The sequence below is a fragment of the Borostomias antarcticus genome, assembly GCF_949987555.1.
Source record: "Borostomias antarcticus genome assembly, chromosome: 10".
Taxonomy (NCBI): Eukaryota; Metazoa; Chordata; class Actinopteri; order Stomiiformes; family Stomiidae; genus Borostomias; species Borostomias antarcticus.
The window spans coordinates 15,558,670-15,702,848 of record NC_140243.1 but is presented as its reverse complement, the minus strand read 5'-3'; the positions used below and the strand labels follow the sequence as shown (position 1 = coordinate 15,702,848).

The window sequence follows — 144,179 nt, the reverse complement described above, 5'->3', positions numbered from 1 at the left end:
AGTCAGTGTCCTATGAGGAGTAATTACTGCCAGATTTGGGTATGGTTTAGGTGTGACAACAGCGAGAAATGACTTTTCGTTAGGGTTATGGTTATGCTGATTGGTTGAAGTTAGAGCAAGATAGACAGTGATAGACAGATGCATCCAATCACCTGCCAAGTAACTTTGAAAGTGCCTGCCCTTTTCCAAACAATTTCCAATGATGCCTTCCCAGATGGTTCTGTGTAACAAACCATCTGGTGTCAGGTTATAATTCTCATAGAGAGGCATTGAAATGCAAAGAGGGTGGAAGCTAGTATCACTCGGAAGAGTAACAGAGAAGAAGATACCCAAAGTCTGGTGATTCTAATGGGTCACAGACTAACTACAAACTGAATATGACTACTTTATTGAATATAATGTTATGTTTGGCACCCTTAAATAGGGGGAGCCATGCATAAAAAATTATGTTGTTTTTTAAACATCCGATTTAATATTTCAAATCCAAAGTAGTAAAGTACAGAAACAAAACAATGGAAATGCTTCACTGTCCAAGGACATTGTATATTCACCACCCAGGCCTCTTTCAGCCTAAATATGAGACTGCCAAGATTCCCAATCAAAAGAAAAGGGTATAGATATAAGATTGTCCTTGGACGCAAAACATTTAACTGTAAGTGCATATTGATTGCAGGCTTGATTGAATTGCATTTGAATGAGGCTGGCTGGCTGGGTATTCTAAATTTGTTTAAAACATTTGGGTTCCAGAACTTTTCTTCAACTGTGGATAATCACCAAATTTAAGCGATCAATAGCTGATTTGTATGCTCCCTCTGTGATCACCCTTTAAAGACCAATTACAGCGTCTCCTTTTGATGAATGAATATCTCAGCCATGTCAATGTCTTATTTGTTGTGGTTGTTTATCGTTTGACCCTGTGAAGGATTCAGGAGTGGAGACGTCCTCTATCTATTGGAGAGAATCGAAAGGTAAGGGGAAAAGTTCCTTATTTACTATGTCAAAGAGACTTCTAGAAGTCTGAGAAAAACAGAGCTAGAATAGTCAAGCTTTTCCTCCTCTCTCCCTTGAACTTTTCAAAGAGTCATCTTACACTGCTGGCGGTGGGGGCGGGGGGGGGGGGGGGCAGACACCTCCCACATAAGATGGGAGTCTCTCTTTCTCTTTCTAGTTTCTTTCTCCTCCTCTCCGGTCTCCTCCCCTCCCCTGTCCATGCCTCTCTCCTCTCCTCCCTCCTCTCCTGTCTCCTCCCCTCCCTTCTCCACGCCTTTGTATGCTCCCTCTGTGATCACCCTTTAAAGACCAAGGACAGCGTCTCCTTTTGATGAATGAATATCTCAGCCATGTCAATGTCTTGTCTCCTCCCCTCTCCACACCTCTCCTCTCCTGTCTCCTCCTACCTCCCTTCCTCCCCCTGCCCTCCCCTCTCTTCTAATAGAATGTTCATCTCCCTCTGGGCAAATGAAAAGTCACGAACGCTATTTAATCACCATACTTTCTATTATTCCATTAGTATCAACTAAGTAATAACCATTGTAGCTAAATTAGCACTGCTTTGCACAGATGTATGTGATGAAAGGGGATACCGACAAATATAGCTCCAAGCAGCAATTAAAGTGGTCCAAGCCATTATAGCAGACAACAACATTACGCAATGTTCAGGCATATCATGTATCAGGATTGTGTCATGTGTTCAGAGGAAGATAAGTGTAATGCTGTGTAATTTAAATCAGGTCAGTATCTCAAACCATATTGCTGCTGTGTGCAACCACCGGGTTCTGTACTACTCTATGTGCTCTTAGGTGGGTTACCGGTTATAATTAGCTTAGTTTATAGATTCGATTATTTTAGCATCTACAGCACATGTATTGTATGTGTACTAAATGTCTTATTATGGTTCTGGTCATTTCGAGCATGTGTACCAAGTTTAATTTTGACAATCAATTATAATGATTTATAACAATATAAAAGTGATATATATAAGTGAATTGGTTAACAGCAGCTATGGTGTTTCAGATATCATAATGTATGTCCATAACAAAGAACTCACTTTGACATTAGATGCTGTGTACCATGTTTGGAACAGTTTGGTGAGGTACATCAGGAGGAAGATTTTTCCAAAAGAATATTCAAGTTGTGGCTTAACAGGGTGATACCAATTAGGTGGTTAGTCCTCCTCCTAGAATTCTCAATTTCATTTGTCAGATAGGATCACTTTTCTATGAGTTAATTGGTGTCCAAAGATTATTGGTGGTACTGTATCAATGCATACTTTACTATGACATAATAATATAGTTTTCTAAGGCAGGGATATGAATAAATGTTTTTAGCTTTAATGTTGAGGTTTGTAATATGTCTGTCCACCTGTCTCGCTGCTTGCCCCCCACCCCCCCACACACACACACACCTGTCTGTCTGTCTGTCTGACTACCATCCTGCCTCTCTCCCTGTGTCAGTCCCTGACCTCTCTCCCTACCTACCTGCCTCTCTGCTTCCCTCATTACCTGTCTGTCTCCCTTCATTCCTCAATGTCTTCCTGCTTTCCTGCTAGCCTGTGAACCTGTCTGTCTGCCTGCTCTCACTTTGATCTCAGTGGCTAGTGGGCTGTCTCAGATGGTCTTCAGGCTGCTGCCCAGAGCGGTTGAAATTCAGCTCAGAGCTTCAGGAGCTCCACAGACGAGTCCACACATGCTGCAGTTTTTTCAATTAGGATGTTTGTAAAAAGAGAAACGTGTGGCTCTTTTAACTCTGTCTTCTTTCTACATGCAGAGGCCGAATTTATCATTGTTGTTCTCAAGCGTTGGTAATGATTAAATGCACGGATTCCTGCCACATCACTATATTGAAAAGCACAATTGCCACGTCTTTTATTTACAAATGTGACCAGTTAGACTATTGGAGTTCCCTATAATGACACATTCAAGGTATTATCACTGCTGAAATGTTATCCGTTCTGCTGTTTTCTAAACAATGAGACATGAATTCTCTCAACCTGAGCTCCCCATGTAAGACGAGTAGTTCCACTGTAGACAGTATCTGAGAAAATAACTCCTCCACAGATAGCTCTGTGACTTGATGAAGGACTGTGCACAGATGCCTGCTTGGGTAAAACAACAGAACCTCAAACTGGCTCGTTAGTGCTAAGCACTAGTGCTGAGCAGCCTGGGCTGGAAGTGGGATATCAGCAGATGTCAGTGCTTTAGAGCATAGTGATAGAATAGATAAACAATCAGTCCGTTCCAGTCCCAATCAACAATTTAGTTATCTTCATCTTAAAGGAGATATTTTCATGGCCTTGATGTCCCACTCAGGTTGCAGAATCAAAATGTAAATACTGCAGCATAACTAGGACCGAACCAACAGAGAATTTGCCAGTAGAACACATTCAAAATATTCCATTCAAAATGCATCGACAGGCTGTCATTTAAAAAAAAGTTAAAGTTGCTATGCGTGCTCCAAAGTATTCATTCTTCCCGTGAAAAATAAGAAACAAACTCCCACAATGTCAATTATCATGGACAAGCGCGTGGAAACATGGTAGCCTACTGTATGGCTCTTTCAACCATTGAATGACCAACCAGCTGAGGAGAACACAAACTGAAGGCCATCCACAGATTACTTTCTTTAGGCTCCATGATTCCCAACTCTGCACAGGGGTGTTGAGTTTAAGTGGGTTGGCCTAATGAGTGTGTAGGTGAGAACCTATATAGCCATAATGAGTCATCCTGGTGAGTGGTTGCTGGTTCAGGTTCTGGGATGAGAAGTTAATTTATTCAGGTGGGTGGAAATGTTCTCTGTGGTGTTAATTTGATATCAAGATCTTTTTCCATCAAAGATATTTAGATGGTAACTATGGTATTTTACTGTATTATTTTGTACAATTTGATAGTTACAAAGAACCACTCACTGATTTTGTCATTATAATTGAAACATTTAATTACATTGTTACATACCTAGTAAATACACATTGTACTGTAAATTATGTGCAATCAAATGCACACACCAAGTGCAGTGAACAGTATCAGTGCCCACTGGATTGTAATGCTCCATACCAGGGCTATATAACATTGGTATGCTGAGAGCAGGGCCGCACTGTGTTAACCTGAACATATTGTATTTGACTCATGCTTGCCATCAGGTGTGACAGCGGGCTCCATCATTTTCTGAGGGGCCATCAGCTTCCATCATGAAGCTGTCAGTAGTTCAAGCCTTGCTGTCTCTGTACGATGATGAGGATGCCCTAATCACCAGCCTGACCTCCATGATCCTGACACTCAGCTAGGGATAGAAGATGTATTGACCTTCCTTAACAAATGACATGATTTGCATGATTGAGCAGTCCTCCAGACACACACTCATATTCTCATATAATTTCATCTTTGAAGATAATGTTAAAGTTGGGTGGTGAAGGCTGGACCCAAAATGCAGATGGCAGACAGTTCTGGTTCAAAAGGGGGGTTTATTCTAAAAAAAGGCAAAAGTATACACAGGAACTATGGGGAGCCACACATTAACAAAGACAATGAACCGACAGAGAACAAAGGAAAAAGGAGGGCATATATACTTTGGGATAACAATCAAGGAACAACGTACAGGTGTGCAACAAGACATAACGAGACAGGTGCAGAGAATCACCCAGACAAGGACATGGAGGGATTCCAACAATACACCAACACAAGGACAGAGGAACTAGGACACAAGGGAAGGGAACAGGGAACGAGGCGGGGACTGGAAATGGGACTGGGCAGAAAACTAGGGGAAACTACAGTAGAGGGGGGAGCTAGAGGGCCGGGAGTGGAGAGGGACTGGAGTGATGCGGTACTAGTGAGGGGACAGGTGTCTAGAGCTGGGGCTGGGAGGACACAAACCAACATAGAAGACAAGACAACGAACACAAGACCAAACACACAAGGAGGCAAAACAAAACCTAGTGACCATGTGATCAATGTGTACGAAAGTCTCTGGGGGGTAGTTCAGGGGCAGTCTCTGGGGGTAGTGGGCACAGGAGCTCAGGGTTAGGAATCCAGGCCGGGAACAGGGGGTGAGCAGGGCGAACCAGGGGTCTGGGGCAGGGCCAAGGGTCTGGACCAGGAGCGGGGGGGTGAGCAGAACGAACCAGGGATCTGGGGCAGGGGCGAGGGTCTGGACCAGGAGCAAGGAGCGAGCAGAGTGAACCAGGGGTCCGGGCAGGGGCAAGGGTCCAGACTGGGAGCAGGGGGCGAGCCGGGCCGGACACAGCCCGAACCATAACAAATGTATTGGGATTGGCATAAGACAAATCTTAGTGTCTTATGACTTTTACATCAAAAGAGAGTTAAATGCATAGCACTACATAGATGACGGTATGTACTTGCAAGTGATGTATACTGTATCATTCACCCAAGATATTAGGATGTTCGGTACAGCTGTTAATGATTAAGCTCTCCTCAAAAAATCCAAACGCACATACAGTATATGGTTATTAATTTATAGGCCTCAGTTGTTTTGACCAAAAAATGTAGTGACCTATTTTTGGGGCTACAAAGAGCATAATAACCACTGCTGCTCCTGGGCAAAACTCAATGTCTGCAGTTGTGTAGACCTACAATCCCACACATCTACACATCCATCCCCCTCTAACATTCACTAGCTAAGTTTTCTGTGGCACCAAAAAGACAACAGGCTAAGTGACATGTTAACATGAGCCCCACTACTGCAGATGACAGGCTTAAATGGGATATGCAAATGTAATCGGTGGTTGCTAGCTGGCGTTGTGTGATATCTTTGGAGATAATCGCAAGGCAAGATAAGTATATTAGTATAGCACATTTCTGCAACAAGGCTCTTCAAAGTGCTTTACATGAGAAAAAGTGCAAGAAGCACATTATGAAAGGTCATATAAAACAAAATGTAGGAAATTTAAAATACAAGAATAAAAGTTACAGTGCAGTATGAATGAATAATTTTTAGACTTTTTTTTAAAGCAGCGGCAAAAATAAGTCTTCAGTCTTAAAAGAACTGAGCGTTGCAGCAGATATGTGGAGCATAAAAACTGAACCCTGCTTCTCTATGTTTTGTTTTAACTCTGGGGACAGAAAGCAGACCTGTGCCAGTTGACCTGAGAGGTCTGGATGGTTCATAACGTACAGTAGCAGCAGATCAGAAATATATTTTGGCCCTAAACCATTCAATGCTTTATGAACCAACAGCAGCATTTTAAAGTCAATTATTTGACATCCAGCCAAGACCTCAGAACTGGAGTGATGTGATCCACTTTCTTAGTCTTAGTGAGGACTTGAGCAGCAGCATTCTGAATCAGCTGCAGCTGTCTGATCGATTTTTTAGAGAGACTTGTAACACACAGTAGTCGAGTCTACTGAGGATAAATGCATGGACAAGTTTTCCAGTGTGAATGAAATTCAAGTCTCACCACTGTGTTTTGTTTTCCTACTTGACTGTCGTTTTAACTTTTTAGTTCGTTCCTCTAGAATCAGTCTGTTAAAACTACAAATTCTTCCTGTGTGACATCACTTCCCTGTCCTCTTCATCCTGAAACTATGTCACTTCCTTTTTCACGTTATAAAAGCTGAATCCCAAATCGCGCACTTAGGCGAAAGTGCAGAGCACTCGCGGCCTTGTGGCCTTACATGCGCGTTCCCGCTAAGTCCACAAGGGCTCAGGGTAGTCCCAAAACGGAATCGCTAGGTCCACAAGTGCGCCACGCCGCCATTTTGCGCACTGTAACCGCACTTACCGAAAGTCCGCAATTTCCAAGCCCCCAGGAATCGAAATCTAAAGTGAAGGCCTATTGAACCGCGCCATCTTGGCTAGATTTGTAGTCACTTGGCTATTTCCGGTTACTTTTGACTTGCGCAGTTGAGCTTCTCTGGCCGACGCGCGTCCACGAAAAAGTTCACATTTCTCTGAAATGTAGACGCGCGTTCCCGGCTCTCCCCGCTTTGATTTAGCAATGAAAACCGGCTTGCATATTAACCTGTTTTTGTCAAATATATCAATTGGAGAAATTATTTTTTGATCCTGGCATCTTAGTTTTAACAAGTTAAATATAATTGAACATGTTTTGTTTGCTAGTAGATGGTATTCATTCCGTTCGCGATAACGTTATTGCAGCCAGGCTAAATTCCTCCAGGGAGCCAGTGACAGGCGAGTTGAAGAGCTTCACTCCCCGCCAGCAGGAGCTCTGGCCGCGGCTACCGCATCTCGGAAAACCCGCTGAGTTCGTGGCTGCTATTTCACACTCGCCCTTGATCAATCCCAATACCGATCCATGGTAATAATGAATCAATCGTTCAGATCAGATCGGCAGTGCTGCATGCATGTTACAACATCATTGTTAGCTTTATTAACATAACCATAGCCTACATTTATCTCTCTAACGTTAGGCTATCCATCTTACACCAGTCGGCCATTCGATAGCTGGAAGCGGTCAACGCCAACGTTGACTGAAAACACCCAAACTCAGTGTATCGTTTCATCTTCATGCTACACATCAACTCCTTTACATTGTATGTGAATAAATTCCTGTTATTCTAAAAATATCCCATTTCTGTCCATTCCTGGAAAAGGCTAATAATTGCTGTCAAATGATCACTCCAGTTTATCACCGTATCCCACTACCATTTCAACTATGCACAGGAGGTTGTCTTGTGGTCATTTTCATTAAAAAAATGTGAACTTTTTCGTGGACGCGCGTCGGCCAGAGAAGCTCAACTGCGCAAGTCAAAAGTAACCGGAAGGCCAGAAAAGCACAACTGCGCAAGTCAAAAGTAACCGGAAATAGTCAAATGACTACAAATTTTGCCAAGATGGCGCGGTTCAATAGGGCTTCATTGTTGATAGCGGCCAGTGAATGGAGTGGCTGTATCCAGTTTATATAATACATCCATGGCAATTTCACGGACTTAGGAGCAGAAAATACCCACAGTCCACCGCGTCTCATGTGACACAGTGCTTGAGTGCATCCGCGTCATGATCCGAGTGCATCACACATAAATGATGACATTTGCAGATAACACAACATTTATCTTGAAATCCACATGCTGCAAACATATCCCACCCAACCTTATTTTTTAATTATTATTAAATTAAAACAGACGTCAATCGGTCAATTTGCAGAGCTGAAGGGAGCGTCAGAGCAGCCTCTGCGTCGGAGGAACGCGGCAGCCAATGAAAACGAAGTGGGAGGGGCATTGAGCGAAACTGGAAGTGCTGTCCCATTTAATTCACGGCCCTGCACCCTCTGGCCCTTCCAGCTGACGTCAATTAAGTGCTCAGGCCTCAGGCCACAAGTGCGAGGGGGCGCAAGTGCGGTGTGCGCACTCAGATTGGGATTCAGCTAAACTATCGATCTCGTTCCCGTGACTCACTCGTGCCCGGATTCACTTCCTGTGCTCGAGTCCGAATTTGCAAATCGAAACATAGAATAAACTATTGTCTTTGTTTGAAATCAGCTTGACCGACCACTCAGTGTGTTCTTTGAAATCTAAACTAAACCAAGTAAGATTTTTCATTTACAGCGACGTAAATGTTTTTGGGGCAACTGCTCGGTTTTCGGCATGTTTGGGGCCGATCCCTTTATTTGCTCAGTTGTGATAACTTACACAATAGGGTTCCCGGGTACCCCGGCTAGGCTACTGTTCTTGATCTGCTCTAACTAGCTATCCTCTATGCTAGCTTTTTGTTCTGCTCCAAGCTAGCTATCTTCTCTGTTAGCTATGTTTTTCGTTGTTCTATTGTTTCAATGCTAGCTTCCACGTGCTAGCTAGTTCATCCACATGTTGGCTATTCCATGTGTTTGTACTTTCTTCTAACTTTGTGCACGTGGTTTTGCTGCTTGTGTGAAAAAAAAAAAGTGAGAGAATTCCTGTTTTCCCTCGTGGTCCACCATTTTGAGGGTCCACCATTTTGGCTCCTGAGTCTGCCATTTTGTTGAACAAGGGAAGAAAAAATAATAATAACAGGAAAAAAAAAGAAAAAAGAATCTCTCAGCACAGCAGTGATTGGTTGAGTGAACGTGTTTAGTCTTTTTTTTCTGTACTTTTGACAAATTGTATTTGTTCTCATATTTTCTTTTAAAATGGGAGCTACTTCTAGTACACCAAAGCATGAACCGTTTCTTGGCGCTGCCAAGGTAGTTGCATTAAAGTGTGGTCCTACTGTATGTGAGCAAATTGCATTATGGGCTAAATACAGTGATTTTCCCCCTGTGTCAGGTACATTATCTGTTATGTTGCTAGGAGAAGTGAAGGGACAGCTTGAGGAGTTTGAGTTAACTAAATTGGGGAAAAAAACGCAGAACGCCATTAACTGGTCTAATTTTTCTGCCTGGGAGACGACTGCAAATAACTCTGTTGATAGATCTGAATCTGCCTGCAATAAAAAGGCGGCTATGAAAACCTCTGCCCGTGCTGAAGCTATTGATGTGGAGACATTAATTCCTCCATCAGATAATGATGATCTGCTAAGCACATGTAGGCTGTTTCCTGATCCACACGTGGCAGGTCCCCAGGCTCAACCAGCCCCCGCTCCAGGCCCTATGCAAGTGTCGGCCCCTCTAGGTTATTACTCTTCTGACACCCCATCCTCCGGGCCCTCTTCCATTGACCGTATATTATGGTTGCTTTCCCTGTGTCATACCCTCCTGCTGTGTCTCGCCCTCCATTTGGTGTCTCTGTGACCCCTGATCACACCTTTGCCACTGCCACACCGGATCGGCCCCATCCCTTTGTTCCTGCTTCTGACTCACAAGATGACCGTTATTATCTTAGATCTGCTGGTTCTGTTGAACATCTGGTTACTGAGTTTGGTAAAATGTTCTTGCCAATAATCCGTCTGCTCAATGAACAACGTGAAGCTGAGATAAAAAGGGACTCTGCAAGACTGCAGGCAGCGCAGTTTAGGTACTTCAACAACAACGCTCGCACTGGGCAACAACAGACGGGTGGACAGCAACAACAATCAGGGGGGTACAGAGATAACCAGGGATATTCACAACAAAACAGGAAGTTTGACCGATCTAATAGCCGTTGTTATTTCTGCAACCGCAAAGAAAATTTACAGAGGACATGTAGACTATACGCTAGAATACAGAAGTCTTCTGTTAGTACTCCACAGGGTGGTGGATTCTGACTAGATGGGACAGATAGATATTTCAGTAGGGAAAGTCTAGGTAGAGTGAGGGTATACGTGACAGGGGGGAAAGAGAAAAAAAAAAAAAACCTATTTGCCAATATCTTAGTCTGATACATATTGTCTAACAACCCAATTTTTGAAAAAAAAAAAATTTGTTGTGTTTAAGATCTCATGTTTATAACTGATTTCAGATACACATTCATTGGTTCTGGACTAGTTTTACAGACAACTGTCGTTCCTGGACTGCCGGATAAATGCCACACCGGTTGAAATCGCAAGTACTTGAATAATTTGAGATGACTGCCAATTAAAGTTGTGTTAGATGATGCTAACCTCACACACTCAATTCACATCACTGGGGGAACAATCAACTAGGGAGCGTGACAGAGCATGACAATTTTATTTACATAGATTTTGTGTAGGCTTATTATAAAACTACACAGTACATTTGACACTGTTGAACACAAATGTGCTTGGTTAGCCGCTGAAGTGGGGGGTTAAGGACAAGTCTGATGTCACTGAGTCACCGTGATCAAAGAGAGAGCCTGTGGATTCGGAAAACGGGAGCGCTGGCCACTCATACCCAGTCCGCTCATTCCAGCCCAAAAGCTCTTATCATTTTACAGGGACTTCTCCTCCCAGCTCTCAAGGGACCCGGCTGATCCTGCCAAAGAGTGGTGGTGGGGTGGTGCCAGGTTAACGCTGGTCAGCTCTCTTCTGGATTCTCCATTTTTCAAGAGAAATAATTATTGATTTGAGGAAGAGTTAAGTAATTAATGATGCTGCTGCTGAGAAGGAACTAAAGCCCCCCGCAAGCCGCAGTCGAAACGACTGTACAAGACCCATATGATGTGACACACCACACACTCTAGTGCACATTTAGCCCCGATGTGACCCCAGAGATACTCCTCTAATCTGGGGTCACGTATATAAGGATATAGAAAAGGGTGACCGGACTATTCCTGGCGGCAAATTTCAAATCTGACCACCAATCTCACCATGCATTCCTGTAGATGTCTTTTGTTATGTCGGGGCCTTGTCGGGTCGTTTATAGGTGAAATAACCACTGTTATAGTCTATTTTTCACTTGTTTAGGGGTTTTCTGCTTCTTCTTCTTCTTCTTCTTCTACGCTCTACCGGAAATAGCGCCCGCTTTGTGCGATACGTCACAGTGCTGCCACCAATCGGTGAATGCTGCAGCAGCGTCAAACTATAAAAGGTTATTTTCTTTCCCTTGGGGACAGTAGCATGTTTGAATAGGCCTAAACACTGCAAACAAATAAAACCCATTTCTGCAGGTGAAAATGTAGGATATAATATTTTACTAGTCCTTGGACTAGTAATAATGGTCAGGGATCTCCGGTTGTACCCATGTTTTGATTTAACAAACGGGGTCTCACAATTAACACAGCAGGAATCAGCTGAACATGTTTTGTGACAAGGACATGACAAGAAAACACGTCATCAATGCAGAATAGTTTTTCTCCTTTTTGCCTTATCCTGCGCTCTTTTTCAAGTCGCAAATGAATCAATGGAAACAATTGGAATAGTCCTACTATGTTCATTAGTTCTTCAAACATCTTCAGTTGCTTTAGTGCACACCTTTTTTCAATCTGCTCGAAGTCAAACCTACTGATTATTGATTTGTTTACATGGAACAGCTGTGCAACACGCACGCAGGCAGGAGTGAGTGAGTTACTATGGTTACTACGAACACAAGTGGTCAGCTGGACACATTTGGAGATGCATGATAGACACAAGTGTAAACGATGATGTGTCTCGCTGTCCACTTTACTGATTGTGCAAAATACATTCGGGGTCACAGAGACTTCTGACAGGGAACGAGTCTCAAAAAAGAAGTATTCACCATGTTCAATTACTGTACATTTGACTTTGTGTGTGTGTGTATGTGTGTAGTTTATTTAGTTTATTAGGATCATCATTAGCTGTTACAAATGGTAACAGCTGCTCTTCCTGGAGAGCACAAAAAAACGAATACAAACAAACACAGACAGACAGAGAGAGAGAGAGAGAGAGAGAGAGAAAGAAAGAGAGCAGCTTTCTCCATAGTGGAGTGACATGGTTATGTTTTGGTCATGGGGGCAGAGGAGACTCCTGTGATTCTCCAGGGCTCTGCCCATGTACAGTAGGCTACCAGAGAGACAACTGCAGCTCTCTGTGGTCTATCTCTATGCCAGGTACACTCACTCTCCTGTTGCAAGCTGATCTCATCTCAGCATTTATGCAACACAGACTTACCCTGGATAAACAACCTTGTGGCCAATAACGTAATTGCTAATAATCTAATACCTCCAATAATCCTACAAAATTATCATATAGCTGAATCACCACCTATCATAGACTGTTTCAACATAAAGTGAACATTGAAACAATCATGAAGAGAGATTTATTACAGGACTGTTGTATTAGACTGCATTCGTTTTGCTACAGAAGATGTACCTAATGAAGTGGCCGGGGAGTGTATAACATCACATTACTAATCATTTTTACACTTAATCTGTCCAAATTCCAATATTGTCTTTTACTAAAACAGGGTCTCATTGTATGAATGTCCAAAAACATGACTAAACCATGTGAGATGAGATACAGTACAGCATACTGTATCTATTCAGACAGTCTGCTCCAGCTATGAGCTGATCTTTCCCCTACTGTCCTCCATGTCTTAGCTGGTGGAGATGGCGACAGCCATGGGCAAAGTAAGTGCCTTCAGGTCAGCCTCACTCCTCGTTCAATTCTGCCGCAACAGCCATGTGATTGGTCAAGGTATCCTAGTTGGTATTGCCACAATCCTAGTAGCTTTCGGTAGGCTGCAAGGGGGGGTGGGGGGGGTGGTCTGAGACTTGTAGTTGCCTACTTATCAAGTAGAACAGTGGATAGAAACTTCTACTTTTCAAGTGTGCATTGACAAGTCATTTCCAAAACCTGTGACAACACACAGAAATCATTGTACCTAGAACACTTGTTGCTATACAGCACTGTGTGGCACTGGTCTATTGACTCCAGAGACAACCAAGTCATTAAAATGTGTTGTGCATCTGCAAATCTCATTGCTAGAGTATCATTCATCACTGGCCGCCCGCGTTTTACTGCTGATATTATGCAAGAGGTGTACAGATCAAATTCTCTCAGGGAGGGAGAAAACATCAAAGGGATGGAGGAGAAATAGAAAGTTCAGCGGTCCTCCTCAACTGTGCCCGTCGCCCCGAGTGCACCACGAGGTGGGGGACGGGTGAGGCTAATGCGATGGGATGTGCTAAATTCAAGCTAAAGCGTTCGCAGGACGCAGAGCAGTAGACCCAGGGGGAGTGGCAGCCCAAACACAGTGCACTCTAATACAGACTGGCGATGCGATGTGTGAACTAACTAAAGCAGATACATCAATATGGAGACCGTAGTTTCTCTTTAAGATATGATTCCAACTCTGGGCCACCCTCCCTCTCCGTCTCACTTTTTAAATTCAAGATGGTGGAGGTGGTACAGTAGCACAATAGGTGGCAGAGCTTTTGTGCGGTCGGCCCCTATTCAGCCGAGGCTAACCAGACGAGCAGGAACACCCAAGGACCAAACCTGCTCACACACAATCTGCAGTGGCACAATCCCATTAGTCTGCCTGTTATTGGCTCCTTTCACACAGTGGGCTCAGCCAACCACAACCAGCCCAGATTCTCATGGGAATGGACTGGCTTTGATTTTCTAACCCCCCCCCCCCCCCCCCCCCCCCACCACCACCTCTCTCCCTCTACCTCTCTCTTTCTACTGTACCTCTATCTCTCTCTCTCTCTCTCTTTCTCTCTCTTTCTCTCTCTCTCTCTCTCTCTCTCTCTCACACACACACACACAGACACACACAAACACATTCACATGACACATGCACACGCGCACGCAAACAACTCACCTGCGCACACGCATGCACATGCACTCACACACACACACACACACACACACACACACATACACACTGTCTCTCTCTCACCTGCTCTCTGCCATGCTCAAAGTGTCTTTTCTATGGACAGAAAAGCAGAGGAACAGATAACCTTATTTAGCAGTCAGCACACCACCGCTACGGCAAAGCTGTCAATTCATCTGCTCCGACGTCCATCCTTGATCCACAAAAGCCAGCAATTACCCACTCCCTGGATAATTAAGTGCAGCTGCACGTAGCCCTTCTGATTGACGGTCTGAATCAAACTGCTTTTGAAAAGCAATATTGTACATGGTTACAATACTGACAAGCATTCTCTTCTAGCCCTCTAGGCTATTGAAATAGTTACCTGACAGAGGCTATTCAGTTACTCTTACAATCCAACCCAGTGAAACCATTGGGAGTTTGAGACTAGTCAAATCAAACAGCTCCACATGACAAGGCTGGTATTAGCTGTACTTATTAGTTATTAGTACCTGAAGAGTTTGTCTACTTTCAGACACTGTTTGAAGGGATGCTTTAAAAAAACGTGTCATTCCGTTCATGTCAAAAACAGCAAATGAGCAGCCATTGTGTGTATAGAATAATATACTGTATCTGAGGACTGAACGACATTTACAGTGCCTTGACTTATACTTTCTCATTTCAGGTCATAAAAGTTGGTTCTAAAGCACATCGTCAATCATGTGTGTCATTCTAGACACTGTGAGCTACATTAGGGTATACAGACTAGTACAGTGATCATAGAATGATACTGGGAGTGGAATGTAGTACATTCATTTCGAAAGAGCAGAATCTATTGGGGTTCAGGTTGAATCTGACAGGAAGTTTATCTACTGTAAGCATTAAAACAGCTTTTATGAATGTTAGTGTGTGCATGTGTGTGTGTTGTGCTTGGGCGTGTGCTTGAACATGTCTTGCATCTCAGACGTATTCCTGTCTTTAAAGTCCAGGTTAACCCAGTTCAAATTTTTGTTATGAGCTTCACACACCACAGGAAAACATGTCATTAACCACCCAGCCAAATCTGAGTGATTAAAAATGTCGCTAAGTATATAAAATAAGGCTTCAAAATCGGTTAAAAATCAGCAGCATTCTCTGGTCTGAGACTGTGGGGGCGTGTCTGCTGAAGGCACCGAAGCCACACCCAATTGCGTGGGGAGGGGGTGTGGAGGGAAGAACCTGTCAAATAGTACCGTTCTCTGGTCTGCGTACACTGGCACGCCGTCTCTTTTGTGGTAGGAAGGCACAGCTTTGTGAAAACAGAGAGGAGTTGAAATTACACTTGTCTAATGAGTCAAACGCACAGATGCTTCCTCCTAACCTACCTCCTGACAAACAACACAGGTAAAACTGTAGCTACTCTATACCAACGCGCCAGTGTTACTGCCCTTAGATGCAAAATACAAAAACAGGCAACGAGGAATGTATGAGTCGGTCCCTATTTTCTCCCTGCCACCTCCGGACCCATTCCTATCCCTCCCAGGCGATCCTGTCGTCCCTTGGGATCAATGGAAAAAGTTGTTTAAAATGTACCTTTTAGTCACTGGCTTGAACAGCGCTGATAGCGCGAAGAAGCGTACACTACCGGAGTTGATAATCGGGACAGACTCATCCACTCTCGTTGGCAATGTTATGTGTGAGAATAACGAGCACTCGGCTTCAACTTTCCCTCTCATATCCAACAGAACTGGGATGTTCAGCCAGTAGCCGCCGAGCACCGCTTCACTGGGAGAGGGTGCGTCTTTCTCCAGCTGCAGCTGGTCTACCTAACCATCCCCCTCGCTCCCGTCTCCCGGTCTCCCGCTGGAGAAATATATTGTTACCATTACCGGTGAACCCATACGCATATCAGGTGCCACAAATATGGCAGGCAGTTTCTGTATAGTTAACGCTTATAGTCATAATATATCATCCGTAACGTTATTTGGTGGGTGGTCGCCTGGTCGGTGCTGCTAGCTATGTTAGCTAGACTAAGGTTATATACACACTCCCATTTGCAACAAGCTACATAGATAATGTTAGCTATAATTCCTCCTAAGATTACATATAATTAATCATAGCTGACATTACCACATAAATGTCAAGACACATTTTGTAGATTAACGTAGCAGTGTATTTTCCTATTGCTTACGTTACCTAGCTAACGTTATAACGTTAATTAGCTACAGTATAAGCACACAAGGCAGCGGTGTCGGCACCAAAGGTTGATGCGACAAGAGGAGAATGGAGGCCGGGGAGGGAGATGGTTGGCTCCGCCGAATTCACCAGGACCAGTCGTGAGTCCGTGAAACCCAAAAGCCTCATATTATAATTGCAGAAGCTTTCGGGAGTGAAATGTTTGCTGCAGAGGCGGGCGCTAGCGGTGACAGACTCTGTAACACCATGGCTCTTCAAAAATGCTAACCATTTGCTTCTCATTTCAGCTTTACTCGGGAGTGAAAGAAGGAGACCTTATCATCCCATTCCTGCTGGCATCCAGGAAGGATGCATTTTCGTTTAGTTTTATGCATAGGCATTGCTAACTAAGTAAAACTAGCTAATTCTAGACTGTTGGTTAAAACTAGCTAATTCTAGACTCAAGATTGAGCAGAACCGAAGATTCAAATCCGTTCTAGCTTTATATAGTGTTAGGGCGGGGATATGCTAAGAACACCGCTCTACGTCATCCGGTACCGTTTTTAAGCCCGCCCAGAAAATCCAGAAATCAAAACTGGTCAAAAACACAAAACTGGTCTAACTTCACAATTCAGTACTACACATGGTTCATCCCATTTTTACATGTTATCAGCAATGCATCACTAACACATAGAATGTGTTTTCAAGCAAATCTCTGATTTTGGTTAACTGGGACTTTAAACATCTGCTATGGAGCTGTTCTGACCTTCAGAAGACTCCCTGGGAAGCTGTGTAAACAGCTTTGGGCTGGATCCATTAAAATGCACACAAATTAGTGCCACTAAGAGACCAGCCGTCTAGAGACATGAGTTAGAGAACTGGCTAATGGACAAGATATTCATCCCACAAAACTGATGTAATAAAGTTCAGAAATTGCAAGGCTTTGTTGGTGAAATCAATAATTAATGCAGCTTGTCTGAAATAAAAAATGAAGCAATTCTGCGTTCAATATTCCAAAGGAAGAAACAGTATCATTGTCAGAACAAGGAGCCAATTATCTCTGTGAAACCTCCAGCTCCAGCATTAGCAGAGGCAGTACAGTAGGTTAACACTACAGGTTAAATGTCAGTTCCAGTAGCTTCAGAGAGTCAGACAGGTCGAGAAGAAAAACAATGACCTGAAGAAGAGTTGAGTCACCAAGAGAGAGAGAGGGGGGGGGGGAATTATGAGGAGAGACTGAGACAGACAGAATGAGAGAGACACTGAGGTGTGAAGCTGTAAATGAGGTAGACCTCAGGTCCAGGGTGGAGCAGTGAGGAGAGACACCTCCCCCAGGGATTATTAACGTTCATCTTATCTTCTCTCTTTCTCTCTCTCTCTCTCCCTCCACTACCACACCTGGGCACTAGAACCAGGCCTTTGGTCTGTTGGTCTGGGGAGCTCAACTTACTGTACAGTAGTTGTGGAGACAGTCTTACAGATGTGTCGATTGCCCATTAGAGCTATAGGGTCAGTTGCCATGGTAACCGCCAGCTTGGCCCTGAAGTCTTTACCATGCTCTGTCCACCCGCACAAGCGCACGCACACACACGCACACACACGCACACACACACACACATACACACACACACACACAGCCCAGGCTATGGAGACAGCTGTTGGACCTGTCTCTTCGCAGATATATACTGTAGTATATACAGCAACACGTTTAGGAGCTGGGGGTGAAGCTATCCTCCATAAGTTGCTGAATACATTTCTCCATCCGCTGTGCTCCTTCATACCCTGGCCGGACTGCGAGGAGCATGAGCACAAACAAAATACTCCCTTTCCCAAGTCAAACCCACTGAGCTTTGATCGCAGTTTGCTATCAAGGTTGTCTACAGTATAATAGAAAGCACAAAGCTTGTGATTAGTTAGCTTTGAGCCAATAGGGTTCACAACTTCAGATTCGTCTTCATTTGCAAGACGTGGATTCTCTTCGAAGAAGGGATGTTCCCTGAAGTATGCCCCCTTCAGCATAGTCCCTTAAATAATCAGTATCTCTTTCCATAGCCGTTGGCCTGAATTTCATCAGTTATGTCCTCAAGGGAACAGTAGTTCCCTAACACCTCAGTGATAGGCACATAAGAAAAGTACCAATTGTGTGCTCACTTTCTGATCTTAAAATGTGGTTAACAGCTTCAACCAAACCGAGTTCTTTTTACATATATGGAGTCCTAACTGCGTCAGACACTTTTTCAAAAAAGTCAGTGGATTGTATTACTTCACTCACTTCAGGGCATTTAACAATCAAATCCATTCTGATTAAGATGGTAAGTTATGAAGGTATTGTAATTTCCTTTGAAGTAAACATAGAAAATGTCATTTAGAATGTCTTGCTGCACACTGAGGAATGTTATTCTTTTCTCAACGTTTACTGTAATAATAAAGCTACTGAGATTTTCTTGTAAACTCATCAGTGGTGAAAAAGGTGCCAATGATTCGAATTCCCTAGCATGCCCTCCCATGGAAGATTTTTTGTAAAATATCAGCTTTAAAATGTGGATTTACAGTGGATTTTAGCATGCAGATATAGGGATTTGTCACAGTCAGTGAGAAGCACAGACATGTTTATTTTCTTCCTGCATCTTTTCAGGTGCTGGTGTCTCTTTTGCTCCTGCCGTTGGTCTCATTTACTAAAATCTGTAGCACTCTAATGGCTAGACTCACAATTCAGTCAGACTGAATTGGTTTAGTTTTAGTCTAGTTTTAGTGACTAAATATCATTAAGATTTTAATGGACTAAATCTAAAGTCTAACAGGTTTAGTTAAAGTTTAATGCATCATTTAAGTGTTTCTCTAGAATTTCCTAACTCATACACCTGGGAAAGCATGCTGCGCTTTCCCATCGCAGATCTGTTATTAGATTCACATGGAGGATGGAGGCACTCAATGCTATGAAACTGTACGAACGTGCAGGAGTTCGAGCGAGCAGTTGTGCAGGACTTTGAGCAAGTAGTTGTGCACTTTGTGAGAGACATCCTTAGCCTGGGTCCAGACATACTGTACTGAAGCAGCCTTTAATTCACGATTTTAACTTTTTTTCTATCCGTTTGGTACAATCCAGCACTACTGCTCTAAGTACAAAAATTAATACAAATAATAGGCCCACCCAAAAAGTGTGTACGGCCCCAGAAAAAAAGTGCTGTCAACTTCCTTCATGTCTCACTCCAAGCTTTTCTGAAAAGTTGGCAGCTCTGATAATGTTAGGGAATAATTAATTAAATAATTTAAATTAAATTAAATGTTATGTTAATTTACTTTAACAAATGTATTTTCACCCGAAAGATTTTGTGCACCTGCACTAAGTGCGCAAAAGTAGCTTACTACTAGACAATGGCTAGCTAGCTAGTGGCTATTACTGTATTAGCTAGCTTCCACACACAAATGAACACAAGAATCCACTCACATAATTTCGTTCACTTTCAGGGAAAAGTATAGATAAAACATACAACAAATAACCGTTATTTTTCAAGGGATGTGAACACCATTTTGAAATATCTGACTTCACAGCCAACTTTGATGTTAGTGTTAACCTTAGAATGTCATCAAGGTACACAAACACAAAACGGTTGAGCATATATCGGAGGACATCATTCCCCAGGGCTTGGAACACAGCGGGGGCGTTCGTGAGGCCAAACAACATAACCCGATACTCAAAAATAACCCAGAAGAGTGTTAAACACAGTTTTCCATTCGTCTCCATCACGTATGCGTTGCGCAAATCTAGTTTGGAAAAAATGGTGGCCCCATGGAGGGTGACGAAAGCTGAGCTGAGGAGAAGCAAGGGGTACTGATTCTTGTCGGTAATCTCATTCAACCCTCGGTAATCTACAAGGGCGTAGGCCTCCATCTTTTTTCCTCACGAAAAAGAACCCAGCACCCACCGGAGAGGAGGGTTTGATGCGTCCAGCCTCCAGGGACCCCCGGATGTATCACTCCACGACTACAGGGGAGAGGAGCACCAGGTAAGAGTTCAATAGCACAATCATAAGGTCTATGCGGTGGCAGGGTAAGGGCTAGGTGCTTACTGAACACAGGGGAAAGGTTGTGGTACTCCGTGGGCACATTGGAGAGATCAGGGGGCTCTGGAACTGTGTGCTCATTCTCAGAGGCTGGAGAGGGGGCAGACAACAGGCAGTTAGAATGACAAAACAAACTCCAGGAGTTAATGGTTCTTGATGTCCAACTATGTGAGGATTATGTTTCTGTAGCCATGAAATGCCTAATACAACACAGGGATCTTTACTGGGTAGAACGAAAAAATGCAGTGACTCACTATGGTTACCAGACAGAAGCACAGTAACAGGAGCTGTGACCCTCTCGACTTGGGCAAGAAGCTGCCCGCCAAATCGTCTGAGAACGAGGCGCCTCATGGTGTGGTCTCCAGCTCTGAGTGACTAACTGCTGGTCGATGAAGCTTTCACCCGGTTATTTTCGGGTCTCTGATGTACTCTCCGATAGGCCTATATGGCTTCAGTTGGGGCGCTGCACTCTCTCTTTCTCATCCTCACCATCTGTGCCATCTGTTTGACCGTCTATCTGGAAAGAAGATGAGGTAGCCGGCAGTAGATGAGGTGACATAGGCCTACTACAAATGAAATGATTACCTGTGTTTGATAGAGACCTGTGTATTTCAAAAATCATCGTTATAGTGGAAAACCATGGAGATGGCGGCATTCCAAACTTCAAAAAGAAGAGAGTATGGAGGGTGGGTGGCGTCACCACATCCCACTGTATTTCTGTTTTAGCCGTGAAGTTACCCTTTTAAGATCTGCAGCTTTAGCTATTGTTTCAGGGAGGGAAGGGTTAAAACCTAAAGATTAGCTGCACATCTATGCAGCAGTCTGGATTTGAGATCCCCAAAGCGTTGAGCTGGTCCTCTGTTAAAGGCTGGTAGATCTGCAGTTAGCTGCTAGTTCTGGACTCCCCATGGGCTAGTCAGCTATGGGGTCTAGGTATAATTTCTTAACAAGATGAAATGGATGATTGTTTCATAGGTTTAATCTGTAATCTGCAATGTTTATTTATTGACGTCTTAACCTATTCTTCTCCTGTAGCTAAATGTCATATACTGTAGAATGACCTTTTTTGGGGAAAATATTTAGGGGGGTGTTCATAGGCTATAAATATGGTAGCTTTGATGTGGACCAGCTTTCCCCTTTCCCCCTTCTCATGTCTAATCGCTCTGATCAAATATTCATATAACAAATGCTAATATTGGATCAAAAGCCTTAACATGTCCTTTCCTAGTCATATATCAAAGGTATAAATCTCTCTCCCAGTAATTGGAACATGACTCAATAACATTCTTTTTCTTTACTATTTAAATGGACTACAGATATTAATATGGAGGGTCGTGTGTTGTGTGGGCCATCTGAAGAACTCACCTGCGTTTATTACCTCTATCACTCATTAATTAGGGCTACTGCCAAAGCTGCTTTGCTACCGTAGATTCAACATGTAGAGGACAATTTCCACCGTGTAATCACTTCCATGCTTCCTTCCGCTGATACTGATCACTGCTGTATGAATTAACCTCAGACCACACAATACACAGCTTCATTTCAGTTGTCAAGTATCCACATTTACGGCAGTTTGCCTCAATGAGTACAAAAAACCTCAATGATAAATAATGAGAATGAAAAAATCTAGATCTTGCACTGTCAAAAATACATTCCTCACTCACGCTTGAAAAGCACATCCATAAATAACAGACACAAAGGCTGAACTGATAGCTGCCTCAAACAAATACTTAGGCCTTAATCTGCAGGCCATGTGGGACTGTGACAGCTGCCTGTAGGACAATGATAGTGGGCTTATCTCCTCCCAACGTCATTCATTTGACGAATTAAATTTTGCTTTCGCTTGATATTCACAGCTGCCTTGCCATTGCAAATAATTTTGGAGAGAGTTATGCTCAGAGCAATGAGATTAGAGCAGTGCTACTATCGTTTTATTGAGGTGTCATTATTTTTCTTCCTTTTGGATTCTGTTGGAATCTGAAAATTAGGCAGATCATGTCCTATTCAGTTCCTAATAGTCTATATTGCATGTGCCTTGCTATCAGAAGCAACAGTCTTAATCCTCCAAGTTTTAATTCCCTTTGGCATATTTCAAGTTTATCGCTGCATCTCAAATGCCTCATTTCAGTAAGGTACTTGTATCAGCATATAATGCCCTTGAGTAAGTTCATTCATTTGTACATCTAACAGGTTTTCTGAAGCAGAAAATTGGTTCACCCTGTGTTGCTCTTAAGGTTTCTAGTTTGGAAACATTCCCATAGAGTAAACTTCTTCTCACAAAGGAAACATCCAACAACAATAACACAGACATTTCTGGAATATGTTTCACACAGATGCAACTACTCCATGAACCCTTGCCAGCCTTGTGCAGGTACAGTATATCTTCTTAATTCGGTCTGAGCTGACTCATCCCTGTGTCAGGCTTGATCTCTCTCCTCTGTGACCCACAGCTAGCTGGCTTCAGGCATCATACTTGTTGGCTGCATTGGTAAATGATACATGGTAAATAAACTGCACTTATATAACACTTCTATCCATAGCGCTTTACAATGCCCTGTCATTCACCCATTCACACATACAGTACATTTACACACCATGCAAGGTCTGCTCATTGGGACCAATTTGTGGCTCAGTGTCTTGCCCAGGGACATTTCGACTTGTGGACAGAAGTCAGCCAGGAATCAAATCCCTGACCCTTCCATCACTGGATGACCCACTGTATGCATGTATAATAGCAACGTAGTGGGCAAAACTGTAATCGTGTAAATGATTTACACTTACACATTTAGGGATGAATTCCTGGTGCATGTTTGTTGTGATACTCTGGGCCGTAATTGCCTAAACTCTGCACTTTATAATGGCTTTGTCTCTAACCAAGGCTATATTATGCTAACTCCAGAGGCTATCTGACACAAGTAGTTCCCTAGGTGGGTATGTATCAGGTACTGAAGTAGGCCACCATGGGAAACTGACATAATGAACTTACTGCACCAAGGCAGGGACAAGGAACACTTGATGTGCATTTGTCAAAGTCAACCAAAGACACTGTGGGGGGAAAACACAAATCTGAGCTGTTATTGATGTTACTGCATGTCTGACTGTAAAGTAAGTGTCATGTTTTGAAAGAGTTTAATTAGTTTGTGTACAGTATATATGGATGATTCCGAGTTGAATAGATACCTTAGATAATTAAAGGTTCTTCCAGAGCCAGGGGCCAGTGTAAAGTGTTGATGTTAACTGATATCCATGTCCTTACATTTCCCTGAATCCATGATACATTATTAAGGCCACTCTGATTGCTATTGAACAAATAAACTTCTACTCTTGAAGAACAAGAGGCTTTGACCAAGAGTTGCAAAGACTAATTTGTTTCATATACAGTAGTTTTCTATAAGCATCTGTAGTGGAAATGTCTTCTTTGTCTCCCAAAACATTAATATTCAACAAACACTTTGGTTATCCATGCAAATATTGATGTACCTGTATGACCCACAATGGTGCAATATAGGACCATTCCACCAATTATACTGTATTAGCATAAATGGGCTGCAGTGTGCAAATATGATCAGCCCATCATGATGAGGGAAGCTCTGAAAAGGCATCTGACAGGGAATACTTTCTCTTTAAATAATACCAAAGGGAAAATGAAGGACTCCAATATCTAAAATGAAACATTCAGTCCATTAGTGATAAGGAAATCTCACGCTGATAGGATAGCTTCAAATGTTTAGTCACCAGCACGCCAGAGAGATCTGACTACAAATTCCACACTTTGAGAATCCTTCTGAAAAATGCATTTATTTTCAAAACTCCTCTTAGGAGGATCAAATGAGACATGATAAGCCCTTGGCCTTACTTTTTGTTTATCTCCCCCATGCATGTCACAGAATGGCACTGCCAAAGAAATAGCTGGTTCCTCAGTTCTGAAGTCCTTCAGTGTAATTAACTATCCAATTAAGTCTCCCCCCAGCGGCCACGGTCGCGGTGTGTGAATAGAGATTTGCTTGGTCTGATGTAGAGATGTGTTGGCGTCCAGTGGCAGGGGCCACGGGAAGGTAGTGGTGGGTCTGCGGGTAGCCTGACCCCGTTTGCAGACTGCAGCCTTGAGTTGCCTGCAGCCAACTGCAGCATCAGTAATCACCAGCCACCTGGCTGTAGAAGAATATGTTAGGGCCCATGCAGCAATTCATTCAGCCTGCCTAGCAACTGTGGAGCAAAGGAAATAACTGTTTCAGATCACTATCAGTCAGGTTCACAGTATGGATTTTCACCTGCACCTCTGCCATCAAGATTCGTTCTGCACCACACACACACACACACACATACACACAAAAGATTGATCCGAGTTGTTTGTTTCAAGGTGGGATCTTGTTGACTGCTGGTGACTAAATTGAATACCTTGATGGTGGCGATGGTTTGTGAAAGTGCACCGTGATCAACCTCTCATAGCCCTGGGAGATAGGGGTGCTGCAGCATACCTTGGTACTTGAAATACAAAGCTTTAGAAGTGATGTTAAAGCTCAATGAGATAACTTTTTATAGTTCAATATTCACCTTTACTTGCTATTAGTTTATGAATTGGCCTTAGCAAGACCCCAAAAATCATGACATGAAACTGCATGAGACCCTGTGAATTTATTATTTTAGAATTTCGGTGTACAGGCTACACTGGTGGGAAATCTTGTAGCGGAAGCGGAAGTAACATGTTTTGCATGTCACAACATCAATTTATCTACATGCACATAAAAGAAAGAAGAACTGTATTTACCTGCATTGAAGCCATCCTTACAGAAAGTCAATTGAGGTAGCTACAATCTTCCAATCCAGTCTGCTCCACGCGTGTTTGTTATCATATTTTTTTCCCATCAATACAGCGAGTGAGTGGGGAATTGTGGGAAGTGTGGTTCTTAAAATGCAGTGCTGATTTTATCACGACCAGAGGAGCCGCCAAAGTGCCGAGATATCTCATGTAGCTTTAAGACTTTGCAGCCTAATGTTAGACTATTTTGCTTTCTAATTTTGGTGATTTGGGGCCAACACATTTAATTGTCTCAGACAGTATCTACAGAACCCAGAAAACTGTCAATCTTGAGTGTGTCTACTCTCCTTTAATTATTTGGCAAACCATCATTAAATAACTCTGCCCTCTATTATTATTCTCCACAGATTTTGAATTATAGAGTGAATGACAGTGTTGTAAAATAGAAGGCAGGATTGTCCTCCGCTCTACACCACCAATAAACTCCATCCAACTATAATTCAAAATGTCTCTCTGCTCTGACAGTTGATTGACCCTGTAACCTATGTACTATGCCAAGAAAGTGTGTGGGGGAAGGCAGCTTAGCGAAATTGCAGATTGCAAACAAGAATCCAAATGCGCTAGTAATATCAAACCCTCAGGACAATTTTATATAAAATTGTTCAATTATCTGGGGAAGTCAAGTTAAGTCAAGTTTATTTGATATACTGTAGCACCTTTCATATGACAGGCATAGACTCAAGAACAGGCAAAGATCATACATGACAAAAAATAACACATAAGATGAGAATGATTACATATAAAAGCATAATATAAAATAAGATGACCAATAAGATAAGGAATGACGATAAAAAGAGAATATGATTAGTATTCTAAGTATTATTAATATAAGTATTTTTATGATTAATTAGGGGCCAGGCAGCGTAGCTGCCGGAACCCTATTGTATTTGCCTATATTATTATTATTATTATTATTATTATAATTATTATTATTCTCCATCTTCCACTGAAGTCTAACTTCCCATGGACAAAAAATCACCAAAATGTGCACATAGCTCCAGTACTATATCCAAAGTCCTCAACCTGCATTGTAGGTCAATAAACCTGAAGGTGGCGCTACAGCAACAGTCTAAAGTTTAAAACTTAAAAAAATCATAACAAATCAGCCATAGGTGCTATCACTGTAAAACCACCACGTGAATGTAGTCCCAAGTGAGACAAAACCTTCATACACTTTGACCTTGCAGGAATTTTGAAGTCCATCACTCTGATTTCTTCATAAACTGTAAAACCTATCAAACATATCTCCTCCCACATTTTTTGTTCAATTGACACCAAAATGAATATACTGTATCTACAGACTGTCCTTACCAAAGGATCCTCACAGATTTTTGAAATATAAAAAATTGAGCCCACAGCACATCAAAGAGTTTCACTGTTAACAGTTTTGTATACAGTTCCTATTAATTCTCGCCAAATCAATGTCTGATCATCCTCATAAAAAGTGACAACATTGGCCACATATCCAAGATGTAGTATGATTTTTTTCAGAATTTTATCTCAAAAATTGAATTTTTTAAAATATGTTTAATTCTGTCCTCTGAAACCAACACTTCATACAGAGAAAACTACGTTACCCACAATCCAACGCAAGCTCCACGAATCGGAGACATCGCTGTTGGCAACCCTACCCAACCCCCGCCGAGGATTACAATGACTAAATCGATTGATTGGCAACTGACTGAGTACACAGCTGCTGAAGTTAATGTTCAATTATGAAAAAAAAGCTAACAAAACCTGTAACCCACATTTTTCAATCAATTAACACTAAAGTTGCTACACCGGATCTTCAAACTGTCATTCACAAACTCATTGACCAGATTATTGAATTATCAAAATTGAGCTTACAATGCATCAAAATGTTTTACTTATTATTATTATTCTCCATCTTCCACTGAAGTCTAACTTCCTGTGGACAAAAAATCACAAAAATGTGCACATAGCTCCAGTACTAAACCCAAAGTCCTCAACCTGCATTGTAGGTCAATAAAGCTGAAGGTGGCGCTACAGCAAAAGTCTAAAGTTTAAAACTTTAAAAAATCATAACAAATCAGCCATAGGTGCCATCACAGTAAAACCACCACGTGAATGTAGGCCCAAGTGAGACAAAACTTTCATACACTCTGACCTTGCAGGAATCTTGATTATTATTATTATTCTCCATCTTCCACTGAAGTCTAACTTCCCGTGGACAAAAAATCACCAAGATTTGCACATAGCTCCTCCAGTAGTATACCCAAAGTCCTCAACCTGCATTGTAGGTCAATAAACCTGAAGGTGGCGCTACAGCAACAGTCTAAAGTTTAAAACTTAAAAAAATCATAACAAATCAGCCATAGGTGCTATCACTGTAAAACCACCACGTGAATGTAGGCCCAAGTGAGACAAAACTTTCATACGCTTTGACCTTGCAGGAATTTTGAAGTCCATCACTCTGATTTCTTCATAAACTGTAAAACCTATCAAACCTATCTCCTCCCACATTTTTAGTTCAATTGACACCAAAATTGATCTACTGTATCTTCAGACTGTCCTCACCAAACGATCCTCACAGATTTTTGAAATATGAAAAATTGAGCCCACAGCACATCAAAAAGTTTTACTGTTAACAGTTCTGTATATAGTTCCTATTAATTCTCGCCAAATCAATGGCTGATCATCCTCATAAAAAGTGACAACATTAGCCACATATCCAAGATGTAGTATGATTTTTTTTGAGAATTTTATCTCAAAAATTGATTTGTTTTAAAATATGTTTAATTCTGTCCTCTGAAACCAACACTTCATACAGAGAAAACTACGTTACCCATAATCCAACACAAGCTCCACGAATCGGAGACATCGCTGTTGGCAACCCTACCCAACCCCCGCCGAGGATTACAATGACTAAATCGATTGATTGGCAACTGACTGAGTACACAGCTGCTGAAGTTAATGTTCAATTATGAAGAAAAGCAAACAAAACCTGTAAAAATTAATAAACATATCTCATCCAACATTTTTCAATCAATTAACACCAAACTTGCTACACTGGATCTTCAGACTGTAATTCACAAACTCATTGACCATTGTTGAATTATCAAAATCGAGCTTACAACGCATCAAAATGTTTTACAAATGTTTTACGATACGAATGTACAAAATGAACATTGGAATGTCAACTTTCTTGTTGTCCTATTCTCTCGCTTATTGCTCCTAAACTTGTCGGAAATTGCCTGGCCCCGCCTCATCGCTGCGAAGCAGCTTTAATATTTTTTTATTCTTTCTGAAACAGCATACAAAATAAAACATCAAAGTATACATATACATTTTGAATACATTTGATACATTACATTTTGGCTGAATTGAATTTGGATCCCTAAAATCTCACATAGACTATCATATATCCTAGTCCAAAATTATTGTACTTTATCACAGGACCACAATACATGAATTAGATGACCATCCTCAGACTTACAACACCAACAGTCCAGCGTGTCTTTCAACCCAATTCTAAATAATCTGGCAGGAGTCCAATAAAAACTTTGCATAATTTTAAATTGAATAAGGCGTACCCTAGCATCCCTTGACATTTTTTAAATATTCATATAAATCCTCCCCCGTTCCCCATCTTCTAATGTCAGACTCAGGTCCCTTTCTCATGTCTTTTTGAGAGCTGACATTGCCCTGCTACCCGGGTCCTGCATCGGCATGGAATGGTACACAGACGACTCATGTCCTTTCCCATAGCTCATTAAAATTTGTATATGGGTTTTAGGTGGGAGCTGAATGGCCCTTAGGTGAGGTCCAACTGGGCGATTTATATGAGACCCATGTAGGCCACACCTGTGGTCACCCACATGGGCTTGAAGAGGGGTCTGACTGGGCCTTAAGTGGGGCGCAACTGGATGATCGATATGAGACGCATGTAGGCCACACCTGGGTTCGGTTGAAGTGGGTTTGTCCACGGTTTCCACAGTGGCCACACCTCGGTTCACCCACATGGGCTTAACGTGGGATCTGACTGGGCCTTAGGTGTGGCCGAACTGGTCAATTTATATGAGACCCATGTAGGTCCCACTTCTAGTAGCCTAAGTGGGTAACATCTGGGCCTATTATTAGTACAGAGTAGGCTACTAATAATACTGTACTTAGTACAGAAATGTTTGCCTTCATTTCACCCACTGTTTGACTCACAGTTTCACATGACAGCATCTTGTAAATGTCTGAGGTGCTGGAAGAAGTGATCATGAGATTGAATAAATAGCATATCCATATGTGCAGAACAATTTTAAAACAGTTTTTTCATCCAATCAGTAGAATCCTGATATTTCTGTGTCGGAAAAAAGGAAAGGAAAAACAATATGAATAAGAAAAAAAAACCTTTTAAGTGTACAGTTAGTCCAAAATGCATCAGGTTGTTAACTCATAAGAAAGACAGAACACCTCCCCGAGCCAAATTTCTTCTTGCCCACAAGAAACCCATATGGAGCCCATGTACAGTAGTCAGCTCATATGAGTTTGCTTTGTGGGACTATGTCACTGAACCCATGTGGGTCCCACATAGGATTCCAAGGTCCAGCCCATACCCGCTTAGCCCGCACATATCCCGTACTGAGCCCATATAGTGAGCCCATGTTTCTAAATCCATATGGGACCCACAAAGCGTTAGACTTGGAATATCCTCGCAATAAAATGCCAACCTCACTTTCTCCCCGAGAGTTCACCTCGGTTATAATCACAGCCGTTTATATACCACCACAAGCAGATACATCATCTACCCTCTCAGTGCTCCACGAAGCACTGTGCACAAACGTGTCGGGTTATGTGAGACTGCTATTCATTGACTACAGTTCAGCTTTTAACACTATAACTCCATCCAGGCTCGACACCAAGCTTAGGGTCCTAGGGCTAAGCAGCACCCTCTGTAAATGGATCCTGGACTTCCTGTCGGATAGACCCCAAATGGGGAGCACTTTCCGCCACAGGCTCATCCCACCCAGGTCCAATACGGAGCAGTTCAGGTGTCCCTTTGTGCCAGCAGCCATCAGACTATAGAACAGTGTCTGAGCGTTCCGTGTGTCATAGAGGTGTGCACTTATGTATGCATACATGTGTATTACTAGAGATATCTAGACAGCCAGAATGTATGTATGTATGTGTATACTGTATACTCCTTGATATATCTGCCTGTATAGTAATATGTATACTGACTGAATGTATGTAGGTACATATATATTTTATCATATTGTATAGTTATATTTATACTGACTCAATGTATGTAGGTAGGCTACATATGTACCCTAACGTATTATATTATATACTGCACAGTTACTGTACATATGGATGTACTGTATATAGTCCCCGATATCCCTCTTTTTATACTGCTACACCCCCCCCTCCCCTTATTAAGTGTATTTTTGTTATTCTGTATCTAGTGTTTCTTTTCTTTCCAACCTTCCTGTAATTTCAACTGCTGAAACAACAAAGTTCCCCCTGGAGGGATCAATAAAGTATATATCTATAGGCAACCAAATATCATCATCCCTCACCCTCAACATGGTAGCCCTCCAGGCTGTGTTCTGTCCCCACTTCTGTACTCCCTGTAAACGCACGACTGTACAGCCACCTTTGACTCCAATTCCATTGTTACGTTTGCGGACGACAGCAGTGATAGGCCTGAACTCCAATAATGATGAGAAGGCCTACTGTACCTGGAGGAGGCAAGGATCCTGACCCAATGGTGTCAGTATAACAGCCTCCATCTGAATGCAAGACAAGAGAAAGGAGATGTTGGTGGACTTTGGGAGGAAGCAGGAAAGGAACTACTCCCCCTTAATAATTAACAGGACCCCTGTAGAGAGAGTGGACAGCTTCAAATACCTTGGTGTCCAGATCACCAAGGACCTGTCATGGTCAACACACATAGACACTGTGGTGAGGAAAACGCGTTAGAGACTGCACCACCTCAGGAAATTCAGAGTGTCGCACCAGATTCGATGGAGCTTCTACTCATGTATGATTGAGAGCATCCTGACTGGGAATATCACCACCTGGTACGGGAACAGCAGCACACAGGATCACAAGGCCCTATAGAGTGGAACAGTCAGCTGAAAGTACCTCAGGGAGGGCCACTCCCCCACACTGAGGACATGTACACCAGAAGATGCACAATGCCACATGATCCTAAAGGATGGTACCGCACACACGGCGAAAACAGAGAGACTCAGGAAGAGCTTGTTCCCCCAAGCCATCTGGCACCTGAATGACTAACTAATGTATACAGCTCCCCTATATCTAGTGGGTCAGAATATCTAGTGTATATAACATCACCATACATGTAAATGCAGATGACAATATACGTATCTTACCACTGGGATTATTTACAGTAGTTATAGCATGTACATAACCCCCCGGCTTATTTGTATCTATCTCTCTCCCTCTCTCTGTAGATACTACATATATATATATATATATATCTCAGAGCCAGCAGTATCAGTTCACTGTGACAGTACACTGTACAGTACATTACATGTGACGAATAAAATTAATCTTCAAGAAGACATTTGAATCTGAATCTGGTGCCTCAAAGCCTTGGGACCTACTAAACAAAATTCTGTGTTGTTCTCATTTAGCTAAAAAACATTTTTGGCCATCCAATATTTGATATTAGCAATGCACTGGATGAGGTCATTCACTGGGCTAAGCTTGTTGGCAGAAACAGATAGTGTGCATCAGCGTAGGACTGATATCTGACTGATATATTGCCTCTAAGGCCTAAACAGTGTTCCAGGAGCTGAAGAAGAATTATGGTCAACTGTATTAAAGGCTGCACCAAGGTCAAGAAGTACAATAATTGAAACTTTATGGTTGTCTGAGCTAATTTTAAGATCATTAACAACTCTGACCAGGGCCGTTTCTGTACTGTGAGTAACTCTATACCCAGACTGGTATACATCAAACAGATTGTTGTGTGACAGATATTTCTGTAGTTATTGGTAAGCAACCTTTTCAAGAATTGTTCCTAGGAATGGGACATTTGAAATTGGTCAGTAGTTCTCAGGAGCAAATGGATTAAGATTACTCTTTGTCAACAGTGGTAAGAGCTGCACCCCTTGTTATAGTTCTCATTGACTACAGGCCACTGACGTCACATGTCATGACTCTCTTCGAGAGATTGGTTCTGAAGCGACTTAGGCCCATAGTTATTGACTCACTGGACCCTCTGTAAGTCACCTACCAGGCCTGAATTACCATGGATGATCCCATCATCTATCTGCTCCACAGAGCTTACTCCCGCCCGGAGAAGCCGGGAAGCACAGTGAGTAATTAAAAAAAAAAAAAACTTTTCCATTGCATTCAACACCATCCTGTCCCTCCAGCTTACAGAGAAGCTCCCAGCCATACAGGTAGACAACGAAATGGTGGCGTGGATCACAGACTACCTCACCAGTCCTTATAGGCCATTGTGTATGTACAGACTTTGTTGTCTTGTCATGACTGTCATGTACTATGTAACTGTCTTGTTGGGTCTATCCATATACTGTAATGTCCCTGTGATGTTGTGATGTTCTGTCAATAGTGTGTACTGTTTTATGTGGTGTAATGTCATGCTGTGTATAAGTGTACTATGTGTTGTAATGTAATTGTATGTGATTGTATGCAATGTCATGTATGTTATATGTTATGTCTACATGTGTAAGTATTGTATGTATGTGTGTATGTATGTTATTTTATTTAAATTTTTGTGGACCCCAGGAAGATTAGTGGTTGTCCTGCAACCACTAATGGGGATCCTAATAAAACTAAACCAGTCCTTATCAGTTTCCCAACATTCCAGTGAGTGAGATGTGTCTCACAATATGGTCAGCAAACTGTCGTGTCCTACTCGACTACACCTGGAAGACATCAAAACAATTATTTAGTGCCAGGATGTTGTTCAGCTGTTGAAAAATTGCTTTTTCAATGATTTAACTTAAAAACAGGAGGTTTGATATGGGAATATAATTGTTCATTTGTGAGGTGTATAGATTTGTTTTCTGCTCTGTATACGTTCTTAGCCAAAGACAAACATTTTCCGGGAGCTTGCTCGATCGTCTCGTTGAAAGAGGTCAGGGAAGAATTTTTACAGCTCACTTTTCTGTCCCACGAGTGAAACTGTTTTTTTTGCTTCCCTCTGGAATATGTAGGGATGGGACCTATGCCCACCCTACCATTTCTCTCTGTAAAGCACATTGTGTTGCTTCTATGAAATGCGCTATACAAATAGCCTAAAGTTTGATTTGATTATTATTTTTCAAGAGTGTCTTGACGACTGCAGTTTTCAGGGTTTGTGGGAACACACCTGAAAGAAGATATGTGTTTACAATTTGTAGTAAATCAGAGGCCATGCAGTTAGATACATTTTTGAAAAAGCCTGTAGGCAGAATATCAAGGCAACAGGAGGAGGATTTCAGATATTGTATGATGTCCTCCAGGGTTTTATGGTTGATTGGATATAATTGTGTCATGGTATTGATTTTAAGTGGACACTGGGACAACACCTATCCTGTACCTGATATGGAGGCATTGACTGCTTGTCTAATTTTCTGAATTTTGTCAGTGAAAAATGAGGCAAATTCATTGCAGGCCCTGTCAGAAAAGAAGGACTGCCGTGCATTTCTCAGCTCCAAATTATAAATGCGAAGTCTCTCTTTATAGATGTCATAATGAACATGGATATGTTTTTTCGCCACCTGCGTTCAGCTTTTCGACACTCTCTTTTATATATATAGTCATGCTATTATATATTTATATATAAATCTGTATGGTATCATATATATATATATATATATATATATATATATTTATATATATATACACACAGACTATATTGCCAAAAGTATTCGCTTATCTGCCTTTACACACATATGAACTTAAGTGACATCTCATTCTTAATCCATAGGGTTTAATATGACGTCGGCCCACCCTTTGCAGCTATAACAGCTTCAACTGCTTTAGGAAGGCTTTCCACAAGTGTGTTTATGGGAATTTTTGACCATTCTTCCAGAAGCGCATTTGTCAGACACTGATGTTGGACGAGAAGCCCTGGCCTCCGCTCTAATTCATCCCAAAGGTGTTCTATCGGGCTGAGGTCAGGACTCTGTGCAGGCCAGTCAAGTTCTTCCACACCAAAGTTGCTCATCCATCTTGCTTTGTGCACTGGTGCGCAGTCATGTTGGAACAGGAAGGGGCCATCCCCAAACTGTTCCCACAAAGTTGGGAGCATGGAATTGTCCAGAATCACTTGGTATGCTGAAGCATTCATAGTTCCTTTCACTGGAACTATGGGGCCAAGTCCAACTCCTGAAAAACAACCCCACACCATAATCCCCCCTCCACCAAACTTCACACTTGGCACAATGCAGTCAGACAAGTACCATTCTCCTGGCAACCGCCAAAACCAGACTCATCCATCAGATTGCCAAATGGAGAAGCCTGATTTGTCACTCCAGAGAACACGTCTCCACTGCTCTAGAGTCCAGTGGCGGCGTGCTTAACACCACTGCATCCGACGCTTTGCATTGCACTTGGTGATGTATGGCTTGGATGCAGCTGCTCGGCCATTCTATGAAGCTCTCTACGCACTGTTCTTGAGCAAATCTGAAGGCCATATGAAGTTTGGAGGTCTGTAGCAATTGACTCAGCATCCACTGACCCTGCTCTGTCATCTATTGAATGGGTGAGTGAATACTTTTGGCAATATAGTATATATATATATATATATATATATATATATATATATATATATATATATATATATGCCCTGTCACTCTCGAGGCCCCTGTGGTTGATCGACACAGTCACGGCTCTTTTCTGTCCTGTCCCCACAGTGGTGGAATGAACTGCCAGTGCCCATTGATGTCAGGACAGCAGAGTCGCTGCCCATCTTTCACCGCAGGCTCAAAACTCTCTTCTTCAAGAAGTTCCAGGATCCTCCCTCTAAAGCGCTTATTATACTTTTCTTTTGCTACTCTTGCACTTGGCTGTAGCACTAGATTATGCTCTTAGTCACTTGTCATTTCTGGCGAGTAGTAGTACACTGACTTCCTACGTTAAATGCAATTATTGTAAGACGCTTTGGATGAAAGTGTCTGCTAGTGACTGTAATGTATATTATTTACTCTGATCTATTTTCGCTGCTGTAATGTCCAAATTTCCCCCCAAAGGGATTATTAAAATGCATTTTATCTTAGTTCACTACATAGAATAGGAGTAAAGTTGGACAGAGTGGTGCAATGCACTGAGTTAGTAGACTGTGGAAGAAGAGATGTCACACCCACCAGCAGAGGAGGCCACAGTATTATTCCTAATATTGGATGTTTTTTATTTAAAGTATGATGCAAATTCATTACATTTCTCTGAGAAGTGTAGCTCAACAGGTATGGGTCTAGGAGGAGAAGGACCCCTTAAAGGAACCCTAGATCTCCCACCAAATTTAGCCTTAGTCATCAACCCCAATTCACAATTTCATCCTGCAGCTATGCCTCAGAAACTCACTTCCTTGTCCTTGAAGGCTTTGGCCCAATCCCAATGTCTACCCTTACGGACTCACAGATTTGAGGCGCATTCCCGCTAAGTGCATGAGGGCTCTCTGGCAGATATTTTGAGCCCTTTATGTCCCCTTACCGTAAGTCTACACTTCTGGGCTATGGTTATAAATTACATTGATTTCTGTTGCCCTAAATCATATGATTCCCCAGTTAAAAGCAGCATGACAGAGTTCTTTGAATTGAAATTTCCAACATCACAAACAAGAATCAAAGGCAATAATGTAGTTAGCTTATAACCACAAAATGAAATGATTTCAACAAGTTGAACAGAAATGTTTTGAGGGTAACACGGGTTGTGATAATGTAAAAAGGATTTGACTCAGCCCAAAATTAATTTACATGTGGGCCTAAGAACAACAGCACGTAAAATTAAAAAGTAAAGTAAAAAGTCCCACACCCACAATAGTAAGAAATATGTTTTGGCGTCAACGTAACGTGATGAAGCAAGTGCTGTCCCATTCCTTTTTATACCATTTCGAGCCCTTGCAGCCTCTTGCACCCAACCACTTTACCAGGTGACGTCAATAAGTCTGTGAGGGCTCAGGGCTTGATGGTTTAGGGTGGACACTGGGACTGGGCCTTTCTGTACTTTTTATCTGGGAAAAATGTTCTACGTTTCACCATGTTACTGTCAAGGCTGACTTGACCTGTCAACTAAGATGTCAGTAGAGGTTTGTCAATGTGAACAGCTTTACAAAGAATGACTTTGTCAAGTTCAAAAACTTGTTAAGACCAAATTCAGTGCAAGCCCTAAGGCAGCCTGTCTGAAGACTTGGCTGTCTTATGTATACGATTATCTTATATAGGCTTTAGCTAAGTGAATCTGTAAATAAAACTGGGTTCAATTTCGTTCAGTCATCATGTATTGGAGCCCATTTTCAGGCCAACGCAAGATATTTTCTGTTTGAACACATCAGCAATGACAAATCAGCTCTAGACAGCAGAACCAATCTTGGCCAAATTGGTCAAAGGATTCAGATTTATTCTCGTTGAATATATGGATTTGGAGTTGCCGGGCCAGCTCAAATACAGTGAGATAACCCAACAAGATGCACTCACACATGCCTTGCTTTTAGAGGTCCAGAAGTGAAGGACATGTGGGAAATGACCAATTTCAGCTCTGAAAATTGTGTGAGAATTTATTTCTGTGAACCTGAGGTAAGCCATGTGGAAAATGCTGACACTTTGGTAAAATTTACAACTCCCTGGCCTTGAACTGAGGTTTGTCTGGCTGGTTCTGGAGTGGGAGACGGTTTTCTCTAAATCTCTTACCTGCAGGCCATCCTACTCCAACAAAAGCCTGTTAGGTCCGCTCTCTAAAGCCTTCTTTCTATCTCACCTTACAATAACAGGTGGATAATTGGCTGAGAGTTGCAAGGGCATCCACCCTAACCCAGTATGGCCTCTTAAAGTAGGTTGAAATGCCATCCTTGATGAAGATTCTGATTGTGTTGTAGGTGGTCTGGATGTTGTTGCCAGATTGAATTAGGTGTGGGTATACAGGATTCCTGCTGCTGATTTATACCTGGCGCCTGCAGTGTGATATAGGTCACTCGAGCAGCCAGTATATCATGGTGGCAAAATAATGCAATTGGCTGTCAGTGGTGAATCCCTGGTAAACAGAAATGAATGGGTGTAGAGATACACGCAGAGGACATGGGTTCAACTGTGGATGAAAAGACCTCTCCTATGTAGCTTAAAGACATGAAAGTACAACCCCAAAGAAAACTCATCAATTTATATTGATGCTCTTTCACTGAAAACAATGAAAAACAACCCAATATCCTCCACAGACCACATTATTCCTCATTATGTGTGCAGCACACTGTACATCATGCCAAACACTGAGCAGCTTTCATGGGGCCCATGATTCCATCAGTGAAGTACTAGGCAATATGAGAGATAAAGAGGGTATACACTACAACTCCAGAGACCCCAGAAAGCCCCTGCCACGTGACATTACAGCACCATGCTTGGGTACAGAGCCACAGGAAAGGCTACCTCCGGGGGATGACAGCATATTGGAGTGCCTGTGGGACGAGTGACTACAGGGGGACCTAGCATTGTAAGTTAGTCAGGTACACTGATACACAAAGAAAGCACCTCCCTGCCCTGTAGAGTATCCAAGTGATCTCAACTTCTAAAACTCGTTAATTTGATCTCATTCTTTAAATTCTATAGCCTGTCCTTGGATATTCCCAGGCCTGACTGTAGACTTTTGGAAGCCCTAGGCAAAATTTTCTGTGGAGTTGTCATCTCAAGAGCCTAAGTTGCTCCAGTGGCCTTGACATACAGTAACTAAAGCCATTGCATTGAGGCTCCTGTTGCCATGGTAATATGGGGGGGGGGGGGGGGGGGGTGATATACCCCCACTCTTGATACTCTAGCATGTATGTGAAGAGTAGCTGGGGTATCAAGACTTGACAGGGAGTTAACTCGTTCCATTTTATTCAGCCAGCAGATTATCTATCACCCTGGCCTGATCTTAGAATGAGCGAAAGAGCTTGTTTGTGTTGTGATATGATTAATCACCACAGGTCACAGTGCCGCCGGCTTCAACCCTGCCTGATTAGATGACACCAAACTTCTGTCCTCCTGTCTTGAGCTCTCCACCCACTGCCTCTGAGGGAGTATGACGAATCCCTTATCCTAATGAAATGCCGTCCCCCTGCTGTAGGGTAAAAAGTGCCTAGTGTTTACACCATCACATCCTCACTGCTCTCAAGGCTTGGGCTGAAACACTAATCTCCTCTGTGCTGAGGGAATAGTCATCAGTTGTGTGATAAAAGATAATTGGGGAACAATGAAAGTACTTTCAGGGGAAGGTTAAAAGTTTAATGCTGAGAATTTATTTATATGTACATTGTGTTTTTGCATTCATATGGTGTGGTTGGTAGTCGCTCCCTCACTTTGTGATGCACAGCCATCTCATGGTCCAGTGGACAGGGAGAGGAGACGATCAACAACACATCTGCTACTGTGATTGTGTTTGTTTGGCTCAGTCTCACCAGATCAACACTTACGGTAGCTGTGTTCAATGTGTATTCAGTACGCGACATCTGTGTAAATACAGTTCAGACTAGTCCTTCCTAACTGCTGAGCATGCTACGGTTGTGGGTTCGATTCCCTCCTGGAGTAGCCTACCTACAGTGTGTCTCTACATTAACGTAAAGAGAGAAGGCTACTGTGAGGCTACTGCAGATAAAAAAAAACTAGCATCTGCTAAACGGTACTGTATGTTTATGAAAGCTCAAACTATGAGAGCCCAATCTCTCTAATACGAAATACAAATCATCATAATGCCTTTTAGAATGGGCCTGGGTTTGGTTCCCAACACCCATGCCTCCACACCAGACCACTTTAATAAACCCAGTCTGTGTGCACACTTTAAACAGGTCATTCTGAGCATCATAGCTTGATGATACGAGCCCTTGGAGATGCTTTACTCCAGATTGATTCTAGTCTAAACCCATTTACTTCTCACAGTTTGCATACTACTCACTGCCTGAATATACAAACTTGATTTAGCTAGCATTAGTCATCAGTTCAACATTATGAAATGTAGTTAAAATTAGAGAAAAGTTGTTCGGTGCTGTGTGTCAATTGAATCTTCCATGATACATTAGAATTTGAAATGAGGTGTTATCAGTAGCTCAACATCTACAGTAATTAAAGGATCAAGCAAAAAGTGGATTAGATAAAGACCACGTACTGGTGTTGATTCAAAATTGCCATTAATTAACACTTTGGTAAAAACTCTGAACATGTATCTTTCCATAATACGTTATTATAAAACAATCAATGTAATACTTAGTCATAGCAATATGATGTGCATGTCAAGAACAAAACAGCTATACATTGGAAAAACATGATTACATCCTAAATGGGAGCTTGCCAGGTGGCCTGTCAAGGTAAAACTTTTTTTATTTGCCCGAGTGCCTCTATTTCCAATGAAGTTAGATCATGGGTTGAAAAGTAATTAATCACCGGGTGCCAGTGACGCCGTCTGCGGTCCGTTATACTCAGAACCATCGTCGTACATCTCACCCACTTTGTTTAGCAACACGCACAGGAAATATTATGAAAGGGTGCATTGCAGATAGAAGCAATTATTTCTTGATCAAATATGTGCTGACAGCTTCATTAAAAAGGAGAAAATAGGGATATCACTCAAGATTTTAGAATAGTTTTAGAATGATTAAACAAATCAAGTCCACAGTGTCAGGTTATTTCCTTTGCGCTCTAAGGCATCAGGATTTGATGTATGGACTACCCCATCCCACCCCTTCTCCAAATCTAATTTGGAAAAAAGAAATGCAGACATATTGGAGATGCAATTTTTTAATTTTTATTTGAATTACATATTATTCAAATTATTCTGACCTGATCTTTCAGGGGGGGGCGGGGTAGGGCAAAGGTTTCAGATAATTTGAATAATAGCTTTACAAAATAGATTGGTCATATGTATGCTTGTTTGTAACATCTAGCACAGCAATCCTCCAGTCATGAAATTGAGGTTTGTGTGGGCAGGTGGGGGAGCATCTCTGCATCTCTCTCCTTTAACTGTTGTGGCCTTGAAGAGCTTCAGCCATGAAGAGCTTTCCGAGGTTCTGAGAGGTGAATTCCTTCACGTTTTGGCAGTAATTGTTAATTTGCCCTGTTGGAGGTACAAAAGCCCACGTGCACACACACACACACACACACACACACACACACACACACGCGCGCAAACACACACACACACAAACAGACACACACACACACACACAGAGAACACAGAAAATATATTAGGAGTGCAGTAAATGATTGGGATGTTTTCAGAAAGGAGAACAGCAGGGGTTGAGTTCCAGGCTCAATCAACTTAAAATTATTGTAATTTAAACATAAAAGTGAAATAATTATTGAACAGAGGCTTGGTCCCAGTAAGCTAGCAAAAAGATAGGGAAAGAGAGAAGTGTGTGTGTGTGTACCTGCGATGAGGAGGGTGTCCATACGGGGAGGGGGTTGAGGAGGTTTGAACATCTTGGTGATGTCTTCCTCAGGCAGGGGGGGCTCCCCTCTGCTCTGCCTCTGAGCGTTCTCCTGCTGGCGTCTCTGCACATACTGGAAGAGGAGGGAAGGAGGGAGAGATGGAGAGAGGGAAAAGAGGGAGGGATACAGGGAAAGAGAGAGAGAGAGGCAAGGAGAGAAGGAGTGAGACGACAGGAAGATGACATAGACAGGGGTTATAGTGTGACAAGGATAGAGTGATTTGTGTGGGGATGACAACCACTAAATCAACGATGTCTTCCATCCCTGGAAATCCTAAAAGCCTTGTTAATTTGTGAAGATGGAGGACAGAGAACGGAGTGGGGGAGAGGACATGGGTGGAGGGGATCCTGTAGAGCAGAGAGGACAGGGTGGAGGGGATCCTGTAGAGCAGAGAGGACAGGGTGGAGGGGATCCTGTAGAGCAGAGAGGACAGGGTGGAGGGGATCCTGTAGAGCAGAGAGGACAGGGTGGAGGGGATCCTGTAGAGCAGAGAGGACAGGGTGGAGGGGATCCTGTAGAGCAGAGAGGACAGGGTGGAGGGGATCCTGTAGTGGAGAGGATGCTCCGAAGCTTAAAGCCTAATTGCTGCTTGAAAAGTGTCGCTCGTCAAATGTCACTGGACAGGAAAAAAAAAAGTGCCGCTCGACATGTAGCATTTCTGCTTCGGGCGACACTTCGCGTCGTCTCTATGGTGTGTTGCCATTCTGAGAGAAGCGGCTTTCTGAGGGAAAGAGTTTAATCTGAGGTAAAGAGGTTATTCAGAGAGCGGTTTTCTTTTTTTTTTTTATTCTGATCGGGAAAGATGGCTGTATCGGTGTACCGGAATTCCTCCCATGAATTCCGCAGTACTTGGGCATCTCTGTGAAGGGGCAGGGATGAATTGTATAGATGGGGATATCTCCTCACAAGCTCGGAGAGACGTTCCTCTACTCCTTCCATGACAGCCAAATGTCAAATGACAGCCAAAACTAAAACAAGGCTGCGGAACAAGCATATCAATGGCAACGCACAAGCCTTTTATCTAGCTATCCAATCACACTTGAGCGACAATATGTGACGGAGTCAGCGACATTAGAAAAATATGTTGGTGCGCGACAGCCCTCGGCGGTACTTTTTTCACAAAAAAGTGTCACCCATGACATCAAGTGTCGAGCAACGAAGCATAAATTGGGCTTAAGTGTTTGCAACGAAGGTCCCCAGATACACCCATGTGATAGCAGCTGCCAGAAAGTACAATAAAAACAACAGAATGGGATTTTTCATAACTGCATTATGCCAGAACTGTGCATGATCCGAATGCAAATACAAACTGGATGGAAACCTAAAATGTTTCAGGCCAGGTGTCAAGTGGGACAAGAAGAGTGTTCTAAAAGCTCAGCTATGACTGACAAGGTTCTATTTGGCCAGGTAGGTCAACAGGCAGGATCAGTTAGAGCTGGAGTGACTCTACACTACATCTCTGGGCTCTGTCATTCGCTCACATGGCTTCTCCCATCACTGCTATGATGATGACACCGAACTGGTCCTGTCATTTCCCCCTTCTGATACACAAGTGGAGACAAGCATAGCTGGGTGCTTGGTTGACATCTTGGAGTGGATGCGACACCTGGACAAGACTGAGCTGCTGTTCCTCCCGGGGAAGGGCTGTCCGCACCGGGACCTGGCCATCACCATTGATGACACAGTGGTGACACCAACTCGGACTGCAAGAAATCTTGGTGTGACCCTGGACGACTAACTGTCGTTCTCTGCGCATATCACATCCGTTACACGCTCTTGCAGATTCCTGCTCTACAGCATCAGGAGGATTCACCCTTTCCTCACTCACGAAACGGTGCAGGTGCTTATCCAGGCCCTTATAATCTCCAGGCCTGGACTACTCCAACTCCCACCTTGCTGGGGCCCCAGCGTCAGCCATTAAACCTCTGGACCTTGTCCAAAAAGCTGCTGCTCGTCTGATGTTCAACCACCCCAAGTTCTCCCACAAAACATCTCTTCTCCGTTCTCTATGCTGGCTCCCTGTAGCAGCTCACATCCAGTTTAAAACTCTAGTACTAGCCTACAGGGAAATGAAAGGAACGGCCATGGTCAAGCCCTACACCCTCCCCCGACCGCTACGCTCTGCTACCTCGTCACTCCCGAGGCCCCTGCAGTCGATCGACGTGGTCATGGCTCTTTTGTCCCGGCCCCGCAGTGGTGGAAAGAACTGTCGACTGAGTTCAGGACAGCCAAGTCGCTGCCCATCTTTCGCCACAGGCTCAAAACGCACCGCTCTTAAGCACCTATTGTATTTTAACGGGGCGGCTGTAGCACAGTTGGTAGAGTGGGTCGTTCAATGATCGAAGGGCCAGTGGTTCGAATCCCAGCTCCGACTGTCCACATGTCGAAGTGTCCTTGAGCAAGACACCTAACACCAAATTGCTCCCAATGAGCAGGTTAGTACCTTGCATGGCAGCTAATGTTCAGCTAAGCTGAATGTGTGTGTGAATGGGTGAATGAGAGGCCATTGTAAAGCGTTTTGAGTGCCGCTAAGGTGGAAAAGCGCTATATAAGTGCAGTTTATTTACCCTTTACCATTTTAAGTTTGCTACTCTTACGTTTTGCCTTCAGCACTAGATTACTGTATGCTCTCGTTTTAGAAAGGAGACTTTGGAGTTCTGGCACATAGTAGTACACTGACTTTTTCTACGTTAAATGCAATTATTGTAAATTGCTTTGGATTAAGGATAGGGAGAGAAAGAGAGGAAGGAAGAGAGAGGGGGACAAGGAGAGGGAGAGAGAGAGGAAGGGAGGGGGGGTGAGAGGGACAGGGAGAAAGAGAGAGAGATGAGGAGAGAGATGAGAGAGGAGATAAGATGGAGATGGGCTAGGGGACCATGATGGATCATGGAGGTAAATGGAGATGATGTCTATGAGGTGGTGTTAACAGCACTGCAGGGACATTGAGCTGGGGTAGAGAAGAGGAGGGAGGGGGGTGGATGGGGGCTGGAGGAGAAAGGAGGAGGGAGGAGAGGGGGGTGGACGGAGGCTGGGTGTGTATATGCACAGTTGTCACTTTATTAGGTATACCTGCTCATTGACACAAAAGTCTGCTCCTCCAAACAGCGTGTGGCCATCACTCAATAAACCATGTCACAGAGACATGCTGAAGAGGTTTAGTTGTTATTTGATCAGAGCAGTTAGCCTGCTCACTGGGACCAATTTGGGGTTCAGGGTCTTGCCCAAGGACATTGACATGTGGTCAGGAGGAGCCGGGAATCAAAGCACCGACCCTACGATCATTGGATGACACGCTCTACCTCCTGGGCCACAGCCGCCCCTAAGCCCCTTTGAACATTATCATTATCTGTACACGTACAATAGCAAAGTAGTGTGCAAAACTATTCATGTAAATAATATAATTTGCATAGTTTTCATTTATGGATGAATTCCTGGTGCATTTGCTGTGATACTACTAACCCCAGGAGCTGGAATCAAACTGGGAACCTTCCTCCAAATCTGTGTGATCTCAGCAACTTTGTCGAATGATTGTTGGTGCCAGATCTAGCATCTCTGAAACCCTTCTGGCATTTCCATGTACTATAGTCTCTAGAGTAGAGAACGGTGCGATAAACACAAAACATCAAGTAAGCTGCAGTTATGTAGGCAAAAACATCTTGTGTACTAGAGAGGATCTTGTTGAATCCACGCCATAAAGAATTCAGGCTGTTCTGGAGGAAAAAGCTGGTCTTACCCAGTACTAGATAGGTGTACCTAATAAAGTGGCCACTTTGTGTGTGTGTGTGTGTTACCTGGTGTTTCTGCTGCTGCTGTTTGCTGAGGTTGCGGCTGTAGGTGTTGTACTTGACGATGTCTTGGCTCATGTCGTCCACTCGGTCCATCAACAGCTGCAGGCTCTTCTCCAGGTGGTTACTGCAAGGAAACACACATCAAGCAACGTAACCTTCCACCTGAAGTGCTTATTTTTATACTACACACACACACACACACACACACACACACACACACACACACACACACACACACACACACACACACACACACACACACACACACACACACACACACACACACACACACACACACACACACACACACACACACACACACACACACACACACACACGAGGCAGGGGTTTGGTGTAGCAGTGCTATCAACGTCTCTGTCACACAACAGACATAGGAAATAGCTCTCATATACGCAGTACTCATCAGCAGCAGCACTCATAACACACAAGCAGTCCTAAGCAAAGTTCACACTAAGGAGTTGGAGGAAATACGCACATCCACCACCAGACTGGGCTGGGCTTCAATTTCACTAGTTTATTGCACCAAAAAAATCATACCAAGCCATGCCTTCCCCCTGCATCTCACATTCATTAGCTACATAGACACACACTGAGAGAGCAACAGGTCTGCGTCGTACCACTACCACTAACTCGCATGGAAAAAAAGGCTTTCTGGCCGTAGCAAAAGGTTAAATAAGTACACGGTGAATAAAAGATCTGGAGTGCAGTGCAGACTGTACCACAAAGGGTTAAAAAGCGAAAAAGGGCAGAGAGAAATCCAGATTAATTCTAATCTGCTGGAAAATCGAATGATCCCTCACATCATGGATTCTCTTTAAATGGGATTGCTCTGTAGGCGTTGACACCTTTGACTCCACCTTTTATTCACGTGGGACAGTGCTGGATTTACTGCTCATCACTCTATTGGCTCGTTAACCTGTATCCTGTCAGTCTCACAATCACTGCTGACAAATTAACCGTGGTTTGAGCTACGATGGGCTATTTCTGTTGCCAATAGAAGACACTTCTTCACACAGCTGCTGATGGACCGATGCCTTGAATTTCTCCAGTTACAAAAAAGCAGATTACTTTCAAATCTGCAGAGAAAAGAGAATAACCTACCATCCCTATCCAACCCGCATTTTTGAAGAACTCTACTGTATGGAAAATCTTTCCTCTCCTGCAACATCTGCACCACGTTTCCTAGTATGCACCTATCATGAACTCAATGAGTTACGAAAGACACCTCCTTTGAATGCCTGTGGAGTTATAAGAACCTTTCTACGTCAAAAGAGTCCTGCTGAAAGTAATTCTCAGAATTTCTGATTTGAGCTCCTACTTTTGCGAGGCACTGAGCTCTCAAAGCAGCTGACGGGTACAGAGCCCAGTGGGGGGGAGCAGCTTCCTGCGTCCACCTCTCCAGAGTGAGCCCCGCCGGGAGAACACAGGAACTGTGAACAATGGGAACCTCTCAGTACATACGTGTTCCCACCACTGCGGCCACATTGCCTTCTGTCCGTCAGAGAGCTCTTTGTCGAGGCTCTATTTGTCGGCCTCCGTCCCTCTCTCTGCCCCTGCCCCCGGGCCCTTTGTTCGGTGCCGCCCGCAGGGAGGGCGGGTCCCTACAGTCTGCCGCGTCCAGGGGCGGACTGGCCATCGGGAGCACCAGGAGTTTTCTCGGTGGTCTGGCGCGCTAACTGGCCTGGCCCCGAAATTGTTCCATCTCACCGCGTCGGCTCGTGGCCTGACTGGGGTTACATTTCCCGGCCTGAATTATTTCCCCAGTCCGCCCCTGGCCGCATCTCCATACAAGGTGGAACGATGTGGGGCGCCAGAGGACCTCTCCAAACCTGACTAAGCTTCTCAGGGTTATAGGAGCTCTGAAGAGGATATCACGATGACAAATGTGGCAGATTGGAGAATGCGACAGAGAAAAACATTAAACAAAAAGCCATTATGTTTGGTTGGGGGGGGGGGGGGGGTTGTGCTGTCCACTCTAGGATAAAAGCATGTGGCAATCTGACAATTTCAGGAATTTCATTGTGCCAGACATCACATCCTCCAGTATGGAGTAAAACCTATAGGGAGGGCAATCATTCTCTCAGTCTCACAGCCCTCCCTGGAGAGGTGGCTCCAGCATGAGACCAGGAGACTCTCTGAGCTCATCTTTAGGGTTCACGACAAGTCGGCCAGCATAGTCCAGAAGCCCAGGGCAGTCGGACCCAGTCACTGGACTGCTGGTCAAGCTGACGAGCTCCTGCCTAGATCTGTGCTTGACAAAAGCCATGTCACTGCTAGAGATCTACCGCTCTAGGCGGAAGCCCTGGCTTTAGCTCTGGGAGCCAGCGTAGTACTGTTGACTGACCTGCTGGAGAGGTTGAGCAGCTCGTGTTTGTCGGCCACCGTGGACTTCTCCTCCAGCTCCCACATGAGCACGTTGATGAGGTGGGAGTTCTTGATCACGATGGGCACCTCCTCAAACATGTGCTCAAACCCGATGTTGGCCTTCTTCAGCCTGGTGGGGTGGGGGAGGGACTGGGATCACTTAGTGCTTCAAACATTCGTCTCTTACAATAATCTGATAGACAATTAAAAGATTGGGAAATATCAAAGCTGGACTTTGGCTTCATCATTATCATGGTTCACATAAGAGGAAATACAAAAAAACATAATCAGGACTCAAAACGGTTATTAAAATGTGTCAATGCACCTTTACAGAGGTGAAAAACAGGTTTCTGATGTGATGCACCTGTTGAACTGGAAGATATTGACCTACAGTCTGCCGGTACAGTAGCAGGATGGAAATTCACAGGCAACAGAGGTATAATTCAATACCACCTCTCTACCTTTCACAGCCCTCTGCCACATGCATGATGCATAGCTTATGTAACCCACATATCAAAGAGAGAAACCTTCCAACGTAATATACATTTACAATAGTCGAGTCTGGAAAATGCAAATGCATGTATTAAAAATAAGATATTGATATTCAGATTTCTTAAAAATAATGGTTGGTGGAAGTGAAGCTTCCCTGTGTGAAGGGATATGGCCCTGGCTCCTCAATCATCTGATTAATGGAGCAGCCGTGGGCCGCATAAATCACACGCTCTAATAAAGGTTCAACAATTAGTTGAGGGGAGTTTCAGGCTGCACTGGGTCAATAAAGGAATGAATGACCTGAGAGAGAGAGAGAGAGAGAGTCAATGAGACAGAGAAGGAAACAACGTGAGAGCGAGGGGAAGGCAGGTAAGGGAGGAGCAGGGACAAAGGACAAATGCATTCGGCACAAAAAATAAGTCCATTCCCTCCTAAGTGCACTTAAGAGTCCTCTAATGGCTGTTCTGTATGGTTCATTGATACCACAGGGATTCCAACAGAATCATGCCCCGTTTGGGGTTGCTCACAGATCTTCAGAAGTCGTCGGTGAGGAGCTGTTTGGAAATGGCTGTCTCATTACGCTTACTTTCAGGCGCAATTTAAAAGCAATTACGAACAGCCTTTAGGGCCAGGAAACGTATAAACATCGCGCACTTGTTTACTTGACAGGGACAGCCGGCAGATAAATCATCATCGGGAACAGCGAGCGTCTCTAAAGCGCCACTGATGGTATCCCTTGTGGACAAACTAGCCAGCATCACCATCCACTGAATGATACTCTTTTACAGGACTTAAAAGCGCGAGTCTAAATGTGTGGTACAACAGGTACAACAAAACATCTATCACACCCTTTTTTAACTATCAGATTGGGGTGTCGCAAAAATGTCTCCAAATGCGCCTCCTGAATTTTGTGCAATCGCAGACGCGTCATAAATTGTCAGACAGTCCATTTGGTTGGCTGTATGGAAGCTGAAAAGCGTGTTGCATAAAATGTAAGGCGAAGTGTCGGCTAGGTGGAGTGTCTCCAGCCTAGACTGTCGACTGAATAGGTGTCTGATTGATGTAATTTTGTCTGACGTGTCATATGACACGTCTTACTGACCATAATTGGAGTTTGAGCGAGTGTGTGCGTTCTATAGGCTTCGTGCGTGTGTTGTGTGTGTGTGTGTGTGTGTGTGTGTGTGTGTGTGTGTGTGCGTGTGCGCGTGTGTGCCCTGCAACAACTCACCCCTCAGGTGTGAAGTCCTTCTCTTTGCAGATCTCCATCAGTTTAGGTGTCAGTCTGTAGGCCTTGAGAGACAGAGAGCCCTGGGCTGTCTTTATAGGGTCTACAATGGAGACAGAGAAAAGCGGAAAGAAAGGTTTCAGGAAAAGGGTTAGGTAAATATCTGTGTTATTTCCAATTGCAGGTAACCTCTCACAGATGACTGAAGAAATATCACCTTCTGCTTCATGCCAAAATTTTTCCAGTCATCTTGAGGTGGAAGAGGCATTGTTGTGCCTTTTTCACCACATGGCCGGTGTGCACGTCACAGGTCAGGTCCTCAGTGATATGGACACCGAGACACCTGAAGTTGCTGACTCTCTCTACAGTGGATATAACAAAGGACTGGCACGCTGAACTTCAAAAGTGTCCACTCACGCTGGGTGCAGATACTCGAAAGCAGATACCCGGGCGCGTTTCGGACCTGTACTTCGTCAGCGTTTCAAACATAGCTCCGAAACGCGTCCGTTCTGCTGCCGTCATGAAATAAAACGAATATGATAACGTTAATCGGGAGTGCGGATCTATTTCTCTCTACAGTGGACCCACTGATGGTGACGGGGTCCAGCCTCTCTCCTCTCCTCCTGTAGTCCACCATCAGCTCCTTGGTGTTGTCGACGTTTAGAGAGAGGTTGTTCTCCTGGCACCACTGTGTCAGGTTGTTGACTTCCCTCCTATAGACCATCTCATCATTGTCTGTACGGGGAGCAGAGGAGAGGGCTCAGGACGCAGCCTCGGGGGGCTCCTGTGTTGAGGGTCAGAGGGGCGGAGGTGTAGGGCCCATCCTCACCACCTGGCGTCGGCCAGACAGGAAATCCGGGATCCGGCCGCACAGACTGGGCTTGAGCCTTAGGTCCCAGAGCATGGTGTTGAGTCTTAGTGCCCATTCATAGTCAACGCAAGCTACGCTAGTGCGAGCTACGTTAGTGCGAGCTACGCAAGGCTACGCAAGGTGACTTTGATGTTGACTTAACGCGCGTGCAAGTGCTATTTCAATACGGGCGCTGGCAGCGACCCCTGCGCGAATGAACCACTTGCGTAGAGCCGCGTTCACAGCCGCGTCAGCATAGCTTGCGTTGACTATGAACCAGGCCTTAAGGGGTCCATGGTGTTGAATGCTGAACTGTAGTCAACGAACATCATCCTCACATAAGTATTCCTCTTCTCCAGGTGTGTGAGGATGGTGTGGAGTGTTGTGGATATTAGGTCATCTGTGGATCTGTTTTGTCTGCATGCGAATTGGTATGGGTCCAGGGTAACACACTATAGGTTATATCTTTAACAAGCATCTCGAAGCATTTGCTCACTATAGGAGGGCAACAGGGCAGGGTGCCAGTCATTTAAGAACGCTACCTTGTTTTGCACTGGGACACTGATGGATGACAATGCAGGTGGGGACTATTCCAGTGGAGAGGGAGAGGTTGAATATGTCCCTGAACACACCAGTTGGGGAGCTCACATTCTGTTTCACTAGACGGACCAGTCGGGCCAGGCTGATTAGAAATCCATTTGTGCTCCGATCAAAATGTATGGGCCAATCAGCGTCGCCGACAGCCTATGATGATAGCCCGGTTGATTCATCCAATCACTGCCAGGTTGTTGTTTTTTTTCAAATGTTTTCCAAGGACGCTGTCCCAGATGGTTAGGTGTAGCAAACCATCTGCCGTGTGGGGTGGACAGTTACCTGCCAGCTTGACTGAACCTAGTCTGTGCCACTTTGCCACACGAGCTTGTTGTCTGAGGGCAGGTCTAGGGGTTAAAATTAAAAGAGTGACAGGTTGTTGCAGTAATGATGGAGTGGTTTGAAAAATGCATAACAGGTCGTAGCAGCAATGACAGAGAGGTTTGAAAAATGGGCTGTGGTTGGAAAAATAGCTGGGAGCGCCTGATCGCGAAAGTCTTTACTGATTGACTGATTGGTGCCCGCAGGATTTAGGCGGTACCAATCACCGGCCAGGATTCGGAAACAAGTTTTTAGCATAAAGTGTCCCAGACCCATAGAAAGATCTGCAGCATGCAGTAATGTAGTTAACGTAGCTTACATACAGAACATCATGGGTCTGGCGTTGAGACTAGACTGAACCCAACATGCTGCCTGTTCACAGGGCCTGAATGGCGCACAGGCTCGGCAGGAGAAATGAGGAGAGAAAAAATAAGAAGAAAAAAATCAATGCTATCTCACTCGCTCGTGGACAGTGATAATGTCAATTCCTTTGAGGCACTTTTGTCCATTTGAGTATGCATTATTGATTGACATTAAGAGAAGCCTTCATTAAAGATGAATAAGGACCCTTGCCATTGTGGCTGCTGGAGCGAGGAGTTCATAACTCCTGTCAAGGAACATTACTCTCCCCTATCATGTCAGAGGAAATTAAAGAACATGACACCACAACCATGAAAATGGCTTGGAGATGAGTAACTGGTGTGTGTGTGTGTGTGTGTGTGTGTGTGTGCGTGCGGGGAGAGTTAAACACCAGCCACTTTAAGAATGATTAATAAGTGAGAAAAATCAGTTGCTCCTCAGCGTGATGCATCTGGTTTCATTTCATCAAGAGAGGTACATCATGCTCACCCAAGTATTCAGTGATGTCTACTGAGGATCAGATTTGCATTAAGATCACAGACCGGATCCTTGACCACAGCCCAGGATTATGAGATTGACTAATAATCGGCACGGCCAATAATTATGGCCGATATTCACGCTTTGGCGTCATATCGGCTATCGGTATTGCGTCACTGCCAAAGAGCCATATAATGTTGGTGAACGCTACAGAGCGTGCGTGTGTACATCGCCAAGGAACCCGGAGTCGTCATCTACCACTACTCAGAGACTGGGAGACTGGCATAATTTCCAACGGTAAATTAAGTCACATAATCACTAAAAAATAATAGTTTTATCGTGTGAAATTGATTTTCGATTTAGGTAGCAACCAATAACGTGAAAGTAATGCAACTTCTGTTCCCAGTGAACGTGTGTTTAGTGAAGTGGGGGGGGGGGTATATGAGAAAAGACGACAGGCTCAACGGTGCCCTACCCCAGCAGAATACTGCACTTTAGCTGGAAGGAGGTTTAACAGTTAAATTCATGGAGCTCTGATATTTCACACTTTATATGAGGCGCTCTCTTCTCAACTCTGCATTATCCGTGCGTTGTCAGTGTTGGGGGCCTTACCGTAGATGAGGACTACAGACTCCTCGATGGCGTGCTGGTAGCTGAACTGGGAGTCGAGCAGTGCGCGGCTGACAAAAGAGCCGTAGTAAGTAGACTGGTACCAGCCCACGTGCAGATGGTCGATGTTGACGTGACGAAGGCTTCTCATCATCTCCATCTGGTACTGGACTAAAAGGTGAGAAAGAGAGGAGGAGGAGAGAGTCGGAAGGATAGGGAGAGACAGAGAGAGAGAGAGAGGCAAGTTGACTCTTTAAACTACAGTGGGTTTTAATTCAGAAGGAGGGTGAGACTGAATCACATTGACGTCCATCCTGTTCTTAACAGAGATTGCGTGGTGAGGAGGAGGAGACCGGGACAGAGATACGGAGCGAGAGAGAGACAGGGATAGAGTGACAGGGATGAGACACGGAGGGATGAGATAGATATTTGCGACACCATCTCGGCGCAGGGCGTGCAGCCGGAAATACCGGGCTGGTAAGTAATAGGGGGGAAGAGAAAAGCAGCATCTACATGTAGGGCTGTGGGACTGATAAATCAGCGTCTTATTGGGCAGCTGTGGCCCTCAGAGCTCCCCCTCTTGCTCTCTCTCCCTCCCTCATCTCCCCACAGCACATCTATCTCCTTGTGAGCCTGGTAACAAGAACAAACTGGGGAGGGACGAGGGGGGAAGGAGATTGAGTGAGTATGCGTCTGTGTGATACATGGTCTCCGGACGATAAGACGTGCTTGTTAAGGCTTTCTAATCCTGTGCTGTGAGGAGAGGAGAAGAAAGAATCGGAGCTCAGCTGCGAGGAGGAGGACATATTTTTATTGGCCCCTTGATCAAACATCAAACAAGTCTCTATGGTATTTTAGCTTCACTTGAATCTCAGTGTAGCAGTAGTTCCAAACAGAAAATGGACAATGTGAATTTATGACGATTCCTTGTTTTTAGATATCGTTTTATGGTCCAATAAGCATGTAATCTAAACACGATATACACTATATGTCAGGGTTTTTCCTGGCTCAGAATAGGTCTTTGGGGGGTAATGCACACACATTTTAGTGGGGAAACCTCCGTTTTATGGCGAGTAGCCTACCAGCATATATAGGCCTATATTCTTTGCTGTGGTTCTGACTGAGCTCACTTTTCACAATCGCTGGAAATCTCCCGACATGACACAAAATGGATATGAAGACAAAATGTTTAAGATACTGATAACCTGTCTATTAATGATCTCGATTGGTAAAACCATGGACAATACATGAAAGAGGGATGGGCTGCACTGGAAAACAAGCTTTTAAACACATTTGGGGAGGATTTATATTATTCTCAATTTTTTGGGGCACTGGTGATTTTCCTTTGGCTCTGGCTAAAATCTCATTGGGAGGTGCCAAAAAGAGTGTTACCTGAAATGTTCCCAATAGAGAATTAACTGCTGAGGAACTATTTGAGCCTCTAGAGTACACATAGTAGAATGTTCAGTCCCGGAGTTGTAGAATTAAAGCTAACTGAACAGCAGGATTGCAGAATTAGAACATGAGCTGTTCTAAAATGACTCCTACTGTATCTCTCTGGCTAGCATCGCTCTACAACATGATATGTCAGACTCAATGACAAAAAGGGGGAAGAAGTGGAAAGATACTGGCATGTAATTGCTCTGTGTGTGTGTGTGTGTGTGTGTGTGTGTGTGTGTCATGAGCCCGCAGGCCAACTGGGGGCAGGCTGGAGGCCAACTAGGGGAGAGAACACAGTAAGGGGGCTGATGTCCCGGCCTGGGGTCTACCTGGCGCCCCTCCTGGCTCCCTGCCTGTCACTGAGACACCAGCCACGGCCACAGCCAGACCCAACGCAGGCCTAGACTTCCTCATGTCTGTCATCTCTGAGAACACCTGGTTCTTAAAGTGTATTGGATAGGGTCCCGTGACGAGATGTATTTTCAGGAGTCGAGTAGAGAGGATGCAAATCGAGGAGGTACTTAAGGGGCTCAAAAAAGGCAGCCAGTCAGCCATCCATTCATCCCGGCCACTCATCCATCCATCCACCCATCCATCCCGGCCTCCCACGAATCCATCCGTCCATCCATCTATCCATCCATCCCGGCCTCCCATGAATCCATCCATCCATCCATCCATCCCGGCCTCCCATGAATCCATCCATCCATCCATCTCTCCCGGCCTCCCATCCATCCATCCGTCCATCTCTCCCGGCCTCCCATCCATCCATCTCGGCCTCCCATGAATCCATCCATCCATCCATCCAGCCAGCCAGCCAGCCAGCCAGCCAGGCCAGCCCGCCCGCCCGCCCGCCCGCCCGCCCGCCCGCCCGCCCGCCCGTCCGTCCGTCCGTCCGTCCGTCCGTCCGTCCGTCCGTCCGTCCGTCCGTCCGTCCGTCCGTCCGTCCGTCCGTCCGTCCGTCCGTCCGTCCGTCCGTCCGTCCGTCCGTCCGTCCGTCCGTCCGTCCGTCCGTCCGTCCATCCATCCATCCATCCAGGCCAGCCACCCAGTCATCCATCCATCCATCTATGGATCCAGCCAGCCAGGCCACCCAGTCATTCATGCGTTTATTTCTCCAGTCTGCCAATCAGCCAGCCATTCATCTAGTCATCAGGGGGTTCAGCAAGTTCAACATGAGGCTACAGCGAGAGAGACAGCTTTGGGGTAAGACAGCCAGATCCCTGTAAGCACCCAAGGGGATGAGAACCACATTGATGGAGCTCATAACACAGGAGGCAGGCTAAAAACAAATAGTCATCCAGAGGCTGCGAGCAAATAGCATGTGTGTGTCTAGGTCTATGTGAATGTGTGTGCGCTAATGTGAGTTTATCACACACACCAGAGCTTGAAAGAAGGTGGCCCGGGGAAAGAAAAAAAGAAGATTGGGACCTGTCTAAATCCTTCGCTGGGACTATTAGAAAAATGCCAGAATTGACATCACACCTGAGGAATCAGGGTAGGTAGGTGCATGTAAGGACGGAGATTATGTCCACAGTATAACATTCTAAAATTCTATGACAGGACTATGCTAGCCAGCTAATCTCTGTCCCTCCAACAACCCTCCTTGCTATCAGTATTGTCTGTTTTGTGACTAAAACAACACCACAATTTTTATGATTTATCAGTCTGGGGGGAGGGGGAGGTATCCTTCATTGTAAAGCTTTGGATAAACGCGCTATATAGGTGCAGTCCATTTATCATTTATTATTGTGTCAATGTTTATTGTATCCAACTATGATGCTTTATTACTTTATTCTATGTAACGATGATGTTTGTAGTTAATTATCATTACCTATAACACCTCAGTCATGTCTTTCTTGGTATCCACGTAATGGCAGATGAAAACATTACGTGAATGTACAGTGCTTCATGTGGACATTTTCACACCATGAAAAGAGTAGGACCCACACACTCGCTCCAGAATAAACTTGACGTTTCGAGCGTCTGCTCATCGTCAGGTCACATTTCAAACTATTTGTGTCACACCCATGTGTGCATACGAGTGTGCGGGTTCTATGTTTCATTTTGACTATTTCCTACCCCAGCACCCCAAGAAGTGATGCGTGTATCTTTCCTACTTTTCATTTTAACACCGTCCCAGTACTCAGCATAAAGTGCCAACTTGAGGAGGCACCGCTGTTGTCTCTTCCCAGGGAGCTGATCGGCTTGTTCTGACAAGACAAGACTACTAATACTTCAGCTGAAGGTAACAAAATGTTAAGGTGAAGATTTTCTGATGTTTGGTGGAGGAACGTTATGGACTCAAGAAAACTGTTATCAGGAGGCTGGGCTCAGGGCCAACAGGACGATCTCTGAGCAGGACTGCCTCTCTTTCACATATTTCATTGGAATGACTTGTGTTTGTAACTCTTGATTAGTTGTTGACTCAATTTTATCCATCATAGCTTAAAATCGCCAGCATCACTGTCCTTGTTTTCTTGTTAACTGATATTATGTGTTTATTATCATGTAGTATTCCTACATGACAATAAACGCCAGCCGGCACGTGTTATTGCATTTAATCGTCTCCTTTGTTAAATGAAAGATGAATGTTCCGAAGGAACCTGTATCATTTCCGTCTTTCATTCTCAGTTTCATTACTTTAGTTATTTTATTTATTCTTTCTTTGTTTTGTTGATCTGGTCTTTAATACATTCTTGTGTGTATTAACTCATGAGTGTTTCTTGTCATGTGACACAAGTGGCTCTAATAGCATGTAACACGATAACTCCCTACTGTACACCTTATATTTGCAGTTATAATTAGGGGCCGGGCAGTTCAGATGCCGGCCCTTCTTGCCTCTTTCCTTCTTCTTCTTCCTGGGAAATCTACCTGCCCATGCATGAAAAATTGCGCACATAGGTTCAATCCTACTGTATGCCCAAAGTCCTCAACTGGCATTGTGGGCCAATTGTCCTGATGGTGGCGCTACAGCAACCGTCTAAAACTAAAATAATTCATAACAAATCAGTATTTGCTATAGGGCTGTGCAATAAAACTGATACAGCAATACATCACAATATTGTTTCTGTGATACTGTATTGATTTTCCACGGTACTTTTTTCAAAACTTTACTTTTTTTGGGGGGCACAATGTAAATATACAGAACAAGACAGGGAATAGATATAGATTTAGAAAATCTTCTAAAAAGTCATAGATAAATTATTCATGTTTTAGATGGATTTAAAATATCCTTATATTCCCTCTCCTTTCAGGATCACCTCCAGGGAACAGGGAATGGAGTTGTATTTTCAGCTGGATTTTAAATTTTTCAGTAAATTATCGCAATGTCTCACAATATGCAACAATATGTCTCACAAAATAGCCCAATAAAGGCTATTCAAGCATAACCTAAATGGACGAAAGTTCGTTCAGAAAAAGATTGAACAAAATTAAGCATCCCTCCATCTTATTCCACAAACCGATAGCCAGGCTATTCTAGCTATTTAAAATGCTGTAATTATGTAACTGTCATTCTCGTTGATTTCAAATACCCTAACCTACTCAGAAATGTGCCTTGGCAACAATTGATTGTTTCTATAGGCTACCAATATAGGCCTAACCAAAATAATCACGGAAACTTGATGTCAAGTGATTTTCTGATAGCCAGGAGAAAGAGAAAAAACACATCGACGATTCGACGCGTCGCTTTGAACACCAAGTCTGAGTCGAATCACAAAATCCTGAGTCGAAGACAGCCCTACATACAACCCTAGTGATTGCTTAAGTCATGGTGTAAAGTCATCTATGGCTTCTTACTTGCCAGGTAGCTAAAAAGATCATGACTTTACCTTGGTGTCTAAGGTTGTGAGTTCAAGCTCTGGAATGATGCAGAATAAACATGCCAAAGTCTACTCAGGCATTGTACTGTGTGGATTTGAGACATGATTGTAAAGATATTTTGTTTTTAATACATTTTAAATATGGTCCAGGCAGTTCTGCTGATGCACCCTCGTCATTTGTCTGCTCCTCTTCCTCCTCCTTCTTCCTCCGCAAAATTTCCGGCGCCGACTCCCTAGTGCAGCAGCTATAATTATTATTACAGACGTCATCTTACTGTAACGTAAAGGTTGCCTGAGTCACTCATCCATGAGTTATAATTATTTTATAATGGACATCATCTCACTGTAACGTAAAGGTTACTTGAGTCACACTGGTGTCCGCCTGGCTTTTTAATAATCCCAATTTTACTTCAAGCCAAACTGGTCATAAATGCAAAATAATGATGAATGGCAAAATGGAATTTGAAATGGTTTATTTTACGTCTGGGACAACATGACTCTAGGGGCACTTCAAGTTAAACTGTGTAACTTCAGTTCTGAACCAGTTGAACGTCAAGGTTAAACTAGTTCAGAACATACATCAAAGGGAGAAAGTTCTACGTCAGGCTTGGAGATCATGTGTCTGAGAAACATGACACCTGCTTTGGGGTTGCACAAGGGAGCTGCCTTGGTCCATTACTATTCTCACTATACATGCTACCACTCAGGGATATCATTAGAGAGCACAATGTATGTTTTCATAGTTATGCAGATGGAACGCAACTGTACATCTCTGCTGAACCAAATGATGCTGCAGCTATAAACTCCATAACTACCTGAGAAATGCTGTTTAAAAATCTGGGGGAAATTACATCCTGGATTAAACCTGAGGTTACAAGTCTTGGTGTTATCCTAGATTCAGATCTAAGCTTCAAGTCCCATATTAAAGCAATACATAGAGTTTTCTCCGGTTTTCTTTGCGCCCCCACAGGCTCTGCGAGTAAGTGCACTGTCGTACTGTCGTAAAGTTATCAGATTGTCTTTTTCTTTTTTTGGCTTCCTCCGTGATGTTTCGCTTCGGTTTTCTCACCTCCGCCATGATATCATTGAGCTAAAAAACGCATGATATCCATAGACGCCGGAATAGTTAGCTATACTGTGTTGTTTAAGCACAACGTTGCGCATGCGCACTTCGACTGAAGGTAATAAATGTCAATGTATTATCTTTCTGAGTAGACTGTTTGGACGATTCAGCTTACTTTTAGTAAATCTAATTGGAGAATTAGCACCAGACATGTTTGTAAAGGTCCAAATATCGCGATGTATTTAAGGTGACGAAAACCTCAGTTTTCCATCTCATTATGTATGGCCATTTGTAAATCAAACAGATGCAGAAAAATTGATTCATGCTTTTATTTCAAGCCGACTCGATGACTGTAATGCAATCTTCACTGGCCTCTGACCACTGAGAGACTTCAGCTCATTCAAAACTCTGCAGCCCGACTATTAACAAAAACTTAGAGGAGAGAGCACATTAGTCCAGTCTTAGCTGCTCAGTATTGGCTTCCAGTAACATTTAGAGTTGACTTTAAGGTCGCCCTTATAAAGAAAGTGCTTAATAGGCGAGGACCAAGCTACATTGCTAACTCACTTGTCAACTACATGCCTTCAAGAACACTGCAATCATCCACTGCTGGGTTGCTAGACATTTCCAGCAACAGTCAAAAGAAGATCAGGACTGCAGCCTTCAATTATGGCCCAAAGCTATGGAACACAACACCTATCAGGGAAGCCAGCTTGCTAAATAGTTGTAAAAGTGCTTTAGCTTTTAACTAGCTCCACCTCATTTTTACACTTTATTTTACTTGATTTGTATTTGATTTGTTTCATCTTCCATCTTATTTTCCTGCTTTTTGTTTAGTCTGTTTTTATGTGAAGCACTCCGTCCATGTACATTCTCTATTGTAAAGCACTTTGAGCTGCATTTATTTGAAGGGTGCTATACAAATATAGTTGATTACTATAATTATTATTAATCAGGGACAGAGATTTTATTTCTCTCAAGTTATTCTCTCAAGACTCTCAAGCCCTCAGAGGGGCAACCCCAATGAAACTTAATTAACCCCCTCACATTATTGAATAATAGGTTTTATATGTGTTCAGTGTTTATATATGAACCTCATTAATAAACCGTAATACTGCCAAGTCAACTCTGCCAGTCCAGTGAGGGAACAGAGGCAGTTCTGGTGCAGGGAAATGAGCATGATGACTCATGTACTGGAAGCTAATCATATCCTAGTTTCCCAACTCATAGCAGGTGTGTCAGATTGACTGCCCCCACCTCTGCATCTCTCTACTGAACTCCTCCTCAGACAACCAGTGCCTGCCCCCCCCCCCCCCCCCCACGCCCCCCCCCCCCCCCCCACACACACACACACACACACAGAGTATCTCTCTCGGTCTACACACATACAACCATACACCCACACCCCTGTTTGACATCAACAGAGCCAAAAGCAATACCGGTTGGGGAACAGCTACATTATCCAGAGAAATGCCTACCTAACAATATCATCAAGACAACAATGCGTGCAAGCCGCTTGCTATTCTTCACCCATTCCTATAGACCAGCGCTTTTCCTATCAATCAATCTGAACCTCTGGGTGAGATGGGGAATGAGTCTACCGATCCTGTTAGCCCTGGTGATTGTGTTTGTGTGTCCGTGTCTGAGTGTCCGTGTGTGCACACATGTCAGCGTGGCTTTGTGTGTGTGTGTGTGTGTGTGTGTGTGGGTGGGTGGGTGGGTGTGTGTGTGTCTGGGTGCCAGCAGGTGACTGAATGTGTCTGCTAGGGCACCTGACAAAGCTATATATTCCCCCACCTCAGTTCCTGGACATCCAGCCTGCATGAGAATGAACCGGTGAGATGAGACCTAATTCACCATGAGATCTTGGGCCTTTATTACTGCAGGTGTACTGGGGGGAGGAGATATGCAAAACAATAGGGGTGGCTCCGATTCCACTACGCCACGATCTGATCCGATTCCGATTCCTATTCCTGGGGTCACGATCTGATTGCAGAATCGATTCTCGATTCCAACGATTCTCGATTCCAGAATATAGAATCGATCCTCAATTCTCAATGGATTTTCTACAAAGGCGGATTTTAGGTTCTACTCCAGTCCACTGTGTGCCAAGAATGCGGAATATGCAAGGGATAATGAACGAGGGGCGGGTCTATGTGCTGTTTAAATGACCGACGCGGAGGTAGTGAATTGCCCGAGGCGTAGCCGTCATTTAAACCTTTGCAGGTTTAAATGACCCGTGAAGGTAATTTAAACAGAACAAAGACCCGCCCCGAGTTAATTATCCCGCTTATACAACGACCTTTCAACAGAAAACATAATTCTGAGAACAAATTCTATTGCTCATATTATCTTTGAAAAGTTTATAATTCATGGTTAGAGTTATACAATTTCCATAGCAACCAGTAACTTTTATAGTCCCTCTCCACCCAAATCACTCGTCTAGACCCAGGAAGCAGTCTGCTAGCTAGCCATGAGCGAAGTGTAAGATACTGCATATTTGCTCTGCAACATATCAATCGTCCAGTTGTCAAATCTAGTAGCGAACTAACTATGTATGATAGCCAGACACCTCATTGTCCCCAAATCCCAAACTTTTTCTATATTTGAGGTAGCATAGTGCCGTCAACATCCCTCGTTCTCTAGCCTGCCGACTTGCTCTTAGCTGAGCTCATTTTCATATGAAAAAAAAAGTGCTCAATCTGAGAACGGAGGGGCAGAGAGGCATGCTAGAACGCTCATTCTGAGTGGTATTTCCAGCAAAAATACTCAGACATGTTTTGGGGATCCTAAAGACTTATATTAAATTGTTGAAAATTAGCATAATAAGACACCTTAAGTTATTGTATTGAATTAAAGGTATCGGTTTTGGTATCGGTATTGAAAGTTTTCAAATGATACCCAAGCCTAATCACAACCTGTCTTTCTGGCACTGTACTGCATGTATAAGCCCTACAACTCAAAAATTCTACTGTTTCCACCGGGACCAATACAGCTACTCCAAATGTGTCGTTTCCATGGTTACATGCACGTGAAGAGAACTGCTTGTCCTCCTCAGTGAGTGACTGTCTGAAACGGAGAGAGAAATGGAGAGTTCGAAGAGAAATAAATCATGTACATTTCAGACTTCCTCAACAGGAGAATTAAGGAGAATCCTTTCTTACGGAAAGGTTTAAAGGAAAGGGGCATGCTTTCTGTAAAATCTGCCACGCCTATTTTTCTGTGGAGCATGGGGGTCACACCGACCTGAATCATCATGAAGATTGAGGTTGAGGCAAAATAATTATCCTAAAAATGCCGTTGCAGTGTAGCCTACTTATTTTGCTATTTTAATAATGAAAAGGAAGATGGGCTGTATGTACTGTAAGAGTACATTCATACAGCGAAGAATGGCTGCATGAGGAATAGCTGCATCTCAACCCTGTTGTTCTCTCAGACATTACATTAGACATCTACTGCATCCTCTCTGACCAACGCTTCCCCCAACATGCAGTCCACTATTAAAATGAGATAAAAATCATTCTGAGGTTGGTTTGCGAGAAAGGAAGGAACAGGTACGCCACCGTTGATAGTTTATTTGTGCATCATGTTTTGGTCTCATTTACCATTGAGAGAGATGATTGATCTAAATGTTTGTCTGAATGTGCAGCAGTTGCCTCAGGCAGACTGTAAATGACCAGCACAAATGGAATGATACAGTACACCCGGAAAGTATTCATATCCCTTCACTTTTTACACATCATGTTACAGCCTTATTCCAAAATTGATTCAATTTTCCCCAAAAAAAATCTACATCACAATACCCCATAATGACAAAGTGAAAAAAGGTTTTTTTGTTGAAATTTTTGTTAATGTATTCAAAATAAAATACTAAAATATCACATGTACATGTATTTACTCCCTTTGCTGTGACACTCAAAATTGAGCTCAGGTGCACCCTGTATAACACTGATCATCCTTGAGATATTTCTACAACTTGATTGGAGTCCACTTGTGGTAAATTGAATTGATGGACATGATTTGGCAAGGCACACAACTGTCTATATTTAAGGTCCCACAGTTGACAGTGCATGTCAGAGCACAAACCAAGCCATGAAGTCAAATTAATTTTCTGTAGGCAGACAGGATTGTATCGAGGCACAGATCTGGGGAAGGGTAGTGACCAAGGGAGGTGAGGTGGGAGGTGATCAAGAACCCGATGGTCACTCTGACAGAGCTCCAGCATTCCTCTGTGGAGATGGAAGAGCCTTCCAGACGGAAGCCACTCCTCAGTAAAAGGCACATGACAGCCTGCTTGGAGTTTGCCAAAAGGCACCTAAAGGACTCTCAGACCATGAGAAACAAAATTCTCTGGTCTGACGAAACCAAGATTTAACTCTTTGGCCTGAATGCCAAGCATCATGTCTGGAGGAAACCAGGCACTGCTCATCACCTGGCCAATACCATCCCTACGGTGAAGCATGCTGGTGGCAGCATCATGCTGTGGGGATGTTTTTCAGCGGCAGGAACCTGGAGACTAGTCAGGATCAAGGAAAAGATTAATGCAGCAATGTACAGAGAGATCCTTGATGAAAACCTGCTCCAGAGCGCTTTGGATCTCAGACTGGGGCAAAGGTTCACCTTCCAAAAGGACAACGACCCCAAGCACCAACACAATGCCTTGATCCTTCTTAGGTTGCTTTAACATCAGGCCAAGGACAACAGGTGAAAATTAGTTCGCTAATCCTGGCACATTTACAATTGTAAAATTGTTGATTAATGTACAATGTCCCTGAATCAAATAAATCAATGAACTAAACTAAGCACAAAGATAACAAAGGAGTGGCTTCGGGAAAAGTCTGTGAAAGTCCTTGTGGAGCCCAGAGCCCCGACTTGAACCTGATTGAACTCTGATTGAGGATCTGAAATGGCTGTGCACCGACGCTCCCCATCCAATCTGATGGAGCTTGAGAGGATGTGCAAAGAAGAATGGGAGAAACTGCCCAAAAATAAGTGTGCCAAGCATGTAACATCATACTCAGGAAGACTTGAGACTGTAATTGCTGACAATGGTGCTTCAACAAAGTATTGAGTAAAGGGTGTGGATTACAGATACAATCAATTAATCGAAAATGGATTCATTGGTCGTTAAGGATTTGCTTGAGCACGTGAAATTTACTCAATCTACTATCAAACAACGTGGTAGGATTGGGTATTTTCAAATCATGTTTAAATGAACCTTGAGGGCACAATATAACGAGGCAGCAAAAGGATATGAATACTTTCCGGATGCACTGTACATGGCTAGGTGCAGGTGCTTCATCAGAAAGTGTCAATAATTTCCTATGTCATTACATAAATACAGAGGCAACTGTGGTGGAAAATGTTGATTAAAATTCTAGCCTCTCTCTGCAGTTACCGTCAGTTGCAGTAACAGAACAGTATACTACAGAATCAAATAGATGTGTATCATGCCAGGACCCCGTCATATAAGGGTCTAGTCTTGCAATGCCAGACTTTCGAGATCTCCACTAGAGACTGACTCGTGAGTCTAATAAGGGTCTAGCCTATACGCCACCATTAAACCCCCATCCATAGAAAAGAGGAAAAATTCATCAAAAATATTTTGATATCCCAAAGTAGGGCTTTACCTAATTGAAATTCACAATTTAACAGCCGATTTCAGTAGTATTTTATTTCCACTGCTTTACTGGTTGTCTTGACAGAATAATAATAAATAGCTAAAATATGATTATTGAGTCGGATGGAGAACACAGCAAACCAACCTGTAAGTTGTCTGGAATGTCTGGCTTATGTGTATTATAAGTTCTGTATTATTAAAAGTAACTGATGCAACTCTGATCACTCCAGTAAGACTCCAGGTAGCTTATAGTGCAGCACCATAGGCTTTGCTGCATGTTTGTGCCTGACTAGTCTCCACCCTTCGTTTCTCGCTGTTCCAGCGCTGGAGAAGGGTCTGGCTGCACCCCATTATCATTCTGAGAAAGGGTGAAAAAACGCAGTGTATTTCTTTAAACCAAAGTGTATTTCTTTAACCAATCTCAATCGTCTAAGTTTTTTTCAGCGGTCGGTGCCCTTCCAAAATGGTGTTGGGGGATTGAATCTGCTGGAATTGAGTGGAGCCAATAAGAGATTTATCAAAAAAATCTACATCCGTTGCTCCAGACTAGTGCCTGACTAAATCTTGTGCCGGTGTCACCAACCAGGAAAAGGTTAGTCTGGAGCTCTCGTGATGTTCCCCACAAAAAAACGGAATCCTCCTCTCTTCCAAGTCCTTGAATTCTTCTCAAGTGTTTTTTGTTCCTTGTTATGCGTGTTGATCGCTCCAAGCGGTCACCACTCCGTGCTTCATCATGGTGCAGAACCGATGCCAACTATTCAGAAGGAGTACATTTGGGCCGAAAGACTCCCCCACCTAGACACAGACCTGGTGTCAATGAGCATGTACATTTTAGTGTCTGGACAGCCTGGGCAGCAGAGCTACAGCCTAAGCACAGAGCTATGAGCCATGAGCCATAGCAAGACCTCATTGGTCTTGATTGCATCCAGGAGGGAGAGACAGTGCCGTTAGACACCGCTTCTCTGTGAGAGCAGGCTGCTTCGCTGTGAAAAGGATACTAATAGCAGGCTTTTCATGCCATTAGCGGGAGACTGGCCTTTTTCCACGCTGTCACAAGAAACACGCTCGACGTCAAGCCACACATCAAAGCGGAGAGGGAGTTTCCAAGCGAGCGAGCAGGGACCAGAGAGGGCATCAAGATACTACGGCGAAATAAAATTACCTGACTAGAAGGAGAGACAGAAGATATGGGACTGGGTGGGGGGGGGGGGGACGACAGACACGTCTGTCTACTCTGTCCTTTGTGAACGCGATTAGCGTTGAGTGAGCGAGTCGTCGAGCAACGACTCAACGCCAGCGAGGACGATGTGTGAGAGTGAGAGAGACGCCGCTGACAAGAGATCTCCCTCTGGTATGGATATGCTGTTGCTGTGCGAGGGAGGGGACAGGACAAACTGATCAAACAAAAACGTTCTCTCCATCCCTCACTCACAAACAACGATCACTCAACTCTCCCTGATGTGCACCTGGTAGAGTGTATTCAGCATACAGGCTGCCATCTCTCACGTGGAGCTGTTTAATAGCAGAGGGGGGGGTATCTCCCCGTGTGTGTCGGTGTGCGCGTCTGTCTGTCTCTAGCCCTGTTTAATAGGGCAATAGGATCTCGTCCAGCGTGCAAGTATATGTGTAGCAGTGTTTAGTAGCAGAAGGAGGCAGCTCCCCCAGCATGTGGGTGTGTAGTGCTGTGAGGGGGCATCTAGGTGTGTGTGTGTGTAGCTGTGTTTAGTAGGAGAAGGAGGAACCTCCCCCAGCATGTCGGTGTGTGTATTGCTGTGAGGGGGCATCTAGCTCGCTCCTCTGCAGCTCCAGTCGCAGCATGGCGGCTCTCCGCGGGGCTTGCTTAACTAAGATTAATTGCAGCTAATCCGTGATGCCAGGTGGAACATGGAAGGCGGCAGGCACGCATCCCATTATACAGTCCGTGGGCGAATTAGCCCTCTCCTCTCTCAACACACCCAGCCAAACGAGACTCGATACGCCATCTACTCCATGGCTTTACACACATTTATCAAAGCGGGACAGACTACCGCACCACAGCAGGAGATCTGCTTCCTTACACACGCTGACCTTGTATTGGGGGCGGGGGGGGCATGAGATTGTGCATCCTGTGCATCTCCCCTACGTGTAATATCCGAATGTAAATCAATGCTTGTAAAGCGACTCTCTCGGTCTCACTAGGCCAGTTGATCTAATACAGCCACGCAGCACAGATTTTCCGTTTCCAAATGGCGGTTTGTGTGAGACAGCCGTAGCCAAACTAACAGCCCAGAAGGCGGTGCATTGTGCACACGGCTGCACGCTAGCCAGCGTTATCAGAGTGCAAATGGGCGTGAAACGGTGTGTGTGTGTGTGTGTGTGTGTGTTCGCTCTGCCTGAGCCCTCGCTTCCCTTCACACACCTGGATTAGCAGCTGTCTCCAGTAATACACTGCGATCCCTGCTTTAGCAAGGGCAGAATCTCCAATGAGACAAAGCAGTGGATGAATAAAACAGGGGAACTGATGGCAGTCTGCTGCACCCAGAGGGCCCGGCTCCTGATTTATACTGCACAGGAAAGGCAGCCGGACCTCAGATCTCTCAAAGAGGAGAGGAGAGGGAGAGAGGGGGAGACGGAGAGACAGAGAGAGAACCTCTGGTGTGTAAATAACAATATGTTTCAACCCAAGCACAAGAATAAATACAGTTTTTTTCCCCATGTCAGATCTTTGACGGACAGTGCCAAATGATTTTAATTAGCCAGGCTCCGAGAGGAGGCGGAGAAGAGAGTAGGAAATCAATTCCTCCATCCCGACAGGTAAAGTGATCTATTGAAAGGCTAACTCTCAGGGATGTGTTATCACAAAGCCGGGGTGTGTTTCACAGGTGAGAGACTGGATGCTCGTGGCATACCGAATAAGCGCACACGCCAGAGACGTTCTTACGGCTCACAGAGATCACGGCTGGGCCTTTTTAATCCCAGACTTCAATTAACCCGCGTGCGGCGAGACACGAGTTGGCCATCGGTCGCTAGCAGCACTGGCGGAGACAGGAAGTTCCCAGGGTTACGGAGGCGGCCATATTCATCTTTTCCTCACCTCTTGTCTGTGGGTGTTAACCTGGACGAAGTTTGGTGTAGCTAGCCTGCTGTATACACTGGGGCTAGTTATCCAGCCGGGTAGAGCAAAAAGCTGCCCGCTTAAGGCTTTTTGGGGTCTTTTTTAGATTCTAACTGATGAAGCTGAACGGGGGAGGGGGGGAGCAGCAACCCACTAAATCCAATAGAAGGGAACATTCACAGTGGAGGTGTCAAGCCGCATTAATAAATCAGCCCTGTTTAAGTAAAGGAAGTGAGGAAGGCCAGAGGCTCCATCTGAGCCCAGCCTGCCTGCCTGCCTGCCACCCCTATCGAAACTAGGAGAGAGGGTGGGGGGCGACATCTCTCAGCTGATGAACGTCTCCTCGGATATGTTCGCTGTCACACTCGTCAACTGGGAGATCTGATGGCCGGAACGGGGCAGGCTTACTTGAAGTGCACTTGATATCGCCGGCCAAGTGCAATTGAAAACAATTTAAACATTTCAACGCTGTAAAACCCAACCTACAGTCTGGTTCACAAAGATGGTTAAATCAACTGTACTTGTGTTTGGACATGGTATTTTGACCCGTGTGTGCCAGTCGCTACCCAGTAACAAATGCATGTTGTGATTATGAATGTTAAGTCTGTAAATAGTTTTACTTATTAAAATCACAAACATTTCCATGAAAAAAAAAAAACATTCTGAGACCTAAATCTAAGATGTAAACCAATATAGCCTTTTGCGTCACCATGTAATAATTAAGCAATAACACGAGAGGGAGTGCTTTATCGTGGTTATTGGCACGACGGTGCTGCGGCATAGGCACAACACGAAGTGGAACGCCGTTGCCCTGCCCAGCCGTGCCAATAACCACGATACAGCACTCCCTTTCCAGTTTTAGTATAGTTTATTTTATTGCTCACAATCCTATCATGTCATGATACAATGTATCAAAGCAGAGTGATACTTGTGATTTACCCGTTGGTATTTTGTGGCTATTGGCATGGCTCTGAATGCCTGTTGACCAATCACAATGCGGAGTTGGAACTATCGGTGCTTGTTGTATAAGTGTATAAGTGCCACATTGATTGAAACGCAAATCCCTGGAAAACAACAATTGCCAGCCTCAGCCAGCCAGCCAACCTGGATGGAGGGGCTTAACTGGGGGGCTTACAGAGTTGACACCTGTGAAGAGCACAGCTAGTTTGGCAAGTTCTGTCAGGCTGGAAGGGGTCTGCGTCTGCGCATCCAGCGCTGATGTTCATCTCCACATAGCCATACTTACTCCCCCCCAAAAAACCCGCGGCTTGGCCTCACATCACCACAGCTACTAAACTACATTTGGTCAGTTTGAAGTGAACTCGTTTGGCTCGCTGGTTCTTTTTTGGGACATAATTATCTCAACGGGGCGTTCTCCTCTCCCTCTCTCGTATTCTTTGATCCTGATTCTGGGAAAAAATAATAACCATTATTCATGTCCTAAATCAATCGTCTCACGGGGCGGACTGTACTACCGGGTGAACCTGCCAGCTGATTCGCGGCTAGTGAGTGAGTTTCACAGCCTGTTCTGCTATAGCAGGTCCACAGTGTCCTCTGTTGATGGAAAGGCAGCGCGGCATGAAGAGCAGTCAGTCCCAGTCTCAGATTGGAACCCCAGGAGCCAGGGCAAGCTTATTGTCCATTCAGGGCCACCGTCTAATAACAGGGTCGGGCGTCTTTATCATTCCCGTCACACTGCCCAACTGGAACTTCTGAAGAATGTCAATCGTGGGATTATGCAGCGGGTCCGCCGTCTCAGTACGCAGCCAGAGCCAGTGTGAGAGTGACGTCCGGTTAAAGCCCCCTGAGAGGTCACGCAGTCACGACTGGCTTAGAGGACGGCGTGGTTAACCATCTGGCCGCTCAGAGACGTGGAGGATGAATGGCAGCAGCAGCACGCCATCAAGGCTGTTAACAAGGCCTTTCTTTTATGAAGCTACAAAGAAAATAATGATCGCCAATAAAGCCGTTTCTCTCGGGGCGCCCCGGTGGCTCATGGGTTAAGGCGCGTACCAGGTTAAGGCTAGTCCTTACCGCAGCGGCCCGGGTTCGAATCTGGCCTGGGCCCTGTGCTGCAAGTCCTCCCCCCCTCTCTCTCTCCCACCTTTCCTGTCACTCTACACTTTCCTATATAATAAAGCACAAATGCCCCCCCCCCCAAATATCTTTAAAAAAAAGAAGAAAAAAAAGAAAGAAAAAAAAAAGAAAAGAAATTATCTCCCTTGTAATGTCCATCAGTTTCATTTTTTGTGCATGTTGTAAAATCCGAAGAGATGCGAACTGCAAAGGTTTTGATGAGGTGGCAGACTGGAATGTTGTTTCTTGCTGAGCGAAAAAGTGTGTACTCTAATCGGCGCTTACCCGCTCTGGCATTTTCTGAAGTAGGTACTCTGGAGGATACGCAGCTGTGCAGGAGAATGTGAAGGCACGGTGCTCAAAGACAAGGTCAACTTTTGTAAGACCTAGCCCAATTAGGGAGAGCGAGATTTTATCCCACTGTACGGATGACACGTGTGTGCAGATAATTGTTGTTTTTTTACCTTTTATGACATCCAACAATACAGCAGAGGGCAACACGTTTTAATAGCGTCAGAAACACAAGAACTGGCCTAAATTTGCCAAAAAATTAAATTGCGTTTGATCACGGCAAACAGCAAACCATGTGATTAACGCATGGGGAACACGAGAGAATCCTTTGATAGCTTCCCATAACATGACTAGTCAACAACACTGCCTTCACCCAATACAAAAACAACAGGAACGATAAAACAACAGGAACGATAACTTCCTATACTACAGAGGTCCCAGGGCTCTCAGCAGGGAAACCAGCAGAGCTTATTAACCAGGGAGGGGGCAGGAGGGAGGTCAAAGCCCAGATCAAATGCCAATGGGTCCTGATTCCCATTCCCTCCCGGGGGGCCATCTCGCTGACACTAACGACCTCCAGCAGCCCTTCCCCTCCTCCGTATCCTCTACTGCTCCTGGGCGGCCGCTTGTTAGCGCAGCCTGCGTCGCTGGCAGGCGTGTCCTGCTAGCCTGTCCGTTGACTCTGCGCTAACGAGTCGTCCGGGGAAACGGGGTTCGGCGGGGGGAGAGGTGCCGGGGTCGCGGACAGGACGGCCCTTGATGAGGGGGGGGGGCTTTCACACGTCACGGCCCAAACCCCTCTAGGCCCTCTGCAGCGAGCCTGGAGGTCAGAGTTACCTTCGTCGAAGTCGGCGTCGTCCTCGGTGTGCTGGGGGAAGGGGAAGCAGTTGGTGATCTCCAGCCTGTCCTCCACCACCAGGCCCAGCAGGACGCCCTGCACCACCTCGCTGCCCTGGCCCTCCTCCTGGTAGTGCTTGATGATCTTCAGGACCACCTGCAGGGCGCACGGGGAGCAAGCGTTCACCCGTTAAATGTGTTCAAATATATACTTTTGGACCCAATCATATCCATATTGTGAGTTCTAATGACACTAGCATACCTCTGCAAGGTCATGTAAATTATCCTGCAAATAAATCCAATGATTTGTGTCCATCAGTGAATAGGACAAGGTCAGACAAATACACAGGTGCTTGACCATGTAGGACTCTATATACGTAATTACAAGAACCTTGAACTGGTCCTAAAATTAACTGGAAGCCAGTGCAAGGAGGCCAGGTCAGGAGTAATATGAGAAGTTCTACTGGACTTTGACAACAGCCTGGCAGCGGCATTTTGGACCAGCTGAAGGTGAAGGTGACCACCAGCTGAAGGTGGTCCAAGGATGTTTTGCTGAGGCCAGTAAAAAGAGAATCACAGTAATCCAGGTGTGATGAGACAAAGACATGGATAATCATTTCTAACTCAGAGTGAGATACAATGGGTCTGAGTTCTGCAATGTTTCTTAGGTGGAAAAAACATGTACGGGTCAGGGACTTGATGTGCTTGCCAAGGTACAAAGCCTGATCAAACATGACAGTATTGAAAGCTGCACTGAGATGAAACAGCACCAGGATAGAGCATTTCTCAGCGTCAGAGGACATCATGGTATCATGAGACTACAGCTGTCTCTGTAAAATGTCTCTGACGAAAACTGTCAAAAATATTGGTTATTCAAGGCAACAGTGAGCTGATTGGCAACATTTTCTAAAATGTTTGAAATAAAGGGCTGCTTAGAAATAGACCAATAGTTGCTAGGTAGAGAGGGTCCAGGTTAAATTTTTTAAGGAGAGGCTGAACAACAGTCTGTTTAAAATAGGTGGGAACACAGCCAAAACCAGGGAGCTATTAATGATAGAGAGCATATAGGGGTGAATGGTGCTGATTACATCTTTCAGCAGAGACGGTAAGATGTCTAAAGGGCTGGAGGAGATTTTCATGCTGCTCACTAGCTCAGTTAAATCTTGCAGGGAGATGGGCAATTAACATCTCAGAATTGACTGGCGGTTAGGGCAGACCGGCAGTGGGGAGGTGGAAGGGAATATGCTAGATCTAACACTGGCAACCATGTCCCAAATAAACAACATGAAATTATTGCAGTCATTATCAGAGAACACAGGATTTTGCCCACTCGAGGAGATAAGATTTTCAAAATAGGAAGCCCTCGCCACCTTGACAATTAATTTGGTTATAAGTTCTTTAAAATGAATTCAATGGACCTGGATGGACCAAGGAGATGAATTTGCAGTGGTGATAGTGCAGGATTTTATAGGAGCCAATTGAAGTCACACAGAAACGGACGTTTGAGATCATCTAACTTCCGTAGTTTGACGTATTTCCGACCCAAACAAGCTATGAGGGTGGGACATAATGTTTAGAGGAATTTGATTGGAATATTGACAAGTGGACGGGTTTTAAGAACTTTAGACAGATTCAATAGAAGGATAGCGTTGATTGACGGGTGGATGTTGTGAGATTATTGGTCTAAAATCTAAGGTACCTGTTGTCGTCATTGCACATGATCTACCATTTTCCAGGAAGTAAGAAATTATATACTTTGATATAAGATTACAACACAAGTAGACTTTTGTAATTTTTTGGGCATACATCATTGAATAGGTGAACACTATGACCAATTATGTGAACTAAAATGGGACAGAATGCTTTTTTTCATTTCAGTGCGACTTTAAAGAGGAGCCAATCTAAAATGGCAGAGCAGTGAGAGTTGAAATTGGACAAAACAATCAACATCAACAACGTCATGAGGAGGCAGCGCCACACTGCTGTCAAAAGCAGAGAATTTCTCTGCAGAAAGGACACCTAGCACCTCACCCGCTTACTGGTTAAACACTGCATTAAACAGGGGTGCATACTCATCAGGGATGAAAGGGGTGAGAGATGTGGAAATGTTTTAAATATCAGCTTTAAAATGTGGATATTCTGTGGATTTTAGCATGAGGATAAGCTATAGGGATTTGTCACGGTCAACGGGAAGCACTGGCAGCTTTATTTTTTCCCTGCATATTTTCAGGTGCTGGTGTCTTTTGCTCCTGGTCTCACTAACTGAAACCTGTAGCACACTATAGCTTGACTCACAATTCAGTTATAGTGAATTGGTTTAGTTTTAGTGACTAAATATCATTAAGACTTAGTCGTTTAGTTGACTTAATCTAAACAAAGTGTAATGCAGTATTTAAGTATAACACTGTGCTTTCCCATCGCACAACAGAAAAGCAGGTCTAGACTAGGTGCTTTCCCAGGTGTATGTTATAAGATTGAAAAAGGGGAAATTTCCGCACACTGGATTGAAGCTCCTTACTTTATTGAACTATGAGCAACGTTTCGACCGAGCCGGGTCTTCTTCCTGCCTGAAGGGTCGAAACGTTGCTCATGGTTCAATAAAGTAAGGAGCTTCAATCCAGTGTGCGGGAATTTCCCCTTTTTCACTTCAAGAGCCTCTTTTTCCTGCACCTGGCCGGAATACGGTTTGGATGTGCGCACATTTCCTCCACTGTTCTATGTATGTTATAAGATTCCAATGGAGGATAGGGGCACTCAATGATATGAAACGGTACAAACGTGCAGGAGTTAAAATAAACTAAAATAAACATTAATTACTTTCAGCTTAGTTGATTCGACAACCTCTTAAAATGCATGAAGTGTCGCTACCAGTGCATCTGTTGTGTGTGTGGGTTGGTTGGATGCGGGCATTTGTATATGTATGTGTGTGTATGTGTGTGTGTGTGTGTGTGTGTTGTATAACGGTGCTGGTTGGCTCTATGTTTTTGAGGGCATTTGAGAGAGATGATGGGAGGTGGAGGAGAGACGGTGCAGAAAAAAAGTGGCCACTCTCCACGACAGATATCGACTCCAACCAGCCACTGTATCATTAACTCCCCCCCTCCAGGAGGAGCTGGGGGGTAAGACCGTGAGGCGCAACAGAGGCACTAGTCCTGGAGGACACAGACAACAGTCCCCCAGCTACACCACAGTGGCAAGATCATAAGGGGACACGTGGGAGTATCTAGTGGTGCTCTGTGTGGACCGGAGCTTCCAGAGACGAGTGCTCCGGTGGAAAGAGTGGCCGGCCGTCTGAATAAACAAGAGCACAGCAGAAGTAGGTAAACAACACAGAGAGACTGACAAGAGAATAAATCATGTTGATCAGTCGGCTCGCGGGCGTTAATAACGACGCCTCGTCGCAGGCAGGCAGTCGCAAGCAGGCGACGCGAGTGAGGTGTCCGCGGTGCGGCCGTGTTCGACAACAAAACACCCATCACTGGCCTGCCGCGCCGAGGGAGGCCCGCTCATAAAGCCAGGGGGATCTGCTCTGCTCTGGGCAAACATGATTTATTTCAACGTGCCCGGGTCCGTGTTTCCATCGCGCAACAAGTGCGGTCTAGGGATGATAATGGAGCAGGCTGGAGAGAAACCTCTCCCAGCCACGGTCTCCCATCTGTCTGTGATAGCAGAGACAACAGGTCGGGGGGAGAGAGGGAGAGAGAGAGAGAGAGAGAGAGACAGAGAGAGAGGGTGAAACTCATCAGGAACGTAGACACCTTCTAAAGCCTCCTGTCCACACTCGCCCCAGATGCTAGAAAATGGCTTTCATCTCACCGCCTCAAGGTCAGAGAACCACACGCACACGCACACGCGCACGCGCACACACACACACACACAGCTCACGGCCCTCCAGTCTCTCCACCCAGAGAGAAGCGAGAACAAAACCTAAATCCGTATGGAAATTAAAACATCTGAATCTAAGGAAATAGATAGAACAACAACCACCAGAGCCAGTGGCTTTGTCAGGCTGTTCAACATGCTGGTCTTTGTCAGGCTGTTCAACATGCTGGTCTTTGTCAGGCTGTTCAACATGCTGGTCTTTGTCAGGCTGTTCAACATGCTGGTCTTTGTCAGGCTGTTCAACATGCTGGTCTTTGTCAGGCTGGTCTTATGCTGTGTTCAGTTTGTCTGGGGACTAGTGACATGGGAGGTGGGGGAGACGGAGAATGACGTCACCCACAAGGTAACCGTGGTACAGCAGACAACAGCAGCTCGGAACGAAGATAGAAGTTAAACAAACTTCGTTTGCCAAACCAGTAGATAAAAACGCACTGCGCTGTATTTTGCGCATACAAAACAGGTCGCGAGCATGTCCTCAGATAACAGTTGCAGAATACTGTGTGTACGACTGATTTCACAAGACACAAGACAGACAGAAATGCTAATAAAACAGTTAAGTTTCACTTCGTTACAGGGAGCTGCCATCTTGTTCATGACTTCCAGAGCTAACTGGGGATAGAGGCAAGTGGTAAAAGTTCACGAGCTGAGAAAACAAGTGGTGAGAGGCGTTCCAGTTAAAACTGTGAGTAGTATCATGTGAATTTACCACTTCACAAGTCAAATGGAACGCAGCATTAGAGCGGGTTTCCCTGCTACCCCTACTGATTCTGTTGCTACCCTGTGTGCAGCGGAAAGACTGATATATGTGGACAGCAAATTGTAAATCAACAGACTTAAGATTGAACTGAGCAAAATCAATCGCTGGGCCCGCACCTTTTAATTTAGATCGTAATTCATAACCCGCATACAGCCAAGCCGGGCTGTGAGACCTGTTAAAGTACCGCTTGAGAAGGTCAAGACGATGCCATCGCCATAAGTCTGTCTGTTGTGGTCATGGGTGATTGTGGATCCGAATCTGTGGAAGTGGAATATTTCTCATGGTTTCCGAGGTGGCCTATTGCAAAGAGATGAAAGCATTATCTATCCTGTTTCTGGGAAGAGGAACCTATTGTTCAATGGCATTGAGCTGCTTCTGAACCCACTTTATCTACACTGAACCTTCAGCCAAGCGCTCACTCCCAGATTGAAAAGCGTAGATTTTATAGCACTACTTAAAAATGGCCTCTTTTACCAAATCTAACAAGCCGGGGAAGTGGACAAGACAAAACAGCATGCCAGGGAAAAGAGAGCAGGGGGATTTGGAGGGGGCAGGTTAGGACATGTAAATGCGCACGAGAGAGCGAGAGAGCGATGATTGATCAGGTGTTCTGTGTGGATCTGAGAGCTAGGCAAAGCAGAAAATGGTGCGTGTGTGTGACAGCAGCAATGCTCCTGACACGACCTCTGACACCTGTGAGCGTGAGTCCTGAGGGGGTGTATTATTGAGTAAGCTGCCTGTCTCTCAGCTGTTACAAACACAGGATACAGCAATGTGATGTGTGTGGGTCATCCAACAGCTAGTCTCAGACCTGGTGAAAATGATGAAATGCCATTGCAACTAGGACTACCTCAATCTAGTCAGGCGAGTAATTCAACTACTTGATTAAGTCTAACTGTGCTTTTAGATTAAACTGACACAAGGCATCCACCGATGTGTTTTGGTGGATATTGCAGTGGCTATATCATATGCCTATCACTATTTTTTTTAGATCAGGCTAGGGAACCATTCATCTCTAAAATGCCGTTCTCCTGGAGAAAATCGTATCCAGATCTCTAGCCTGCCCCGCAATTTTAATAAGGATAAAAAATATCCCACCGCCCACAAATCAAGGTCCGAGCCAGTTTGATTATTTGTTGCTAGCCGGTGAAACAATTTTGCCCTCTGGTGGCAACGTAGGGGTAATGCAACAGATGGCCCTATCAGCTGTAATATGTCACACATAATACAACTATCAAATTTCGCAACACAGAGATAGTCGCCCTCGCATCTTCTGAACTCGATGATAGTGCAACGCAACGGGGTTGAATACCATCCCCGGCGAACAACACAAGTTGATCCATTGATGCACTCCGCCCACCTGACTACACCCGCTTCATAAAACAAGTGTGCCTAATCATACGCTCACACAGAACCTAGAAGCTAACTAGCTAACGTTAGCTAAACACCTACTTCTTCTGTATACCAATAGTGTATTTGCAGTGCCATATCGCATCGCATGTTACCTAAATTTACACACAGACTGAATGACGGAAAGAAACGTTTAGCTTCAGAGGCGGTCATTTGAACCGTCTTTACCTAAGCTAGCTAAACCTCGGTGCATTGTGTCCGCCATGATGCTTTAGCATCCACTCGCTAGCTCATGTTTCGGATCAAGATTTACTTTAGATCCACTTTCATAACATCAACAGAAAACTCGCGCATATTACCCACCAGTCCTTCTATCTGGATCTGCTTTACAGGAGAGTCCAAGGTGTTCCCTGTTGAAGCCATCGGGGCGGTTGGAGTAGCAACGGAGTCTTTACGCGAAGCCATTCTGAATCACACGCGGAAAGAGAGAGGAAGGAGAGACACGGACGTATCCGGCTCACCATGAGTGCATTGGTTTTCTACGGGCGGTGACATTTGAGGACATAATAGGATAGTTCCACTGAGGCGTCCAGATTTGTCGATGCAAACTGAGCTATTAAAACATCTGTACAAATTGATCAAATTCGAGGCATAGGTCTGTCTTCAAGTGTTCAATGATCACAAACAAATTCGCAAAGCCAGTATAAACAAGTACTTAAAAACACTTTATTTCAAAATTTTACTTAACTATAGTCTAAAACACGGGATAACTTGTAACATGTACAATTTCTAGTTATAGAATGAAAAAATAAAAACAAAGATTTCAAAATAAAAAAAGAGACGTTATCATGATCCAGATTGCCAAAATTGAACATTTTGAAAAAGACAATGCTAGCTGTAATTTAAACATGTCAAGAACTTGTCTAACTTTGCATTATTGTGAAAACGTCAAGTGCAAGGAGGATGAACTTGGGCGATTAAGAGTTTATAAAGGTATTTTGTGATAAAGCAGTACCTTTCAGGGGTTCTTGAACGTCAACATAGCAACTCCTCTTCACACTGCATGATTCTGTTGGTTGATACAGTAAATTCCTCTCCTAAAAGTCATCTTTCCGACCCAAAAGAGGCCAAAAATAGCAGAGTTGAACCAACGAGAAACAAGACCGTAAATACAAATTGAAACAAAATAGTTCAGTAAAAACAGTTGCAAAGCCTTCTCTCTGATGTCTAAATGAGGTTGAATCTTGGTCCGGCTGTGGCGATAATGTCACTGTAGGGCTCAGCCTGGTTGAGCTCGATGGCCTGCTGCTTCTTCAGAACCAGGAAGCTGTAGAACTTGGCGGCGGCCTGCTTCTTGTTGTTGTTCCTGCAGAGGTCCAGCAGGCAGACAGACTCTGCTCCGGTCTTGGCCATGACACGCTGTGAGCGGACAAACACAAGTTTCATGAGCATTACTGGCCTCCGAGGATTTCTAAATCAATTCTATTACAGCTTGTGTTTTTTATCACTGAGGGACCCGGGGCTATAATGTATGTAATATGTTATGGATTCTACAATATGAGCAACAGCCTGACATATTTTCTGTGGGGAAAAGCAAGTATTTAAAACCCAGCATTGGGGTAATGTTCTACCCAGCCTGATGTCAAAGTGAACAGTGATTAACATGAATAAACAGAACATGTTGCATATATAATAGCTTGTATGTTTACCTGAAGACCGTGGAGCATCTGCTGGGTCCTCTTGTTCCATCTCTTCTCCTCCTGGTCCTGATCTCCACCCTGACCCTCCTCATCCTGGAGAGAAAACAAGCGTCCCTTTACTCCCACTGCACTCCATTGAGTCATTCTCTAACAGCGAACAGTTCAACAAACTTAACTTCAGATTCAACATTCAGGAGATCTCACCCCCCACTCCCAGTGCCCCTACATGCGACATCCAGCCCTGATCTCCATCTGCCAGCCCCCCACCCCCAGAACAGACAACCAGACAGAAACAGAACCACGGTGGTAGTTCGTCCTAGATTCTGTGTCTCACCTCCTCTTCGCTGTCGTCCTTCTTGTCCTTGTCCTTCTCTTCCAGCAGGTCCAGCTCCGGCACCAGCTGGGTCAGGTTCAGGCTCTCCTCCGGAGGCAGGTCCACCTGGGGCATGTCCAGCACAGAGCGCTCTGCCGCCTGCTCCAGGGAGCCCATCTGACCACACACGCGCGCACACGCACACACATGCACACACGCGCAGTAAAGCACAAAATAATAGTTTCAGTAAGACAGAGAAAGAAGCATTCCCTCAAGAACACACATGTGCAAAATATATGGCATCTCGACTCTTGTCAGTGCATAACTGCTCCTCTCCGTTCTCCACTCTTGTTAAAAGGCACAGGGCCGCAGCACTCACAGGCAAGGCGGCCTCCTTGTCGTGGGCCTTGCGTTTGACCCCACGGGGGGTGGAGGGAGGGGGCATGGCGGTCTCGTCCAGGGTGGTTCTGCTGCCCTCCATGGCTGAAGCCTGCAGCATGCTGGGCTCTTCCATGATGGTCTGGTCTGGGGGGGGTACATCCAGAGGATTTGTTACACAGCCATCAGCTCTAAAACACTTGTGATAGGGATGTGCGCAGCGACTATTTTCACTGAGAACTTGACGGTGGTTTTGTAACCGACTACACGACTAGTCTATCTCTGCTCAAACTCGTATTGTACCGTTTTATTTTCATTTTAATATGGACCTGTCTGCAATAAAGTTGATTTATCTATCTAATAGTGGTGTGCCGTGATCCTATTGATCCATATGGATCGCCCCCCAGCGGTTCGGCATGCATGTGGGCCGCAGATTAATTGCAAAGTAATAATCCTCTAAAATCTCGATGCCGCAGTGAAAAGATAGTTTCATACTTCATATTGCAAAATTATTTCCTTTGAGCTGACCACTACACAACTGATTTAATAATTGCTTTGAATGTTACGAACTAGTTGAAACTGAGGTAGCGATTTGCAAGCTGGTAGCCTACAGTCTGGGGAAGCTGGGCTTTCCCGCGCCACCACAGAAGTGGGTCTTTGCGCAGTGGGATAAGCAGTTCAGTCCAGTATCACTCCAGCTCATCTTGATTTGACACATAGTCCTCCTGCCCAAAGAAAGATCTATTGTTTATATCGATTTATTTTTATTTGCACTGTTTTACATTATTCTGGGGGGGGGGGGGGGGTCACCAATGTTTGAGTAAAATCTGGCTTCAAAACGACATCTGCGGTCTTAATAGTAGCCTAATTTAACGTACGGTAACTAGATCTGGGGTGCCAACTCCCAGAGCAGCCTGTTCTCGCGCTGACTTTGAGTTATTACCCACCCGCCAGGTGCAAGCAGTATAGTGCAACTATAACTGTACGCCGGGGTATTGCGAGTGAGGGGACTTTAATTATTTAAATCTAAGATTTTTATTTTATCAAATTTTATTGGCCTATATTTAGTTTAGCCGACTGGTATTTCCTAAACGACTAGCAGAAGCTGCGCCGTATAGTCATATAAATGTCCATCCGCGCACATCCCTGATTGGTGATGTGTGTGGTTTGTGTCATGGGAAGCTGCGTGTATAGCGTGTGTACAGCGTGTGTGTGTGTGTGTTGCAGGGAGCAGCGTACCGATGACGTCCCTGTGCTGGGACATGGCCTCCTCTCTGGGCACCTCTGGGTTCTCCAGTTCCTTCAGGAACTCGTCCAGGCTGTCGGCCTCGCCACCCTTCCTCCTCTTCCTCATCTCGTCCGGCACCAGTGGGGTCAGGCAGCGCGTGAACATCTGTTAACACACACAGCAGGGGACTGACTTGAGAAACAAGAGCATTGCTCTGTATTCATTCGTGTGTGTGTGTATGTGTGTGTGTTGCTTGCGCACATGCATGTATGTGTGTTACCTTAAGCAGCCTGCCGTTCCAGAGGGGCTGGGCGGGGAGGGAGAAGAGCTTCTCCACGCCTCCCGTCTCCTTCCACATCATCAGCTTCTTGGTGGGCGGGGCCAGGTCCAAAGTGGTGACGATGTCAGAGTAGTCGCTGAGCTGGGCGCGGATGGTCTTGCTGTCAAGCTCCTTGACGCTGTCCACGATGAGCTTCCTCTTGCGCTTGGCCTTGGTCTCCTTCACTGCAGGTGTCCAAGGATAACAGAAAAACAGTCAATACAGACGCACATGCATACGGCCTTGATCTGCTGATGGGGAAGCATACATCCCCAGCGTACTGATGGGGAAGCATACATCCCCAGCCTACTGATGGGGAAGCATACATCCCCAGCCTACTGATGGGGAAGCATACATCCCCAGCCTACTGATGGGGAAGCATACATCCCCAGCCTACTGATGGGGAAGCATACATCAATCTCTGTAATCAATAAATCCCTCATTCCAGCAGAGATGCATGGATCTAATATCTTAATATTAGGTTTGAGCTACTCTGAATCCCATTTACAAAAACTCGCTGCACATCTCTCTCGACATCTGTTCTTCCAACAACAATGTTACAGACAAGCACGAAGTACAATTCAGCCTTCAGAATTTTGTCAAATCGGGTCCTGACGAGCGCTTTGATAGTGTTTTTCCAGATGGTGTTCTCTCAGAAACAGACACATATAGTACAATTAAATTGTCGACTTGTTCCATAGAACAACATAAAGATTCTCACCAGTGATGTCAATGGGCTCCAGAGCGAAGGCCTCCTCCTCGTTATGGACCAGAGTGGTCTGCTCTGTCTGGTCAGCCATGGCTGGAAGGGGTTCCGCTGGGCATGAGTCAGGGCTGTCTGGGCCCGCTATGGGAGGAGCGACAACCAGGCATCAAATCCATTACTCACGCAATAGCTGGGATTCAAACCGCAGACTGGAACCCAATACCCATGATCCAACGACGATACTTGGGTTTGTCAAGTCACAGGCTAGTCTTACTAGATCCTTGAGGAGTTTTTAACTGACAGGTCGGATGCTGGCCTGCTCTCTACTGTGGACTTACGGGACTGGAGGTTGTCAAAGTCATCCTCGTCGTCCCCGTGGTCTGGAGGCATCATGACGCTCTCTGTGATGGCTGGGGGGTCGTCGAAGATACCGCCACCATCCTCGCTGCTCAGCAGCTTATCCACTTGTAAAAATGAAAAACGCAGGGCAAATCATTCTAAATGAGTGTGCCATCTATAATCATGTGTTGTTCAATTCAACCGAATCTCCACTAGGTACGCTCAGGCAGTGTGTATACAGCCTTGGTCCGTAGCATCTGGCGGCTGTCCTACCTAGCATGCCTCCATCACTGTTGCCCATGGTGTTGTCCCCAAAGTCGTCATACTCCATGTGGTTCGACTTGTCGGGCATGTGGGCGGGGCCTGGCTCAGCATCCAGTAGCAGGTTGGAGGCTGTGGCGCCGTGGATGATGTCCTCCTCGAAGTTGCCCTCCACCCTCATCATCTCCCGGTCATCCATCCCGAAGTCAGCTGGAGGGTTGAGGGTGACAGTTTGTTAAGAACACTTCCATTCAACCTCAAGCTTCACCAACACTGGTAAAGCCCTTCAGGTTAAAAAATACCTTTTTGCGTGGATGGCATGGCAAGACTGTCAGTACGGAGACGGACAGTAAACACGGAGAGGCAATGTCAAAATATGATGTTATGAAATAATCGTGGTGAGTGATATGTGTCAACATGTTTTGTGGACAGTGAGGGCCAAGTGAAGCAGGAAGCGATGGTCTCGGCAGCTTACCGAAGTCATTGTCCTGCATCAAACTGAGGTTCCCCACGTCCTCCCTCATAGTGATCTCCTCCACTCTGCTTTGGTTCAGCGTAAACTGCTGCGCCACGTCGATGTCACTGTGAGCACCATGGGTAGAGTTAGAGCTCTGATGTCCAATCTCATTCAGAGAGTGTGCATAAGAAACGAGGGGCTTACTCGAGATCAGGTAACGGTTGGTCAAAGTCATGGAACTCTTCTGGTAAGGTGATGGCATTGTAGGCAGCTTCTCGGTTCTCTTCTGGCAAGTCCACCACACCTGGGATACGCAGTAACAAAACAGGAGCCATGTTCAGACTGTCTTTTAGATAGGCTACCCCTGGTATTTTTCTCCAAATCAACAATTTCTACGAAACATACTTGATGACTTCCCGGGAGACCACTTTAAAGTCTGTAGTATACTTGTTGTTTAACAACACACATATTTTGCCGCCTGTTTATTTCTGAGGACCTACAAGGCCGGCCGCAGCCAACGCTCCAAAGGAACGCAGGAGACACGTGGTAGCCATCTTGTGTACGCATAGTTAAAAGCGAGTACACGACGGACGGCTTGACATTACCACCAAAACATTAGCAGGGTAGTTGGTATTTCATAGTCCCTGGTGCCCTACCTGGGCGGAAGGCCATCTTGATCTTGATGAAGGCCTCGTTACAGTCGGCCAGCAGGTATTTGGCCTTCCTGTGGTAGATCCTCACCACTCCAAGGAGCAGGTGACCAGAGGTGCGCAGGGCCATCTTCACCTGGAACACATCAGAGAACTGGTTATCTGAATTTATTTAGAGTTTCCTCATCATTATTTTGACTTTGGCGCAGCTTAGTATTTTTTAATCATTTTCCTTTACAACAGTGATCTGTCAATCAAGGAGAGGAACAAAGCATTAGCTGTAACAGAGGGTGTTATACAGTATCACTCCACTGTGGGTTGAATTTCAATCCCTGACACCCGCTCTGCTTGTTCACTTCTCATTAAGTCACAGCACATGGTCCAAGAGGATGAAGGACAGAGACTAAAGGCTTCTTCAATTAGATTTTCAGTACTCAACAATGTAAAACAACCTTGAAAACTTCGCACATCTAATGCTGGGACAGGTGCGTAGAAGAAGAAGAAGTCCACCAAGGTAGATCAACTAATAAAGAAAAGTTTCCTGCACAATGTCTCTACTTGCAATAAGGTCTATTGTAAATAAACCTTATTGCAAGTAGAGACATTATGCGGGAAACTTTTATTTATTAGTACTCAACAATGGTCATCATTACGGCTTCCAATGACCTGCAGAGGAGAGTCTAGGCACGGTTTGACAGTTGTTCCCTTACCTTGGGGCAGATGATGCTCTCCACACTGCTCTCCAGGTTGCATTCAAACACATGAGCCTTGGTCAGCTTCTTGTCCCAGTGGGCCGCCAGCCAGATCTTGGCTAGCGGCCCTCGTTTGCTGAGGACAAAGTGGGCGTAGAACATTGCCCCTGCTCCTGGCTCTCACACACACACGGAGGTAACTCCGCCTGGGGTAACTCCGCCTGGGGTTAAAACACCAGGTATTAGAAGGGACGGGGATAAGATCATTAAGATGTCGTCTACTCAACATCCACTGCAGGCATGTAGGTTAAACATGGGAAGAGATCACAGTTGCTTGTGAAAAATGTTAAATAACTAATGATGGTGTTAACAGAAAAAGCCTGGATCTTACCCTATATAATTAACATTTTGGAGTAAATAGTCTAGCTAAATGCCATTTTGGCATAGCTAACGAGTTAAAGAGCATTTCGCCATTGCTGATGCTGTATTATTGAGAAGACATAGCCAGCTAGCGTAGTAGGGTAGGAAGGATATCGGTGCTATATTTCCCCACCCACTTTTTCGTAATATTCTCTAATTCTGCCATTGTTGCAGCGGTAGCTAGCTAGCAACGTTTTGAATGGAAAGTGAGCCCCAAACACTCAAAACTACCCTTCAGTCTTCACTAATACAAATTCATTTATTGACCCACGGACAGGATTGCGAACAGCCGCTAAGTGAACTAACACTAGCTCGCTCACACCGATGTCTGTTAGGCAGCACTAGCTACCTAGCAATAACGTTAGCTAGCTAACTTACCTAGCTAGATTTATAAATATACCTAGCCAGCTAGCACCTATGTATAACATAAAGCCTAATACTGAAGCATGAAATTACTAATCAATCGTAAGCCAATGCATTTAATTAGCACGTGTTTGTCTAGGTTTAGTTGATGTGATGTTAGAGACGCGCGTGCTAGTTAGCTAACACCGTAAACACACTTCACGTCGCGAGCTCGCCAGCCCAATGCCTAGGAGGCCACGACTCACAACACTCAAAAATTCACGTTCAGGGTGTCGTAAAAATATACAAATCAATTTATAAACGACTCTGTATTAACTTAACTTACCTATTCGACCCCCTTCCAAATGAAATGATTATGTAATTCCCCCCTTGTTGTACTCATTAAAACGGTCAAGATGGCGCCAGCTGCCTTCCTCCCGCTCAGTGTCCTTTTAAAAGAGCAGGATGTTTACAGTCAAAAAATGGCGAAGGAGTTTGTTTGGTCTGACGATGGGTCTGACGACGGCTGAATGAAGTCATGATAGGGGGCGATATTGCATCCAACCAAGCTGGAGCAATGAATACTCCGCAGCTGGCCTACAGTGTGTGCGCGTCTGCTTGTGTTACGGAGATGGGAGAGAACACTTAACACGCTATTTGGTGAGAAGTTTCAGTTCATCAATCTGGGTGGAAGATTGCATTGCTGCACTGGGCCCACACTTTGGATTATTACAGTGAATGAGTTGTGCATATTGAATTATCTGGAAGCAAATTGGCATGTCGTGAACCGGATTTGTCAGACTCTCAGCATCTGTTGCAGTTGCTGCAGCCAAATATGCGTATCTGTTGCACTTGTGTGCGGGTGTGTGTGTGTGTGTGTGTGTGTGTGTGGGGGGGGGGGGGGGGGGTCATTGGGGGTTAGGATAAATAAGTGTAGCCTATTATAGACGATCGAAGGAAGAAGATACGTTCTCTATTTTAAAGCACAACGTCCTGGAGCTTCACCATATCAGCAACACGTCACTGTGACTGTACACCGGCCAGGCCTACATTACATGATGTGACAAATAAAATAATCTCTTGTAGTGATGAATACTGTACAAATACGAAGCACAAGTATCCAATTGCAGTGGGAAAAAAAGATGCTATTCTCCCCAAGCCTATTCTGCTGTGGCATCCAAGTGGAGATCGGCACATAGGCCTACAGTATGCAACATCAAGAGATGACACATTTATCACCTTGTCAACATCTGTCTGAAGGGAGAATCTGGAGCACAGAGCCTTGATCATCACTACTATTACAGAATCATTTAGGCCACTGAAACTTCCCTCTACAAAATGGATGTCTTCCTCCCTGTAGAATTTGAAGCTTTGCAGTCTGGATTGTAAACAAGTCTGTTATTGATTTAGAATCTATTAGTAATGTTGATGTATACCACATGCTTAGCCAATATTTCTCTTGGCATACTATCCCATTCCCAACCTTCTACAACTTTTTTTGCCAAGGTAAATGGCCTGAAAATATGTCTTACTTACTCCTCCAGAGTTCCTTGGTGTATTCATAAATATGCAAATTATCTCAGATAAACTAGCTTCTCTTAACCCTATGAAATTAGTCATGCATGTTGCTAATAGCTTCTTAATGTGTGTAATCTGCACATTCAATTATGACCAGGATAATTATGCTCCTATAGAATTATGCTCCTCATAGTATATCTTGTTTTGTATATTGCACTGTATTTTGTTTAAACTCTATTTTCTATTTGCAATGCTGTATAATATTGTAGCTCCAATTTATACTGACTGGTTGGCTGAGATTGTCACTATATTATTCACACCACCAGCACAACTCACTCGTCACAAGTGAAGAGAGCATAGGCTTTCAGGTTGAGAACAGGAGCAGTCATTGATGTTGAGGTTTAGAACAGGAGCAATCATTCAACATCCAAGTGCATGCTGGGTATCAGCCTTGCAGTTTTAGATTATAATCAATAAGATTATGTGGACAGAGGAATGTTTGCGAATCGGGGTCTAAGAGCATTAGAACCATCCACAGGTCACTGCCAAACAGGGTCACTGCACTATCTCAATGCTGTTATTTAGGCTTCCGAGTAGCGGCTCCTAGATTTATGAAACAGCTTTTGGCATGGTGGGGCTGGGCTGACAGAAACAAACTGAGACAAGCTAAGGTAGTATTTAGCTTGGCTTGCCAACTCTCCACCATGCATGCAAACTATGTCTGGGAGGCGTATGAAGAAAGAAAGGAGAGAGAGAGGGACAGAGAGATGACTGACAAGATATGAACAGACATGAGGAAATTCTCTCCGCTGCACTGCACAAGATCCGCTGCACTGCCCAAGATCCCAAAGTCCCTCAGTCCCAAACCAACAGTCAGTCTCTAGGTGTGAGCCACATGGTAGTCAGCATGGTATAGCATTACTACCACTACTCCCCCAAAATAATCAATTAATCGTGAGTTAACCGCATTTTTCAAGTCAATAACAATGGTCAATAAACAAATGTAATAATAATAATATTATTAAAAATAACAGTAATAATAATAATTAGAATTAAAAAACAATGAAGATGAAATACCCACAGCCGCCCCCAAGAGCAAAAAAATTGCAATAAACACATAGAGTACTCTGCAAACCCCCCCTAAGAAAATAGTTTAAAGCTATTTATCTGGACAGTAAGTGTATATTTGCTCGTAAAAACACTATATAACATTACAGTCAATACAAATAATCAATAATGATAAAATCTGTAATCCTGCACGAAGCTTGGGAAGCATTTACCACAGGACTACTAAAATGACACAGCAAAACCAAAGCGAATTTAAGGGAGGCCACACAAAATACCTTTTAAAAACAAGAAATTCATATTTTGGTCCATGATTCAATAAATGTTTTGTTTTTGTTGAGTGCCTCAATTTCTCTTCAGACTCCCAACCTAAACTGTGGACAGTTACGGTTGTTTTTTATTCTTAAGATATTTGTATTACTTTTTACTATCAACGTTTATTTGTGTTTATTCCAGTGTTTTATATATTGTAGTGTTTTTACAAGCAAATAAACACGTTCTGCCCATAAAACAAAAGAAACAAAGAAAGAAAGAAAACGACTAGTTGACTGGCAATGCACAGGGTTGACTAGCGGTTTGATAGTCAACTATTTGACTAGTCTGTGAAACCCCTAGTCAGCGTTAGTGTTAACGGATCGAATCCCAACTCTTCACCAGTATATAAAATAGTCCATAACATGAGTTCAATGCAGTGGGGATGATAGTATTCATTCATAGGCTTTAAGATAGGCTTGGGTGATTCAGCTTTGAAGGGGCAATCCAAATACAGTAATCTTTCCACATGAGAAAAACAACAACAAATAGAGTAAGTTTGATTCATATTTTCTTTTATTATAAAATTGCTTTACAAAATTGTGGTTTCTCTATTTTCATCTTTGTCTCTATAAAATTAGGTCTGTAATTACATGGGGGATTGTGGAAGCAGGCAAAGTAGTTGAAACCGAAATATGTCAGATAAACAGTTAGCAACATATAGATCTGTCTGTCTGAGCCTCACACGCCCCCCAAATGTTCCTACAAAAAGGCAGGAATGTCAATTACAGATGTGACCGTAGTCCAGTGTAAGACAAGTTTAACTATAAAGTTATGTGTTATTGACTCTGATAGGGTTGGGGGGTAACCATGTAATGAAAATGGGGACTTGCTCTTTGCTCAAGGCAAATAATTCAGACGTGACTTTAAAGGCACATTAATATCATTGAAAAAGAGAGGAGAAACTGGAACAGTGAGAGAAGATTTATAAAGCCCCCCCCCCTGACAACACACACACCCAACCAACCACATATTGCACCAGAATAATAAGCCCAAGTGGGTTTCTCTGTTTCCATCTCTGACCATGCTCACTCTGAGCGTCCTCTCTCTGTACAGTAGCCTAAATAGCCATGTTTGTCTCTCTAATACTGAGATTGCTCTTCTGCAATCATGTCATCTACATAGTATCACTACGGAGAAAATACCAAGCTCTTAGCTATTCTCCTCACACTCACACACGCACGCGCACACACACGCACACATTCCATCACACACAAATTAACAGGATATGGGGGGACAATTCCCTTGTTATGACTAAATACAACTGGAAAATGCATAGCATTCTTCATGACGGGGGTGTGAAATGGATCATGGAACACTTGAGACAGTGGTTGGTACAATACACTATGAGGCGTTGGTACAATACACTATGAGGAATCGGAACAGTTGAATGTTCATCTTACAGTAATTATAACCATTATATCCTATTGTATGTGAAAAAAGTGAAACGTATGATGGACAACAAAGGTTTTTAGAGACTCTATTTTTGGATAGTTAGTTGCTGGCTTTATAGGAGAGGCTGTGTTGGAGGATGAAGAATAACCCGATGCCAGATAATTCCAAACACACATTTGCACATTCCAGCTCAAACAAACAAAACATCATAAGGCTTGATATGACATATCAAGAGGACCAAAGGAGAGGTGAACTTAAATGTTGATTAGGACTGAAACGGAATAATATTGATGACCACTTAAAGATGTGCAAGCCATTTGTTTTGACTCTTTTTGTTCACGGTGGCAGTAGAGATGATCCCGGGCTTTCATAACAGATGTCAGTTACTCAGAAGGTATCGGCCATCTCCCGAGTTTCCAGTTCACCAGACGTTCAGCCTCACAAGACGTAGGATCACTCTCCTTCAGACAAGGCAGCTCATACAGTACAGTCCAGCCCTACTTCAGCTGAGGGCACATTCAAGTGGTAGATAGCAATGACTCCTCAAGTCCTTCCATTGCCAGAGAGAACATTACCGTAGTTTTAACTGAAGAGGAGTGTGGCGGCCAGAGGCAGTCATTTCATGGATATAAGCCTCTGCTATAGTGACAAGTGAATCATGAGGGAGAGCTGAATGTGGATGAGGAGCTAAAAGTGGATGAGACAGATAGCATGGGTCAAAACCGTGGATATGAGAGTCAATAGTCCATTTCTGAGGGTAAAAAAAAAAACGTCGAAACTGCACATCATTATGTCCCTTGTTTTGTCTTGCTTCATTTTATAACATTTTAATCATCTTCAAGATATCCCCGCTTTCATGCTTCTCAATAGAAATCGTAAATACGCTGAAATTCCCTTTCCGCATACAGGGGCGGATCATTGCACTGCATAGGCTTAGTGTTAGTGGGAATTCAACACTCTCAGACGTGAACAAACCATTTGTTTTCCATCAGGGCAGAGTTTGATGGGCATGGGTGTGACGATAGCTAGGTAACTATTAGTCCAGGCAGAAAGACACCATGACGGAACGTTTACTACATCCGGTTGAAAATCAAAGTTGTTGTACTTCACGAGTAAGAAGAAGAAAATAGAACCGAAGACTTTAAAAAATATAATAACCCACTAAAAAAAGGCTAATCATGTTAACAAAAATCTCCAAATCACTTTATCCAAATGGAAGAGAAGCAGCATGATCGAGGTTCGTTCACACAGAGTCCCTCTTGGACTCGCCAGATCCCAACGATAGTCAAACTCCAGGCACAGTGAAATCTATCTCAGTCCTGTGGTTGAAGGCGAACATGATCCCCCACTTGGTAGCAGACTGCACACCCATACGGTTTTAAAACAGTAGAGAGTAGTGCTGCTGGCCATTGTGTACAAAAATAAGCTCAACTGATCAAAATAGTGTTATCGGGCTGGCAGCAGATCTCTCTCGTTTGGACTTGTGCATAGTGTGTAGCTAGGGCGTGGGTTTGAGCAGGCTAGGTTGAAGCAGCATGGAGCACTTACACCGAACCATCATCCGCCAAGGTCTTCCTGTCCATAGGCCTCTGCAGTGGCTCCTCTACACTCCTCTGTGTGTGTGTGTGTGTGTGTGTGTGTGTGTGTGTGTTGGTACAGCCCCTCTCACACAACCTGGCTCCTCATTGCCACTGCCTACGCGGGCGGCCCTGGCACCCGGTGGGTAGGATGAGTAGACGGCGTGGTGTCCCTGTCCACAGCACCCGTCCTCCCCTGCTCGTCTTTCATGTCCTTGACCTCTGCCCCCCTCTGCTTGCCCTGAGCTAGCCCTCTCTGGGCCGATCTAGGCCCCGCCCTCTTCCTCTACCCTAACCCAGCCCCCACGTCTGGAAGGTCTCTTGTCTGTCCGTCCGCCCCGACCGTGCGTGCGTGCGTCCAGGAGGCGGGGGCCGGCTCAGGCTGGCTATAGCCTCTCGATGTCTCTGTACTTCTTCCTCAGTATGGAAACCTGGTCCTTGAACAGGACCGGGTCCAGCCTCATCTGGGAGTGGACGAGCGGCATGGTGCCAAACCAGCTGGCAAACTTGTTCATGCAGGTCTGCCGCTGGGCGAAGTGGTCCGGGTCCGCCCAGCGTGAGGCTCGCGACGTCTGCAGAGGGGGAGGGAGGGATGGAGGGGGGGAGAGAGAGACAGGGAGAGAGTATGAGGTAGAACGAAGGGGATAAACCATGTACCACCAATTAAAGACATCTTAATATGTAAATAGGTGAGGAAACGCTCAACAATCACAGGGCCTCAACAGTGTAGGCGGAGAAGTGCAGCTATAGACGCCACGGGCAACAGAAGGGTTATGAATAAAGTAACAGGACTGAGTGACTGTGTGTGTGTGTGTGTGTGTGTGTGTGTGTGTGTGTGTGTGTGTGTCCCACCGACAGCCGAAGAGACCTAATGTTGTCTCTGTTCCATCCCTCACCTGTCCCATCATGGTCTCCTTGTACTGCTTCTTCTGCGTGACTTTGATGGGTGGCAGCTTGGTGACAGCCGACACCAGGAAGTTCATGAGGATGTCCTCGCAGTTGGACAGCTGGTCCACCATGCCCTTCAGACTGGCAGGCAGGTAGTGGGTGTACAGGTGGTGGAAGTATCTAAAGACCGGCACAGTCAGTGGAGCTCAGGTTAGAAGAGAATACACTATACGTGAACACAACACAATGTTATGAGCATTAATATGCACTTCACATATAGAAAAAGATGAGTTTGTAGAGCAGTGAGTTTGCAGAAAAACTTGACATTGTATGTGAACGGACTACGAGAGGAAGTTATCCTACACTAGTTTGGGGGCCAGACCGTTCCCCAGTCTCACCTGTGGTAGATGGCCGCCCCAGTCAGCACCATGGAGTAGTCGTTGGTCCACTTGGACGTGTAGCCCCAGCGCTCCTTGTTGCTGTCCCAGAAGTGGCTACGGGCCGGGTATCCCACAATCCTCTCTGGGAAACTCTGCCACACTGTGAATGCAAAGTCCACCTGTGGAGAGAGGGGAGGAGAGAGAGGGGAGAAGAGAGGGGAGGACAGTGGGAGGAGAGAGGATATGGGGGAAGCGGGGGAGACAGGGGAGAAGAGGGGGGAGGAGAGAGGAGAAGAGAGGAGAGAGGAGAGTGGGAGGAGAAGGGGGAGGAGAGCGGGGCAACACTGAGCATCAGAGACAAGACAATCCCTTACACACCTGACATGGGCACTATGAACTGGATGACATGCTGCGGTAACGCTGATTCATAAACCATGGGGTTAATAGATTCATAGGGAAGTGATCTCAGCTGGTCTTGGCTGTGTCACCTCAGTGGTGGAGAGGACGGTGTCCTCATCCAGGCTGAGCACAGCATCTGTGGGGATGGTATCATAGGGCAGGAACCTGCTGCTCATCACCTGAGACGACACAAAAATACTCAAATACAAATACTCAAAAACAAATACTCATAAACAAGTACTCAAATACAAATACTCATAAACAAGCACTCAAATACAAGTACTCAAATACAAATACTCATAAACAAGCACTCAAATACAAGTACTCAAATACAAATACTCATAATACAAGTACTCAAACACAAATACTCGTATACAAGTACTCAAATCAGTATGAATACAAACGATTCTCGAATCGACTCTACAGGAGCATTTTTTTTGCTACTCAAAAGTGCAGTCGATGTTGAAAAAGGGGTTTTGAATGAGATAATTTCGCTATTGGGTGTTTTCTAAGTCTGCGAACAGCTCTATACTTTCCTGTCTAGCCACTGGCATCACTTAGAAGAGGGCTGTCCAATGCATGTGATACTGTTGGTCAGTGACCATAGGACTGTGCTGTGAATGTGCTTGATGAGAGTAGCCCACCTTGCTCTCTCCCTCGATGACGATGACGGGTACAGAGGTGGCGGGCCAGCGGTGTTTAGCTGGGAGGGGCTTGTCACAGTTCCATAGTACGATCACCTGGAAAACAAGGACACACACTGAGGGATTGAGTACCTTGCTGCACTGGTTCAAACCATACCAGGCTCTTTCCAAGCCGTTAGGGTTGACTCATGACTCAAAAAAGCATATTTAAATTACCCTCAGGTTTAATCGTTTTGTCTGATTGTGTGGATACTCATGAAACAGGTCCTTGAGAACGTATTAATAGCTCTGTCTGTGACTCATGCTGATAGCATGGACACGCGGCCTGTTCCACCGCGTGGTGTGTGCGGTATTACCTGGGCGCAGTACTGCGATTTGGCCACCGCCATGAGCAGCTTGATGATTGGTTGGGATTGGGAGACCAGCGGCGTCACCGCGTGGACGACAGCCGTGAACTTGGGGTAGGGCTTGATACCTGGATGACGGCCAAGAGCCAGAGTCAGCTAGCAAGTCAAAGTCAAAAAGCGATATGCTTCTTCTTCTAATAAACAGCTAGACAGAGAGAGAGAGAGAGAGAGAGAGAGAGAGAGAGACACACACACACACAGCGGCCCTACACATCGGCATCACAAACTAACCAATACTCATTCACTGCTCCAACACAGCGCCTCCTAACTGCACTGCTAGAATGAGGAGCTCCTCTCTGTGTGGTGGGGTGCAACGGATGGTCACCAGGGAGATGGTGGTGGGACACACACACACACACACACACACACACACACACACACACACGTGTGACAGCGCTGCAGGTCTGGGCCGCCACATGGGGACGTTTATTTGGGGATGTCGTTAAGTAAGGTGTCAGTCAGCAGCATGCAGACTCGACACTCGTTATGTCAAGCGGACACATTTATTTAATTAATCAGAGCGCCGACCTTCCCTGTGCCCTGCTGTACACGGTTGTGTTAATTGGTCGCACAGAATGAATAAATTAAAGGCTTATTTGAATAATTCATGTCTGGTGTCACGGTGGGTTATTTTCAATGTTTATGTTCTTATTCACCAGAGACATGGATCCAGATGTGCTGTCATACATTAAAAGTAAACCACAAAGACATTGCAAATATCATATTTTATACAACAGCTCAAAGTCGTGCCAATAACAATACATACCAATGGGTAAATCACCGGTAAAAGTATCATCCAGCTGGCATTCATTTGCCTATACTGTAGCAACGGTAAACAATTGGGGACTATTGTAAACTATTTCGGATTGCGGAAGGCTGAGAGCAACACAATTTCGTGAAATTGAACACTACTAACCCATATTTTTTCAAAAAGATACTTAATGACAGTGCAGTGCTGTTTTATAAAAGCAATAACACTCGAGGTCACGCTTCATCATCGTTATTAGTTCGGCTGTGCAGGGCAACGGCACTCCGCTTCGCTCTGCACAGCACTCCCTCTCGTGTGTTATTGCTGAAGTAGATCACTGTGGTGAACCAACATTGCTTTTGAGCTCGGCTACAGGTACCGAGACGTATTTGGGATATTAGAAGATGAGATCTCCCATGTGTGTGTGTGTGAGCATGTGTGTGTGAGCGTGTGTGTGTGAGCGTGCGTGCTACCGACCCAGCTCGGCGTAGTAGAAGGGGAAGTCTCCGAGGTGTGTGGAGTACTGCGGCAGGGCGAACAGGCCTCCGGGCAGCCTGTTCCACATGAGGCTGCTCCTGGAGGCGTGCTGGAGCACTCGGTCATGGATGATCTGAGAGGGAGGAGGGCGAGAGACGGTACGGTCACGCTGGGGGAATACCAACACCAACAAAGTCACAGTCCAAAGTCGGTGAGGAAAAACATGAATGCAGAACTTTTTTTTATTTTTTTTTTATTGTTGTGATCAAGGCTTTAGTCTCAATGTGACTAACCCTGAATCAAATAAAATAAAATGAAACTCATGACTTTTTTAACCACTTTCCTTGTCTGCTCTAACATACAGACAGTATCAAATCCAATCAGCCAAAGAGGACGCATGTCAATCAATAACCTTTATTTAAACTCGAAGGACACTGTCACACCGGACAGATCCCCCTTGGTGTCCCCTCACTAGTATACAGGGTGGAGGTACAGGGCGCCACAGACACTCACCTCCAGGGTGGTGAGGACGATCCTCTCCACAGAGGAGAAGTAGGCCTCCCAAAGGAACTGGGTCTGCTGCCTCAGAGCCAGGATCCGGTCCTGGTGGATGGAGCGCACCGTGGATGGGATCTGGAGACAGAATCAACAGATTGATGGATGGATACATGTATAAATCAGTAAGCTAAACGATGTAAGGACTATATGAATGAATGAGATGAACAGTTATTGATGTCCTGAACGTGTCGCCCTCCCCCAAGCTAAACCTTTATAACACTCTTGATAATCTTCTATATGATTGGACTTTCGCCCGCTTCAGTGGCTTGTAAGTGAAATTTACCAGCTCCCAAGGGACATTTAGCTCCCAAGGGACATTTAGCCTGGAAGCCAATAGTTTTCAAGATAGGACTTCCAGCCGCCCACAACGATTTGAGTGGGCGGGAGCACTTCCCTTGACAGACAAACTCCTTCAGCCAATCAGCGTAACAAAATATAGATCAAACTTTTGCCAAATCCAATCGGAAGAATGGCGAAAATGTCTTTTCTGCTTAGAAAGTGTATACTCTTGTTCTTCTTTAACTGTTGTTATTGAGTCTATTTCTGCAATAACTGCACTTATGGCTGTGCTTATTCTTCTAATGTTAACGTTACAGCTCGTTGCTACATTCTACTAGCGGACCCCTGTTGTATTTCTCGTCATCTATAGGAACCAATCAGGGACTGGGGGCGGAACAGCAGTTAAAATGCAGTTTCCTGATTGGTGCCCCATTTTCTGAAAAAACTCAAATCGTCCAGTGCGTCTGGAAGTCCAGACTCTGTCGTGAAAACATTTTCGCGATGGGTTTGTCTTCCAGGCTAAGGGACATTTACCAGCATTTGGCTGGTGCTCAGCAAATGCAGAGCTCTGTCAGTATAAAAGCTCTAGGGTAGGGTACTGCAGTATAAAGGTTCTAGGGTAGGGTACTGCAGTATAAAGGTTCTAGGGTAGGGTACTGCAGTATAAAGGCTCTAGGGTAGGGTACTGCAGTATAAAGGCTCTAGGGTAGGGTACTGCAGTATAAAGGTTCTAGGGTAGGGTACTGCAGTATAAAGGTTCTAGGGTAGGGTACTGCAGTATAAAGGCTCTAGGGTAGGGTACTGCAGTATAAAGGTTCTAGGGTAGGGTACTGCAGTATAAAGTACACCTGCAAACTCATTATTTCTGCCATAGTCTTATCTGTGAAGCGCTTCGAGATTGGTCTCGGCAGATGAGAAGCTCTGCATATAAACATAAATATTATTATTATATTTATGATTATTATTTACATATTATTACCTGGAGCAGGAGTCGCTCATCTCCCATGACTGCTGCCGTGTTCCAGTCGATGATCTCTGAGAAAGGCAGCTCCCAGCCGTTACTGAGCATGACAGGTACACATGCAGCCTGCACAGGGAACACACGTGCACACACACACACACGTGCACACACACACACACACACACACACACACACACACACACACACACACACACACACACACACACACACACACACACACACACACACACACACACACACACACACAGTCAGATTGACCAGAATAAAACAACGACTTCAGGAAGGCGCTTTCTGATCTAACATCGTCTGGCGTCTGTGTATTCTTAGGGGCTAACGTTGCCTAACGTTGACCTCGTATTCAAATGGCGAGGACAGAGCAGTGAAACAGAGGCACGGCCAGCTGCTCCTCAGACTCAGCACTGATGGCAGCTTATACAGCCTCGGCCAGAGCAAAACTCACATCAGCATTTTGTAGCCTTGAAAAAAACCGGGACCATCTGTCTGTCATCACTGTATTATATTAGTGTGACTCCCGGCGTCCATTCGACTATGACAGCATATTCAACAACAAACGGGAGCAAACTCTTACAAGCAGGCTCATTCAATTACAGTAGCATAATGAAATGCATCCTAAATGGACCTCTGCTGAACCTGCACAACACACAGTGAATGTGGAATCGTCACCAACTGCAAAATATAGCCTAAACATTTGTCCTTTTGGAGACACCTTGAGCGTTCATTTTGAGTTTTAGCTCTCTGACGGTCTTGTGTCCCTTTTTAGTTACCGTAGCTCAGCCGAGGCCAGCCAGGGAAATAGCCCATGTTATTGTAGTAGTGAGTATCTGCAACGACTCCCCAGCAATAGAACGCTCACTGTGTCTCCAACAATGATGACTACCACCAATTTAGTTTACAATCTGCAATTTGCGACATACAGTAGCCAATCGACTTTGATTTCCTGTCAGGATTGATAGTGCACGCTTGCATGCCTGCCCACGTGTGTGCGGACAGGTATGGTCCTGTCACTGTGTCCTGTTCCTAATCTGTTAAGCTGGGTGCCATTCAGTGATTGGCCACCACCAGGTATCTCTCTCCTGTTCCATGCTGCTCTCTAATCTGCAGAAAAACAGCCCCTGGCCTCACACACACACAAGCATGCAAACATGTGCTCACACACACACACACACACACACACACACACACACACACACACACACACACACACACACACACACACACACACACACGCAGGTGAGAAACAGCAGCCAATGTAGACCGGCACAGACCTTCCCAGACCTTCCAGAGGGGAGCTCAGCCCAGACTTTCCCAGATCTTCCCCAGGGGAACTCAGCCCAGATGCTCTCCAGGGGAAGTCCCTGGTTGATGAGGCCTACTCTAGACTGGTCTGGCTCTCATTAACAGCCTTGAGCCCCATTACTAATGCAGGAGAGAACAACACTCTGAAGGAGCAGCTGAGACACAGACCGTGTTTGTGTGTGTGTGCGTGTGTGTGTGTATAGAGGGGAGGCAGCATAACAGAGCCCAAACGTTACTCTTCCCTCTTCTCCTAATAATAGGTGTGTGTGTGTGTTTGTACGCCTGTGTATATTTGTGTTTACATGCAAGCATGCCTATGTGTGTATGTGATACTGTACTTGCATCGGTGCCTGTGTGTCTCGTATATGTGTGTGTGTGTGTGTGTGTGTGTGCCGACCTGCAGGGCTTCCAGGAAGCGGAATGACCCAAGGCGTCGTCCTCTGGGCACCAGACAGAAGGTGGAGTTGTGTAGCATCTCTCTGTAGTCGTACCTGGAGACACAAACACACAACAGGGGCGTTTAATCATCAAACCGAGAGATGTTCCATTTGCCTCCCCGAAAGAGTAGCTGGACACGGAAACACACAAACGATCGGACAAAATGTCCGAAGGCGTGTTTCCTGCCATGAGGCCAAAAGTGGGCACGGGCCTTGATTGATGACAGAGTGAGCCCTTGCTACAGTGCCTGGAAGGAAGGAGCAAATTCATGGAAAATCGCATACTTTCTGATCCCCCGCCCGACCCCCCTCCTCTCAGAGAACCCAGTACCCTCTCACCTGCCTCCCTGAACATCGCTGCACCCCCCACCCACACCCCCCCACGCCCCGCCGTTCCTTCCAACCTATGCCTCAGTCAGCACTTGGATTATGGAGCTGCTTGGAATTCCTGCAGTGGCATTCCTCTGTGTGTGTGCGTGCAAGCACGTGTATGTGTGTGTGTGTGTGTTCGCGTGTGTTACGCCTGCTGTATGAATGCGTGTCCGTATCCTTCCGTGTACGCGTGTGTGCGCTGCCATGCGTGACGGTGTAGCATGGCGGCCGGCCGGGGCGCCTCTCCGCCTAGCTCTGACCGGGGGGCCCGAGCTGGCTAGCTGTCTCCTGCTGTTACCGGAGGTGCATTCCTGTGGGCCCAGCTCGGGGGGCCTACCTGATCCCCCCCCCCCACCTCCTCCGCCCTGGGTCACTGAACAGCCAAGAGGGTTATCACCATCATCAGTCATACATACATACACACACACACACACACGCGCACACGCACACACAATCCTACAGCGCAGAGCTGAAAGCACAGCACCCAACCGAGTACAAGCCGACGTCGTCTCCCCCATGGGTTTATCTTCTATAAAAACAGGTGTGCAGATTTGGCAAACGCACAGAGCTGTCAGCATCATCACACGGCCCATCTGTTTTTGATGATAGTGACACATTCTTTTCAGCTGCTTCAGAGCCGGAGAAATGAGAGACAAAGAGAGAGACACGGAGAGACAGAGCGGGAGAGAGAGAGAGAGAGAGAGAGAGAGAGAGAGAGTGCAGACGACGGTTAGATGAATCGAGATGTTCAGTCAGTCCGGTCTCCTCTGCTATTTCCAGCTCTCTCTCATATCCCCTGTGGATGAAGGCTGTGGTATCTGAATGCCCGTGAAATGCCGTCTGCGTTAACTAGTCCACCTCAGTGAACAACATGCTCTCCATCCGACTGTCATACATGGCAGCAGCATGGCACAGCTTGCCAGTCTTTGTAGACCAGCAGGTGAGCTGAACACAATATATCAGAACTACCTCACTACCAGACAGACAGACAGGCAGTGTCAAACATGTAAGAAATATATTCTCACAGTTCAACAGAGTTCTTTACGTTATTTATTTTCAACAACGATCTGATGAAAATGATGGTTATGGACTCCCATATGCTTGTCAAGGTTGCCATAGGAACCCATGAACATCTGTTGTTGCGTCCTCTTAATGTCGATGAAAGAGAGCGACAGAGCAGCCTCTGACAAATGTGGAAGCGACAGTGTGTGTGCGCGACAGGCGACAGCTAGTAGTAATTAGAGTGCGGGCTAATTAGCCCGTGAGGGAGAGATAGACGGCAAAGAGTCTGCCTGTGCTGCAGGCATGACGCCATTACAGCGAGGTTGGTTGACAGAGAAAAGGCAAAGGTTCTTTGAAACGGTGCCATCTGGGCAGAATCCAGATTAGGATGCTGGATCATCTCAGTTCAAACAGTTCTTTTAACCCTATATTTAGCCAGGCAGGTCAATTAAGAACAATTAAACAGCAGCTGGAGAAAATGCCAGCCCACATTGTGAGTCTGGGCATGGGCAAGGCACCCTGGAACTTTATTGCTGTGCAAGGCATGCTGGGACCTAAATGGATACTGTTCTGAACAGTCAGCGGTAGGAACAGGGTTACTGTTGCTGCTTCACCCCTGGAGGGGCCAGAAGATGCACATTAGGGCTGGGTATCGATTTGAATTTCAAGAATCGATTCGATTCCGATTCACAAGGTTCAGAATCGGTTATCACAATTCGATTCGATTCAATATCGATTCGGTTAGTGTTACTAAAACCTGTTTTTTTTAGCTGTAACCTTAATTACATGACTGCCAAGGTATGCAACACATCAATACTAGGGCTGGGTATCAATACTGATTTCCAAAAATGAATGAATGAATGAATCATTGAATGAATGAATTAACTATTCATTCCTTCATTTATTCATTCATTCAATAAATAAAAGATTGATTTTGGGATTCATGAATCGATTCAGAATTGATTAATCGATTTTTTAAACCCAGCCCTAATGCACATGTAGGCTTGGTCCATCCCTCTGAACGCCTCATTTGCAAAAGATTTGAGTTTCCAAATGGTCGCTGTTTTCCTGACACATTGGACTCCCGGGCTCACGGGGGCCAAGTATACAGCAATAACACGATCATGTTTGGTCTTCTCTATCTGAAGTGCACTCGCTGAGAAAGAATATGATGACATTTGAATTGATACACAGTGTATATTTCTGTGAATGTTTGACTTGCGTTTCTCTACACTGATGAGGACTCTTGGTGGCATTCACAGCTCCTCGTGTGATCCCTTCCCTGCATTGGTCGTCGACTCGTCACTGATAAGTATCAAGAAGTGGTCTTGATTGCTCATCCTTACAGAAACGCAGTTTGAATTCTAACAGTTCATGGTTGGGTATAAAAGGGAATGTAGCCTAAACCATTTTTTCTGCACCCCTTCTTACTGTGATTCTTCTCGCAAAAGTATGTTTTGTTAATATTAATACACTCTTCCTTCAAGCCAAGGGGGGCTGGTTTTGGCTCTATTACCAATGTGAAAACCCATGCACTCTGAAATCTCCCAACTGCAAAGCTCTTAACAAAAAAGATTACAGAGTGTACAGATTCTGAACACATAGACACAGGTCGACCTCAGACGTCACTGTGTAATGTGAAATTGCAGGTTATCAGCCCTGCAGTACCTTACTGATGCGCTACGAAGGGTTAACAGGGATCACATGATGGACATAATAGCTGCTGTTAAGACAGTAGGGTTGATTCCATTTAGAGTAACTCCACACTAACACCCATGTGAATTGCCAAGTGCTCTTTTTTTAAGTGCTTTGTGAGTTCTTGATGCTATATAAATCCAATGCACCCACGCACTATGATTTAATGATGTGAACACAACACACACATAAACAATCTCTCTCTCACACACGCACGCACATACACACGCACACACAGAGCTACACAGATAAACCTAATCCCTCTTCGGGAACATTCAGCATTTTGCTGTCCACTATGCGTTTTGTACACTGGGCTCCTTTTGTAAAAGATATCTCTGTCTCAGGTCTCCCTGATGAAAGAAAGGCTTGGTGTGACATTTAATACAGAATTCTGAGGAGAGATCCCAAACGGCACACAGCTACTCCCGCTGAGAAGCTGAAAGAGAAATGTCTGGCTCTCAATGCGTGTTTGTTTTGACTATGACCCCTCAGTATCCCAAGTCAGCCGGTCTAGATGCTGCTGGTGAATGCGGGGTTAATGAGCCTACAGCCAGAAAGACAAGATGGCGGTGCTTGGGAGAGTCTGGAAGACTGTGTGAGAGAGTCCTCTCCAGAGGAATGTGGAAACATTAGACTCTGGCCTTCTCCTGTCATTAGTGTTCTGGTGTGCTCGCGCTGCCTACAGAGAGGCTGAATCTCATTGGTGCGCCCGGGCCATGCTACATGACCTTGATGCTGTGCTTGATATGCATGACGAAGAGGCTAGATTAATGATTAGAGCTAGCATAGCACTGACGCACGGGCAAGCCAAACACCAGCTCCATGGCTAAGGTTTCCCGACAACGTGGTTAAGACGGACGGCGGGACATAAACCTGTAATGTAATACACTTGTGATTAACACGCGTAGGCTCAGGCTTTAGTTAAGCTGTGATGAACATGCAAACCTAACAAACCTGTGATTAATCTGCCATGAACACGTATGCTTACAACACATGTAATAACCTGTTATTAATCTGTAATGAACACGTATGCTTAAAAGACATGTAATAACCTGTTATTAATCTGTACCTCCACAGACCACAGTACTACGATGTTGTACTGCACAAACGGTGTTTAATGATCACTCTCTGGTTCTCTGAGCTGCAGTAATGTTCAGGGTTTAGAATTGGGACGTCTGGCGTTGGAACGACTAGTGCGCTACAGTGGACAGCTGTAGTCATGGGCTACTGGCGCACAGGGCGGGGGGGGGGGTTCGCCTGCAGTACAACTTCCTGTTTGTCCGCTATCTTTCCTGATGAAAATGGAACTCTGCCATGTAAGCCTTGGACAAACATTTCCTGTGGAACAGCCTGAACCCACCAATCCCAAACAAACAATTCCCAGGAAAATGTCAGCCAGGACAGGCCGGCCCATGATTCACTCTGGATCTCTCACTGCTAAATAGTTTAGGTCTGATGGTCAGGCTACTGACCTAATACGAGAAAAGAGTCAACTAAAAAGAGAGACTAAAGTCATTCTAAGAACATATGACAGCATCACCAACCCAAACTGAGAGAAATTTGAAATGTTAAATCTGGGGCGCATGCTATGCTGCTCGGAGTTCAAAGCAGAGCTTCATTAAACATTTACTGCCTCGTAGAGTGGGTTCTCTCTGCCGTAGCACAGCTAGACACGACCCTGGGTTAATAAACCTAATTAATGCACAAAGAATTCACTATCTCTCACACACGTTTCTCACGAAAGCCACAGACATTAGGCACGTCGCTCAGATCAGCCAGGGAAATCTACAAAGTGCTTGCCATAAAACAGGGAGAGCCAGAGAGTGAGCAAGCGAGCGCTTGAGTTAATGAAATGTGAGTTAATGGAACAACCATTAACTGTTGGAATGTCAGAGGTTCGTGGGGCCTGGGTCATAAACATGCCAGATCAGAGGACTGGCCAAGTGGGATTTTTATGTCCTCAATCAATAGCAACTGATGTACTGATCAATGGCTCTTCTTCCCTGGGGAGAAAACATCTGTGACACAGACTTCCTTTTTCAGAAAAAAAGGTAGTCTACTTGAGATGATCAATTTAAGTTCCTCAGCCGAGTCCATACATCCTGAGGGAGAGAGAGAGAGAGAGAGAGTGAGAGGGAGAGAAAGAAAGAAAGAAAAAGGATAGGCCTCCTGTGTTCAACTGGAGAGATAATTCCAGGTAAGGAATGTGTCTGTTCCTGGTCCAACTCTGTCAGAGGGTAGGGGGGAGGGAGGGGGAGAGATAGGAGGATAGGGCAAGTGGGAGAGAGACAGTGTGTGTATGTGTGTCTCTGTCTCTCTCTCTCACACACACACACACACACACACACACACACACGCACACACGAGGTGTCAAGTCAACCACCTGGTCTTAGTACCTAATTGTGGCTTTTTTATTGCTGCCCTTTTTGTGCAGTTGTGTATTAGTGTGCCTTTGAGCTGGGTGGTGTATAGTTGTGTAATGCTACAACATAGGGATTTCCCCTCAGAGATCAATAAAGTTGATATCTATCGATCTTAGGCTAATCCTTTTCTACATAACAAGCTAAAGGGTAATTTTAGATTAGAAAGAAGATGGGGTGGTGGGGAGCTGTCTATATTTTTAATAACTTAGATTAGATTTTATTAGATTACATTGACATTATATTCGATTGATATTCTAATCTTACAATGATGACGATGCCATCTGCTGCACTTTAATCATTCCACCCCCGATAGCTTGATCAGATGGACAGGCTTCATCAGAAGATGATCCAATCTCCCAAAGGGGGAGATTGCTACTGGACGTAGCCTGATCCAGCAGCTCTTTGCCTGGCTGAGAGCACCCCAGGGCAAACGCCACACGCCGGCCCAGGTTAGGGATCAGGGGTCAGGCTGCTGATGACATCACAGGGGTCAACAGCGGGGTAAGGCTAGCTGAGGCCGGTCAGGTTAGCACACTGGTGGAGAGCATTCCCCCTTCCCAGGCCTGTTATTCCACTCCCTGTCAATCACTAATGGGCTGCTCACACGCTTCCGTTTGATGCGTGTCCGTCAACGTATGGCAGAAGGCGTGTCTGCTGCACGCAACAACAACCAATCACATTGTCTGAAACTGCGGCCGCAACAGCCAGTAGATTCTATGAACCTGCTAGCGCGCACTATTTTGAAAACCCACCCGGCTTTTCGTTTAGTGCTGTCATGGATGCTAATCTGGTCGAACGTGTGGCGATCATCTATGCATTGTGGTTGAGGCGACGTGAACGTGGTGCCCGCAGGTATTGGTTACATCCTATCCTGCAAACCCGCTGAAAATAAACAGTGATGATAAGTTTGTCCTCCATCTTGGTATCTAAAAATGTGAAAATCCCGCCTTGTGATGACGTCTTTCTCCGTCAAGACATCTGATTGGTCGGCAGCTCCAGAAATGCATCTGAAAGAACATTTCTCAACTTTCGACGCTAGCAACGCAGGTAACGCAACGCACCGGGACAACAACGGAACCAGAATGCCATTCGGCTGCAGCCATTGAAAGTGAATGGCGTCCGTCAATGTCGACGCATCAAACGGAAGCTTGTGAGCAGCCCGTAGGTGATAGACACGACAACAGAGCAAAGATTGACTCGCTCTCGGAGAAGATCTCTCCACACAGACAAGGCGCATTAGGCCTAGACAAAGTAGCTTCTGTCGCCAAGACCCTCTGCGTATTCACAATAACATCATTCGCTTCTATAAAGAAAAAAACATCCAGCCAAAACGGATGACGATGATGGCCTAGAAGTGAGGAAACAGAAAGATCTGGGCCTCCGAGCGCATCAGTGAGAAACCGCCTTGGCAGTTTGCATTACAATGAGATGAGAAGCGCGTCGTCTGCAGGCAAAGACCACGTCAGGATTTCAATGAACTGCCAAAATATGTGTAAACACAGCCTCCAGCCCCAAGAAGGAAAAGATGATTACCTTACTATTACCCGACTGCAGATGAGGTGCATCCATCACTGAGAGTGATGATTATGGCAGGCGAAGGTGACGGAGAGAAATAGGGAATTACGTCAAAGTGCTGTGTTGTGCGCTCGGCTGCCCTGCGATGATGCTAATGGTGGGGAAGGAAGGGATCTCTTATTTGGATTGAGGATACAAATCTGACAGGTGGATAATAATATCCTCCTCCTCACACAGCACACTGAGGGGCACATTCACAGTTACGAGTCTGAAAAGACAGCAAGGAGGCAGTTAGCCTGCTGCCAGGGCTGAAAATTAACTTTTTGGCTCACCTGCCAAGGGGACTGGTAGATGAAAAAATCCACCGGCCAAGTATATTTTTTACCGGCCAAAATAATAAATTGCCTTTTTTTGTCACATTATACATCTGTTTCAGTACTTTTCATTCAGATAATAGTATTATGTTGAAAACATGCTTAAGGAAGAGGCCAAAGTAAAATTTCAAATAAATTAGTTTAATTCGATGCCTAGAAACATTGCAATTCATAGAAATTCAATTATTCATTTCCATTCACTTCCACGGTGTAGAATTATCCATAACTACCTAACCCTACACAAACATGAGATATAAATGATCCAAGCCTTAACCTCATGGTCTTAATGTGTTTATGAACAAAATACATATACTGTAACATATTCACAGCCTGTCATCATGTAAAGTTAAACCTGAGCTGGATGACCAGTGAAGTCAGTCAAGGAGGAACCAGTACCGTCTTCAGAGCTGAAAAGCTACATGACAAGCAATCAAAGACGTCCCTTCTGAGAAACAGTGGCTTGGTATGTTATGGAAGAGACCAGGATGGTACCCCAGAGACCATCCAGAGACAGGATGGTACACATCTACTGTAGGTGTCGACTGTAGTAGCGCGCGTCCTCTGAGGTAAATGGGAATGATTTTCTGTGTGCGAGTAGCCTCGTGTCACCAGTCTCTCCTAGTGCGTGAGGCTCCGCAACAGTGATGTGACTGAAAACTAAATAGCGGGGGAGCTATTTAAGTGCAACACACAACAAACAGAACGCCGGTCTATGGCATGGATGTGGCGACATCGCACGCATAATTTATTACATGACTCTATTGGTACAAACATTTACCTGCCAGCGTGGCGGATAGCCTCCGAAATTTAGTCGCCAAATGGAAATTTTACCCGCCATTGGATGTTAATTTTCAGCCCTGCCTGCTGCTAAAGAGAAACGCTGAATTATGAAGAGCTGCATTGACATAAAATCAGTGGTGATTGACAGGCTGTCCTTCCCGGAATACGCCTCGGACGGCACTGGCCTTCCCTACAAGCCTTCGGGAATGAGGGAGGGTAGCGAATCCTAATCCTCTTCCAACATCATACATCATCATCGACACCTACGCGTAGGCGCGCACACACACGGAAAACAAGGCAGGGGAGAGTGAAACTAGATCGACAAGGCCGGGCTGTAAACAGGAGAAAGTTTCCAGAGGTAGCTACACACCCCAGCAGCCATATGTTAAACCAGGGGCTAATGTATTCTTGTCAGCGAGCCACAATACTCTAGGGTCATGGGGAGGGCAGGTTAGAGGACCGCGCTCAATGATGTGTGTGTGTGGGTGGGTATGCGTTTGTGTGAGAGGGATGGTGATTGAGTGAGTAAATGTGTGTGTGTGTGTGTGTGCGTGTGTAGGATACGATGGGCTCTTGTCGAGTGAGGCGATGATGCTATAACCCCATTGAGTGTGAGTGGGTCTGCAGGGCAGGAAGGTCTGATGGGACTAGCACCTACACGTGAGCCGCTCTGTGGACTAGCGCAGGACACGGGGCTGGAATGCAACACTACAATGGGGGGCATTATTACCTACCATAAAACAAAAATCTTAACAGCCCTCACACTGCAGTGTTTCCCTTACCATTGCCTTGGAGGGGCAACACGCCACCCCCAACGGAACCTCCTGCTGAAAGACCCCCCCCCCCCCCAAAAAAAAAGTAAGGCCAGACTTTTACATTGCTAATGTTTTTAGCATAAGTCAATTGAGTTTAACATAGCGAAAATTAGCATCATGTCTAGCGGACATTTTCTGACTGGGAGTGAGAAATGATGAAAGAAAAAAATTGGGGTTGCTGTAGCTAGCTACATAAGTAATGTAACCACAGTTTAGTTACTATGTAGGCTAAAATTTGATTTTTCCCATTTAGGCTTTGCATTTTCAGCAACGCTTTTGCGATTTCTTTTCAGCTGTTCAGCATTCATTCACAAGCATTTTCTGCAGGAAAATTCATTTTTCTAGTAGCCTACCATATGTGTTGTAAATACATATTTTGAATTAAATAAATGTAAATAAATGTTAATATTTATTTACAACACAAAACATTATATGGTAGTATGGTATTGTTAATACAGTATTTATTTACACAAGTTATGTGCACTCAACTCGTTTCATTTCAGCTCAGCGTAGAGAAATGCACCGAAACAAACACCTTACTGCGCACGTCTATGACGACCATGTCGACACCTGTATCCGTGGAGGAGTGAGAGTTGCAGAGCAACAAGATGGATTTAGTGGTTGTTGTCGGCCAGCCGGCTGCCAGCCGGATTCCCACAAATGAGCCTGGGTAATGAATTCCGAGGCCAACATCACCCTGGGCAGTTCATTAATTCGACAGCGGGAGGGATCAAAGAGTGTGCTTCCTGGCGCGGCCCTTGGTTCTGACCTCGCAAGGGGAAGTCAGAAGTTTCACCAAGGTGGCAGGCAGACTGGGGATTTTATGAAGCTCAGCCAACTAAGCAAAGCCAGAGCCCAGAATCTCCTGCTGAGGGATCCGGCCTGAACAACAGAATGAGAACGTAGCCCTCTGCATTACCACCACCACAGAGTCTGGACCGTGCTACAATAGGCTTTGGAATGTCTGTTTACATAATCCCTAATTGGAATTCATCAAGGCTAATTAAAGAAAAATACAAGTCTAATAATTCATTTAAAAAAAAATGGTAGTGAAACTCTAAACTCAAAACAAACTGTAAACAGTGGAAGCATTGGAGGAGCAGAAGTTCCGCTTCATTTGCATAACATCTGTTTTCATGTAGGCTAGTATTAACCATAAAGTCCCCTAGTCAGCCAGGAATGCAAACGAGGCCCAGCTAGCCTGCAGGCTAAGCCAAGAGGAGGAGTTGGCTAGAGCCTGGCTCCAGCAGAAGAGTAGAGGAGGGGGTTTCCAAGAGCTGCTCTGATGATGCCCAGACAGGTTTGGAGCAACCGACAAATCTGAAGGAACAACCAACCACCTTGGAACTATGGTGCATCCAGTGGACAGTGGCCAAGGAAGGCAAGAAGATGTCCTGTCAAACAGGCACCAACAACCGCCCTACGTATCAAAGAGCAGAACGGGGGGCTATGTTAGCTAAACTGAATCATAACAACAACTACAAAAAAGTCAGTTTCGGCTCATTTGATTTGTTCATCCAGCCTACGGTAGCCATAGGTTTGGGCTTCATGCAACCTCACACACGGCCTACAAAGGTTAATCAAGGACACAGAGTGGAATGAGGCTGTATTTGCTCAACATAAAGTCTGGACAGGTCCTTGATTAACCTTTCACTCGCTTGGGACAAGATGTCCTCTCACTCACAAATCTAGTGGGTACTTACACTGATTTAATAACAAAATGTACTGAATAATCCCCTTACCAGAGACACAGGCCTCCCATGGCAAACCATCAAACTGAGAGAGAGAGAGAGAGAGAGAGAGAGAGAGAGAGAGAGGGAGAGCGAGAGAGAATGTGAGAGAGAGAGAGAATGCGAGAGAGAGAGCGAGAATGCGAGAGAGAGAGAGAGAAATGTACTGGGTCTCTCTGTGCGGGATTAAAAGCCATGGGATTTGCCAGTGTAGTGGATTTGGCTCTGCTTAATTCTTCATGTAGCTTTCAGAACATATTTCAATGTACATTAGGGGATAATTGCGAAAGCCTGTGTCGTACTGAGGAAGCAAGCTATCGGTGGGATCTGAGGCAACATAAATGCTCCATCCAGTCGTGCGCACACTCAGGGCTCAGGCTCAGATCACGAACATCAGCCCTTCCTTCCCGGCTACATCCTGGCCTCTGCCTTCTGGGAGGAATACATCACCTGCGGTGCCAAGATCCACACACAGCAGCCTCCGATGCATCATCTTCCTGTATGAACACAGGGACAGGGGCGGAAACAAATGACAGTGCCCTCCGCCCCTTCCCACTGCAAACCCCAGTACGCTGATCGGAAACTATACTCAACACACACACACACACACACACACACACACACAATATCTCACGGACTCACCGTCTTTGTCTCTTTTGCACTCAAACATACGTGTACACGACAAGACAATAGCGCTCGGTGACCAGAAACTGGCTTGCAGAGCATTAGGTTTCACTGTGTTCCAAGTGACCTCGCTGATAGCCTGGCAGAGTAATTGAGTCGGCCAAAGACACTGATCAATGATTGGCTCCGTGTACTCTCATCCTCCTGGCCTATCAGTGCCTCTGAACAGCCTCGGAACAGAGGGCGTCCATCTAATCCTGTTCCATGTTGTTTTAAAGGTTTTACAGGAACAGCAGCTGGGTAATGATACAGTACATCCACTATCTGTCTCATCTCTAATAGCGTATTATCAACAGGATACCTGATCTAGCGACAACAGCCATTCTCTGATTCCCAACAAGACCTTCGCTTCTATTCTGACTGAGTTAAGTGCCTTCATATCTGTTACACCTGCCCCCCTCAGACATACTGTAGACGCTGAGCACTGACAGATCTAGACTAGCTCCAGGCCTATCTGATGCCTTCCCCTCTGGAGGTAAAGCTACTCTCTGCTGGCGACTGACTGATAAGGAAATGGGAATGGAAGAGTGGATGGTAATCCCCTTTCCTACAGCCCCCGCCGCCCGTCTATAAATCTGGGCAGCGGAAAATGAGATGACGATCAATTGAAAGGCGGTGGCAGAGGTTAGGGACCAGACGATGAGACGTTCTGGGAAACAGCCGGGCCGCTTGTGCACACACACACACACACACACACAGACAGAGAGAGAAACACACACACACAAACACACACACACAGACTAACACGCACACACAAACCGTAGGGCTGCTTATGCATACTGTACGCCGCCTTCCAGGACATGCAGAAGGCAGCCGCACCTTCCAGATACGTGTACACACACACATCCACGTGCGCAAACGCACACACACAATCACTATCATCCAAACACACGCTCATTTCCCCACTGTCAGACAGACTCTGTATCATGTGTAGCCTAATAGGGCTACTACTGCTTGACAGCCGCTCTCCCTGACAATCCTCCCCATCTAGGATCCCCGGCCGCTGCTTCAAACGGGAGCAGGAAACGGCATAACTGGAGACTGGAGCACTGGGGGCTGCGGCTGGATCACATGACACGCCGTCTCCAATGACAATCCTGCCCGTGTGATTGGATTTCTCCTCATCCACCCTGGTGTTTTTTTGTCTTTTCTCCCCCCCCCCCGCCACAAGCTCTAAGCCCCTGAGTATGAGCAGCTTCGCTAATCCCTGCGTCTCATTGAGACCCTGCTCAGCAAGCCATCCACTTTATCCCATCCAGGGACCCACACACGCCGTGTTATACATTACAGCCATAACCTCGGCCTGCGCACACTACCTACCCCTGCGGCGTTAGTCAAACTGCTCCTGTCAGCAACACAAAAAGAGCATAGGCTAGTGTTATATTAGTTCAAGTCCACCTGATCCAACTGGACTGTGCAAAGACTTGATTATGCTGGTTGGTATGGTCGAGTTGTCGAAATCAACTGTGTCGGTAATTCAATAACCAATTTTAAATGACAGATGGAGGTGTGATATCAATTTGCTCAGTTCCACTCCCCAAAGTAGCTGTGTGAGAAAGATCGACTTCTGTAGAGATGTGAAGCTCTCACGCGTCTCATTCCCTGTAGTACTAGCTATAATTCATAGCTGACACGGTTTATTGTGCCATTTTCCCCTCGGAGATGAAATCTGTTTACAGCTTCAAGGCCTACGCAGGAAGAGAGATGAAATCTGTTTACAGCCCCGACGCGTACGCAGGAAGAGAGCACTCGGGACAATAGAGATGAATGATACAACGAAATTGGGCAAATTAGCAACCAACAGCTAACCGACAGCCCCATACAGGGACAGATCAGCTGGGCTCCAGAATGAGTGTGATACTCTGGTAGATAATTATAGCATAGATCTTTAGCAACTGGGTGGTACCAGAGCCTCCACGATGCCCACTGATGTTTCTACCTATCCAATCCTGTCAGATCTACACAGGTGTCTAGACAGAATAGGGACAAGAATATGTCTCTGGGCAGGTGGAAGGGGGTGGAATTGAGGCACAGCTGCTATTCTACAGGAGCCTCCCGAGGCCTGCGATCTGCCGTCCAGCCCGGCGAGGTGCTCCTGCTCCTGGAGATAATCATCAATGTGGAGCCCGTCCGTCCTCACGGCACGGCATTCCTCCAGCCTGAGTTGGTTCTACAGTCTGGTCCCAGGGCTGGCTGGCTGGTTGACATGTCCAGGCCTATGCAGCGGCTGCAGTGCCTGTGTGTTCCAGCCCCCCTGTGCAGATGTGCTATTACAACACTGTGAGGAAGTGGGTTGTGTGAATGGAGCAAGGAGGAGTGGTTCTCTCTCTCTCTCTCTCCTTAATTTGCTGCTTTGTGCATTATTGAGAGACCCAGAGATTCATGGGGTGTGTCGGGAAGTTGGACACACCTCTCGAAGATCAAATCCTAGACATCGTGGTAACAAAAGCTCTCGATAAAAGATCTCTCAGTCTAAGCTCTGAGGTATTCAACTGCTTTCAAAGGCATCGAACAAAAGCCGTCAATGATCCACTGCCACCAGAGAACTGAGATATGCCCGGAGGCTACCTGAGAACGTCTTATGGAATATGGAAGTAGGCCTACAGATAAAAGCTTGTTTTTAATCTTGATCCAAGCCACAGATCCAAAGCAGGGGAAGTCCAGTTCCCTGGAGCGGAATATTTCCATCTTTTCAAATTGAGGTTTTATTAGGGAAAACATGAGCTAGTCTGGGTCTCTAATCATGTCAACAAACGTTACCTAAGAGAACTACTGCTGACTGGGCATGTTTGAATGGTCAAGATGGAAAAACACACACACAGAGACACGCACAAGTACACTTGAGAGACGGCAAAATTTCCTAAGGCTCCACAGTCTTCAGTCATGTAGAAAGCAAGTCCCGGCCTACAGGCTCTTAAAAACCCAGCTGTCAGAAAGCACAGTTCTCCAACTCAACTCTGGACTCCCACTGAACATGGCTGGCTAGAAAGAGCTGCCTGCTCCTTCGAATTCATCACTCAATGTGAAATGCTGTAGTAGGCTGGCTTCCGAATCTGACAAGGCTAGTCTAACTGCAGCACATTCAACCTGAGAGGTGGGCGTCTCCCTGCATGCTTAGTCCTGCTGCTGTAGTTGACTGGCACTGGCATGACGGCAAAATGACTAAGTCCACTAAGTCACACTAAGGACAGGCTATGCCTTTGACAAAAGCAACATTCAGGACAGTAACATACAGACCAGACCCGATGGGAATCTGACCAACAACACAATCAACTAGAAATGGTGCTCAGAGAGCACAGACCTCCGCCCTTGAATGCGTTTTGTGGCTCTGTGCCAAAATTGAATGACCCGGCAGGGGGCTGTGCGGTGCACTCTGGGCCCTCCCCCCGCACACCCCAGTCCAAACCCTGTGTCTCTAGCACCCCCACACAGGGAGCTGGCTTTGCCCCAAGTTTTTTTTTCATTCGTGAATCCGGCCCGTGATTTGGATCCGCTCCAAAATTTAATGGGTTCTAAGGTGACCAATGAGTTTCATAATAATAGTTTTGGTAGCTTTTGTGTAATCAGAGTCCAAAAAATGTATGGAGTAGTGAATTGGCAGTCCGGCCACGTTTGGGCGGCCTGTGGACCCGAAACGTGCTTTTGGATCTGCTCCAAAATGTAATGGGTTCTAAGTTGGACCATGCTACACCGTTCCACCAAGTTTTGTGAAAATCGGTCCAGTAGTTTTCGCATAATCCTGCAAACAAACACACACACTCACACACTAGGGCTGTAGGATTGTATCGATACAACGATGCATCGCGGTACGTAGTCTTGCGATACTGTATCGATCTTTCAGCCCGGAGTATCGATACAGCCGGGCGCTGTAAAAAATGTTTTTTTTTTTTTTTTTTTTTTTTTTTAATTTTTTAAATCCAGTTTAAAAAGCATATTCTACAATATTAAGTTAAAAAAGCATACATATAAATAATTTTGAAAAACCATAAATACTACAATGTTGACAGTTTAAAAAGCATGGATATCAAATGTAAAATATTTATTAGCTAGCTCTCTGTCCAGTCATTGAGTTTGAGTTATCTATATAGTGCATTTGAGCCATTCAGTTTTCAGTCTTGAACACTTAAAATCTTTCAGTAAATGATGTGTGTATCGCAATACGTATCGTATCGTATTGTATCGTGACCTCTGTATCGTGATATCTATCGAATCGTGACCTGTGTATCGTGATGCGTATCGTATCGCGAAATCCAAGATGATATACAGCCCTAACACACACACACTTCCACCAAAAACATAACCTCTTGCCCTGCGCTGTAGCTGGAGGTAGAGGAGGAAACCAGCTGAAGATTGTGCACACAGTCACGGATTCAGCCACACTCAACCAGCCAACACTCCCCTGCTAGGGATCCACACAAAGGTCTTGGTCCGCAATCTGACACTGTAACTAATTACTAGCCTCCCTCTGCCCCCTTCACAGAACGGACGCCATTACCCGGCTCTATCCATCCACCAGCCATCGGTGAGAGGTTGTACAGCCGCACATCACCAGGGCTTAACCAGCATCAAGGATTAAAACTAGCTACTCTATAAATAAAACAGAGAGACCTGCTCGCATCACATCACACGGCTCGCTCGCTCGCTTCTCTCCCCTCCTCGGTCTCTCTCTCGTTTGTCTCTCCCAGCAGCAGCTCTTAATTGGACACACACTGTGAGAGCTTTCGGTTTTAGGATAACGTTGGACCGGGTCTGCTTCCTGGAATCCTGGCAAGCCGATCTGTTTCTTTGGCTGCATTGTACGTGGGCACAGCAGCAGCCCAGGCCTCCCATGCTGACATGGAGCAAGCTGAAGACACGGGGGGCAGAAAGTGAGGATAAGCTCTGGCTGTGCCAGGTGGCTGGGACAAACACAACAGAACAGGGATGGCTACTGTAATGGTAATGACCACAAAAATGGAGATTCTGATAGTGAACGGGTCTATTCTATTAGTCACACCTTTTGTTCAGGATCGTACACTGTGTACTAGACATTTCAACCTAGTACTTCATTCACAGTGAGGCGTGTAGAAGAATGCAGCCTACTTGTGTGTCAAAGTTGCGGAATCATTATGGAAACCTCTCGTATCGGATTCTTCTTCTGAATGAGAAACTTGTGGCGTCGGGAAAAAAAAAAAGGATAATTTATGCGACCTGATTTCCTGTGGATTCCTGACATTCCCAGAGCTCCCCGTTTGAAATGTAGATGTGTAACTCAATCTGGTGGAGTGGAGACGCGGTGCTCACAGCAGTCCCTCAGGAACGCCTGGGCCGCGCGCAGAGGAGCTGGGCCCTGCGGCTACGCACCGACCAGAGGCCTGCGCCGCCGCCGTCATTACCACTCACAGCTCAGGGGGAATGAAGAAGAGGGATTCGGGTTGTTGTTCGTGCCTGAACATATGCGTTTCCACGTCAACAGCCTGGTAAAATGATCAAAACAATAGCCTGAACATAGACTGAAGCGTAGCTGGTTCTCAGGTATTTTGGGTAAATTTGTTGACGGGCGTCAGAGGCTGCATTCAGGCTAGCCCCGACTTCCTTGTTGTCAGTGAGAGGATAAGAGGGATTTGTTCCACAATGGGCCACAGCGAGGGAGAAAACCATTACTTCCACCTAGTTTAACTACAGACTGCACTGTCTGAGCCAGTCCCTAGTCCATACCCTATAACTACAGAGTGCACAGTCAGACCAGTCCCTAGTCCATACCCTATAACTACAGACTGCACAGTCAGACTAGTCCCTAGTCCATACCCTATAACTACAGACTGCACAGTCAGACTAGTCCCTAGTCCATACCCTATAACTACAAAGTGCACAGTCAGACCAGTCCCTAGTCCATACCCTATAACTACAGACTGCACAGTCAGACTAGTCCCTAGTCCATACCCTATAACTACAGACTGCACGGTCAGACCAGACCCTAGTCCATACCCTATAACTACAGACTGCACAGTCAGACTAGTCCCTAGTCCATACCCTATAACTACAGACTGCAACGTCAGACTAGTCCCTAGTCCATACCCTATAACTACAGACTGCACGGTCAGACCAGACCCTAGTCCATACCCTATAACTACAGACTGCACAGTCAGACCAGACCCTAGTCCATACCCTATAACTACAGACTGCACAGTCAGACCAGACCCTAGTCCATACCCTATAACTACAGACTGCACAGTCAGACTAGTCCCTAGTCCATACCCTATAACTACAGACTGCAACGTCAGACTAGTCCCTAGTCCATACCCTATAACTACAGACTGCACAGTCAGACTAGTCCCTAGTCCATACCCTATAACTACAGACTGCACAGTCAGACTAGTCCCTAGTCCATACCCTATAACTACAGACTGCACAGTCAGACTAGTCCCTAGTCCATACCCTATAACTACAGACTGCACGGTCAGGCCATTCCCTAGTCCATACCCTATAACTACAGACTGCACGGTCAGACCAGACCCTAGTCCATACCCTATAACTACAGACTGCACGGTCAGACCAGACCCTAGTCCATACCCTATAACTACAGACTGCACGGTCAGACCAGACCCTAGTCCATACCCTATAACTACAGACTGCACAGTCAGACTAGTCCCTAGTCCATACCCTATAACTACAGACTGCAACGTCAGACTAGTCCCTAGTCCATACCCTATAACTACAGACTGCAACGTCAGACTAGTCCCTAGTCCATACCCTATAACTACAGACTGCACGGTCAGACCAGACCCTAGTCCATACCCTATAACTACAGACTGCACGGTCAGACCAGACCCTAGTCCATACCCTATAACTACAGACTGCACGGTCAGACCATTCCCTAGTCTGTACCCTGCAAACTGGGTCTGACAGAATCACACAAAACATGGGCAGTAATGCCTGGCCACACAATTTATATTTTAGACCGTCTCATCTAGCCTATATAGACCCCCAATAGAAAGAGATGGATAAATCACTAATTTCCATGACAACTAACAAGCTCCTGCAGTACTAAGAAGTATTGAACTAGTGGAATAAACACAGAGAGGTAATAATGGGTTAATAACCAATAGAATGGACAAGGCATCCGTCAGGCGTCCTCTAATAGAACTGAGGCTGTAACCTCTAAACACAGAGAGAAGCCTGGAAGATCATCAATCAGGAGAGCCTTTCCTGAAGCACAGTGCCGAGTCTGTATGTGTCTGGTTTAGAACAAGATGGCTTAAGCCAACTTCTCAAGAATTCCTGTTGAGAACAGACCTAGTTACCAAGGATTGGGAGACTTTTACACTGATTTGGCCAGACAGGCTAATGTGGGTAGCACTGGTGTGAAGGGGTGATCATATCCAGCATAATTCGTTCCAAAAATCTAACAACATTTCATCGATATGCACAGGTAGTTTTGTCTTCAGAATCTGGATCATCCATGAACGCTTGAAAGCCTAAATTCAGAGATTAAGACACAAACACACACATTTCGATAAATTATTCATCCTCGGCGCCATGAGTGTTTCGCATGAAGAGTCGTGCAGGATAACCATACATCAGCATTCATCCAAACAGAGAGCCAGAACATGTTGTCGGTAAACAATAGCAGAAAAATTATGTTGAGAAGATACCAGCCTATGATGCCTACGCACCAGTGAGTGACTGCTCAGCACAGCCCCACAGAGCCACAGGGAGCTGAGAGCCGTCAGCCAGAGGAAGATTCCCACAGTGTAAAGATGGCCTCTTCCCTCCATGCTACTTAAAGCAGGATTAATCTTCCTTGGGGTTATGATGCCGATGCCATCGTGTCCCGCTGTGTGCAATCACTCTCAGCGCCTGGCACTGTGTATGCAGGCTGGCGGCCTGGCAGGCCTGGAGAGCGGGCAGATAGGATTGATAGTCTCGGGAGGGATGACATGCTAGGCCTGGACCTAGGCTACCTATAGTATAGCAGGCACAAACGCAAGTCAATAAAAGCTCCACGACAGACAAAAACATGTGCTCGGTCGGTATACGAATGCAGTGTTTCCCAAAGGACTGGAGTGTAGTTGTGGTGGGGAGGAGAGAAGGGGGTTGACAAGGAAAGAAGTGTGTGATCAATCTAGCTTCCACTAATATACATCACAGTACTAGGCTAACGTTCCCTAGCTATAGCAAGTCAAGTGAGACAAGCAGCTCATGTAGTAGACAAATCTTTTAAGTGTTGACAGTTGATTTGAGTCTGTTTAGCTACTGTATAGTTTAATGATTGCAAGCCAGACAAGAGATATTGGAGAGGCAGCGCGTGTGACTGTGTGCGTAGCCAGGCGGCTACGGTCAGTAGTAGAGTGAGAGGGGATGTTGACAAGGTGCGCTGCAAACTTTAGCTGTATCAACAAGATTGTACTTTTTCAGATTTAGTAAGAGGAAGGTTTCATTATGAAACTGTGGCGGGAGATCCATAAGCTTTGGGCCGCCACAACAAGGCTAAGTCTATGGGAAAGCATTGAAATGCACGCCATGACACCAAAGCTGTGACCTTCCATGAGTTTTTGACCTCGCTTGATTTTTGATCTGGGTAATTACTTCCCTTTTACTTCATGCAATTAGATTAGATCTCAAAGGCGAGAGATGGGTCTAGCCCAGTCCCAGAACCAAATATGAGGCAACATCCATCCATGTCATGATAGGCCTAACGCAAAAACCAAGTGGACCTCTGTCCAAACTAGAGGGCTAAGTCGGGGTCACCACAGCCCCCCGGGCTCAGGGGCCACGCAGGCCAGCAGGCATTCTGGGACCGATGGGGTCGGGTCTGGGAAATCACTGTGTAAACAGGGGGGAGAGCGGCTTCCCCCACTGGCACCACCGGCATTGTCCACCCTAATCCTCTTAAGAGCCCCAGTCAAGCCCCCAGCAGGCTGCAGCCCCTAGTGAAAACAGCAGGGACGGGCTCTGGAGGAAGCGACGCTCCCTGACCAAACAGAGACACCGGTTTGTCCATCAGATTTAGTCCGCCGTTAAAAGGCCAGGGAAGGGGGCTTCCTGGACATTGAGAGATTCTGAACCCACAATTCATGGCATGCAGTGCCGCCCGGACTGACTGTCAGTGTGACACACACATATACAGGCACAAAACATATGTTAAAAAAAAACATACTATGAAACACGCAGTAGATCAAGTTTGTCCTTCAATCACCAAGGGACTCATGGCTAGTCATTCAGGCAGGTACCACTAGAGAACAATCACCTGTTGGAGGGGAATGATCAACAGTCAACCCTGAGAACTAGACCGGTTACTTAAAGGCCCGTATGTATACTCACTTGTCATACTCTGCGTTGTCCCTGTCGCAGCGGGCGTCCTTGTGCTTCTGCCAGTCTTTGCCGTGTTTACATGTGGTGAGGAGCACCACGTCCTCAGAGTTATGGACATGATATAATGCATTCCTTGTGTCTGACCCTATACCAGTGAGGTACCTCTTCCCCTTAAACACAAGCATATACTTCCTGAATGGTGGAATGGAGTTATATTTTAAATAGCCCCTCTCGCCTCCAGTCCTGGGGTGTTCTTTAGAGAAAAGGGGGATGGATACGTCAAAGTTGGGTCGGAAGTTCTCCGTGCTGATGCTGGCCTTGGCGAGCATAGCCTCGCCGATGTCGAAGCCTAGATCTTCCGTGTAGTCCGGCCATGTCCCAGAGTACAGGTTGAAGATGATGTGGTTCTTGCCGCTGTTCCACAGAGGCAGGTTCTGGATCTTTGTTCTCAGGTTGTGCACGTACTGCGGCGAGAGCTGGTCCCGGTCCAGAGTGTCCAAGCTTAGGGCGAACAGGCAAGCCTGCCCCGGGTCAGAAGTGTGGAACCTGGATCCCTCGATGGAGGACAAAATATTTTGGTAGCTCTCTGACATTTTCTCCCCCTTCTGCTGGGGGTAAACGTAAACTTTAAATCCATTTTTTCTGCACAGGGAAAAATCAAAGCAGGAATCCATTCTGCACCGTTTCCCTGTGTAGATACTAGACACAACATCCCTCTTTTGCCTTGGCGATATGTGAACATTGTAATCCTCTGTCTCCGATTGATCCAAGGGGCTGAAGGACTGCAAGGGTCCCGTGTGACGGGGCCACTGCGAGCTGGGGTAGCTGCGGTCATCACGCCGGCTGGTGCCCCCCTTGGATAGCGGGATGTGTACCCCTCCGAAGTAGAACAGCAGAAAGAAGCATGCACCGGAGGAGAACAGAATTAAGTACCGTTTTTTGGCCTGCATGTGTCCTATGGTCTGAGTAGAGTTTAGTAATAAATCCGGTAACTCCCGAAGTTATGCTTTCAGTACTTCCAATGGAACGGCTGCGCCATCCTCCCCCAGTATGCAAGGGCTCCGCGCACACGTCTCCCACCGTATTCTGGTTCCTTTCCCCAATCCAAGGATTGATCCAGGGCATGTGGGCGGTTTTTAATGACCATCGACCTCTCCCCTCGTCAATAGTTTTGTTTAAGAATTCTAGCTAGCGTATTCTAGCTGATGTCATCTGGAGGCACTGTGTCGTTACCCCTGTCCAGTTAGCTGGCAAGGCATCCAAGTGGCACCCCCTTTGTTTACCTTTCTTGACCTAACCTTAGGCTTATGGATTCATCTTCTGTGTTCGGTGTTGCGCTTGGTTAAAAAAAATCATGACATGCACTTTCACCAAAACGGGAAAGCGAAGGTGATTCAAGCCAAATTGACCAAAGTCACAGACCTCACCTGTCCTGTACCTAGCAGCTAGCTAACTAGCTAGCATACGTGGTGACTGGATACTTTTTCGCCTGAACAAGGCAGGTATGCGATTGAGTAAAAATTGGACACCCAGATTGCCTAAGTATTCCACCACGCTGGACAAATCCGTGCCTCGAACGACGGCTAACGTTAGACTACCAAAGTGAGAGAGTTGGAGATCACTTGTCAAATCACTGCCGATTTCAATGAAGCTCGGCAGCTAGCTAGCTAGCCAGCAAATCGAAAGGAGTCATATGGCTGCACGTCGATTCAGAGCCATTCGCAACCCAGCCGGCTCTCATCATCTCGAAACCCTCTAAAAGGAAAACGTGCAGTCCTCTTCAGTCGTCGACAGTCTCAAAATAGCTGGGTTCTTGTTATAGTTTCACAAAAGAAGCTCCACACCCATTTCCTTCCCGGTGTCCAGGAGTGTTTAGCTGGTTTTATAGTAGTTCCAACAGAGGCAGTCCATCCCGGAGATGGTTCAATCCCACGACGGCCGCTGGTAATGTGACGTTAGCCCACCACGACGCACTGGGCGCTCCCATTGGCCCTCGTCATATCCGAAACAGGCGGTGCTTCCGCAGCACCCATTCACACCCAGAGCCCCGAGCAGAACGCTCCAGCAGAGCCTTGAGAAGGTGCCAGACAGCCAGCGACGTGTAAAAGTAGAATAATTAGATAGCAATTTCATTCAAACTAGACATTTGTGGTTTGGTTGCCTATCTCCCAAATTAATTTGCGTAATTAGTTAGCAAAAAAACTTTATGTAGCCTAGACAATTATTTAAAATAACGTGAATTGATCAGTCAATCATAACACTGCCGACAGTGACCATCATGGCTGTTGATTTCATTTATTTAACCGTTTCTACAAAATCATTATTGCGATTGTAAACAAAATTAAGGTGATGTTAAAAAAAAAAAAAATTAAACAGGACCCGAGGCTTTATTCCGCCACACAGTCACACGCACATTAGGCCTTGTGAGGGGCGACACAGAACACAATGGAAATTGTTTCCTGCATTTATCCCATCCCAAGCCGTCCTCAAGGGCAGCCAGGAGCAGTGGGCATCTATCGTTCATGGCGCCCGGCAACCGAGTCCAAGTGCTCTGTCCAAGTCCTGGTCAGGGACCGGACTGAAGAGCATCTGTTGCACGGGTGAACACATGGAGAACATGCAAACTCCACACAGAAAGGACCGGAGACCTTTTTGCTGTGCGGTGACAGGTTACAGGATTGGCTACTGCGCCACCGTGCCACACGTGAGCGATTTTGTGGTTCAGTGTGTTGCTCAAGGACACTCCGCCGGGAGCTGGGATTGAACCTTGCGACCCTCAGACGGCCGCTCGTTAGCATACCTCCCGAGCTACGTGGCGCAGGGCAGTATTTACGGTATTCCCTTCTCCTTTGCAGTAAGGCACTATGGCTTGTTTTTTCCACTGATCAGGTAATGTGTGAATACATAAATATATATTTTTTATACAATTTAACCTTTTATCATATTTACTGGACCTACAATAGGCCTATATAGAGGTGAAGAGTGCCACCTACCCCACCATGACACAAAGTGTCCAATGCTGAGAAAGATATAGGCCTACTTAAAAGCACCCTTTTTGTTTTCATAAGATATGTTTAAAAATTGATCGACTATTATAGGAGAAGCAATGTATAGGCTATACTCTTCGTCGGGCATGTCTCCATGGATCTGAACTGTTTTCACAGCTGCAGAGGTCTGAAAGACTAGAAGTGATTTTGCAGAACGGGGCGCGGGCGAGTAAGGAGGAATTCAAAGTGGCGTTCCTCAGGAGCTGTGGAGCAGTATCTTTGCTGCTGCAGCTTCCCATGGGCCAGTGATCAAAGACAAGGCCACCTCCTCTTACTCGGCCCAACATTCCTTCCACCCCTCTTCTCTCTTCTCTATTTCATCCCCCCATCCCACCCCCACCCCACTGAACTCATTTACCAGTGGCGTGCTGACTGTGACTGAGTCAGAAGTATTAGTCAATCTCAACATGTGGTGTGTTCTGCTTTATCCATTCTGAATCCTCATATCACCCACTCACTGTTATGTACTTAACACAGAAACTCCATCTGTATTCAATCAGTAATGTGGTGCACTGTAATTGAAACGGTAGACAATTTGAACAAAAAAATCCTGGCTTATGATAAAGGTAAATGGACTGCACTGATATAGCGCTTTTATCCAAAGTGCTTTACAATGGCCTCTCATTCTCCCATTCACACACAATGGTGGCAGCTGCCATGCAAAGTGCTAGCCTGCTCATTGGGAGCAATTTGGGGTTCAGTGTCTTGCCCAAGGACACTTTGACTTATGTGCAGGAAGAGGCTGGATTCAAACCACCGGCCCTATAATCATTGGACGACCCACTCTACCACTGAGCCACAGCCTGACGGCTGCTTCCAGAGAGAACTGTGGCATATAGGCCTGCTGTACATGATTATGGCTGGACTCAAGAAAACAATATGCCCAGCATACATTAGCGGATCTGTTGTGATAATGACCTCCCATTATCAAAGAATAATGTAAATAAATAATATTTAGAAATACCCCTGCTGGTGTTATTCATTTGTTGTGCTGAAAAGTGCCCAGATTTTGAGCAGCAGGGTGACAGTAAGCCACCGCTGTCCCCCTGCTGTGTAATAGATGCAGCCAGCCTCCAATATCTCATTTGCATGCATCCAACCAGGTCAACACAGTTTTATCTATTCGAGTAAATAAACAATATCACCTACAGTACCGAGGTGGGCTGAGGTAATTTACACACACACTGTTATGTTAATACAAAAATGAACAACATAATTAGTGCTACAGGCACACTTCCAGATACTGAATTAAGCCTGCACAGCCTGCCATTGTGAGTGTCTGAGGTTAAGCGTTTTGTACTGTAAAGTCTGTCTGTGGTGGTATATGGCTTTGAATGAGATAATGTACTGTAGCTTGATGATTGAGAGACGGTATCAGCAGAGCCCCATTCATCTGGGTTTATGTTAGGTGGAAATACATAAACAACACCTCAGCATATTGGTGCAGGCGGGTGGTGAAGGATCCTCCTGACAGAGGTGCCACTGCCTCAATCTAGAGAACCGAGAACATTTGAGAGTCAGGCCTTCGAAGAAGACAGATTAACTGTAATTTTAAATTGAAATTCAGACGTTGAACACAAGTCAGCTCCCCTCCAGTGATGGTGATATCACTTTTTCTCAGGAATAGCCTTGTCTTGCTCAGGCAGACATATATATTAGACAACACAATTCTTAGTGGATATTACCAGTTCAGGATGTGAAATCAGAATGAGACTTCAAAAGTCAACCACAATTTGTGTTAAAATGCCAGTCTATGGAATACTTAAAAACCGAGAAGACAATTAGAACCAGGCCAGGTCCAGCCTGTGCGTGGCTGGCTTGTTTCTGTGCAGGACTGGTAGGACGTAAGCTAGTCATGCCACTGAAATAGCTGTGAATTGAAATGACATAATGTCTGATAAATAAAGATGGGTCTTGTCACCTGGACACATCAGTTCCAATGCTTCCAATGATAATCCAGCACAATGAGAGCGGGATAGCCAGTTAGCTCATGGGCTCACAACAACTAGCAGCAGCTTCAATAACATTAATGGTAGCGGTCAGTGGCTAAAGCAGTTACACTGATGATAACATAAATTCATCCCCACCAGGAACCCCGGTCTCCTGGGTGGGAGTCCAATGCTCTCACCACTACTCTACTTGTGCAGTGGAGATCGGTGGGTGGGTTTTGGTGTCCTTCTTCCAGTCCCTAGTGTGGGTTGGGGTTAGAATATGGGTTGGGGTTGGGACAGGATCTGATCTATAAGGCAAGGGGCAAAAGTTGGAGCGAATAGATGAACATGTGGAGGTTTGGGGTATAGTCCCATAAAGTCATCCCCACCGGGTCTTCAACCCCAGTCTCCAGGGTGGGAGTCCAATGCTCTCACCACTACTCTACGTGTGCAGTGGAGATCGGCGGGTTGATTTTGGTGTCCTTCTTGATTTTGGTGTGCTGGGACTACTGCCTCTTGTGGTGCCAACAGAGAAATGCAGGCCAACATTGTCCGCAGTAACAGAGGGAGGGAGGGAGTGATGACCGGACGAACGCTATACTAGGTGCGCTGGCTTACAGCCACGCACAAAAAAGCACATTAAGCTAATTTCTCCATCACCACCTAAAGCTGTGCCAGTCAACAGTCAGTCTAATCACTGAAAATAAACCACATAGGCGTAGAGCGACTGGTGCATCACATCCTATACAAAAATTAATTACTATATGATTTGAAGTGTCCTACTCCTATTGTAATGAGGACTGTCAGTCTATAATGCAGTAGTGTACCGTGGGGTCTTGCACAGGGTCTTCTCCGACATTGTTATTACTCCCAATGCCCCCCAACCCCCCACCGACCACACACCCCGTACACACACACGCAGATAGGGAGAGAAACTACGCACGTAGGGGTCAGTGGAGTCTGGTGTGTCCTAGAACCAGGTAAGCCAGGACCAACGAAGCACGCATGCACGCGCTCGTTTATTTATGGTCAATGGCTCTATACCACATAAATTCAATAACTGACATAGCACCACCAGGTCAGTAGAATCGATGCATTTGACTGATGGACTTGGTGGCATCCTTAGTTCATTGTTTTGTTGCCAAAAATGCACACACTGTCTATAACATAATAGACCCTTTTCTGTGCAACGTCATCATCCTGTTTCGACATTGCGCACGCATCGCTATAATGACACCGGTCAATAGATGTAATTGATTGATCTGGACCTGGTGGCATCCGTAGTTCATTCTTTTGTTGCCAAAATGCGCACACTTAATTGTGTACTTATCACTGCACATAAATTCAATAATTTACAAACAACCAACAGGTAACCATATTTTTACATAGCTTCGATAACATCCAGTGACAAAAAAGCATTGTTTTGAATCTACGAGTTGCAACTTTTGAACCCATGAGTTTTGTGATTAAACTCAGAAGTTTTGTGAGTCGCAACCTTTGATTGAACCCACGAGTTTTGTGAGTCACAACCTTTGAACTCACAACATTCAGCATGACAGACAAGCTCCTTAACCACTAGGCCACCGGAGCTCTTGAAAAGCAATGGTGTCAGTCTTTTGTTTTGATGTTCTGGGACCACTGCCTCTTGTGGTAGCAACAGAACTCCAGGTCAACAACGCCAAGACAATCAGACATTGGCTCTTCTAGCTGTGCTGGCTTGCAGCCACGCACAAAAAGGCTAAATGCTTTATGTTGCTTGTATGTAACAAAGGGGGCTGCAATATAATATGCTTCTCAGAAATCTATAGAAAATTCAGCAGAAACAAGCAAATGGAAGAACAAGCCTTATAGTATATTAGCTACAAGAAAACAAAAAGCTATTGGGCGACAACATTAACATTGGTTTGCCTTGTTAGAGTTGTGTTGTGCTGTGCTTTGCTTGACAATGGTCATCATCATCATCATCATCATCATCATCCTACGCCGTGGTCCTTATCTATATTACAGCCAGGAAGTTACAGGTTAGAATCACTCAATCACAGAAGAGATCAGGTTCAATTAGTCATGCAATCTCAGAGTCTCTGTAGGCCACCAAGACCATCTATATGCTAATGACGGTGACCGGTGGTAATGATAGACAGCTGCTTGATAGCAAGATATATTCTCACCAGATTTCTCTGATACACACTCTTGCATTTTAGCTTTCACAAAAAGAGTGATTTGCTTCTTTAGTATACAGGTACAGTATGTCTCACTCGTTCTTGCAGGTCCATCACAGAGTATATGCAACTACATTGTCAAACATCTAGGCCTATGTGAAATTGGTCGTCGGATTTCAAAAGATAACTCATACAACAGTGAACAAGTACACAAATCGGCACCATCCTGTCCATCTACATCTGAAAAATCAGTCCAACCACCGTCCGAATGTCAGGCGACGGAATTGACGATGAAGATAGTGAAACTAGGCAGAGGATCTCAGTTCTGAGACACCAAATCAGGTGAAACGGGATAAATATCCGAGCAGCATTTATAGTGGGAAGAAACGCTCGTTTGTGAGTTCATGGTTTCATGGGAGGGACTGGCTGGAATACAACGTGCAGACAGATGCAGCTTTCTGCTCCCTTGCAGGAAATTTCGTTCAGCATGTAGTGGCAATGTCTAGACTATACTAGTGTGATGTCATTAATGTGCGCAGTAGCCTACCTTTTTATTTTATTTTATTTTCCTCCCGCCGTGGAGATGGCGACATTACATTAAGACATGCTGCTATAATTTTATTTGTTGTTGGTGGTGCATAATTGTAGCCTATACTTCTATCCTTTTTCAAAGCACTTTCACTGTTGCTGTTTATTGTATAGGTGAGCATTTGCTTGCTATATATAGGGGTGTTGAAAAATAAAGAGCCCCCTTTGGAAAAATGAAGGCCCCCCTGCTGATTGTTGTCTGGAGCCGCCACTGTACTCAATGCCTCCATCTAGTAGGCAAACAAGTCGATTTACCTGTATCGTCTTCAGTTCAATATAATGAATATTGAAATACGGACATACCTAGGGCTACTAAACACCTCAAGTTCTGCCCTCTGCAGATGTAGAAAGTACATGGTTTCCCCGAATAAACTTGTCTGAGACTATACTGAGACACCAAGCATAGTTTTAAATGTAGAAATCAAAATGTACTTGTCAATGGAAAAATGAATTGAAAAGACACCCCTTTTGTGGTGGATTCTGGTACTACAGAGGGACTGAAGGTTGAAATAAAGACATATCTAGCACTACTAAACACCTCAAGCTCTGCTCTCTGCGGATGTAGAAAGGACATGGTTTCCTGAGTAAACTTGTCTGAGACTATACTAAGACATCAAGCATATTTTTAAAATGTAAAAATCACACTGTACTTGTCAATGGAAAAATGCATTGAAAATGCGCCTATTTTGTGGTGGATGTTGGTACTACAGGGGGACTGAGTGAGAGGACTGACGTACTCTCACACTGACCCTGTGACGCCGACTATCTTAAACAACCTTCGGTTTGTCCTTGGTGGGGGACAATACGGTTTCATAATTAAAACCTAAAATATTTCCTTGAAATGTCTGCTGACTCAAAGGTACAGTACAAGAGAGAAAGAAAGAGATAGAGAGAGGAAGAGAGGGTGGAGTAGGGGCCATCATTATCAAAGGCCTGTAAAATCAATCAGAAAGAACAGCTAAGGGACTGTGAACCCAATGAGCAGGCTTTAATCACCTTATATAGTTCAGATCGGTGTGAAAGTTCTCGCCATGAAGGATTACCTGCTTTAATCACTGACCTTGCAGAAGAGAGTGAGCTCTCCCTTAATAGAGGGCGTTATATATGATGCCTGTGGGGACACGCACATATGCACAGATATACATGCATGCACACACACGCACACATGCACACACACACACACACACACACACACACAAACAAACAAATACACACACCAATAATTTTACACTATAATATATACAAGGAAGAAAACCCAAAGTGTTCCTAAGAGTTAATAAAAATGTCAGTGAAGAAAAACTAATTTAATCACTCCACTTTGTAATTTCCTCTCTGGAACCTCTTGTGAGCGATCTGTTCTGCTGAGCCCAAGGCTCTGGCTCTAAATGACTAATAAATCTCATGTCATCGGGGAAGCAAAGGGTCAGAGCAGACAATGGCCTCGCACTGGGGGTTCAGGGAGGGTCAAGGACTGGGGATGACACTCCAATATGATTAACCCCTGCCCACTGCTGAAGGGAAACTGCTATACTTCACCACACTGTTTATGGATTTCTCACTGTCCACGCCGAGAACTCAGACACACATGGAATTAACGATTTGACACATGCCATGAGTAAAATGATTAATTTAGCCTTTGTGAGAGTGTTTGAACTCCGGCCCTGTCTGCAGTTGGGCCCTGCTGTGTGTATCCTCTCATCATGTTGAATGACTTGACAGCTCCACTTCCCCCTCCCCCGGACGATCCCTCAGCCAGTCTGAGCTGTGATCAGCTGCAGTTCTACTGGCTCAGGACACGGGGATCAGGATCACATAGGTTATTCCTCCTCTTCTGGGCAGCTTTTTCATTTTGTGATGCAGCATACAATGTGTTTTAATGTGAAACAATAAAAATGTTTAATATATTTTGCAGCAATCTCTTGTCATCATTTTCTACGCTCGGTATCTTTAGGTTTGTCAGAGGATACTGTGAGCATGAGCAACCGGCTGTTCCGGATGGTATGTTGTGGTGTGGAACGGGACAGGATGCATCAATGGCACAGTGTCCCAGACTTCTGCCCCAGATCTGGTGTTGCACTGAAACTCTCAAGTGTCCTAGCATCACCCACATATCATCACCTTCTTAAAATAATGACTTCAGTCATTTTTTGAGGATTTTTTTTTTTTTTTGCCTGAGTCATCTCTTCATGATGCTGGCCACCTCTGGGAAAATTGACTACATCCTCAGTTTAAAAGATCACACTGTACCTACCCAGGTAGTTTAATGGCCTATGTCAACCTATGCCTATATGTTGACCCATGGCCCCCTTGAGGCCATTTGGTTTTTAGTGTTTGTTTTTTTTAAACTTGAAAATATGGCCGCTATAAGAAGGTGACAATATTCAACATATTTTAACTAATACTTTACACATTGTTAAAAGTTATGAAAAGTTTTATTTAAAGTATGATTTTACCGTATGGTTAATGATTGCAATAATTGTAGAATGAATTACCTCTGTGACAGCGCAGGGTTAGAGGGAATATTTTTAGTTTTAATTAATAAATTAATTATTGTATAATAATAATAATAATAATTATTATTATTATTATTATTATTGTTATTATTAATGATCAAGATGTATACCTGACAGGTCACTGACATCACCAAACCCATGCCAAAACCTGAGTGTCTGTCGCCATCTAGTGTACAAATAGTCCTTTTTGTTCTTTTATTTATTATTATTATTTTTTAATGATCATCGTTCCGACAAGTACATTTCGATGTAGTGCATGTATCATGCAAATGCTCTTGTATTTTATATCTTAAAAATATCCTTAACAATATTATATTGTTTAGGAAATTATTATTATAATTTAGAAAGGACGATACTTTTGAAGACATGTTTATTATGCATGCGAATCACTACGCCCATGCGGCGCGCTAGGTGAGTTAAATCGAATGGACGATGGCATGTGGTGCCTTGTCACATGATAGTAACAGGAATTGAATGAAACAGGATTATTTGATATTCTGCTGGAGAGCGAACGTGCTAGCTAGCTATACGAACCCCTAGTTGAAACATTTAAATCAAAAAGGTAGAGAATCGTAGCTATATAAAAACGTGTGTAGAATATAATTTGTATCATTCCTTGTCAAATAGTCAGCATGATCTGAACTTTCAGAATTTTGCTCGCGAACGTTACTAGCTAGTGCTGGTAGTATGCCTACTTAACTTTAGCTAGCTAGCACTAGCATAGCTAGCTACTTCTAGTCCATGATCAGGAATACAGCACACTTGATTTGGGGTTTGTTTTAAGTAGTAGCTACCTTTCTGCACTGACAAGAGCTTGCAAGAAAGTAAGATTGGACAGAAGCTCTCCGTGGATCTTCCGCCATGGTGGACTTCCTTGCGGAGAACAACCTTTGCGGCCAAGCCATCCTTAGGATCGTGTCTCGGGGAAATGCCATCATCGTGGAGCTCCTAAGACTTTCCGAGTTCATCCCTGCAGTTTTCAGGCTCAAGGACAAAAGCGACCAGCAGAAATATGGAGACATCATCTGCGACTTCAGCTACTTCAAGGTGAGATAGGTCAGGATTTCTCAAGGAATAGAGAGTGTAACTACTGTGTGTCTACAGATTTGTTATTATTGTATGATGACGGTTTGAATGGTCACCAACATTACATGATGCAGCCATTAAGTCCCCAGTTAGACACTTGCTGAATTAAAACAAAAAACAGTGTGTACTATAACTACAATAATCTGCAATAAATCTAGATGCTACAGACCCACAGGTTAAGCAAAATTACCCACATGAATCAGGGCTTATAATATCTGGTACGTGATGTCACCTGTCACACAGGGCCCTGAGTACTATGACAGCAAGCTGGAGGCCAAACCAGAGCTACAGGATCTGGACGAAGAATTCCGCGAGAATAACATAGAGATCCTCTCAAGGTTTTACTTAGCGTTCGAGAGTGTCCACAAATACATTGTGGATCTCATCAGGTAACTTCCCTCAAAATTTGTTGTTTAAATATTGAGCTGGTTCACCTCATAGCACCATAAACTTGGCTCTGCAACACAGCTGATATGGTCTGTCTTCTCTCTAGGTACTTGGATGATCTGCATGAAGGTGTTTACATCCAGCAAACCCTGGAAACTGTGCTTCTGAACGAAGATGGGAAACAGCTCCTGGTAAACCTGATTGCTTCATGTTGTAAACAGACACTGGCTCACATAACATGTACAGGAAATTTGCCCAGCTAGCCCAGTGAAAATATCACCCTGAATCTATGTGCTGTGTCTCTTCCTGTCCAGTGTGAGGCGCTGTATCTCTACGGGGTCATGTTGCTGGTTATCGACCAGAAGATTGAAGGGGAGGTCAGAGAGAGGATGCTGGTGTCCTATTACAGATACAGGTGAGACCATGATGAGCTCTTTGTTGTAGACGCCACACATTTACATTTTGTTTCCTGTTTAGTTTTTTTCCGCCATGCATACCACCACATAAAATTCCACTCTTTCTACTGAAAGTTATCGCCTCTGAAATATTTTGTGTGAGATACATTGCGACACTCATGTACAAAATGCACTCACTATTCAGATGCTCTACACGTTGTTTCCTCTTGTAGTGCTGCCCGCTCATCTGCCGACTCCAACCTGGATGATATCTGTAAGCTCCTACGCAGCACAGGCTACTCCAGCCAGCCTGGGGCCAAGCGGCCGCTCAACTACCCCGAGAGCTACTTCCAGAGGGTCCCCATCAGCTCCACCTTCGTCAGCATGGTGATAGGGAGGCTGCGCTCCGATGACATCTACAACCAGGCAAGAAATTCCACCTGGCGGGCAGCTTCACCTGACTCGCTTGGGTCCCTCTTAAGTATTTGCAATGCATTTGTCGCATAGCCAAGTGTGCGTCAAGTGTCAAGTCATGAAATGGCACTGGTCGAAAATGAAATACATAGTCATTATTAACTCCCCCCCCCTCATGATATTGATGATGAGTTAGATTTGAGGTATTCTCTGGAGGCACATTCCAGTGTACATGGCGTGTCTCACTCTCATCCTGCTTGTGTCCAATCAGGTTTCTGCCTACCCGCTGCCTGAACACCGCAGCACGGCGCTGGCCAACCAGGCGGCCATGCTGTACGTCTGTTTGTACTTCGCCCCCTCCATACTGCACACCCAGCAGGCCAAGATGAGGGAGATCGTGGACAAGTACTTCCCTGATAACTGGGTGAGAGCAAGACCCGCGGTAACGGATGAACAGTAACGACCAACGATAGATATGTCCATCCACATCATCAGTACTTGAGTACTGGTGAAACATTAGTGTGTTTGTGTCATTGCAGAATCTATGTTTTGTTTTCTGATGCCTTTGGGATGTTTGAGTCTAACTAGTCTCCATCCACTCATGCCATGTTGACATTCTCTGGGGAATGTCTCTGATGATCATTTAGAGAAAGACAAATTCAAGTTCAAGGGATTTTATAAGTACAGGTACATTGGAATTCTTGGTCCTGCTATTCTCCACAATTGCTTATCAGTTCATAAGTTCCTGACAAATGTGAATAATATATTAACCTAATATAATGACCTAAAAGGTTAATATATTATATTATTCACATTTGTATTCCATTCCATTTCAAACCTTTATTTATACTCGTACAGTGATGACACAGTTTACACAGAGACACAAATCAACAAAACATATGCAATGTACAATAATAATAATAATTAAAGCTGCTTCGCAGCGATGAGGCGGGGCCAGGCAATTTCCGACAAGTTTAGGAGCAATAAGCGAGAGAATAGGACAACAAGAAAGTTGACATTCCAATGTTCATTTTGTACATTCGTATCGTAAAACATTTGTAAAACATTTTGATGCGTTGTAAGCTCGATTTTGATAATTCAACAATGGTCAATGAGTTTGTGAATTACAGTCTGAAGATCCAGTGTAGCAAGTTTGGTGTTAATTGATTGAAAAATGTTGGATGAGATATGTTTATTAATTTTTACAGGTTTTGTTTGCTTTTCTTCATAATTGAACATTAACTTCAGCAGCTGTGTACTCAGTCAGTTGCCAATCAATCAATTTAGTCATTGTAGTCCTCGGCGGGGGTTGGGTAGGGTTGCCAACAGCGATGTCTCCGATTCGTGGAGCTTGTGTTGGATTATGGGTAACGTAGTTTTCTCTGTATGAAGTGTTGGTTTCAGAGGACAGAATTAAACATATTTTAAAAAAATCAATTTTTGAGATAAAATTCTCAAAAAAAATCATACTACATCTTGGATATGTGGCTAATGTTGTCACTTTTTATGAGGACAATCAGACATTGATTTGGCGAGAATTAATAGGAACTATATACAGAACTGTTAACAGTAAAAAATTTTGATGTGCTGTGGGCTCAATTTTTCATATTTCAAAAATCTCTGAGGATCGTTTGTTGAGGACAGTCTGAAGATACAGTAGATCAATTTTGGTGTCAATTGAACTAAAAATGTGGGAGGAGATAGGTTTGATAGGTTTTACAGTTTATGAAGAAATCAGAGTGATGGACTTCAAAATTCCTGCAAGGTCAAAGCGTATGAAAGTTTTGTCTCACTTGGGCCTACATTCACGTGGTGGTTTTACAGTGATAGCACCTATGGCTGATTTGTTATGATTTTTTTAAGTTTTAAACTTTAGACTGTTGCTGTAGCGCCACCTTCAGGTTTATTGACCTACAATGCAGGTTGAGGACTTTGGGTATACTACTGGAGCTATGTGCAAATCTTGGTGATTTTTTGTCCACGGGAAGTTAGACTTCAGTGGAAGATGGAGAATAATAATAATAATCAAGATTCCTGCAAGGTCAGAGTGTATGAAAGTTTTGTCTCACTTGGGCCTACATTCACGTGGTGGTTTTACTGTGATGGCACCTATGGCTGATTTGTTATGATTTTTTAAAGTTTTAAACTTTAGACTTTTGCTGTAGCGCCACCTTGAGGTTTATTGACCTACAATGCAGGTTGAGGACTTTGGGTTTAGTACTGGAGCTATGTGCACATTTTTGTGATTTTTTGTCCACAGGAAGTTAGACTTCAGTGGAAGATGGAGAATAATAATAATAAGTAAAACATTTTAATGCATTGTAAGCTCAATTTTGATAATTCAATAATCTGGTCAATGAGTTTGTGAATGACAGTTTGAAGATCCAGTGTAGCAACTTTAGTATTAATTGATTGAAAAATGTGTGTTACAGGTTTTGTTAGCTTTTTTTTTTCATAATTGAACATTAACTTCAGCAGCTGTGTACTCAGTCAGTTGCCAATCAATCAATTTAGTCATTGTAGTCCTCGGCGGGGGTTGGGTAGGGTTGCCAACAGCGATGTCTCAGATTCGTGGAGCTTGCGTTGGATTGTGGGTAATGTAGTTTTCTCTGTATGAAGTGTTGGTTTCAGAGGACAGAATTAAACATATTTTTAAAAATTCAATTTTTGAGATAAAATTCTGAAAAAAATCATACTACATCTTGGATATGTGGCCAATGTTGTCACTCTTTATGAGGATGATCAGACATTGATTTGGCGAGAATTAATAGGAACTATACAGAACTGTTAACAGTAAAACTTTTTGAAGTGCTGTGGGCTCTATTTTTCATATTTCAAAAATCTGTGAGGATCCTTTGGTAAGGACAGTCTGAAGATACAGTAGATCGATTTTGGTGTCAATTGAACAAAAAATGTGGGAGGAGATAGGTTTGATAGGTTTTACAGTTTATGAAGAAATCAGAGTGATGGACTTCAAAATTCCTGCAAGGTCAAAGCGTATGAAAGTTTTGTCTCACTTGGGACTACATTCACGTGGTGGTTTTACAGTGATAGCACCTATGGCTGATTTGTTATGATTTTTTTTATGTTTTAAACTTTAGACTGTTGCTGTAGCGCCACCTTCAGGTTTATTGACCTACAATGCAGGTTGAGGACTTTGGGTATAGGACTGGAGCTTTGTGCAAATTTTGGCGATTTTTTGTCCACGGGAAGTTAGACTTCAGTGGAAGATGGAGAATAATAATAATATAGGCAAATACAATAGGGTTCCGGTTATAGGCAAATACAATAGGGTTCCGGCAGCTACGCTGCCTGGCCCCTAATAATAATTAAAATCAGTGATTAAATGATCCTCTTTTGATGGAGAATAAAGTCCTGTTCTATTCTCTCTCCAGGTCATCAGCATCTACATGGGGATCACTGTGAACCTGGTGGACGTGTGGGAGCCTTACAAAGCTGCCAGAATAGCCCTCAATTACACCCTGGACTCCGCCAACATCAGAGAACAGGTACAGCAGCGTAGTACACAGTAGGGTCACCTCAGTTCAGACGTAGTGCACTACCCTTCCCAGAGCCCGGTCGCCCGGGCCAACAAACACTGCTGCTCGCTTGTGTAGGCAGCCGGTATGGAGAATTCTTCGCCAAATAAAATTACACTCGGTCATTTTGATACTGGCTGATCAGAACCCTCCACCCCCCCAACCCTCCACATGAACCCTCGCCCCCGCGCTCCCTCCCCAGGCCTGTCGCTACGCCGCCAGCTTGGAGGGCCTGAAGCCACAGGTGCAGCAGCTATTGAAGGAGGGCTTCCTCCGGGAGGAGATCGTCCTGGACAACATCCCCAAGCTGCTCAACTGCCTGAGGGACTGCAACGTCGCCATCCGCTGGCTCATGCTCCACGCCGCCGAGTCGGGTGAGGCCTCCTACCAAAACAGACCCTCGTACGGAGAAAGCGTCCCGCGATCCTACACATCAAAGTCTTGTACTGATCATCCTACAATGGGGGAGATATGTAGAGGGATTAGACAGACATGTAGAGGGATTTGACAGGCATGAAAAATATAAGCGAGATCTCTACCAGATGGAACATATATATTTTTCCTGGCTCAGAATAGGTCTTTGGGGGGTGATGCGCATGCAATTTTGGGGGGAAACCCCGTTTTATGCCAAGTAGCCTACCAGCATATATAGGCCTCTCAATTTTAGCATTTTGGCACTGGTGATTTTCCTTTGGCTCTGGCTAAAATCACTTTGGCGGGTGCCAAAAATTCCTATATGCAGGAAAAACCCTGTATATATAAGACCATATTACTTACTCCTATCCAGTCCTCTCTGATCTACATCCCGAGGGTTTGATATGGTATGTCGCAGGTCCAGTCACGCAAATGTTTATTCTCATGTTCTGCGAACATTCTACTCTTTCATCTCAAAGCCTACGACCCAAACAACAAGCGCCTGCGTCAGATGAAGGACCAGGTGATCAACGACTCCAAGTACAACCCCAAGATCCTCTTCCAGCTCCTCCTGGACACGGCACAGTTCGAGTTCACCCTGAAAGAGGTCCGTCTCACGTAGGGCTGGGTTAAAAAAAATCAAATGATTCCGAAACGATTCATGAATCCCAAAATCGATCTTTTATTTAATGAATGAATGAATAAATAAAGGAATGAATAGTTCATTCATTCATTCAATGATTCATTCAATGATTCATTCATTTTTGGAAATCATTATCGATACCCAGCTGTAGTATTGATGTGTTGCATACCTTGGCAGTCATGTAATTAAGGTTACAGCCAAAAAAAAAAAAAAAAAGGTTTTAGTAACACTAACTGAATCGAGATTGAATCGAATCGTGATAATCGATTCTGAACCTCGAATTGATTCTGGAAATTCGAATCGATACCCAGCCCTAGTCTCACGCCCTGCACACCGGACGGCGTGTGTGTACTGGCCGTGTGTGTACTGGTCGTGTGTGTACTGGGCGTGTGTACTAGGCACATGTGGGATGTGTGCATCTGTTCCTCAAATACAAAGTTCTTTCTGTTTGAAGGGATTGTTGTGCCAAGGCAAAGCTAGCTCTAATTACATGTGTGAACATCTGCCCCCCCGCTGCCGTCTTCTAGATGTTCAAGCAGATGCTGGCTGAGAAGCAGATCAAGTGGGAGAGCTACCAGGCAGAGGGCTCTGAGAGGATGACGGAGCTGGCCGAGGTCTTCTCCGGGGTCAAGCCCCTCACTAGGGTGGAGAAAAACGGTGAGCATCTACAGCTTATCTCACACAGAGACAGACCTTCCAAAGCATCGCCAGGTGATAACCTGAGGTTGTTTTACAACAGTTAAACAGACAAACGAATAAAGATGAACACGCTAGCTTCTGCACAACACCAAGCTCTAGTCTAAACAGACACCAGGATGTATAAGGCCTAGTTCATAGTCCACCTTGGTTAGCCTTACGTAGCTTGCGTAGCTGGTGCTAGCGTAGAGTATGAATCCGCCCTAAATGTAATGGGTCTCCCCAATGCCACTGGTTGGTCATGCCTTTACAACATGGAGCTACAGCACATTGATACCAATGCCGCTGGTTTGTTGATGAGCATATGTTTACTGTGTCCCACAGAGAACCTGCAGGCGTGGTTCAGAGAGATCTCTAAGCAGATCGAGAGCCTGAACTATGAGGACTCGACTGCTGCAGGGAGGAAGACAGTACAACTCATCCAGGCCCTGGTCGAGGTGAGCACCAGAGTGTCTCCTCTCCTCTCCTCTCCTCTCCTCTCCTCTCCTCTCCTCTCCTCTCCTCTCCTCTCCTCTCCTCTCCTCTCCTCTCCTCTCCTCTCCTCTCCTCTCCTCTCCTCTCCTCTCCTCTCCTCTCCCCTCCCCTCCTCTCCTCTCCTCTCCTCCCTTCCCCTCCCCTCTTTTTTATAGTCCCACAATACCATAATACTATATCCTATAGTCCTGTATCCTATAATGTTTCTCGTCTTCATCGTCCTCAGGTCCAGGAGTTCCACCAGCTGGAGTCCAACCTGCAGGTGTGCCAGTTCCTGGCCGACACCCGGAAGTTCCTCCACCAGATGATCCGCACCATCAACATCAAGGAGGAAGTTCTGATCACTATGGAGATTGTGGGAGACGTGTCCTATGCCTGGCAAATCATAGACAGGTAAATACAATACAATACTATACCTACTACCATGTATTAAATATTTTGTAATTAGTGGATGCTTGGCTAAGTCATTTTCCTTTCAAGGATGACAAAGACTTGACTGTTGACTAGTTCTAAACGGTCAGTAAACGGTCAGTGGGATGTTATTCTTGCACTTCCCACAGCTTCACAACCATCATGCAGGAGAGCATCAGAGTGAACCCCTCCATGGTGACCAAACTGAGAGCCACCTTTCTAAAGGTAAAAGACTTCTTCTTCCACGGTACCAGTAAGCAGTATATCCACCCTAACCCTAACCCATAAACAGCCAAATTGATTATCCTAGATGATTATCTTAAAGCCTGCACAGTCAACGTTTTTGACTCAACGTATCATTATGAAATAAATTAAGATTGTCTGTGTGTTTGTGTCTGTATTTCAAACTTCATTATTGGACTTTAGACCATACCGGTGCATGGACTTGTTTGCCCACTAGATGGAGACATTGAACTTGAACCCAGGGAACATGCATTATGGGTGGGGGACAACATGTATACATGTGCGCTTGTTTGTGTGTTGTGCCCAACTCAGTACTGTCCTGCTTGTTCTATTGCACTGTATATTAAGCTAAATGTGCTATGGCTTTGTGACAGCGGCACAAGCAATAATACCACTTGGAAAAGAGGGGAAAGTTGAACAGTTGACTGTTGTAACCTTCAAAACATGCACTGATATCAATGTGCCATTGAACTTCTGTCCAACAGTTGGCGTCTGCCTTGGATCTGCCCCTGCTGCGTATCAACCAGGCCAACAGTCCAGATCTGCTCAGTGTCTCCCAGTTCTACTCCGGGGAGCTGGTGGCCTACGTCAGGAAGGTACTGGTGTCTAGGTGTCTGGTTGTCACTACTACACAAGGCCGCAGTTACTATGGAATTACCACTGTAAGATTGTAAGGAGGTGAAATGTTGATTTCGTGTCCATCTTTGTGCTTCTGGCATTCTGTGCTGGTCTCCCTTGCAGAAGAGATGCTGAATCTTAAGCTGACTAAGCTGAAATAGACTAAATGACTAATGACTGTGAATGACTGTGTTCCCTTTCTCTCTCTGCCCATCAGGTGCTGCAGATCATCCCAGAGAGCATGTTCACCTCACTGGCTAAGATTATCAAGTTGCAGATCCACGACATCATGGAGGTCCCCACGCGCCTAGACAAGGACAAGCTGAAGGACTACTCTCAGCTGGGGGCTCGCTATGAGGTAGGCCTCGGCCCCGGCGTGTTCACCAAGCGTCTCGGAGAAGGAGCGCTGATCAGGGATAATTTGTGCCTTTTGAATTGAACTTTCTTGAACTGTATGGGCAGGCAGGGTCTTGATCCCAGATCAGCACTTCAACTCTGAGACCGTTGATAAGTCCGGGCCCTGGCTTAGGTACTCTACTACCATGTCTGATCAGGAGACGCCACTCCATCTACTGTAGGGAGCTTGTCCTCTACTGTAAGAACATCTGATGGAGAACACAATGACCTGGGAATGACACTCGCATACCTCAGACTCGGCACATGGTCATGTGTACAGTACATAGAACACTTAGCTTATCACGTGTCCGAATGCTCCTTACCGTCCTCCTGTTCAACAGGTCGCCAAGCTCACCCACGCCATCTCAATATTCACGGAAGGGATTCTAATGATGAAGACCACGCTGGTTGGGATCATCAAGGTAAAAGTCAACAGCTAGCCGCTGGTGTTTAATGTGCTGTTAATACTCACATGAGTGTGGTGTTTAAATGGACATACACTCTGACCCTCTTGCTGCGGCCGAAGGCCCATCGAGGCATTCTAAAATCAGCATGGGCTCTGTTAAGAGTGTGGAAGTTCCTTTTCCCTTTCCACGACCACCGTGGTGTTCTGGTTTCAGGTGGACCCCAAGCAGCTCCTGGAGGACGGCATCAGGAAGGAGCTGGTGAGAAGGGTGGCCTACGCTCTGCACAAAGGCCTCATCTTCAACCCCAAAGCCAAGGTAGGAGACTCAACTTGTTATTTTGACTAGTTTGGTTCTTGAAGTGGTGTTTTTATAGTGAACTTTTAATATTGGAGTCAACGGGCACTTCTGCATTCATCCCACCAATTACGTCAGACTTGACCAATATGGCAGCTGTGTGAATAAAGCGAGTGGGACCTTCCTGGTCAAATAAAAACAGAGGGGAAAAAACACACATGATCTTATTTTCGCCTTAATGCAAACAAATGTATTTAGACCCGTTCAATGGAATGTTTACTCACTAGGGGAGAGACTAGGTCCAAGCAAACGTCCGGTGCGCCAGCAAGAAAAACAAAACAAAAAACTGTGATGCGATGATAGTCTAACGCGATGATAGTCTAACGCTAGTAAGTCAGAGACCTTTTCTAAATGTCCAAATTAACTTTGGGACCTTGTTGGGATTATTATTTACATATCTCAACTGTTCTGTCTTTGGGAGGCTCAAGAAATAGCTGCTTGTCATCGAAAACGTTGGATAGCTAGCGCCGCTAGCTAGCTTGACAGTGTCATTGTTGCAGCGAACCGGATGTTGTGATGGACCAAAGTGGTGTTGTTGTTTTGAATATGAACACTCCATGAAACGGTCTATTAACAACACCCAGCTTTCCAGAATGAGGAACCGAGTCTATGGTTCTGATTAGGGCTGTGTATCGATTCGAATTTCAAGAATCGATTTGATTCCGATTCACAAGGTTCAGAATCGATTATCACAATTAGATTCGATTCGATTCAATATTGATTCAGTTAGTGTGACTAAAACCTGTTTTGTTTTTTGTAGCTGTAACCTTAATTACATGACTGCCAAGTTATGCAACACATCAATACTAGGGCTGGGTATCGATACTGATTTCCATAAATGAATGAATGAATCATTGAATGAACTATTCATTCCTTCATTTATTCATTCATTCATTAAATAAAAGATCGATTTTGGGATTCATGAATCGATTCTGAATCATTTGATTTTCAGAATCGATTAATCAAATTTCTTTTGAAACCCAGCCCTAGTTCTGATCACCCATGTCCTCTGCCAGCCCAGTGAGCTGATGCCCAAGCTGAAGGAGATGGCGGCCACCATGGACGGCTTCTACCGCTCCTTCGAGTATATCCAGGATTATGTCAGCATCTACGGCCTCAAGATCTGGCAGGAGGAGGTGTCGCGCATCATCAACTACAACGTCGAGCAGGAGTGCAACAGCTTCCTCAGAGCCAAGGTTAGTTTCGCCCTGTCCTCTCAGACGGACATCAGCTGAAAGACGTCAAACCAGGTCCGCACCGTTGTCTTGCATCTCCGCCATTCAGCCAATCAGTGGGAGCGGTCGCCTCACCGCTTACATCGGTCAAATCACGGCCATGGGGGCTGGGTTTGGGCTTTAAGAATAAAAGGGAAAGAATAGGCTTTGCTCAGCCTCTTCTTCCTATGTAACAGTCAGTGACTTTGTGGCGCTCTCTCCGGTTGATTCTCTCTGGTGCGTGTTCAGATCCAGGATTGGCAGAGCGTGTACCAGTCTACCCACATCCCCATCCCCAAGTTCCCCTCCGTCGACGAGTCGGCCACCTTCATAGGTCGACTGTGCAGGGAGATCCTGCGGATCACTGACCCCAAGTAGGTCCCTTTGACAGTAATAGTAGTTGTACTGTAGCTATACTGTCTTTGTAGAGTTATGCCTACATGGTTGGAGTAGCATTCTTGTGCTTCATTGATATTGAGGGTTGAATGGAAAGTGTCCAGTGCTTTTTTGAAGACTATAACAGCACTAAATGTGTTCATATCGCCTATATGTTGTGTTTTCAGAATGACCTGCTACATTGACCAGTTGAACACCTGGTATGATATGAGGACTCACCAGGAGGTGACCAACAACAGCCTCTTCTCCGAGATCCAGGACACCCTGGGCACCTTCGGCCTCAACGGCCTCGACCGACTCCTGTGCTTCATGATTGTGAAGGAACTACAGGTAACTTCAAAGCAGAAAAGAGGGTTAAGGATTGACTGTTGGCGTTGGGTGAGTGTTGCTGTCTGCTGACCTGTCTTGGACAGGTCTCTTGCGAAATTGTTTTTTGTCCACCACCTGATGAAATAGAGGGGGGGGCATTAGATTGACCCGTGTACATTAGTTAATGCGTATGTGCATGTGTGTCAGACATGTACAGTACCAGAGCTCACCCACAATTCATTTCTCCCATTCACCCAATACAAGTACATTTTGCTTTGTACATAAAACAATGCTTGCTGTCTCAGTAAAAGTATAGTTTATTTTACTCAGGAGCCCGTGTTCTTTTTAAATCCACAGAGTTCAGAGCTTGAGGTGTTTATCTATTTTGGTGCTTGTTCTAAATGCTAGGATTCTCATAGGTTAGTATCGATGTTAAGTGCATTTGTGGGTACAATTATCTTTAGTTGTAGTCGTTATATTGACAGCATAGATCAGATGATTCTTATTTAGGTAGTTCGATCATGTTGGATAGATCAAGGATAGAGTATGGCTAGGTCATATGTTTTCCAACAAAGTGGCAAAGTTAGTCATGCCGTTAGTTGGGGAGACTGAGGAGTTTAATCTCAAGGGGCAGTGTAGCAATCTCTACTTCTGCGACTGAAGTTTGGGCATGTGCTCTGAGGCTTACGGGTCTGACATAAGGAGTCTGTGGGCAAATTTTGCTCGATATGGGTCGAATGTTCCGAATATAGGCGAAACACATAAAGGCGCTGAAAGGAGTAATGATGTACAACCACCGATTCTAATATTGTTATATATGGGTATCGAACCGGCTACCATAGAGAATGAATGGGGAAATCTTATTTTGCTCCTGAGCCCACAGAATCCCAACTGAATGGTGGTCAATGGGAAGTTATTCTCTGTGCTTATACTTAACCTTATAACGACACTAAATGTACTTGAATTGGTTTGTGTGGGATGTGATAGCATTCAGGTCAAGACGAATCCAATGATGCCTCCGCTCAATGTCCCTGACCGTTTGATTGCCAAATAGAGTGGGATATGCTCCAAACTGAGTCACTGAGTGGTTGGGGTTAGCATTCCTTCTCATAGGTTAGTATCGAGGTTAGGTGCATTGTGGGTACAGTTATCATTAGTTATAGTCGTTATATTTCACAACGTAGAGCAGATGACTCCTAGGTTGTTCGATCATTTTGGATCAGAGATGACTAACTTTGATCATTTTTAGAGATGGAGTACGGCTAGGTCATGTGTCCAACCGTGATAAAGCTAGTCATGCTAAGTGCTTACTGTGCTTTGTTATCTGATTCACTTATATTAGAGAGTCTCATATTACAGAGTCTCATATCACTCATATTAGAGACTACATGGATAGCTAACACATAATGGCCCCATGTAGCCAAACTTCTCTGTAACTATTTGTGCACTCTACTGTTAGTCATGTCTCTCTTATGAAGTATTTAGCCCATGTTTATTGCTCTGTATATGTTCTTAGACAATAGACAAACACTTTCCAGGAGCTTGCTTGATTGTCTCGTTGAGAGAGGTCAGGGAAGAATTTTTACAGCTCACATTTATGACTTGATGCCATAAGGTGGGATGTCTGTGAGATTTGGTCGTAGAATGCAGGTTTGTGCTCTTTACTTCTGCGATCACTGATTTGCTATGCACTTAGAAGCTTGTGCTTCAAGTGAAATAAGGTTCTCTGAAAAGCACGGGTGATCTGAAGCCCAGCTCTCCGTAGCTCCCGGATGCCCTGGAGTTCCACGTTCAACGGCCGGGAATATGCTTTTAATATTTTACTCCAGACATAACAAGCGTCTCTCGGAATGAGAAACAGGGGCAAATTAAATCCAGTGGTCAAAAGCTGCATGTACTGTATCAAACCCGAGCCATTGGCTGAAAGGCATATTATGCTATGAGTTAACTCACAGTACCTTGTAAAACATGATTTGAGCAACAAAGTTATTTTATTTCCTTCCCATCAGAACTTCCTGACAGTACTCCAGAAGACCATCCTGAGAGACAAGGCTGTGGTTGACGTCTTCAAAGCCATGCTGAGTGCTGTCAACCCAGTGAAAGGCATTGTGGGTAGGTATCATAACAGGACAAGAATGGCTATGACAATTCAGGACAGGACCAGGGCCTATAGGAGTGCTAACTAGGGCTGGGTATCGAGTCGAATTTCAAGAATCGATTCCGATTCACAAGGTTTGGAATCGATTATCACGATTCGATTCTATTCAATATTGATTCGGTTAGTGTTACTAAAACCTTTTTTTTTTTTTTAGCTGTAACCTTAATTACATGACTGCCAAGTTATGCAACACATCAATACTAGGGCTGGGTATTGATACTGATTTCCAAAAATGAATGAATGAATCATTGAATGAATTAATGAACTATTCATTCCTTCATTTATTCATTCATTCATTAAATAAAAGATCGATTTTGGGATTCATGAATCGATTCTGAATCATTTGATTCAGAATCGATTCAGAATCGATGAATCGATTTTTTAAACCCAGCCCTAGTGCTAACCTACAAAAGGATTAGAGGGATAGGAGGGTCCTGGTCCTAGATCAGCAATGTTACTCAACACTGAAGTGTGGATAAAAGCCCTGCTCACATTATTTTGCTTATCACTCTGTCTCAGCCAATGCCAGTAAAGTATACGCCAACGCTGTGGCCAAAACACAGAAGATCTGGGGCTCGTACTTGGAGGCTATCATGAAGGTCTGTCGATTGTTCCTTGCTGTTTCAAAGCATCAACAATGTAAATATGTCTACACACTGTGCTCTGTGTGAGATGACCATATTCACAAGTCATACTGTGCGCGTGGTTCACTCCGGTCCAGGTGGGCCAGATGCAGATACTCAGGCAGCAGATTGCTAACGAGCTGAACTACTCGTGCAAGTTTGACTCCAAACACCTCGCCGCTGCTCTGGAGAACCTCAACAAGTCAGTGTCACTCTCCCCTCCCACCCCTCACTGCCTCAATGAACATCCAAGTTAGAGGGAGGAGGGAAATTGGGACCACCACTCTCTTTGACAAAAATCCCGATTTGTTTAATTCTTACTCATATTCTGTATAAACCTCCATGAATGTAGGTCTCTGCTGGCGGACATAGAGGCCCACTACCAGGACCCTTCTCTGCCTTACCCCAAGGAGGACAACACGCTCCTGTATGACATCACAGCCTACCTGGAGGCTGCGGGCATACACAACCCTCTCAACAAGGTGCTTAGAGGGAGGGACAGGAAATAGCTTATCAGTGATGTATCACATTATGATGTCATGCCAAAGTGCTAAAAAGTCTTGTCAACAAGTGTATTGTGAACAAATTGTATTGTAAATACATCCTGATTAGGGCTGTCAATGTTAACGCTCGTGATTGATCTGGAAACTTTCACGCGTTAAACAAAATGAACGCAAATTAATCATATTACGAAATTTGAACCCAACTTCCTCCTGTAATTCCAAACTTGAGCGTTTACCTGGCTTATTTACTGAAAGGATGTGAAACGTGGATACGTTTTCTGAGTTTGATGCCTTTCAGTAGCTAATTCATCCAGGTAAACACTCCAGTAAACACTCGCTGAGAACACGACTGAGGAGACATCCCACGGTGTGTTGAACTGCACATT

At 44.9% G+C, this 144,179-nt stretch overlaps 4 protein-coding genes across 4 annotated transcripts in view; 1 reads left to right on the top strand and 3 right to left on the bottom strand.

Moving 5' to 3' along the window:
- Positions 1–39,975: 39,975 nt before the first annotated feature.
- On the bottom strand, positions 39,976–76,491 carry LOC311313892 (eukaryotic translation initiation factor 3 subunit H). Its single transcript, XM_084444141.1, has 8 exons — positions 76,367–76,491; positions 70,015–70,171; positions 51,776–51,943; positions 48,568–48,667; positions 46,828–46,977; positions 44,466–44,586; positions 40,614–40,746; positions 39,976–40,300 (listed from the first exon to the last, which is right to left on the bottom strand). The coding sequence occupies exons 1-8, from the start codon at positions 76,466–76,468 to the stop codon at positions 40,203–40,205; spliced, it is 1,029 nt and encodes a 342-aa protein (XP_084300267.1). The 5' UTR covers positions 76,469–76,491; the 3' UTR covers positions 39,976–40,202.
- A 279-nt stretch (positions 76,492–76,770) lies between these two features.
- LOC311314602 (double-strand-break repair protein rad21 homolog A-like) lies at positions 76,771–84,254 on the bottom strand. The gene is made up of 14 exons (XM_084445026.1): positions 84,155–84,254; positions 83,065–83,267; positions 82,361–82,490; positions 81,909–82,008; positions 81,723–81,829; positions 81,260–81,457; positions 80,986–81,111; positions 80,663–80,788; positions 79,903–80,126; positions 79,634–79,787; positions 78,396–78,541; positions 78,038–78,193; positions 77,713–77,796; positions 76,771–77,422 (listed from the first exon to the last, which is right to left on the bottom strand). Exons 2-14 carry the CDS (start codon positions 83,206–83,208, stop codon positions 77,231–77,233), a joined length of 1,887 nt encoding a protein of 628 aa, XP_084301152.1. The 5' UTR covers positions 83,209–83,267; positions 84,155–84,254; the 3' UTR covers positions 76,771–77,230.
- Positions 84,255–87,253: 2,999 nt separating this feature from the next.
- LOC311314087 (exostosin-1a-like) lies at positions 87,254–119,198 on the bottom strand. The gene is made up of 11 exons (XM_084444395.1): positions 117,885–119,198; positions 97,152–97,245; positions 95,435–95,542; positions 94,132–94,251; positions 93,619–93,751; positions 92,343–92,461; positions 91,987–92,082; positions 91,432–91,521; positions 90,962–91,122; positions 90,572–90,743; positions 87,254–90,247 (listed from the first exon to the last, which is right to left on the bottom strand). Exons 1-11 carry the CDS (start codon positions 118,823–118,825, stop codon positions 90,062–90,064), a joined length of 2,220 nt encoding a protein of 739 aa, XP_084300521.1. The 5' UTR covers positions 118,826–119,198; the 3' UTR covers positions 87,254–90,061.
- Positions 119,199–128,758: 9,560 nt separating this feature from the next.
- washc5 (WASH complex subunit 5) overlaps positions 128,759–144,179 on the top strand; it is a 16,864-nt gene continuing 1,443 nt past the window's right edge. The window contains exons 1-24 of the mRNA XM_084445029.1: positions 128,759–129,160; positions 129,443–129,588; positions 129,693–129,777; positions 129,901–130,001; positions 130,215–130,407; positions 130,667–130,819; positions 133,791–133,904; positions 134,137–134,308; positions 134,828–134,955; positions 135,519–135,648; positions 136,012–136,124; positions 136,388–136,554; positions 136,722–136,797; positions 137,301–137,411; positions 137,651–137,791; positions 138,171–138,251; positions 138,450–138,551; positions 139,607–139,786; positions 140,054–140,178; positions 140,368–140,530; positions 142,519–142,621; positions 143,187–143,266; positions 143,389–143,492; positions 143,643–143,772. Coding sequence (XP_084301155.1) covers positions 128,975–129,160; positions 129,443–129,588; positions 129,693–129,777; positions 129,901–130,001; positions 130,215–130,407; positions 130,667–130,819; positions 133,791–133,904; positions 134,137–134,308; positions 134,828–134,955; positions 135,519–135,648; positions 136,012–136,124; positions 136,388–136,554; positions 136,722–136,797; positions 137,301–137,411; positions 137,651–137,791; positions 138,171–138,251; positions 138,450–138,551; positions 139,607–139,786; positions 140,054–140,178; positions 140,368–140,530; positions 142,519–142,621; positions 143,187–143,266; positions 143,389–143,492; positions 143,643–143,772 — 3,084 coding nt within the window. The 5' untranslated portion in view covers positions 128,759–128,974. The remainder of the gene's footprint in view (positions 129,161–129,442; positions 129,589–129,692; positions 129,778–129,900; positions 130,002–130,214; positions 130,408–130,666; positions 130,820–133,790; positions 133,905–134,136; positions 134,309–134,827; positions 134,956–135,518; positions 135,649–136,011; positions 136,125–136,387; positions 136,555–136,721; positions 136,798–137,300; positions 137,412–137,650; positions 137,792–138,170; positions 138,252–138,449; positions 138,552–139,606; positions 139,787–140,053; positions 140,179–140,367; positions 140,531–142,518; positions 142,622–143,186; positions 143,267–143,388; positions 143,493–143,642; positions 143,773–144,179) is intronic.

Excerpts from the sequence above, each read along its gene's own strand:
- LOC311313892 (XM_084444141.1), bottom strand. The coding sequence starts at position 76,468 with ATGGCTTCGCGTAAAGACTCCGTTGCTACTCCAACCGCCCCGATGGCT. Across the intron at positions 70,172-76,366 it reads AGATCCAGATAGAAGGACTG|GTGGTCCTGAAGATCATCAA; the intron begins GTGGGTAATATG and ends TGCGCCCTGCAG. Across the intron at positions 48,668-51,775 it reads GTCTGTAGTCCTCATCTACG|ACCCTATAAAGACAGCCCAG; the intron begins GTAAGGCCCCCA and ends TCTCCATTGTAG.
- LOC311314602 (XM_084445026.1), bottom strand. The coding sequence starts at position 83,208 with ATGTTCTACGCCCACTTTGTCCTCAGCAAACGAGGGCCGCTAGCCAAG. Across the intron at positions 82,009-82,360 it reads CAAGATGGCCTTCCGCCCAG|GTGTGGTGGACTTGCCAGAA; the intron begins GTAGGGCACCAG and ends TGCGTATCCCAG. Across the intron at positions 81,112-81,259 it reads CAGTGATGGAGGCATGCTAG|TGGATAAGCTGCTGAGCAGC; the intron begins GTAGGACAGCCG and ends CATTTTTACAAG.
- LOC311314087 (XM_084444395.1), bottom strand. The coding sequence starts at position 118,825 with ATGCAGGCCAAAAAACGGTACTTAATTCTGTTCTCCTCCGGTGCATGC. Across the intron at positions 91,522-91,986 it reads TCATCGAGGGAGAGAGCAAG|GTGATGAGCAGCAGGTTCCT; the intron begins GTGGGCTACTCT and ends GTGTCGTCTCAG. Across the intron at positions 90,248-90,571 it reads AGGAGACCATGATGGGACAG|ACGTCGCGAGCCTCACGCTG; the intron begins GTGAGGGATGGA and ends CCCCCTCTGCAG.